Genomic DNA, 144,179 nt, shown 5'->3' with positions numbered 1-144,179 from the left:
GCCCCAGCTGTGTTGATCAGGAAGAAAGACGGGTCGTGGCAGTTCTGCGGAGACTACGACCGGCTCAGTGCCGTGACCTGGAAGAACTTCGACTCGCTGCCCGAATTGATGATGCCCTGGATTGTATCGCGGGGTTCGACCTGGTTCAGCTCTCTCCATCTCCGCATTGTGGTGACCGTGTGACGCTCAGGGGTGGGGGCCGTGGTCGACAGCCATCCCTGCATTTCTAATGGCTAGAACTGTTTATTGGTCTTGTGTTAAAATGGTTTTGTGGAATTATGGTGGGAAGTTCCAGTTCATCTATTGTTCCATAGGGTGGGTTATACAGTTATTCGCTTCTGTATTTGTGGGTCACCCCTAATTGTAACCGGGGTGTGTGATGGCCACCCCCCCCCCCCCCCCCCCCCCGTCTGTACAAGACTGAGCTGTTCTCTCTCCGTTTTGTGTTTATTACAATAAAACTGTTAATGAGTTTAACAAGGCTTCCTCGTCTGTCATTATGGACCAAATTCTCGCCATAATACTAATCCTTCCCATTTCTATAGCAAACTGTTCTTAAGTGAGAGTGAGGTTGAGAGGGCTGGGTTGACCGATGTGACAGAAGGGGAACTCTGAGCTTATACAGAAATCCAGAGAGCGTTCCAGGGTACCATTGACCCTTTTAAGACCAAGAGATTGTAAAATCTCAAGGTGCCAGATTCATTTCTGTGATTAGGGTGTGGCACAGTAGCACCTCTCTTGTTCAAACCTGATCTCCAGTGATGTCCATGTGGAGGTTGACCGTGTGGGTTTCATCTGGTACTCTGGTGTCCAAAGTCAAAGTCATACAGACAAGTGCATGCACAGGCTCAATGTAAAACTTTCTTGCAGAATCTTCACAAGCACATCGAAATGGGAATGGGGAATGCTGAAGGGGGGGGGGGGGGTATTACCAGAAGTTCGAGGAATCGATGTTCATGCCATCTGTGTTGGATTGCTACTCAGGTGGAATATAAGGTGTTGCTCCTCCAACCTGAGTGTGGCCTCACTGTGACAGTAAGGAGGCCATGGATAGACGTGTCGAGTCGGAATGGGAATGGGACGTGGAATTAAAATGGGCGGCCATTGGAAGATCCGGCTTTTTGTGGCAGACAGAGCATAGGTGTTCAGCGAAGCGGTCTCCCAATCTACATTGGGTCTCACCGATATACAGGAGGCCACACTGGGAGCACTAGACACAGTAGATGACCCCAACAGACTCACAGGTGAAGTGTTCCTTCACCTGGAAGGGCTGGTTAGGGCCTGAATGGTAGTGAGGGAGGAGGTTGTAGCGACAGGTGTAGCACTTGTACCACCTGCAAGGATAAGTGCCAGGAGGGATGAATGGACAAGGAAGTCGTGTAGGAAGCAATCCCTGTGGAAAGCAGAAAGTGGGGGGGGGGGGGGGGGGAGGGAGGGGAAGATGTGCTTGGTGGTGGGATCCAGTTAGAGTTTTGGAGAATTATGTGCTGGATGCAGAGGATGGTGGATGGTAAGGGAGGACAGGAGGAACCCTATATCTGGTGGGGTGGTAGGATGATGGGGGTGAGGGGCAGGGCATGGCAAAATGGAAGAGATACAGTTGAGGGCAGCATTGATGGTGGAGGAAGGGAAGCACAATGAGTTAGGAGATTAGTTTCTGTGTACTTGTTCATTCGTGTAATGAGAATATTTCAGCGCTGAATAATCTGGATGATTGAATTTCACACAGGAGATATATACACACACACACGCACAACCAGGAACACAAACAGTAGCAAATAAATACAGAAACACAAATATGCACTTACCTACACCCCCCCCCCCCACACAACATGGCAAACACAGACACACTCTCTCTCTCTCTATCTCTCTCTCTCTCTCTCTCTCTCACACACACACCACACACACACCACACACACAAGTGTCAAACACATACATAAATAAAAATAAACACAAACACACACCCTCTCTCATATACTGTATGCAGACACACACACACACAAACCCATACTCCTGCATGTGCACATCTGCGGTGCGCACATACACACCACACACATACACGTGCACTCATTCCTTGAACACAAATACACATCAGAGAAAACTCAAATCAAATTAATCAGGTCAGTTGACATGGTTTCTAACTTCTCCTAATGATGTTACCTCATCAAAGATGAGTCACTGTTCGAATCCTCGGAGGCGAAGGTGGCAGCTGTGGTGAGAAGAGATGAAAGTGCTGAGGGTCTCATTCAAGCTGTTTAAGAACATCAGCGGGCAGGATGGAGAAGGAGAATCGTTCCTGTAAGGAGACACTGTGGAGAGAGTACAGGGGAGATGGCTGGACATTGCAGTTCCTGATCTAAGGCCTGATTACTCATACCACTTATAAATATTGTACAAGGAATTTTCATGCAGGGATTTATTTGAGTTGCAATATGCATAACCAAGGGAGAGAGAGAAAGCTCTTTAGAAAAATCTGAGATAAAATTTTGTCAGGTGTTGAGCAGCATAGGAAAATCGCTTTCACCCTTTATCTGAAACTTTTCTTCAATTATGTAGTCGAACATGAATGGTTCAATATGGAAGATGCAAAATAAGGTGGTAGAGAAAACAAACTGGTCCAAAACTTCCAATTTTTATTCATTTCCAAAGATGCTTTCTGACTTGCTGAGCTCCTCCAGAAGAGTGTTGTGTGTGGTTCAGACATTTCAACTTTACCGTGGCATCGAAAGCTCAATTAAACCTCATGAAATTTAGATTAGATGGCATGATAGCGTAGTGTTTAGTGTAACACTAATACAGCGCCAGCAACCCAAGTTCAATGCTACAATATTTCGAAGGGTTAAAAGTAAATTGAATTAGCTACTGTAATGTTCAATAAAAGGGGGTATTGGCTCAAGCTTCCACCAGTTCCTTGCGAAATTCAAAATACTCTGCAAAGATGTGCTACAGCATAGTGGTTAGTGTAACGTTTAAAGCAGTGCAATCGCTCGAGTATAATGTTCTCCTAAAGTGATGTCTATTGGTCAGAGGCTGATCTGAGATCCATATATCTGGGATGCTAGGGTAAATCCCCTGAGTGGAGAAAGCCTGTGCATGACTTTGTTTAACATGAGGAGGCTGATGCATGGAATACCACACTGTTCTAGACAGACTGCAGACCCTCTCCTTGCTGCAATCTTCCTCCGTCTTCACTTCCTTTGTGATGTGCAATCATCTTCCACCAGCTCCACTGTTCAGGACTCGTGTCTGGAACCTCCCCCTGGACATTACTGCCATGGGTGACCCTACCAGGAGCTAAGCACCAGATAGTTAAGCTCCAGATGACACCATTCTTGGGACCACAAGAACACACAAGACCTCTCCAGCACAATCCTTGGACAAGATATTACAGCTTTAATACATATTAAAGAGGTTCATTCTTGCCCCAATCTGTAAGGAGTTTGTACGTTGTCCCTGCGACCATGTAGGTTTTCCCTGGTTTCCTCCCATATTCCACAGACATGGGTGTAATTGTGGCATCTGGGCTTGCTGGGCCAGAAGGGCCTGTTACTATGCTGTATCTCTAAATAATTAAATAAAGCATAACATTTCAGAGCTATTTTCTAGTTGATGAAAAGTTGAAGTTTTCATCAGTTAAGGTGATTTCTGTTGATGTCAGTGTGAAAGGCTACAATAGTGTAGTGGCTGGAAAGGTTCTGACGGGACTTCCATATTAAACAGAGCGAGGGAGCAAATCTTAAAGCTTCTCATGAGGAAATCTGCAGATGCTGGAAATTAAAGCACACACCACACAAAATGCTGGTGGAACGCAGCAGGCCAGGCAGCATCTATAGGGAAGTCCTACAGGAAGTCCTGACGAAGGGTCTCAGCCCGAAACGTCGACAGTGCTTCTCCCTATAGATGCTGCCTGGCCTGCTGCGTTCCACCAGCATTTTGTGTGTGTTGCTTAAAGCTTCTGTCAGTTCCTCTGAGAAACGGCAGTAATTTCGCCATTGCTACATGCTCCCCCTGCTGATCCGAGACTCTGCCAGAAGTCAGAGAAAAATGATAAAGTCCCAATGGGACAGATTCAGGGGTCTGTGCTACCTCGGGCCATCAACGGGACAGATTCAGGGGTCTGTGCTACCTCGGGCCATCAACGGGACAGATTCAGGGGGCTGTGCTACCTCGGGCCATCAACGGGACAGATTCAGGGGGCTGTGCTACCTCGGGCAGCATTTTTGCATGGACTGCTGGAGCTCCACCAGCAATTTGAGAATTTGCAAAAAAATTGAAAAGATGTCAAAGTCCGGACTTGGAACTCCCAATGAGGTTGGGTTCGGACGCCTCTCGCCAGCTGAGACGCCTCAACTCCGTGGGATTATGTGGTGCAGGAGTTAGTATTTCTATCCAACAGCTCCAGGAACCTTGTATGCTGTCAGTGTGAAGTTCTCTTGGGGGGGGGGGGGGGAGGAGAGGAGAGAGAGAGAGAGAGATCCAGTTGCGGAGGGAGGTACAGAGGCCCAGGTTCTGTAGTCTTTTGATCAGTACTATAGGAATGATGATATTAAATGCTGAACTATAGTCAATAAACAGCATCCTGACATATCCTGTTTGCATTGTCCAGGTGATCCAAGGCTGCCTGGAGAGCCATTGAGATTGTGTCTGCTGTAGACCTCTTGTGGCGACAGGCAAATTGCAGTGAGTCCAGGGCCTTCCGAAAACGGGTGTTCATTCTAGCCATGATCAACATCTCAAAGCTTTTCATCACTGTAGATGTGAGTGCTACTGGATGATAGCTGTTGAGGCAGCTCACTCTGCTCTTCTTGGGCACTGATATAATCGATGGCCTTTTCAAGTAGGTGGGAACTTCCGACTGTAGCAGAGAGAGATTGAAAATGTCTTTGAATACCCCTGCCAATTGGTTGGCACAGGTTTCCAGATCCTTACGAGGTATCTCATCGGGCTCTGCTGTCTTGCCTTTCACCCTCCTGAAAGCCAGCCTGATGTCAGTCTCCAAGACGGAGATCACAGGATCATCGGATGCTGCAGGGATCCTCGTCGCTGTGGTTTTTATTTTCCCTTTCAAAGTGAGCATAAAAGGCGTTGAGTTTGTCTGGTAGTGAAGGATTGCTGCTACTCATGATGTTGGGTTTTGCTTTGCAGGAAGTAATGGCCTGCAAACACTGCCGGAGCTAACGTGCATCTGATGTCACCTCTAATCTCTCCTGGAATCGTTTCTTGAAACAGCCCTCCACCAGTGATGTACTGGGAAGGATCAGCCCATTACATTACTCATACGTCCCTGCCTTCTATTGGAAATATCCACACGAGGCACGGGAACTGTGACACAGCAACAATGAGCAATGTGCTACTGTGCCAACACTTAATCTGGAAAACCTGTTTACTTTGCATTGCAACACTTTAGACCAGCTGAGCTGACAGTATAATAGCCTTTGTCCTTGGTGCACTGCACAATTAGTGTCCAATTGAGGAGATATCAACACTATGGACCAAGCTCGCACCTGCCATAAAAACCTCCAGAGACTGAGCGACTGTTAACGAGCGCTCACACGTTTGAGCGTGAAGAGGCTTACACATGAGGTGTCAGTCATGCAGACTCAGTGCCCCAGTGGAATTCCTGGCTGCTTCACGGTCTTATGACCAACAACCCTGAAGGAAATAGAAGCATTCAAAACAGCAGGCCACTGCACGAATGTGAAGACTGCTTTAAATATTACTTAGACCCGCCTAACAAACAACAACATACTCTCTATTGCTCAGAATCAGGTTTATTATCACTAATATATGGAATGTGGTAAAATTTGTTGTTTTGCAACAGTACATTGCAATACATAAAATACATTATAAACTATAATTCTATATATATTGTAGCGATGTACTACATACAGAGCTAGAGACAACACGCAGTCGGTAAGTTGTTTCGAGACTAGTTTATTCAAACTTCGCGGTGCTGGCATTTAATCCCTAGCACCCACCTTCTCTGGGCAGAAATGATGTCAGAGATGCATTACCAAAGTCTCTCCCCGCGCGCTGGCTATTTGTGAGCCGGTTCGCCTGCGCAGAAAGTGGGTCGCCACAATATAATAAAAGAGAGCGAGAGAGAGAGATTCACCCCCTAGGAAGTTTTCATGTTTTATTGTTTTACAACATTGAATCACAGTGGATTTAATTTGGCTTTTTGAAAATCACAAATTGTTGCTGTATATGGTTACATGGTGGGCACTACGGTCGGCACGGACTTGTTGGGCCGAAGGGCCTTTTTCTGTGGTGTATCGCTCTATGAACTTTATGAAGTCCATTTATCCCATAATGTTGGTACCAGATCTATGGACCATTGGTTCCGCTAGTTCCATATGATCTGATCCTAGTCTCAGCACCACTTTCCTTGGATTCCTTTTGAATCTTCTGTCATTCAAAAATCTGAGTAGGTCAGCCTTGAATATATCCATTATCTCCATTACCATAGCTCTCCAGCATAAAGAATTTCAAAAATTAACAGATCTTAAAGAGAAGAATTTCCTCTTCATCTCCATCCATTATTTTGAAGTTTTACCCAGCTACCTCCAAAGGAGAAACCTACACTCAATGGCCATTTTATTTAGTTACCTCCTATGCCTAATAAAATGGCCACTGAGTTTATGTTCATTGTTTTTTGCTGCAGTAGCCCATCTACTTTAAGGTACAATGTGTGTTGTGTTCTGACATGCTCTTCTGCACACCGCTGTTGTAACGCGTAGTTATTCGAGTTACTGTCACCTTCCTGTCAGCTTGACCAGTCTGGCCATTCTCCTCTGACCTCTTTCATTAACAAGGCACTTTCACCCACAGGACTGCCACTCACTGGATGTTTTTTGCACTATTCTCTGTAAACTCTAGAGACCGTTGTGCGTGAAAATCCCAGGAGATCAGCAGTTTCTGAAATACTCAAACCACCCCCATCTGGCACCAACAATCATTCCACCGTCAGAGTCACTTAGAACACATTTCTCCCCCCTTCTGATGGTTAGCCAGAACAACAACTGAACCTCTTGACCACGTCTGTATGCTTTTATGCATTGAGTTGCTGACACATGATTGGCTGTTTAGATATTTGCATTAACGAGCAGTTCTACACATGTAGCTTATAAAGTGGCCCTGAGTGTATATTCTTACCAGGGGATTAGAAGAGACTGCGGATGCTAGTATCTAGAGCAACAAACTGGGGCTAGAAACTAGAATTTAGGTTGGCACAGTAGAAGACCGGCTAGCGTAACACTTTACAGCATCAGCGACCCATGTTGCAGTCTATAAGGAGATTATACATTCTCCCCGTGACCATGTGAGGTTCTTTTGGGTGGTCCAGTTTCCTCTCACATTCCAGAGACGTACGGGTTAGAGTTAGTGAGTTGTGGTCATGCTACGTTGGTGCCAATAGTATGGCAACATTTGTGGGCTGCCCTCTTCACATCCTCAGACCGTGTTGGTCGGTGATGTAAACGACGCATTTCACAGTATGGTTTCAATGTTTCGATGTACATGCGACAAAGGAAGCTAATTTTTATAATGTCTATAATCTTAAACAATCTGTTGGAGGAACTCAGTGGGTCGAACAGCATCTGTGGAAAGAAACTGCTGCTATTTCAGGTTGATGCAGGGTTTGAATGGAAAACAAGTTATAATTAACTAAAGGAAAATTAGAATGCAAGAGAAATCTAGCAAGCAGCCTAAAAATAAATTTAGAAGCTTCTACAGACAGAGGAAAAGAAAAGATTATCTGATGTCTGTTTTTAAGTTATTTATTAATTGAGATACAATACGGAGTACATCCTTCCACCCTTCAAGCCACATTGCCCAGTGATCCCCAATTTAACCCGAGCCTAATCACTGGACAATTCACAATGACCAATTAACGTCCTAACCATTACGCCTTTGGACCAGGAGAAAACCCACACATTCCACAGGGAGAACACACAGACTCCTTACAGATAACATCAGAATTGAACTCCGACACCCCGAGCTGTAGTAGTGTCGCGTTAACTGCCATGCCACTGTGGTGCCCAATTTATATTGGTGAATATGGAATTGGAAAAAAATAAACTATTATTTTCTGTCCACAGTCATGATAGAATGGTGGAACAGACTCAATGGGCCAAATGGCCTAATATTGCTTCTATACCTTATGCTCTTATGGTCTAATTAGAGTACAGTACACACCACTTCTATCTAAATTGATCCCAAAATTCAATTGTGTTGTGATTGTACTTGACATAATTTGAAAATACTACACATCAAGGACCTTGGTGAAAAAATTAGCAGAGTATCTGAGTCAGAATCCAAAATGCGTCAGTGTATAAAAGGGCTGAAGTCTTCATTAAATGCATCTGGAATTCTTTTCTCTGTATATGCATGGCACAATGGCTTTAATTGCATTGAAACACATCAGTGCACCAGTGACAGATGACAACACCATAAAAGAATGATGCAAAAATTCCCCTGTCCCTTGTCATTTCAGAAACATAATTTATTTTCTTCCACACGTAGGTAGCATACTTTGTAGAAGCTTAAAGATGCAATTCAAACCTTTCACTTTAGAAATTTCTGAATTGTGGATCCCTTTTTGCAAAACCTTTGCAAATTCCAATTTAATTTCAGTTGAAATAAAAAGTTCCGCTGAGGCTGCTAAACAAGATAACTTATGGAATTACAGTAAAGAGACTAGAACGAACAGAAGATCAGGTCAAGAGAAGGTTTATGAGAATGATCCCAGGAATGAAAGGGCTAACACATGAGGAGCTATGGGCCTACTGAATGTTGAAACACCTAGAGAGAGTGGATGTGGAGAGGATGTTTCCTGCAGTAGGGTCACAGGCCAGAGCCTCAGAATAGAAGAATGTCCCTTTTGAACAGAGATGAGGAGGAATTTCTTTAGCCAGAGGATGATGAATCTGTGGAATTCATTGCCATAGACAGGTGTGAAGGCCATTGGGTGTATTTAAAGCAGGGGTTGATAGGTTCATGATTAGATAGATAGATAGATAGATAGATAGATAGATAGATAGATAGATAGATAGATAGATAGATAGATAGATAGATAGATACTTTATTCATCCCCATGGGGAAATTCAACTTTTTTTTCCAATGTCCCATACACTTGTTGTAGCAAAACTAATTACATACAATACTTAACTCAGTAAAAAATATGATATGCATCTAAATCACTATCTCAAAAAGCATTAATAATAGCTTTTAAAAAGTTCTTAAGTCCTGGCGGTAGAATTGTAAAGCCTAATGGCATTGGGGAGTATTGACCTCTTCATCCTGTCTGAGGAGCATTGCATCGATAGTAACCTGTCGCTGAAACTGCTTCTCTGTCTCTGGATGGATTAATAAGGGTGCCAAAGGTTCTGGGGAGAAGCCAGGAGAACAGTGTTGAAAGAAAAAAAATCTGCCATGATTTAATGGCGGAGAAACCCAATGGGCTGAATGGCTTAATTCTGCTCCTCAGACTTATGGTCTTATGATCTCAGGATATGTCACCAAAAGCTAACAGCTTAACCAAGTATTTGGCTGTCTGCCCCGTCTCCCAAATCGGTATATGATCATCCTCTTGTGATGTAGTTCGAGATGTTAACCTTTCCAGAGATATTTGTTGAATTCCAGTTGTTATTGAATTGTTTATAATGAAGCAATAGTCTGGTCACTAGAAAAGTAATTAGAAAATGGCTCGTATTGGCAAATATAAAAAATTAATTCCAATTACAAAGGCAGAACGCTGACCTAAGATGACTGAGGTCTTAATAATGGTAATTGTACATAACTACATCAGTAAAAGTATGAAATATCAATGGTATAAACTCATTCTATACATACCCTTATGTGGATTAAGATACGTACTTGATCTTGCTTTATGAAGGTATGCCTTTAAAGGTTAAGACAAATCTTAATAGAAACCCAGATATTTGACTATGTTTTATCAGCCATACATCAAAGGTTTAATGAAACTATTGCCTGCTTTATGTGTAAAGCTTCAGATGATAAATTATGTAATTATAATCTCACTGTTACTTATCTTAGCCTAAAGGTAATTCACCAGTTGCTTGGAAATCGCTATTGGTTAAGTATAATTTATTCAATTAATTTCAGCTGACATCCTGATCAGTTTGACTGTTATAAAACTCCTAAAAGCCAGAAATAAACAGGTATTTCAGATCACTGAAATTCTTTTCAATATCATTAATAAGTTATGTTTCAAAACTGTGCATAAATGTCACGGCCACAAAATTCCTACATAAATATTTTAATCATGACTGCATTCCCTTTATTTTTCCCATTCATAGTTATCAGCCTCTGTCTTGCCCATGTGTGTTCTGTGAATTAGCAGTCCTACACAAACCATAATATAATTAGGTATAAAAGCCTTTGATGGTGAACAAAGGCAGATGCAATAAGTTCAAAGTACATTTATTATTAAAGTATGTATACTATAAACAACCATAAGATTCGTCTCCTTACACGAGAGGTTTTCACTGTGACATCTAGGCATTGTCCATAGTTGAAATTTCATGATATAATCCCATGAATATGAACCAACATTTTTGCAATGAACAGCCATTCCACAACAAAATGAGGACTGCAATTGTATTCAAATATAAATAGTATTTTAAATCTAAAAGCCTGTCTGTATAAAACATGCGTAAGTATAGGCAATGTCCATTCTCGCGGCTCCAAAGCCCTCATAATTTGCAAAATTACAAATAAGAAATCAGTTTTGAAACAAAAATATACTGTAATCTTTGCATTTCACAGTTAGATCGTAGACTTCCGATGCATTCAAAGTATCAGCTTTAGATATATGTTGAACTTACTGGTATTGGTGTTTTATTACTGATTTTAAAAGCAAGCAGGATGCATTAACTGACAGAGAGAAGGAATTACCTGCTTCTGTCCTCTTGAAATGAAGACATTGTAGCTCTGTTGCCTGGTGTGTGGAAATATCAAATACTAATTCTACTGCATTTCTTCATACTGAAATAGAATATAGAACCTTATAAGATAGAACAGACCTTTTGACCCATGTCGTTGTGCCAATCTTTTAACCCACTCAAGGGTCAATCTAACCTCTCCCTCTCACTTAGCCCTCCATTTGTTTCATTTCTATCTAAGTCTCTTAAATGTTCCCAGTGCAACTGCCTCTAAAATCACCACTGTGAGGAAAGAATTTTTTTCTCTCAGCATGAACATACTCAATGTCTCACCTTGCAGAGCTCTCTGGGGTAGTAAATACACAAGCCTCCTTTTCTCAGAGTGCTGGTATACTAAGAGGAATGGGGTTTGAATTGAACCATCAGACATGTGTTGAGGTACAGAACCTCTGATTTTATTTAAGGAAGCTTGGACTAATAATTAATCGACCTTGAGTTGATGTCCCATCACAGTTGCTATAGAATTGAAACTCAGTCAAAATTGCCCAACGCATCACTGGCACCAGCCTACCTGCCGTCAATGACATTTATACAGAAAGGTGCTGGGAAAAGGCTAGTTACATTATGAGGGATCCCACACACCCTGCATATGGACTGTTAGTCCCACTCTCATCAGGAAGGAGGCTTCATAGCAACAATGCCAGGACAGCCAGACTCAAAAACAGTTACTTTCCCCAAGCAGTAAAGCTGATCAGCACCTCCATTTACTAACCCACCCCTCCACAAACCCTACCACCACCACTTTATAATTTCCTGTCAGTCACCTATGCATAGACACTACTGTGCCTAGTGTCACTTTATGGACATACAACCAATCTATGTATGTATCTTGTGCAGTTCTATTTATTGTGTGTTTTTCATTATTGTGTTCTTTATCTCATTTTGTTTTTGTGCTGCGTTGGATCCTGAGTAACAATAATGTAGTTCTCCTATACACTTGTGTACTGGGAATGACATTAAACAATCCTGAACTTTGAGTCAGTAATGATAAGCCCAGAAACAACTGGATTGTAGGAAAAGGCACCATGGTAGTGTAGTGGTTAGTACAAAGGTATTCTAGCTCAGAGTTTGGAGATGAATTCCAGCGCTGCCTGTAAGGAGTTTGTACGTTCTTCCCATGAAAATATTGGTTTCTTCCAGGTGTTCCAGTTTCCTCCCACAGTCCAAAGATATACCAGTTGATAGTTTAACTGGACATTGTAAATTGCACTGTGATTAGTCTGCGGTTAAATATAGGAGGGTTGCTGGGTGGTGCAGCTTGTTGGGCTGGAAGGCCTGTTCCATACTGTATCTCTAAATAAATAAATGCGTTTCCATCCTTCTTCTTCAGAGGAGGAAACGTATCATTCTGTTCACACGCCTCTCCAGACCCACCAGTGTTGGCTCTTAAACACTCTGTGGAATAGCCCATCAGATCCCACAGTTCAATCTCCCCAAAAGCTGAAAAAACTAATTGGGGAAACAGATCTCTGTAGCCTGAGAAGCAGTGTAAAACATAATCAGAACTGTTATGATATGCCAAATAGCTTTTTTATTTTTGCATGAAGTCTCACAGTATGATCAATACTAAAATTGCTGGGATTAGTTAACAATGAGTGTCATGGCAGTCTTCATTCAGTGAGGATTGATAATATCTCCTCCTTGCAACACAGGTCCACCTCAAAACTGAGTGCTTAGCCCCCTGTTATACTCTCTATATATACAGTATATATGATTGTATAGCTCATACAAATTGATGACAACACCACTGTAGCTGGATGAAACACATATGATGATGCATCAGCTTACCAGAGCAAGATAGGACAGGACTCCACTCAACATATCATGGGCACTTTCTACCCCACTATCGGTGGTACCTACAGGAGATGCTGTCTCAAGGAGTTAACATCCAACATCAAAGATCTCTACCACTGAGCCTGCCATCTTCTTGCAGCTACCATCAGGCAGGAGGTACAGAAGCCTGAAGTCCCACAAACCACCAGTTCAAGAACAGCTTCTTCCCTTCAACTATTCAGCTCTGAAACCAACCAGCAAAACCCTAATCACTACAGATAAGCATCAACCTGATCATGTTGGGCTTACTTTTTGTTCTAATTGTAAAAATAGGGAACAAGCTCTCCTCTACAATCACTCTGAGCACTGGTGCCCCACAAGGCTGTGTACTCAGCCCCCTTCTGTACTCACTGTACACCCATGATTGTGTAGCCAAGTTTTCATCGAACTCAATATATAAGTTTGCTGATGACACCACAATTGTAGGCCGCATCTTAGGTAATGATTAGTCTGAGCAGAGAGAGGAAATTAAGAACCTGGTGGCATGGTGCGAAGACATTAACCTATCCCTCAACGTCAGCAAGACGAAGGAATTGGTTGTTGACTTCAGAAGAAGTAGCGGACTGCACAACCCCATCTACATCAGTGGTGCACAGGTGGAAGAGGTCAAAAGCTTTAAGTTCCTCAGGGTGAATATCACAAATGACCTGACTTGGTCTAACCAGGCAGAGTCCATTGCCAAGAAGGCCCACCAGCACCTTTACTTCCTGAGAAAGCTGAAGAAATTTGGCCTGTCCCCTAAAACCCTCACTAAGTTTTATAGGTGCACCGTAGAAAGCATTCTTCTAGGGTGCATCACAACCTGGTACGGAAGTTGTCCTGTCCAAGACCAGAAGAAGCTGCAGAAGACCGTGAACCTAGCCCAGCACATCACACAAACCAACCTTCCATCCTTGGACTGACTTTACACCGCACGCTGTCGGAGCAGTGCTGCCAGGATAATCAAGGATAAGTAATAGTGGCACGCTAACCGCAACGTTACCGTGGCACCCCTCTTATGAAAGCTAGAATCAGGAATGATAATGAAACTACTTTAAAGCCCATTGGGTTTATTAATGTCCTTCAAATTCCCAGCAGGGGAGGAAATCTGCTCTCCTTATACAGCGTGCTATTTATTTGACTCAAACCACCAATATGGTCTGAAATATAGACTTGTGATCCCAGTTCAGGGATAATTGAGGATGGATAATAACTCACTGACCTTGCTGGTGAGCTCTAATTAGTACAATTCCGAGGATAAACATTAGCTGGCCCGTAGTGTAGTGGAATCAGCACTGGACTTTGAGGTGAGATGAGTGGTTCAAATCCGGCCAGCTCCTTCCACACTTTGCGTCTGTGCTGGGTTGAATGTCAGGTTAGGAACTCGGCCTTGTAAAAAACAGTCAAACACTATGGAAATGGCAAAAATGCCACCTGATGCACCACAATCTGTGAAAAGGAACAACAAGGGCAAATCTGTATTCTCATCTATTTTTCCTACTTAGAATACAAATAAACCTTTACATTTATACGCTCAGTAGTCACTTTAATAGGTACACCTGTACAGCTGCCTGTTATATCGTCAGCCAATCATGTGACAGCAACTCAATGCATAAAAGCATGCAGACATGGTCAAGAAGTCCAGTTGTTGTTCAGACCAAACATCAGAAATGGGAAGCAATGTGATCTAAGTGACTTTGACTTTAGACTGATTGTTGATGCTGGATGGGGTGGTTTGAGTATCTCAAAAACTGCTGATCTCCTGGGATTTTCATGCCCAACTGTCTCTAGTGTTTATAGAGAATGGTGTGAAAAACAAAAAAAAAACACCCAGTGAGTGGTAGATCTGTGGGGAAAAAACATTTTGTTAATGAGAGAGATCAGAGGAGAATGGCCAGGCTGGTTCAAGCTGACAGGAAGAAGACAGTAAATCATATAACTATGTGTTACAACACTGGTGTGCAGAAGAGCATCTCTGACTGCTCATCATATCGATCCTTGAATTGGACGGGCCATAGTAGCAGAAGACAATGAACATACACTCGGTGGCCTTTTTATTAGGTACAGGAAGTAGCTAACAAAGTGGCCACTTAGTGTAAATTTATGGGACAATCTCTAAGGAATTGCCATCCTGCCTTAAGAAACAAAAATCTGGTATAAATCTTTGAAAATACAGTACTGCTCTATTGCCTTGTAATTTGTTATAGAGAGAATGAAATGTATATTTATTTTCAACAATTAGATTTCCGACTGGCATTCAGATTGTATCTCACAAACTACTTCTCCATAATCCATTTGAAATTTTCATCATTTAATTTTACTTTTTAATTCCATTCATTTGGCTCTTCCTTTAAGACTAAGATCTATCTGTCCACCCAAATCCTTTTTTGGAGAAAATAATTGTCTCTCCTTTTCTTCAATCCAACTGAAATATTAAGTCTTCCAGTCTGGACAGTACTTTGCTATTGCTTTTGCTAATTGATTCCAACATTGAGTCTAAATCTGTTCATCACCAGGCTTGGATGTCCAGTGGGATTAAGTTTTCGAAGTTCCGACACAAATGGCTACATAATTGTTCAATGAGCAACAAAAGGGGAGAAGAAAACTGCCAAGAGATTGGATTAGATGGGGGTGGGGGGGAAGTTGAGGCTGCAATTATACTGAAGCTGTCAATTAGAGTTTAGAATCTGTCGACTGCAATGGAGTCAGGAGCTGCTTGTTATATACCAGACCAACGTCAATCTGCCTGATACAACACTAAGGGACAATTAAGGTCCGTGTGTGTTTGAGAAGTGCAGTAGCTTCAAATTCTTCAGTCGTTATGTTTTTTTTTAATGCAACAAAGTAGCTTCTGGGAAATGGTCCCTTTCCAGTAATACTGTATTACAAACATTTCAAAATATTAACATTCCCAAAGTATCCAACCAATCATGTGTTCACTATATTCAAACAATAAAGCTACTGGGATAGAGAATTAAATGAGATGTGTAAAATAAATTCTCTCATCTCTCTCTTTAATTTGAAACTGCAGCTCTTGGCTGCAACTTCTTCAATTGGAAGAAACACTTCCAGAATCAGAATTAGAATCAAGTTTAATATCACAGGCATATGCTGGGAATATGGCAGCAATACAATGCAATAGTTAATAATAGTAGACGAAAACCCTGTGAATTACAATACAGTGTATGTGTGTGTGTGTGTGAATGAGTGTGTGTGTGTGTGTGTGTGTGTGTGTGTGTGTGTGTGTGTGTGTGTTTGTGTGTGTGTGTGTGTGTGTGTGAGTGTGTGTGTGAGTGAGTGTGTGTGTGTGAGTGTGTGTGTGAGTGTGTGAGTGAGTGTGTGTGTGTGTGTGTGTGTGTGAGTGTGAGTGTGTGAGTGTGTGTGTGTGTGTGTGTGTGTGAGTGTGTGTGTGTGTGTGTGTGTGAATGTGAGTGTGTGAGTGTGTGTGTGTGTGTGAGTGTGTGAGTGTGTGTGTGTAATAGTTAAATTAAATAAGTAGTGCAAAAATAGAAATAAAAAAGTAGTGAGGTAGTGCTCATGGGGTCAATGTTCATTCAGAAGACGAATGGCAAGGGGAAGACACTGTTCCTGAATCATTGTGAAACCCTCAGGTTCTGTTGACTGCGTAAGTCTAGGGAAGACAATCTCTGGCTCCGCCAAACGTGTGAGATTGAGATATGAGCCCACCCCGAAACCCCCTGTTTGTGTGGATACTGCGTGATTCGTTACCCTGTTACAAATCAGTACCACGAAATAAGAGACAGTACACCACATACAATTAAACGATTTAGCTTTATAATTCTTAAAGCTAAATCGAGGGTTAGTAAACAAAAAGAAAAAAAAGGGCCCATTTTAATGAAACAGTCTGATGTGCACAAGTTGGAGCTCACGATTTTCCCTTCACTGATCCTCCTTCGATCTTCGTTGGATCATGGCTCCGCTTTGGGTTGAGTCCTACGACCTCTTCTCTCCAGCGTCTTCGCTCTTCATCTCCCACCGAACAAAAGATCCAAATCACCCCAGTGTCAGGCACATGGCACAAAAACACACTCCTGTAATTGGACGACTCACATTCCAAAGCACCCATTATCTCTAACCATAGCCCAAACACACTTCTACAGAAGGACCATTACGTTAGCAGTGAGACCTTTCCCAGGGTGTTACAATTGTGTGTGTGCTGTCAGGCTGCTGTACCTCCTTCCTGATGGTAGCAATGAGAATAGGTCATATCCTGGGTGATGGGGGTCCTAATTGATGGACGCTGCCTTTTTGAGGCATCACTCCTTGAAAATGTTCTGGATACTATAGAGGCTAGTGCCATGATGGATCTGTCCAAGTCTACCACTCTCTGCAGCTTATTTTGATCCTATGCAGTAGCCCGTCCATCCCCATACCAGATGATGATGCAGCCAGTTAGAATGCTCTCCATAGTACATCTGAATAAATTTGAGAGTGTTTGGTGACATACCAAATCTCCTAAAACTCCTAATGAAATACAGCTGCTGTTGGGCCTTCTTTGTAGCTGCATCAATATGTTGGGACCTGGTTAGATCTTCAGAGATATTGATGCCCAGGAACTTGTAATTACTCACTCTCCCCACTTCTGATCCCTTGATGAGGATTGGCGTGTGTTCACTCATCTTACCCTTTCTGAAGTCCACAATCAGTTCTTTGGTCTTACTGACACTGAGTGCAATTTTATTGGGGCAACACCACTCAACTAGCTAGTTTTTATCCAAATACATGCCCATGGGGTCACACCTTGTTTTTCTAATTTCCATGGAAGATGGCACAAGGATACTCAGCTTCTCCTCAAACAACAATTCCCTTGCCCAGCACTCATGACCAAGTGGCCAGATTCTGCTCTAACTCCATTTGCAAGTTTGCAGATGATACGATACCACTGTAGTGAGCCAAATCTGAAATAACAATTAGTCAGAGTACAGGAACAAAAAAGAGAGCTTAGGAACATGGTGTCCTAATAATATCCTTTTCCTCCAAGTCAAAAAAAAAAGAACATTGACTTCAGGAAAGGGACCATCCAGATGTTCTTTTCTATAACAATAACGTTGAGATTGATAAGATTGAGAGCTTTAAGTTTCTTGGAGTGAGCATCACCAATATACTGTCCCGGTCCGACCATGTTGATGGCACGGCCATGAAAGGTCACCAATGCCTCTAACTTTCTCAGGCTAAAGAAATTTGGCTTGGTTCTGTTGATCCTTACCAATTGTTATCAACACACCATAGAAAGCTTTCTATCTGGATGCTTCATGCCTTGGTACAGCAACTGGTCTGCCCATGGCTCAAGAAACTGCAGATAATTGTGGACACAGCTTAGCACATCAGAGAAACCAGCTTCCTCTGCATGCAATCTGTCTATACTTTCCACTGCTTCCATAAGGCAGAGGAATAAACAAAGACTCAATCCACTGCAGACATGTTCTCTTCCCTCTCCCATTGGGAAGACTATACAAAAGCCTATAAGCACATACCAAAAGGCTCAAAAACAGCTTCAACTCCACTGCTATCAGATTATTGAATGGTTTCTAATATGATAAGATGGACTCTTGACCTCAGAACCTGCATTGTTATGATCTTGCCCTTATTGTCTATCTGTACTGCACTTTCTCTGTAGTTGTTACACTATTATTGTTTTACCTTGTACAACCTTGAACTGCGCAATGAACTGATCTGTATAAACAGTATAAGGGACAAGATTTTCATTTACCTCAGTACCTGTGACAATAATAAACCAATTCCTCTTCCAATTTTTGCAGTTCAACATCAGCAAATTTATTTGTTCCTGGATCAGGAGACCAAAGCGCACATAACACTGTGAATGTGAGCTCACCAAGCCTCCTAGAGGACCAGAACCTTGTCATAGGGTTTGGAGCTTGTGTACCTCAATGACCCAGAGAGCCATGTTGGCTGGAGTTAGTGCTTTGACTCTTGGTAGGCTCACCCATGTCAAACAGGTCAAAGGGTAGTGAACAGACTAAGAGTGGTCCACCAGTCCTCCAAGTTCAGGGGTTCAGCTCAGGGCCAACAAACCTGATTGGCCAAAACTGTTACAGAAACAGCAATGAAGAAAACCTTCATTGCTCCCTAAATGCCAGCAGTGTATCAGACAGTAAGTAAGTAAGTAAGGACTCACCAAGGCTCTAGGAAATTGCAGAAGTGAGTCTTTAATCCTGCACTTCAACACTTTTGTAATAAAGATTAACATAGCCGTTGCCTTCCCAAATAGACACAGATTCTTAGGGTCATAGAGTAGGGTCATGCTCTCTTCTCAATGGTGCTAACAGGAAGGAGGTATCGGAGCCTTATGTCCCACAGCACCAGGTTTAAGAACGGTTATTACACTTCAAGCATCCTGCTCTTGAACCGGCGTGGATAACTTCACTCACATCACTTCACTCACTGAACTGATTCTACAACCAACAGCCTCACTTCACCGTTGTCTACAGCTCATGTTCTCAGCATTATTTATTAATTTAATTTAATTTAATGTATTTATTTGTTTGTTTGTTTGTTTATTTATTTATTTAGCATTTGCACAGTTGTTCTGCTTTTGCAGATTGGTTGTTTGTCAGTCTTTGTGTGTAGTTTTTCAGTGATACCATTGTATTTCTTTGCTCCATTGTGAATACCTGCAAGAAAATGAATATCATATATGCACTTTGATAATAAAAGTACTTTGAACTTTTGACCTTTAATCAGCACAGAAATAAGGCCCTTCAGCCCAGCTCATCCATGCCAACCATTGTGCCTAAAAAGGTTGTTCCATTTACTTATATTTGGCCCATATCCCTCTAAACTCTTCCTATCCATGTATGTACCAAAATGTCCTTTAAATGGTTTTACTATTTTTGCCTCATCCTCATACTCTGGCAGCTCATTCCATATATTGATCACCATATATTGAGGACCAGGGGTTCTCAACATGGGGTCCATGGACCCTTCAGTTAATGGTAGGGGTCCATGGCATAAAAAAGGTTGGGAACCCCTGCTCTAGATGGAAAGATTTTCTTTTTAAATCTCTCCTTTCATACCCTAAACCTCTGTCATCTAGTTCTTGACTCTCCCACACCAGGAAAAAGATTGTGTGTATTCACCCTAGCTATGCCCCTCAAGGTTTTATAGAACTCAACAAGATCCTCAGTTTCCTATGGTCCAATGAATAAAGTCCCAACCTCTCTACCTCTCTCCATAAGAGAGGACTAGAAGGGCCGAGATGGCCTGTTTCCGTGCTGTAATTGTTATATGTTATATGGTTATAACTCAGTACCTCAAGTCCTAGCATCATTCTCGTAAATTTTCTCTTCACTCTTTCCAGCTTAATGACATCTTCCCTAAAGCTGGGTGATCAAAACTGAACATGATGTTCCAAATACGGCCTCATCAACATGTTGAATAACTGCACCATGACATTCCAAACTCTGTATTCAGTGCCCCAGGTGCCACACCTCAAACTGGCCACCAGAGGGAGGCAGAGATGACAATGCCAACTGCTTCCTGCTCACTTGTCTATTAGGCTAATTATTAGTTCATTGTTGTCCTCTGTGTCTTGTTAGTAGCCCTATATAAGTTCCTGGTTGGGGGGGGGGGTTTGTTGCTGTTATTATTATTGTTGTTGTTAGTTCTTGTAAGTGAAGCTGTGCCTTTGTTAGTAGGAATTGCTAACATCTGACTTTCTAGTTAATGGGTTTTTTTTATTTTGACTTTGCCTGTGAGTTTTTTTTTGGACCTGTACATTGCCTGCTAAAGAGTCCAGTAAAACCTTGGTGGATATTTTCCTCTAGTTTTGTGTGACTTTTCTCTGCAATTGGGTTCATCACTATTCAGTGTGAGGAAGGTTAAAACTGAAGAAGTTACTAAGTCAGCTGTGACACTGAGTGACGAAAGCCAGCATGCCATAAGAAACCTTCTCCACTGCCCTGTTGAATGTACAATAGAAGATTTTGCTTGTGTCTTTGGCTGCACAGAACATAAAACATTTATTTAATATAGCTGCCATTTCCTTATTCCCCATTATTGCTTGTCTCTTTGCCTGAAAGAAATCCAAGATCATTTATGCAGATTGAATAACTTTGACATCTGTATAGAGACTTAGTTTATAGCTTTGTAGTTTAAATCTTTAGTTTTTCCTTTATAAATTTCCTCCTCGCCCTCTACTGAATTCTAATCCTCAGCTTTGCCACTCTTGAGGTAATATTGCCCCAGATGTTGCTAGATTTTGCCAGCAAGTTTGGAACGTCAGCTCATGCATATCCAAACACTAGTCCCAAACGCACTGACAGATTACTGCGAGCTGGTTTGGCACAACTCTCTAAATTAGCAACAGAACATGAACTTACTGGAAGTCTCAGCATTTGCTCTAAGGAACTTGTTTGCTCAACCTCTGCCTTATTAGATCTGGCAGGGGATAATAAACCTACTGACTTGAGCAGAAATGTTACAGCTGTGAGGAACAAACTCTTGCTGTTTGTCAGTCTTTGTTTATGTATAGTTTTTCATAAATTTTAAACACGAGTTTCTGCAGAAATCCAGAATGACACACAAAATACTGGAGGAACTCAACACCTCAGGCAGCATCTATGGAGAGGAATAAATAAATGGTCCAGGTCTGGGCTGAGGCTTGGTCACTTTTCATAATAGCGTGCAGATGAGGTCAAGTGATTGAGTTGTTATTCAGACCAAGCATCAGAAAGGGGAGGAAATATGATCTAAATGACTTTAACCATGGGTTTAACCATTTGTGCCAGATGGGGTGGCTTGATTATTTTCAAACTACTGATCTTCTAGGATTTTCACACACACAACTGCTGCTCACTGGATGTTTTTTTTTTGTTTTTTGCATTATTGTCTGTAACCTCTGGAGATTGTTGTGTGTGAAAATACCAGGAGATCATCAGCTTCTGAGATACTCAAACCACCCTGTCTGGCACCAACAATCATTTCATAGTTAAAGTCACTTAGATCACATTTCTTCCCTGTTCTGATGTTTGGTCTGAACAACAACTGAACCTCTTGACCATGTCTGCATGCTTTTACGCATTGAGTTGCTGCCACATGATTGGCTGATTAGATAGTTGCATTCATGAGCAGGTGTACCTAATAAAGTGTATGTTTCCCAGCAAATTTCTTTTCCTTTAGAGCAAATATATTTGATCTAAATTCAAAATCACTTATTCATTTTTTCCAGTGCTTATGATCGTATGTTTTTTTTTTTGCTCAGCCCTCATATTTACATGTTCTGTTTTATTCAGACTTAAGATCCTATTATACCAAGTAATATTAAGAACATCAAATCTTGCAGAGGACATTAACACTACAAAAAGGTAAATTGCATCAAACTGGAGATCTGGTCAGTTTATTGATATGAACTGGAATTACCAATCTTCCACAGCATAATAATAAATGATTTATTTATTTCATGTAGAGATACAGCACAGTAACAGGCACTTGCTGCCCATGAGCCCATGCTGCCCAATTACATCCATGTGACCAATTAATCTAGTACCCGTACATTTTTGAACGGTGGGGGGAAAGCAGAGTACTCAGAGGAAACCCATGCAGTCCCAGACAGAATATATAAACTTCTCACAGACAGGAGTGGGAATAGAACCCAGATCACTGGCGCTGTCCTCCAAGAGGACCACACCCTTGTTGTCGGGTTTGGAGGCTTGCTTGCCTCAGTGACCCAGTGAGCTATGTTGGCTGGAATTAAAGCTATATGCTTTGGCTCTTGGTAGGGCCAAACAGGTCAAAGAGTGGTTCCACTGGTCTTCCACGTTTGGGGGTTCAGCTCAGGGCTAACAACCCTGACTGGCCAAACAAAATTGTTACAGAAACAGCCATGAAGAATCCTTCTGCATCGGTGTGTGCTGGTATTCCTGAGTCTTCATCCGGGACTTGCGTGATTGACGGTAGTGAAAGACGACCCTCTGAGCCAGTGAGGAAGCCCTAACCAACACCAGAGATGAACGACCTTTATTGCTCCCCTAAAACATTACACTAACTGCTATGCTACTGAGTCAGGGTGAGAGGTGACAGACGGCACAATTGACACACGGAATTATTTCATGTGGCTTCTATTTACATTACAGGTCGCAGTAAAATTAATTTGAAAATAAATTTTATAGTTCAGATCTATTTCAAATAGTGATGTAAGGAAATGGATTATATGTATTATTTCCTCCCATCAGCTGATATGATATACTTGCGACTTCAGCTCATTTACAACAATATTTATGTTGTTTAAAGCTAGTTGTTTCAGAGCATGCATTCATAAATGCTATTAGCCTCTGTGACTATAAACTCAACAACACATTAAGGTTCCAATGAAAACATCTCCATCACAGCCTGATACATACCTGCAGCAAATTTATCAGCGGAATTAGAACTAAAAGAAAAGCTGCAAATCTTCTGTCCTTCCTCCTTTGTTACAAATTACATTATTTTAAATATCTCTGAAATATTTATGTTGTTTTCTTGTTCTCTGGGTTAGATTACATATGTCTAATAACATTATTAATTCATGAAATTGTAACATTGTTTGTATGTTAACGTTCATAGTGTAATATGGTGTCCACCAAAAGGAAATTATTTTGCTGAGAGAATCAATCATAACATCTTCAAATTTGTTACTGACAAAAAATATTTAAAGATTAGGGTTATTTATCACATTTAATTTGAAATGTGTAGTAATATGTGTCGTTTTGTGTCAATGACCAGCACAGTTGAGGATTGTGCCCGCAAGTGTTGTCGCACTTCCATCGCCAACAGCATTCTTACAACTCACTAAACCTAACTCGTATGTCTTCGGAATTTCAGAGGAAACCCACCCATTCATGGGATGGATATGCAAACTCCTTACAGGCGGGAATTGAACCCAATTTGTAAAGGATTGCACTAACTGCTACGCTACTGCGCTGCTTGTAACTTATTCAAAAAAGGCTGGAAAGAGCTTTCAGAGCATTTTAGACAAATTATGTGAATGGACAAGTACATGGGAGATGCAGTGTAACTTGTAAAAATGTGAAGTTGTCCATTTCAGTAGAAAAGAAACTGTAACACAGTGTTATTAAACTGATGATACACTGGAAAATGTTGAGAGACCTGACTGTCCTCGTACACCGATCATTGAAAACAAACATGCAAATTTAGCAAGCAGTTACAAAGACCAATGTTGTGCTAGCTTTAATTGCAAAGGGTTTTGTTCGGAGGAGCAAGGATGTCTTAACATATATATGCAGTGCCTTGGTGAGACCACATCTGGAATTTTTTTTGTGTGGTTTTGATCTCTTTACCTAAAACAACAATTTAACAGAGAGGGTTGCAGCAGATTGATGGTAGAACAGTGGAGAAATACACAAAGGATGGCAGGTCTATAGAGTTCTCTTCAACCAAAGGCTGTGGAAGTCGAGATGCTAAATATATCTAGGTAGGGGATAGAGTTGTGGACACATGGGAGGAGATGGCAGAGAGCACAAGAAGATGGTATTGAGATCGAAGATCAATGATGTTCATTTGATTGACAAGACCATCCTCAATGGGCCAAAAGGGCCAAATGCTTCTACATTTCTATGTCTCAATGTTTCTAAATCCTGTATGAGTGCACATCATTTTTAATAAACAATAGATGACGTAGAAAGCCATACAAATTGTTTTTATTAACTTTGTGTAGACATTAGGTTCTTAATGAGTTAGGTTATGGGAAGAGAATGGAGTTGAGAGGGATAATAAATCAGCCATGGTCAAATGGTGGAGCAGAATCAATGGGCTGAATGGCCTACTTCTACTCTAATGACTTATGGTTTTATGGTTTGATGGTAGTTCAAATTGCATTGCTTCCTTTCACAGAATCCCAGTGTAGCTACCAGCTTTAAGCAACTTGGAATGGTCCTTGATTATTGTCTGTGGTGCTATATTTATAAATTACCCTGCGGTTGAGGAAGCTACATAGATGATTAAAGATCAATGCTCAGAACTGTTCATGAGGACCATACAAAGTATAGGGAGGGAACTCAGGAATACAGAGTGTGGGGCCTCCACTGGTCACGGTCGCCGTGGATGTTGCATCCTAGCTGTCTAGATACACAAGCCAGAGCAGTACAGTACGGAGAGCAAGCTGTTGCCCATGTAGCAAGCTCCCCTTCTCCACACAGCTGATGATCCCAAAGGAACAGCAGAGGCAGAGACAGTTTGGCACCAGCAGTGTCGCAGGAGTTGCCAGTCAGTGTTGAACTCAACATAAGACTGCCTTAGGGACTCCAGCTCCGGATTTACTCCTGAAGCCTTCCCCACGAGTGGGTATAGCCGCAAGGCAGCGGACGTTTGAGATCAGAGTTTCCCTTCTCGGAGGTGAGCTGACCACGACAGCTGACGAGCCCCATTTGCCCGAAGCAATTGGTTTTAACGTGCCAGTAACCGCCTTTGCCCCTTGTCCTGTCAGTAGAAATGGTTCCACCTGGCTTAGTCGCTAAGCCATACGTGAAGACCAGGAGTTGGACTTGGTTGTCAGAGGCTATTTGAGACGCACGCCATTGGAAGCATTTAATAGGCAGTGGGAGCTTGTCCCCACCACCACCCCCGGCTATAGAAACCTTAAGGAACCTATATACAGAATAATGAAAGTATAGATAGCGCAAATGCAAGCAGGCATTTCCCACTGAACTAGAGGTCATGGGTTAAGGGTGAAAGATGAAATGTTTAAGGGGAACATGAGTGGGGACTTCTTCACTCAGAGTGTGGAACAGGCTGCCAGCAGAAGTGCTGGATGCGGGTTCAATTTCAACCCTTAAGTGAAATTTGGATAGGTACATTGATCGGAGGGCTATGATCCGGGTGCAGGTCGATAGGACTAGGCAGACTAATAGTTTAGATGGGCCAAAGGGCTTGTTTCAGTGTGGTGCTACTCTATGAATCTATGGCTATCTCATAAGAAGGATTATTTCATGGTTGAACATTTTGCTTGGCTTTACATAGGAATAACTTCACTACTTCCACTGATAATTTATTTACATCAACTGTGCTGGAAAGTAATTGCTTCGGCCTGTTGAATAGATTGATAATTATTATTTACAGATTGGGCAGACAAGTACTCTGGAAAAGCCGTGGCCTCCATCAATCAAGGATCAATAGTTAAATCTCAGTATAACACGCCCATTTGACCTCAGTTCAGCATTTTGGCATGTTGCAACCAGAGTACTTCATTAGAAAATATCACAAGACTGAATTACTGATCGTCAGAGATCAGACTTCAATTCCAGTGCCATTTGTAAGAAAGTTTGTACATCGTTCCCGTGAGTCAAAGAATTAATGAAAAACTGCACACAGCAAAGACAGACAAGAAAACAATATGCAATTGACAACAAACTCTGAAAATACAAAAAGCAAAAAAACCAAACAAAATAATAATAATAATAATAAATAAATAAGCAATAAATATCGAGAATGAGTCCTTGAAAGTGAGTCCATAGGTTGTGGGAACAGTTCAGTGATGGGGTGAGTGAAGTTATCTCCACTGGTTCAAGAATCTGATGGTTGAAGGGTGATAACTGGTCCTGATCCTGGTGATATGGGTCTGGAGGCTCCTGTACCAGTTTCCCAATGGCAGCAGTAAGAAGAGAGCACAGCCCAGATAGTGCGGATCTTTGATGATAGATGATGTTTTCCTGTGACAATTCATCAATCAATACACCCTATCCTCATTATATGCAGGGGATACATTCCTCGCAATCAATGCATGATGTGAAATCACATAATGTGAATAATTATTTAAATGGAGAAAACAGGGATGCATTCTAGAGGACTTCCTAAATATGTTTTATCTGTAATTTATTCACATTGTCATACCAATACAGCACAAAAGCAGTACCACAAGTTAACATTTGTATTATATTTCATCAATTTAAGGTAATATTCAATGTAATAAATCATAGAAAGTTAACATACTAAGGTGTACAGTACTCACTAACAGTGGCAGGTGTGTTGGCTCTGGGAGATGAGTGATTGTTGTGGTGTTAGGCAGCTTTACACGGATGAGGTGGATGGTTGTGTGTCATCAGGATCATCAAGGACAGCAAGGGGTGAAGAAAGACTCACAGAATTCTCATGGACCTGACCTCTTTCCAGGATTCATCAATGTTGTTGGTGGCATGTCTGATGTTGAAGGAGTTCCACCATTCCCTCACTGTTGGTAAACTCCCGGCATTTTCAAAATCGTCTGTTGCTTGCAGCATCTGAGAGATAGTTCGCCGTAAAAAATACGCCTTTAATGTGGATAACACACCTTAGTCAAGTGGTTGAATTAGCGATGCGTTAGGCAGCAGGAAACACACTGTTATATTAGGATGAATGCTGTCCAAATTTTTAGGATGGGCTGGCATATTGTCAAGCAACAAAAGAACTTTAAAGACAAGGTTCTGTTCCCGGCAGTAGCGCTCAGCCTCAGCAGCAAAATGATTAGCAAACCGGTCTTCAAAATGACCCATGCTTTCTTGTTAGCTGCCCAGTGGACAGGAAACATATTCTTACTCAAACCCTTAAGAGCATGGGGGTTTAGTGAATGGTACACTAAGACAGGCTTCATCTTACAGTCTCCTTCAACATTGGAACACATAAGCAAAGTCAATCTATCCTTTGCTGTCTTGAAACCTGACGCAATTTTCTCACCCGTACTTACGTAAGTACGTTTCGCTATACGCTTCCAAAAAAGCCCAGTCTCATCTGACGCCACCCTGTTTATAATTTCCAACTTTTTTTCTTGTGTTAAAACGGTTGACTGCCGCTTGGCTGATAGCCCAGGACTTAACATCGAACGCTCAGGAGGCATAGGTAAATATTTCAAGCGGTTCACTGCACAGTAGGTAAAAACAACAAAAGTTTAAGAGCGCGAGATCGCACATTCATACATTGCCTAAACCAATGCAAGACTGACGGAAGTGAGACTCTGAGATGTGCGCACGTGACTTGTATTGGCGGGAAAGAAGTGCTCCTCACATAACTGTGAGTTTTGGATGCATATAAGGAGACATTGGTAGAAATAGGTTCCTCACATAACTGTGAATCCACATAGACTGAAGACACATATAATGAGGATAGGGTGTACATAGTTGATTAGTTAGATAGATAGATAGATAGATAGATAGATAGATAGATAGATAGAACCTGCTTAAAGATTGAAGGAAAAGGGAGGAAGTATGAAGGCAATAAAAGGATGCAAAGGAGAAAGGGTGTGAAGACAGGAGTGAGTGAATGAGTGAGTGAGACCAGCAATGATATAGATAGGAAAAAGAGCTTAGCAAAGGAACTGAGCAAATAACAAAAGGTAGGTCTGGAAGAGGGATAATTGGTAAATTTGAAATAAGTGTGAAATGCGATAAACCATAAGGCATTGGAGCAGAATTAGGCTATTCAGCTCATCAAGTCTGCTCCATTGTTCCAATTTGGCTGATTTATTACCCTCTCAATCCCAGTCTCCTGCCTTCTCCCGTAACCTTTGATGCCCTCCTAATCAAGAACCTATCAACCTCCACCTTAAGTACATCCAACAATAATGTGCAATCACCAGCAGAAAAGAGAAAGGGATGTGATATACCAAGAAAAATAACCTATTTAACTCAAGATTAAAGCAGAGGTCTAAGCCCATAGCTTGAGGTGCACCTGTGTTGATAGTCGGGATGGAGATGGAGTCTCCAAATGCATCTCTGGTGAATTGGTTTATTGTCACATGTACCAAGGTAATTGAATCCATGTATACCATCCATAAACAGCATTTCATCTTGTCAGTACTTTGAGGTAGTACAAGGGAAAAATTCATTAACAGTGCAGAATTCAGCATTGCAGGCAGACAAATAATGTGCGAGACCATAATGTAGATTATGTGGTCAAGAGTCCATCTTATCATCCTGCGATACTGTGTTTCAGAGGATGTTACTGAGGGTCTGTGTTTATGGATTGGACTATGGACTGTGAACTTTTTCAGTCTTCTGGTGTTTATATTCTGTGTTTACGCCCTTTCTTACTGTGTTGCCAGAGTGTAGGCCTCCACATTCGAGTGGGATCTCTTTTTCTTGAAGGTGTCAGAGGATGTCACCGAGGTTCTGCACTTATGGAAAGGACTAAGGACTGTGGACTTGTATCAGTCTTATGGTTCTATATTCTGCATTTCTGCCCATTCTTTCTCGTTGGTGCATTTTGTTAGTTTTTTTGTTGGGGGAGGGGTTTTGGGGGGTTGATGATCATGTTGCTTTTCTTTATAGTATGGGGGGGCGTGGGTCTGATGTTTTTTCTTTGAATGACGCCATGGTTTTCTTTGTTTTCTCAGTATCTGGAGAAGAGGATTCTCAGAGTTGTATACTGCATACATACTTCGATAATAAATTAACCATTTCAATAATCTTATAATAGTGGGATAGAAGCTGTACTTGAGCAGGTGGGTCGTGCTTTCATACTTTTGTATCTTCTGCCTGATGGTATCGGGGAGAAAAGAGAACGTCTTAGGTCGGTGTCATCACGGGGCGCATAGCAGTGAGGATGATGGTGATTACTGAGGCAGCAACAAGTGTAGACACAATCTATGCAAGGGAGTTGCTGAGCTGCTGCCCACAGCTGGGACACTTAGCCGGAGCACTGGGAGGAAACCCACACGGCTATGGGAGAACGTACAAACTGCTTTTAGACAGCAACGGGAATTGAATCCTGGTGGCTGGCACAGCAACAGCACTATGCTAACCATTATGCTAAAGTGTTGGCTTATTTGGGTTTTATTTTTCAAATTATGTCAAAAGGTCATTGAACAGAAACATTCTCTCTTTAAGGTCAACGTGAAACTTTCTCTTCCGATTTACGTTTTCTAAATGAGGTGAATTTTCTCGAGAGTGAAGCTCAGAGAGCTGATTGATTTGCTCAGGAGATCATTTTCTCCTTTGCCTGTATTGCCCTTCAATCAGTTTAGCATATGCACAATAGATTTGCCTAAGATGGATCAGAAAGCATTTTCAGGGAATTGTGGAACATGAATTTTGAATGAGGTCTCATGAAGGAAGCAAGTCTACATCAGAACCATACATTTTTTATGACAGAGAAATGATATTCCAAAAGACTGGATACATGTTCAAAGACATATTGCTTTGGAATAATGTAAAGTTTGTCGTCTTTTGTGTATTGGTTGCTTGTCTGATTATGTGTAGTTTTTCATCGATTCTATTGTATTTCTCTGTTCTACCATGAATGTCTGCAAGAAAATGAATCTCTGAGAAGAATTTGGTGACATATACATACTTTGATAATAAATTTACTTTGAACTTTGTCCAGCAGGATCGAAGCAGACACATACTAGAAATGAAGATCAATGCATTTTTATTCCCTCAGGTTGACTCTCAGGGCAGACCAATCAGTTTCTGAAATCCAGTCTGCTATTAGATAATAACTGGACGGTATCCCCATGCCGGCCCATTGTCCCATGACCCTTAAACTTGGCAATTAAAGAAAAACACCAGTGGTTGGTCATTATAGAAGAGTAAATGATGGTGTTGCTGAGGCAACAGAATCAGAATCAAGTTTATTATCACTGACATATGTTGTGAAATTTGTTGTTTTGTGGCAGCAGTACAGTGCAATACATAAAATGTGCTATAAATTGGAATAAAAATATTTTTAAGAACAAAAAAAGCAAAAAATTAGTGAAGTAGAGTTCACTGATTCATTGTCCCTTCAGAAATCTGATTGTGAAAGGAAAGAAGTTGTTCTTAAAAGGCTGATGATATGTCTCCAAGTTTCTGTACCTCCTCTCTGATAGTAGTAATGAGAAAAGGGCATGTCCTGGATGGGGAGGGGATGCTGTAATGTATGGATCTATTTCTTTTAGAGCAATAACCTCCCCCCTTAGTGCTATGAATTAATCTGTTGTACGCATGTCTCTCTCTCTCTCTTTCTCTCTCTCTCCACACACCAGTTAAAGCATCTCGTGCATACTTTTTATTTAATTGATATATCGTTGTGCACAAAAAATTGGTGACAAGTTCAGACCTGCAGGTCAGAGAATATCATGAATTGCACTGACAGTTAGGGGACAAAACAGTAAGAGTTTTACTGTTGGTGGATTCTTGGTTGGTGCAGTTGTAACGAATCCCAGTTTCCCTCGGGATCAATAAAGTATGTCCATCTGTCTGTCTTAAACAGCATGAGAAAGCCAAAGGATCCATGACTAATAGTGAAAAATGTGCTGAATTTAAAGTGAAAATGACATGGCGATGGCTTCAGTCAGGAAGGTTGATGAATTTGATAATGCTAATGAAGGCTGGGAGTCATATATCGAGAGGGTGGAACTGTATTGTAATGCAAACAATGTGGAGTAGCAAAATAAAGTCCCTACGCTTTTTAGCTAAATGGGTGCAAGAACGTACATTCTCTTACACAACTTAGTAAACCCTGCAAAGCCAGCAAGAAAGATGTTTGACAAAATTCTTACAATTTTACAATATCATTGAGCCCTAAACTGCTGGTAATAGCTGGGAGATTCAGATTTTACAAAAAGAACCAGTCAAAAGATGAAAGCATTTCAGAATACATTGCAGAACTGTGCAAACTTTCCCAATACTGTGACTTTAGAGATGAATTTTCTGATGCATAAGGGACAGGCTTGTATGTGGCATGCATAGTCAAAGCACTCACAAGAGTCTGTTATCCTTTATGTGTTGAAAAGCAGAGGGTCAGCACTTCTCAGGCATGAATGGTTGAGAAAAAGACTGGCACTCAATCAAAGCTCTCAGTGTGACATCAACAGGCAACTGCAGCCCAAATGGTAGCACTAACCAGAGACTGGCACAGCTGCTTAATGCTAATGAGAAGGTGTTTGAGAAGGGAATAAATAAATAGATCGAAGGCTTGGCTACAAGCTGCTTGGGATGCCAAAAAGTTCAAAGTGCATCCCCAGAGGCAGCGTTACACCCATGTGAGTGTCCGCCTTCACCATGGCAAAGAGTGCACATTGCCTTTGCTGGGCCATTCATGGACTCCATGTTTCTGATCACTGTGGATGCTCATTCGAAGTAGCCAGGGGTTTTACCAATGAAGTCAACCACCTCAGCAAAGACTGTCTCCACTCTGAGGACTATCTTTGCCACAAATGGTTTAGCAGAACAGATTGTGAGTGACAATGGACCACAATACACGTCAGAAGAATTCTGACTGTTCATGAAGAAAAATGGCATCAAACATTTCAAGTCAGCTCCTCACCACCCAGCAATGAATGGGTTAGCTGAAAGGTTAATCCAAACTTTCAAGAAGTCCATTAAAGCAATGGACAAGGAGGACATTTCTCTACTGCACAAGGTGGACAACATCCCTTTTGTGTTTTGGAGCTCTGTTCATGCAATGACAAATCAAACACCTGTAATGCTGCTCACATACAGGAATCTGAGATCTCGCATATACATCCTGAAACCAGATCTATGCAGAATAAACTGTTTACTCCGTTGCCAAGAGAAGCAGCAAGAAGCTTCAAGATTGGACAGGAAGTCCTAGCACTTGATTACTGAGAAGACAAGTGGATGCCTGATAGGATAGCTACAAGAACTGGTACACACTGATGTACACAGTGGATTTTGGCGATCAGTCATGTGGACCAGATACCAGATTCTCAACCAGAGAACACAGCTGAGTCAACCGCATATAGCAAGATGGACACATAACAGCCACCGGACTTCTCTCTCAGAGATGATGTCACTGACAGCAACGTGACACCTGAAACTGAGAACGCTGTCTTAGAGAAGACACCTACCAGATCTGATGCCACTCCACAAGCTCAGAGGCGTGACAAGAATGTTAACATTGACAGAAAATCTGCCAAACCTGATGCCACTCCACAGGTCCAGAGGCGCTGTCCTGAAAGAAACAGCGTGCCACCCAAAAGATTGAACCTTTAGAATTGTGAAGTTAGTTATGGACTGTTATTGTGAAAACATGTTTATTAGGAATATGGGTTTATGAAAAGGAAATTGAAAATTTTGTACATATACAGTTTTATATCGCATTATTCTCTCTGTCTCATGCACATACACCAGTTAAAGCCATCTCCCGCGTGCGTGTTCTTTATTTGATTGCTATGTAGTTGTGCACAGACGCAATAGTTGCCCCCATTTTTGAGGCATCCATCAATTAGGTTGAGGCAACAGTTCCGTTGGAATGCTGGAAGGGGAACAAATATCTTGTGTTGGACTCATGATGATGACGGTTTTGGAGGCTGATACATTGAATGTTGAGGCTGGTTCTGTGGAAGTGGAGGACTTTCACAGAAAGGAGAGCATAAGTGTGGGAAATTTAACAGAGGGAGTTTAGAGTCCTGTTAATCATGACAGAGGGGAAATCTTGGTTGAGGCACACTGGTATGGACAACATTATTATAACATAGACAACCTACAGCACAATACAGGCCCTTTGGCCCACAAAGCTGTACCGACCATATCCTTACCTTAGAAATTACCTAGGGTTACCCATAGCCCTCTACTATTCTGAGCTCCATGTACCTATCCAGGAGTCTCTTAAAAGACCCTATCATATCCGCCTCCACCACCGTCGCTGGCAGCCCATTCCACGCACTCACATTTCCTCTGCACTTACTTCCAAGCACCTTAAAACAATGCCCTCTTGTGCAAGCCATTTCAACCCCAGGAAGAAGCCTCTGACTATCCACACAATCAATGCTTCTCATCATCTTATACAGCTCTATCAGGTCACCTCTCATTCTCCGTCGCTCCAAGCTTTTCAGTCCACTCTACGTCATCCCTACAATTGCCAAGATCCTTTTCCGTAGTGAAAACTGAAGCAAAGTACTCATTAAGTACATCTGCTATCTCCTTCGGTTCCATACACACTTTTCCACTGTCACACTTGATTGGTCCTATTCTCTCATGTCTTATCCTCTTACTCTTCACATACTCATAAGATGCCTTGGGGTTTTCCTTAATCCTGCCTGCCAAGGCCTTCTCATGGCCCCTTCTGGCTCTCCTAATTTCTTTCTTAAGCTCCTTCCTGCTAGCATAATCTTCTAGATCTCTATCATTACCTAGTATTTTGAACCTTTTGTAAGCTCTTCTTTACTTCTTGACTAGAATTACAACAGCCTTTGTACACCATGGTTCCCGTACCCTACCATCCTTTCCCTGTCTCATTGGAACGTATCTACGCAGAACCCCATACAAATATCCCCTGAACATTTGCCATAGTTCTGCTGTACATTTCCGTGAGAACATCTGTTCCCAATTTATGCTTCCAAGTGCCTGCCTGATAGCCTTGTATTTCCCCTTACTCCAATTAAACACTTTCCTCACTTGTCTATTCCTATCCTTCTCCAATGCTATGGTAAAGGAGATAGAATTGTGATCACTATCTCCAAAATGCTCTCCCACTGAGAGATCTGACACCTGACCAACTTCATTTCCCAATACCAAATCAAGTAGGCTTATCTACATATTGTGTCAAGAAACCTTCATGAACACTCCTAACTAACTCCACCCCATCTCTTGCTCTAGGGACGTGCCAATCGATATTTGGGAATTTAAAATCTTCCACCGTGACAACACTGTTATTATTACACCTTTCCAGAATCTGTCTCCCTATCTGCTCCTCAATGTCCCTGTTACTATTGGGTGGTCTATAAAAAAACACCCAGTAGAGTTATTGACCCCTTCCTGATCCCAACTTCCATCCACAGAGACTCCGTAGACAATCCTTTCATGTCTTCCTTCTTTTCTGCAGCCATGACACTATCTCTGATCAACAGTGCCATGCCCCCACCTCTTTTGCCTCCCTCCCTGTCCTTTCTGAAACAACTAAAGCCTGGCACTCGAAGTAGCCATTCCTGCCCCTGAGCCATCCAAATCTCTGTAATGGCCACAACATCATAGCTCCAAGTACTGATACATACTCTAAGCTCATCCACTTTGTTCATAATACTTGCATTAAAATAGACACATCTCAAATCATCGGTTTGAGCATGTCCCTTCTCTGTCACCTGTCAACCTATCCTCCCTCTTGCACTGCCTCCAAGCTTTCTCTATTTGTGAGCCAACTGCCTCTTCTTCAATCTCTTAAGTTTGGTTCCCACCCCCCAGCAATCCTAGTTTAAACTCTCCCTAATAGCCTTAGCAAACCTCCCTGCCAGGATATTGGTCCCCCTGGGATTCAAGTGCAACCCGTCCTTTTTGTACAGGTCGCTCCTGCCCTAGAAGAGGTCCCAATGATCCAGAAATCTGAATCCCTGCCCCCTGCTCCAATCCCTCAGCCACGCAATTATCTTCCACCTCACTCTATTCCTATACTCACTGTCTTGTGGCACAGGCAGTAATCCTAAGATGACTTCCTTTGTGGTCCTGCTTCTCAACTTCCTTCCTAACTCCCTGTAGTCTGCTTTCAGGACCTCCTCCCTTTTCCTGCCTGTATCATTGGTACCAATATGTACCACAACCTCTGGCTGTTCTCCTTCCCACTTCAGGATATCGTGGATGCAATCAGAAACATCCCGGACCCTGGCACCTGGGAGGCAAACTACCATCTGTGCTTCTTTCCTGCGTCCACAGAATCGCCTGTCTGACCCCCTAACTATAGAGTCCCCTATCACTGCTGCCATCTTCTTCCTTTCCCTACCTTTCTGAGCCATAGGGCCAGACTCTGTGCCAGAGGCGTGGCAATTTTTGCTTCCCCCAGGTAGGCTGTCCCCCCAGTAGTACTCATGCAGGAGTACTTATTGTCAAGGGGTACAGCCACAGGCGTGTTCACTGAGATCTTTAGCCTCTTACTTCAGCAGTCTGAGGTATCCACCTGCTTCAAGCAGGCTTTAATTATACCGGTGCCTAAGAACAACCTGGTAACTTGTCTCAATGACTATCATCCCACAGCATTTACATCCACTGCGATGAAGTGTTTTGAGAGGTTGATGATGATATTTATTCTGTCTGAGAAGTGACTTGGATCTGCTCCAATTTGCCTATTGACACTGCAGATCATCAGCAGATACCATTTCATTGGCTCTTCACTCAACCCTGGAACATCAGGACAGCAAAGATGCATACATTAGGATGCTCCTTCTCGACTACAGTTGGGCATTCAATACTATCCTCAAAACTAATCAATAAGCATCACAGCCATTGCCTCAATACCTTCTTGTGCAATTGGTTCCTCAATTTCCTCACCTTGTAGATTCCAGTCAGTTCAGATTGGCAAGAACATTTCCTGAACAATATCCGTCACCACAGGTGCAGCAGAAACTGAGAGTGTTGTATGCTTATGACTGTGGGGTTAAGCACAGCTCCAGTGCCATATGACACCACTGTCACTGGCCAAATCAAAGATGAAGACAATTCAAATATAGGAGAGGGATTGAAAATCTGGCCAAGTGGTGCCACAACAACATTTTCTCACTCAACGAAAAACCAAGGAGCTGATTATTGACTTCAGGAGGAAGAAACCGGAGGTCTGTGAGCCAGTCCTCATCGGAGTATCAGTGTTGGAGAGGATGAACAACTTTAAATTTCTCAGTTTTATCATTTCAGAGGATCTGTCCTGGGCCCAGCACGTAAGTGCAGTTATGCATTTGTTGCAGGAAAGCAGCATCCATCATTAGGGACCCCCACCACCCTGGTCATGCTCTCTTCTCATTGCTGCCATCAGGAAGAAGGTACAGGAGACTCAGAATTTACACCACCAGGTTCAGAGACAGTTATTACCCCTCAACCTTGAACCAGAAGGGATAAATTCTCTTGCCCCATTACTGAACTCTTTCCACAACCTTTCAGTTCACTTTCAAGAAACTCTTCATCTCATGTTCTCGATATTTATTGCTTATTAATTAATTACTACATCTTTTTTCTTTCTTTTTTGTATTTGCATAGTCTATTGTATTTTGCACACTGGTTGTCAGCCCTGTTGGTGTGGTCTTTCATTGATTCTGTTATGGTTATTGGACTTATTGAGAATGCCTGTAAGAAAATGAATCTCAGGGTTGTATATGGTGACATATATGTACTTTGATAATAAATTTACATTGAATGCTGATCCTTCTAAAATTTCTCAGTTCTAATACAGTATGATCAAGCAAAAATCTCCACAAATGCTACTTGCCCATGTGAATACTGTACTTCTAGCAGCTTCTGTTTTAAATTTAGAGTTCCTGCGACTGTTCTGTTTTGGCTTTAATTACAGACGAATTCAGTTCTCTCTCTACTCAAGTGAAGCTTTTAATAATTTTTTTCACCTCAATTAGATAAAACACCATCTCTTGGGTACCAGAGCTCATTCAGCTGACCTGCTACCCTAAATGAACGGGAGGGAAATTGCTACAGCTCCTTGGTTATAACCACCACCTTTTTGGAAGAGCTTTGGGACGCAAATAATAAAATCCAATCACACAATGGGATTAGCAATTCTTGGACCAAATCAGCACGAAGAGCTGTAGCTGAGGTTGCAATAAGAAGATTAAGGAAGCATGTGTTGATTAGGGGAAAAATGGAAAGTTGACAGAAGAATACCTTTATGAGTTGGAATGGCTGAAAATTATGCTTTTACAAAGCAGTAAATAAGGTTTGTGAAGCATTTCTGAATAGGGGGATTCCTTGGGGATGTTTTACTTATATGTGTTGGGAGTGTGAGAAGGTGTGGAGTAATAAAGCGTTTATTTGAAATATAAACTTACAGAGGGGGAGAAATGTCACATGTGAAGCAGGGTAGATAGTCTTTAGGGGAGATGAAGTGAGAAAATGCTTCTCCATAGCAAAATAAAGGAAGAATGCTCTCTGAACTTGGACAGATTTGCAGAATTGTATTCTGGGGGATGAAGTACAGTACCTAAAAGACGATGAATTAACGTGTAAGACAAATCTTTGAATTTCGGGATGAAAGAAAATGTGGATGCAATTAGAGATGTCTCTGCTGGTCCAGGATTGGGCAGGGAGTAAAGAGTAACTGGGTGGGCGACAAATCATGTGACCCAAAGCCCAAAATCGAGCGTACCCGACCAACGAGCCGACCACATGACCAAGCAGCTGATTGATGTCACGTGAACACAAACTGTCATGTGATCCGTCAGGTCGGGTCGCAGCCGAGGAGCGCGAGCCGTGTCTCTTGGGCAACGCGCGGTGACGTCCTGCCGCGAGGAGCGGCCACAGGCCAGTGCGAGCCGGAGGCGCTCCCTCGACCCCCAGCTGCCGATCCTTCAGCCCGCTCCTCGGCTCCTGGGACTTCAGGGGGTGGGTGTAACCCCAGCCGTCGGACCCGCTCCCTCTCCGGCTATCCTTTCGCTCTTTCGGCCGCGAGTTCGGGCGACGCCGATGTCCGGTGGCAGCGTTCGCTCTCTGGACCCACCTCGGTGCTGGGCGGCGGTTTCTCATTCCAGCTGTGGTGTGGGAGCCCGGTGTCCTTCTCCGGACCGTTCAAAGGCCATCCGCACGGCGTTTCATCACCCCTCCCATCAGATCCCTTACCTGGTCACTCGCCTCCCGAACCTAGACCTCTCACCTTCTGCTCTTGTGCTCCATCAGCCACACTGACTGTCGCTTAAGTAATAGTTGTATTTAAAAACAGGATCCAGTATATGCATGTTCCCGTGGACTCCACCCTTCTCTGCATCTACGCCCTGCCAAGATGTTAGTGTATATTCTATTCTGACTGATGCTCATTTCTTTCCGTGTCTATGTGCTGTACAACCATTCAAGATACAGTATATCTCCAGTTCTCTTGCTCATTCCTTTCTCCGTATCTGTGGCCCACAATTTTTCAAGATTTTTGTGCATCTCAAATTCTCTTGCGCATCTTCTCTGTCTCCCCCCGCCCCCCGTCCCCCGTCCCCCGTCCCCCGTCCCCCGTGGCCTGTTATCCAAAAAGCTGTTTCAGGGTGTTTGTACAATTGCATCTGTTTCTGGTCCCTTTCCCTGTTTCAGAGCTCTACGCACTCCAAGGAAGTTTGTGCATCTTCTACCTAACGTTTATTCCGTTCCTTGTGTATGTGGTGTATAACCCTTACGATGTTGAACATCTCTATTTCTATCTCTTGCTCATCCGTTTCTCCATACCTGTGTACAATCTCCCAGTGTTTTTGTGCACTTTTCCGTGTTTGTGGTCTGCAATCCTCTAAGGTGTTTGAGTACCTCCAGTGTACTTTTCTTCATTTCCCTGTTTTAAGTGATTCCAGCCCTCCAACATCTTGTACATTTCCAATACTGGTCTGTAGTTCATCCTGTTTCCTGTATCACTGATGTACAATCTTCCATAATATCTGTGGCTTACCCCTGAGTTTACTGAAGTCATTGGCTTTCTGGTGCAGAGGTTTTGGAATTCCCCTACCTTTTCAAGATGTATTTGAAATCCATTCTTTGATCACGATTTTGGTCATCTGCTCCAATATTTCATTCTGTGGCTCAATGCCATTTTAAAAATGGGTGTCATCGCCATTGTCTGGTTTTATTAAACAATTGTATATCCAATTTGCATACATTATATTGTCATCCATGTATTGAGTTAAATAACAGCTTAAAATGTCATAGGCATTCACAAAGTAGCCACAGGATTTGGCATACCATATTAACTGCAAAAGTATCTTGTTTACATTAAACATTGCCTAATGTCACTTTGAAGTTCAGGCATGCATTCCTGATTACAGATGTACATAGCATACAATGTAGATTTATTCTCTACCACCAAAATAAGTTTGTGTTTCTGTGTTGAAGATTGTAGAAATGCATTATTGAAATCACACTTCATCTTCAAAATATGAAGTGACTTTGAATGACTGGGTTCACCTTGTACACCACTGCATAAAAGCTAAATTGAGTTCTGTAATGTTCTTGCAAGCAAATCAGTATCCAAGTACAGGTTAAGTTGTTTTGAGTGAATAGGTGCTGTATAATCTGGAAGTGACTATAGCCCCTAAGGAATTAAAACATTTTGGATATTTTTCATTCAGGATGCTACAATTCATGGTTTTCATTCGTAGTCTACATTGAAGTTTCATATTGGAGGCTACATAGCATCCACAACAGGCCCACCAAACCCAAGAACAGTTACCTTCCCCAAGCAGTAAGGCTGATCAATACCTCCACGTATAACTCCACTATTTTAAATTTAAATAACTACTTTATTATTTCCATCAATCTCCTTATGTACAGCCTAGCATCACTTTATGAACATACAATCAATCTATGTATATGTGCTATCTTGTGTATTTCTATCTACTTTTCTTTAATTATTATGTTCTTTATGTTTTTGTATTTATTTGTGCTACATTGGATCCAAAGTAACAAATCTTTTATTCTCCTTTACACTTGTGTACTGGAAATCAAACTAAACAATTTTGAATCTAGAATATCTCAGCTTGTCATTATGAATGTCCCAGCAGTGCACAGTCCTGTAGATGAAACTGAATAACATTGCAGCCAGAAGGAAAAATGAGATACCCAACACTGCCTTCTGTCTTTATTAATCATGAGTTAAGAGGTGGAATAGTGAGCAAGATGGATTATTCTGAAATATTCCAGTACACTTGTCATTGGGCTTCCATATTCTATCTTCCACCTGAAACTGATCCAGAAGCAGCCTTCCCTCCATGTAATTTCTTTGTACTTCTCACTGCCTCAGTAAAAGAGCCAGCGTAATCAAAGACGCCATCTGCGCTGGACATTAATTCTTCCCACCCCGCCCAGTTGGGTGGAAGATAAAAGCATTTGAAAGTATATATCACCAGACTCGAGAACAGGTTCTACCCCACTGTTGTAAGACTATTGAATGGCTCCTAGTGCAATTAAATGGACTTGACCTCACTATCTCCCTCAGTATGATATTGAACTTTGTGTGCCTGCATTACACTTTTTCTTGTAGCTGTTGCAGTTTATTTCCCATTCTGTTATTGTTTCACTTTGTACCTTAATTTTTAAAAAAGATTGTTAATCTTTTGTTACCTCAATGCACTGCAATGATTTGGTCTGTATGGACAATGTGGGATGACATGGTTATGTCGTGGTTAGTGCATTGACTTGTGTTGGTTTATGTTTAGGTAATGTCAGTTTTCTTGCTCATTTCCAATTTTTATGCTCTTGCAATGCTCCTTATATTTGTAACCCTCGCCATTGGTTCTTGCACGTCCATTGTTTTAATTTCAACATACAATTTGCAGCAGCTCTCCATCTTGAGTTGTCTTTTTAAGATGCTCTTAAAACCATTTGCTTTGTCTCAATATTATGGTTGTATGTCAATTTTTTTTAAATGACAGGTATCTTGGATTGATTTACTTTCATTAAAGGTTATTATGACAAATCATCTCTCCTGTATGCTTCATAAACAAAATAACATAAGTGTCATCTTTCAGCAGGTAATTATATGCCTGTTGAATCAAATTTGCAGCACTGGGTTCTCAGTGGGTGGAAAAATCAAGCCTATTAATGAGTATGAATTAAACGAGGAACTCAATTCCATTTCTAGTGTCCCAATGTACATATCCAAATCTGATCTTTGTTCCCATTGACCTATAATTTTATAATTATTGAAACATTTAATTATTTTTTAGGTGTCAACTTGAGAAAAGTAGCTATGATTCACTTGAGAGTTATTGCTGCACAATGTAAACCACAGATCATCAAGAGGTTTGCCCAGAATAATGCAGCAGTATTTCTGAGAAGTCTTTGCAGTTTTTCTGGAACTTCGGAATCTTCGCTCAATGGAAGTAATTCAAATTACCTTGAGGAAATGTTTGACGCCTGGCTTGAAGATCCTAAAAGTGTACATAAGGTAAGAACTACTGTTGGTTTCCCAAATTAGAAAAAAATGTTTTTATTCCTTTGAATATTTTTGTAATTGAGAAGTTTTAGCTAACTTGAAGAGTAGTTTGTTAATTACCGTAGTTAATTTTACTTGTGTTTGGTAAAGAGACACATTACAGTATTATCGTCCTTTAAGCTGTAGATGAACCTTCCAAAAGCTTTAACAATGATAATGTGTTGCTGATATTTTAACATCATTTCAACATAGTTTATGTTATTGTGAGGAATGGAGTTAAAGTGCAATTTATCATATACTGAACAATGAAAAATAGAATGACAATGCATGAACAAGATATGTATAGGAGAAGCTTCAATGAATCACCTCCTGAGTTACTACTCCAGAGTTTCCTTTCTCTTAAACTGGTTGTTAATAGTTTTGTCATGACTGTCATCTGTAATTTTGCACATAACTCTGAAGTTTGAACCCTGATTTATAGAGTTAGCTGTACTGTGGTTATGATGCTTGACAGTGTAGCTCTGTGGTGCTTTTCACAAGAAGCCCGGAGACCATTTTATTGCTGTGATTGGAGACTGTTGTACACTGATCTTGTCAAGACCTGCCAGTGAGTCTTTTTCTGAGCCATTTGCGTCATAATCTTGAGATTGCTTCTGCCCCAGGAAGACTTCTCTTCAGATTGTTTTGAAGTATTTGTCTGGAGGCCTCTTCCTTCTGCTTTGCCACAAATTCCCTATACAAGATCTGTTTTAGGAGATAGTGGTTTTCCAACTAAAATTCTGCTGATACTCTTTTCCACGTCAGTTCTTATTCAGTCTTTTCTGGCCTACATTGGTTACAATTTTCCCTGTCTCAAATTTAGAATTCTCCTCCATGTATTTAAATTCCTTTGTTGTTCTGGGCCATCCTATTACTTTGGTAATAAATTTACTTGGAATTTTGAGCTCTGTGATGTTCTCAATGACTCATTGGTCCCACAGGCCCGGAAACTTTTGCTAATGTGGTTCAATATTACTATCTGTTTTTTAAAACTTTATTTTTATTATTTTGCCGATAACAGAACAAACAGGATAAAAACAGACAGGGTCACCATAAGGTGAAATAAAATCTGTATCTTATAATAGAAAAAATGAATAGTGAAATGGGTTACTTAGCTGTATCAAGGCTACTATCTGCTTGATCAATTTGAGCTTTAACATTTCTGAATAAGCCATATTCTGTGATCTGGGTAATCTTACCTGTTCCGCACAAGTCTTGTTGGCAGCACAGAGAAAGAATGTTGGGGGGTAACACACACAAAATGTTGGAGGAACTCAGCAGGTCAGGACCGGATGAAGGCTGTTGGCTCAGAGTGTTGAGTCCTGTTGAAGGGTCTTAGCCTGGAATATTAACTGTTTATTCATTTCCATGGATGCTGCCTGGCCTGCCGAGTTCCTCCAGCTTCTTTTGTGTATTGCATGGATTTCCAGCAACTGCAGAATTGCTGGTATTTAAAGTAAAAAAAATGTCAGTACTTTTCAGCATTTGTGAATGAATTCAGAGATTGTGTAACTCAAGACCTCAATACTTTGAAGAGAAACTATATACTGGCATCTTTCAACTCTTTAGCACCTCTTTTTAATTTGAATGTACACATTTTGTTTAAAAAGATTAAGCTGTAGAAATCCACAGGCTAGCGGCAAACATATTCTTCTGAATTCCCATACATATGCATTACCATACAGAAGTATGGAATGCACTGACAGCTTCCTTGGTCTCTGCACTTGCCATCAAGTCCAGGGACATTCTGTAATAACTACCTGAGGGGTCTTTAGTTTAAACATATACCATAGCCCCATTTGCTGATGCTCATTAAAATGTTGAGAGCTTTAAAAATAATGCTGCTGTTTTAATCAATTTGTACCAGTCAGCTGCTTTAACTAAATTTATTTAACTTTTATTTTTTGATATCTCTGATTATTTGGAAATGGTGCAAAGGTTTTTGATGCCAGAAACTATCAGAGGGTGACTCTTGAATAAGACCAAGGTTGTAAGGAGTCGTGTGACCTTGGAGGTTGCTGTAGCCGCAGGACACATGCAGACAGGGTAGTTTAGTGGTCAGCATAGTGTTTTATTGGGCCAGCGACTTAGGTTCATTTCCCACCACTGTTTGGAAGGAGTTTTTGGTTTTTTTGTGGGTGTTCCAGTTTCCTCCCACATTCCAAAGTATGGTTTAGTAGGATAGTTGGTCACATGGGCATAATTTGGTTGCACGGATTTGTTGAGCTGGAAGGTCCTGTTGCTGTGCTTATCTCTAAAATAAAACAACAAACTCCAGTTCGACAGCAGGATAACCCACTACCTAGGCCTCGTGCTGCCAGGTGTCAAGTGTTTCAAAAGCAAAGCCACAAGATGTAGTGTTTTGCTGATACAAAGATTAGCTGATAGTGCTCTAATATGGGAAAAAAACTGATCAATGGCACTTTACTAATATTACAAGTTTCATATTTCTGTTGATATTTTAAAAAATGTAAAAGGATGTGCACAAAATTTTGTCTTTCTTTGAATTGGTGCAGGAAAATGCCAAGAGATTCTCAGTTTGTTCCTCATATTCTTCATTTAGGATTGCTTGGATAGCTGGTATTAATCATTTTATATTATACCAATGAGGGAAAAATACCATTGCACTTGAAATTCAGTGCTGGACTGGCAGATTTTTTAGACTGTTGGATGCTTTGTTATTAATACTTCAACACACTTTGCTTTTTTTAAGATGTCATTTAATGGTGTAATAAATACTCCAGTGTGCTTGAAGGAGAAAGAGAACTGGACCCCTGCAAAATATGAGCATAGGAAACGGGGTCCCCAATAAGTTTGAAGGGAATGCAGGAACCAGCACCCAAAGAGCCAGATGCAAAACTGTCACAATTTCTGAACAGGTAGCTGAATATCAGACCTTCTGTGCTTGGTGTGGTTTCATGTACCCCAGCAAAGTGATGTTTCCAGTTTGATTGGAGTTCGGGAAAAGGGACCCTGTTGACTTGAAGATAGCTGGCAAAACAGGGCTCTGAGTTTGAGGTTAGTAGACCCTCTTTTGAGTGGGTTTGACTATGGATGTTGCGTCCTAACTGTCTATGCAAGCCAGGGCAGTATGATATGGAGACCAGGCTGTTTTCCATGCAGCAGGTTCCCCTTTTCCACGCAGCTGTTGGATCCAAATGAACAGCAGAGAGTGATGCAGTTTGACACCAATGGCATCGCAGGAGTTGCTGGTCAGCATTAAACTCAGCTCAATAAGCATTGAGTTTGAGGGAAACATGGGAATTAACAATATTTTGATGTTAATGATTTTAATTATACACACTTAGTTTTAAATCAGGTTTCGGTCAACATTGTACATGTATATTTCTGATGAAAGCAAGCCTACGGCCTAATTATGGAAAGAAATTCAAAAAAATTTGTGAATGGCTCCTACAACGCAGATAGTGTTGTATTGTAGTACACATGTTTTACTTAATAATGAAGCTAGGAAATTGACTTTATTATTTAATGACAGGCCATTCACCTGGATTTCTATCCTTATCTAACCTCCTTATCTGTAGCTGGAGTCTGACCTGCTCAGTGTTCCTTTAAACTTGACTTTTCCAGTATTTGCAGATTTGCTTTTCACTTACTGTTTATATCTCTGCTCATAAGTATTCATTTTAACTGAATAAAAGCATTGAAGATAGCGAGGGCACTTGATTGGATCTTGCTATCTCTTTGGTATTAGATTTTTTGAATCATTTTAACTATTAAGTATTTAGGGACATAAACTGACTCAATAAATGATAAGAATGTCTGATAAGTGCAAGTACCATAGATTAAATTCAATGTCCAAATATAAGTGTTGTGTTTCAGTAGCATTATGATTCATGGTACCAAACTAACCTTACCACTATCATTGGTAATATGTTAAAGTAGGGGTTCCCAACCTGGGGTCCATGGACCCCTCAGTTAATGGTAGAAGTCTGTGGCATAAAAAGATGCTGGAAACCCCTGTGTTAAAAGCATTGTCATGAATATCGTGGGATTCATGTCTGGTCGTGTGAGTTTGGGGTTGAAGAAACAAGGGTTTGTTAACAAGCTTGTTATTCTTTCGGGGTAATTGCATGTTACACTTGTTTGTCATTGGGGGAAGTTCAGTTTTAAAAAAAATTCTTGTCTTGCACCTTTCCTGTCCTACATTTGTCTTTGTTGCTTGCTTTGTCATTTTTCCACATTTCTACTTCTGTGTTCATGACCCTTTAGACTGGGGAGAGAATGATACATAAAGACATTTTCCTCCTGAATTTGGAAGCTTGGTTGTGTGATGCTACATGATTGAGTTAAGAATTGGAATGGACCTCGTTGGACAAGCAAAGAGAAATCCTCAGCCTGGGGCTGTTTCTTGATTTTTTTTCAACTGTTCAGTACTGTAAGGTGGCACTTCGTGGTCTTAAAATAATTTATTAAGTGCGGGGATGTTTGTGGCAGTGCTGTTAGATTGCAGCTTAATTGCAGCAATTTACAGCCCTTCATTATTTGTAAATTGGTGTCAGTATCAGCTATTATTTTATTCTCGTTAGGGTTTCTTATTATCCTTCTGAAAATGTTGGTAAATGCCAATATGGTTAATGTGCTACTGGTTTGCACTGAAAGAACTCTAGGGTTGTACAGTCTGGTTATTGTACACAGCATCAGATTAAATATTCCAAGTGTGAGCTTAGTGATTATTGTTCTATTGGCAACTATGGATCTTGTAAATTATGCTGCTTTGTTATATGTTCCTATTTCCGTTGCTGTTTTTTCGCACAAATATTTAACAAGTTGCTTTGTAGAATTTAAGTTTTACATTTTATGTTATTTTCTGGATCACTTGGACAATAGGAATACCTACTTATTGCTCCTGTTTATTGCTTTCCAAGACCCAGTAAAGTGCCTTGGAAAGTGGTTTAATGATGGACAGCGCCAACATCACCAACACTGTAAAGCAGACTGAAGAGTGTCTGAAGAAGATTGACAAGACCAGATTCCCTGGTAAATTTATGATGTGGCTGTATCAACATGGTCTTCTAACAAGTCTACTCTGGCTTTTCATGGTGTGCAAGTTCCCCATGACCACTCTTCAAGGCATCAAGAGGAAAGTCAGCAAGCACCGGTGGAGGAGGCTGTGGATCCCACCAAGATTTTCTTCGCTGCGACCCTACATTAGAACAGGCCAGCAACAGCTAACTTTGTCATTGGTAGTGGAGAAATTCAAGGTGGCAAAGTGTAGAGTCATGTTAACACTGAGGGGCTCCGATGACAAGCTAATAAACCAAGTAGGAGTCACAACAAGATCAGTACAAAAGTGGGCCAACTACTCGGCCACAGATCAGCTGTGAGCTCCCTGCAATTGAAAGACATCATCGGCAGCCCATGCCTGGGACAGCAAGGCCTCAGCTCTGCACACTTCCAATGATGGAAGAGTGCAAGTGCAAGGGTTAGGCGTGACATGGTCCAGACAGAGATAAAGAACCACAAGGATGAAAAATGGGTATCGAAAGCAGTAGAGTTGAAGTCACAGGGCGCCTGAATAAAATGGGATCTCCCCAAGCTCAAGATCACTTGGGCAGAGCTTTGGAGACTGGAGCTCTTCTTCATTTCTTTCCTCCTACAGTCCGTGTATGACACTCCCCCTACACCATCACAGCTGCACACATTGAGGCTGAGAGAGGATCCTAACTGCAAACTTTGTGGTCAGCAGGGTTCACTGGCACATGTACTGTCAGGATACAAAACAGCTTTAACACAAGGATGGTATAGGTGGCGCCACAACAAGGTCCTGCTGTACCCTGCTGACACACTGGAGTGGGAGAGGTTTAAAAAGAGAAGAGCTGGCAGAGAGGCAAACAGGGCAGTCATTTTCATCAAGGAGAGGACCACGCCAGTCATATCAAAGAGGCTTAAATCCAATCTGCTGCAAATTACCAAATCATAGGAGATGAGGGTCGATGTGGGGAGGAAGATGCAGTTTCCAGAGGTGGTGCAAACCACACTTTGACCAGACATCGTATTGTGGTCCACTGAAGACAAGAAAATCATCCTGGTGGAGCCCACAGTACCGTGGGAGGAAGGATGCGAGGAGGCTCACGAGAGGAAGACCCTGAAGTCACAGTCCTTAGTCCAGGAGTGCAGGGACAAAGAATGGCAGATGTGACTGTTCCCCATGGAAATTGGCTGTAGAGGGCTCCCAGCAAGGTTGGCATGGAGGTTGCTGTCTGCGTGGGGCCTTGATGAAACGAGCAAGAGCCAAGCAGTTCACAGGATGGGAGATGAAGCAGAAAGGGTTTCTTGCTGGATATGGAGCAGATGAGAGGAATTGAGCTGGAAGTCAGGAGCAGATGGATGATGACTTAGCCACTACTGCTAACCCTCCAACTGGAGAGTGTAGTGGTTAAGGATCAAAACATTCTATGAAGGTTGGGCACCACCTGGTGACATCTGCTCCTGGACAAAGGCTACAATTACCTCATCAGCTAAATGAAGAGAGCACCCAGGTGTATGATGTGAGTCTATGTAGAAGATAAGTTTTACATTTTGCATTGTATTTTCTAGATCACCTGGACTATAGCAATATCTACTTAAAGCTGCAGTTCATTGATTACAGCTCAGCATTCAACACAATCATACCCTTAATACTAATCAACAAGCTCCAAACCTGGGCCTCTATGTCTCTCTGCAATTGGATCCTTGACTTCCTCACGAGGAGACAACAGTCAGTGCAGATCGGAACTAGCATCTCCTTCTCGCTTACGTTCAACACTGGTGCGCCTCAAGGATACGTGCTTAGCCCTCTGCTCTATTCTCTCTACACCTATGATTGCATGGTTAGGCACAGCTCAAATGGCATCTATAAATTTACCAACGACACAACTATTGCTGGCAAAATTTCAGATGGTGATGAGAAGGTGTACAGGAGTGAGATAGATCAGCTGGTTTAGTGGCATTGCAACAACAACCTTGTAGCCCAGTATCCATACTGAGGAATTGATTGTGGACTTCAGGAAGGAGAAGTTGAGGGAAGCACGGAGGAAGGTCTGGTGAAACTTCTGACATGCCTGTTTCGCTGCCGCTGCTACTGTGCGATCGAGAAATCTCCGGAGAGGAAGGCCCCGAATCCTCGGCTTTGCCTGTTGCTTGGCGGCTGGGGCCGAGGTCGAAGCGCTCGGCAGAGATGGTGCTCAGTGTCGGAGGGCTGGTTGGAGGCTCGAAGTTTTTCGGATGGATTCAGAGTTGGCTGTGGTCGGATGCTTCCAGAGGCTGCATTGGGAAGCTTTGCGGCGCTGGAGGTTCATGGCAGGAAGCGTTTTTCTTCCTTCTACCGTCTACGTGAGATGATGGGCTATCGAGGACTTTGAGACTTTCTTTTACCGTGTCCATGATCTGCCCTTATCAAATTACGGCATTGCTTTGCACAGTTGTAACTATATGTTATAATTATGTGGATTTTGTAAGTTAGTCTTGGTCTGTCTTATGTTTTTGTGATATCATACTGGAGGAACTTTGTATCATTTCTTAATGCATGCATTACTAAATGACAATAAATGAGGACTGAGTGTTGTCACAATCTAAAAAAAATTACATGAGTATGCCAGTGATATTAATCCTAATTCTGATTCTATTTTTCCTTGTAGTCTTGGGATGCATATTTCCAAAATTCCAACATGATTGTATCAGGAACATTGTCAGATAGTCCATCCCCAAAGGGAAGCCTTCAATCTCATCAAGGGAGAATGGCAGCCTCCACAAAAGTTGAGAAACTGATTGAAGATCATCTAGCTGTACAGTCATTGATTCGAGCGTATCAGGTAAGATTTTTCTGCGTTGAATACATCTTTGAACTACAGATTTTTCTGACTCAATTAACAATATTTGCCAAAGTGGAGCAACAATGATGCTCTTTAATGGCAGGTTACACATTAGTTTTATGTAAAGTTGATGACCTTTATTTCTCACTATGCAAGCCCAATGGTCTTTTTCTTAAGTGTTGTTGTGGTTATAAAGAAGGTTCTTTTATTATTATTTCCATCAATTTTTTTTTGTTTAGTTTCACTATTATCAACAACTTGCATTTATACAGTTCATTTTAAGGTACACTGCACATTATAGAGATATTTACAGCCCAAAATTGATGTTGAGCAAAATGGAGGAAATATTTGCTTAAAGTTTTATGGGTGATATTGAAATGTTAGAGGATGGAGGGCTGACATGAAGTTGTTAAGGGAATATCAGTACACAAGATATAGATATTGAAGGAGTCACCATCAGTGTGGAACAGGGGATGGAAGTCGTTTACAGGAGGCTGTAATGAGGAAAATCGGGTTACGTGGAAGCCAGTGAGAGTCAGTGAGGACAAAACACAGTATGAGTTATGGTACAGAGAGTTTGGAAATACTCAAAGTTAGAGGCTGGGAAGGAGTCAACTACACAACTAATGGAGATAACATATGGGGTAAATTCCCATATCAGATATCACATACTTTAAATACATGTTAGAACTTTTCTGCTTTGAATCAATAATATACATTTGTATTGTTGAAGAATATCTTTCCCATTGTAGTAATGTGAGAGCACAAAGGATAAAAGTAGGAGTAGGTAAATAGTTCCCTCATGCCTACTGTGCCATCACCTAACTAATTTTTACCCTTGGTGTCATTTTCTTGCACTGACTGTGCTTGGTTTCCTTAATGTGAGCAGTTGTACATTGTGGTGAACTACATATACCTGTCTGGACACGACCCCTGCTGACTGCTCCTGTGGCCCCTCCCACTGACCGTAGCTCCTCCCACAGACCCCGGTATAAAGGCGATTGGGGCCTGAGCCCGGCCCTCAGTCTCCAGGATGTAGTATGGTGGTCAACTACTGCTTGTTCTTTCTTCCAGTCAATAAAAGCCGATATCACGCCTTCACGTCTCAGAGAGTTATTGATGGTGCATCATACGTAATTCTGTTTGAAAGCACGCTGTAAATTTGAACATTTGTTCTTGCAGAATTGAAAAATATCTCCCTCTTTTGTAACATACCTATCACCTGAATTCTTTTCTTCTCACCTGCATTTCACCTTCCCACAGTTAACTCTCCTCTCCTATCATATTTTTCTTTCTCCAGCTCTTTACCTTTTCCACCTATCATCTCCCAGCTTCTTACTTTATTTCCTTCCCAGCCCCCCCCTTCTGACACACATCTGGCTTCACCTATCACCTAGCTTGTACACCTTCCCTAACCCCCCACCCCCACCTTCTTAACCTGGCTTCTTCCCCATTCCTTTTACAGGCCTGATGAAGGGTCTTAGCCTAAAACATTGACTGTTTACTTCCATAGATGGTATATGATCTGCTGAGTTTCCCCAACCTTTTGTGTGTGTTGCTCTGGATTCCAGCATCTGCACAATTTGTTTATCCCTTTCTCTTTTGCAATATGCTTTTCAAAATGTGAAAATTAGTATTGTCAGCAACACAATGCATCAGCCAGCTAAACAGAGAATACCATTCTCTGTTACAAGTCCCATTATATCTAAGAAAACCAATAGTAGCAGTCATGTGGATAGGGTAATTCTTTACTTCCAATTTTCACTTTAAAACATCAGCATTGAAAGGCGCAAAGAATTTCTGAAACAGGAACCTGTGGTTGCTAAATTTGTTGGGTGATAGGAAAATGTTGATGTTGCATCCAGGTGTTGTGTATACAGGCAAATGATTTGTTCACCTGTGGGTACATGGAATTACTTTGACTTAAATAGAATCAGAGCTGTTAGGCACAGTTGCACTGGATTGGTTTGGCTCAGCAAGCATTCTATTGTGTTAAATAGAAGTAAATTAAAACTTAGATGCAGTTGTTGCAGGTATGATGGAATTTACCAGTTGGGAATCATCTAGCAGTGTCAAGAATTATTCATATAATTTCATTCATTAATGTAGCTCCCTTAGCTCTTCGCCACTACTACAAAGCTTCCTCTCAGCTCAGTGATGTTGAAATTTGCAGAATTTCCTACTGTAGGTATTACTATTCCAGCTATTATTAAACTGGTAAATGATTCAACAGAAGTTCAAGCTTTATGTGTATGTTAATTTAATGCATCACTTGGTTTTAAGTGTTTGTTTCATTGAAGTGAATTAGACTTTGTTAAAGTTTATCATTACAAAGGGAAAAGTAATAGTTTGATGCCCAGTGTATTTTTCTAAACTTAGTTCTGCAGAAATGATCAAAATTTTTTTGCTATCCAGGCCTTGATTATGTGTGTTGTCGGTGCCACAGTAGCGTAACGGCTAATGCGACACTATTACTTCTCAGGGCATCAGAGTACGGAATTCAATTCCAACACTGTCTGTAAGAAGTCTGTATGTCCTTTCCATGAGCGTGTGGGTTTCCTTCCACATTCTAATGCTGTACCATAGGTTAATTGACCACTGTGATTAGGCTAGTGTTAAATAGCTGGCTGGGTGGTGCAGCTTGTTGGGACAAAGAGCCTGTTCCATGCTGTATCTCCAAATTAAAATGAAAACAGTAAAGCACTACTGACGTTTTTAAAATTGGGCTGTAAATATTCAGTAATAAATTTTGGCTATCAGCCAAATTTGCTAGTAACTTTGTAAATATTGTACATGTCACTGTACCACTAAGAGTACAAGAATAGTGTTTCTTGAGGCTAATCAATGTCCTTATGAAGTTGGTGTTGCTTCAAGTTATTGTAGAGTGCATGGGTTGATTTAATTGCACTTGCTAAAATTATGTCCCAATTATTGAAATTTTGGAGCATGAATTATACATCCACAACTCCTGGGGCTCATTCCTGTGACCATGGTGATTGCGTCCTTCTGTAATTTGTTCTGTTTGAGCTTTATGTATAGGAAGGTGTGAAAAAGGTAAATGCTTTTTGCTGCTACCTCATTGTTTTGTCTTGATCAGAATATCACGATGCATTGGAGTGCAAAATATGCATTTTAATGGAAAATTGCTTTTAGACTTGATTGTTCATAAAGCTAGTGAATTCCTGATTTGGAAGATTTATGAGTGATCTAATCTGGATAGATTCCATTCAAGCTCTGGAAGTGGTAAAACTGCACAATTGTAAAGGCTGATTCTTTCTCCTCCCTTTCCCTACAACTTCCTTTTTCAGATCCGTGGGCATCACGTGGCTCAGCTAGATCCATTGGGAATCCTAGATGCAGACCTGGACTCGTGTATTCCAATTGATTTAATCACTTCCTTGGATAAACTTGGTGAGGATTAGCTCATTATACAAGCGCATTTTTTTTACTCTGAGTTAAGGAGTTGTACAGCACAGAAACAGGCCTTTTTGTCCATTGCATCCATACCAACCGTTTTGCTCAATTACACTGAGCCCACATTAGGCCCTTATCCTTCTATGCCTTCCTACACAAGTGCCTGTCTTAACGTTTCCTAAGTATAGCAATTGTATCTGATTGTACCACCTCCAATGGCAGTGAGTTCCATGAATCAACCATTCTCTGTATATAAAGAAAATCAAATCTTTCTTCTCACCTTAAACCTATGTCATCTTGTCTTTAATATCTCTATCGTGGGTAAAATAATCTTGTTATTCTTTCTATACTACTTACAATTCTGTATACCTCTATCAGATTCACCTCCTCAGACACCTTTATTCCAGGGAAAACAAGCCCAGCTTATCTAATTTATCCTTAAAACTCAAGTTCTCCAATCCAAGCAGCTTCCTAGTGAATCTCCTCTGAATTTTCTCCAGCAATCAATTCCTCCAGGAACTTGAAGCAATTAGAACTGCATACAAAGTGTAGTCTAAACGATGTTCTGCAAAGTTGCAACATAACATTCCAACTTTTAAAATCTTATCGGCTGTATCTCCTCCATTTTCTGGATGTCTCACTCACCCCATCCTCCTGCTGTCGCAACAGGGATAAGGTTCCCTTCGTCCTTGCTTACCACCAATTGCCTCCATATTCAGCACATCATTCTTCACAATTTCCACCATCTCCAATGCGATCCTACCACTAACCACATTAATACCTTCCCCCATCCCCCCCCATCCTCTGCTTTCTGTAGGAATTGCTCTCTACATGACTCTCTCAAAGTTCAAAGTAAACTTATTATCAAAGTACACATGTCACCGTATACAACCCTGAGATTCATTTTCTTGTGGGTGTACACAGTAAATCCAAGAAACACAGTGGACTTCAGTGAAAGACCACACCCAACAGGGCAATTAATGTGCAAAAGACAATAAACTGTGCAAACACAGAAGAGAAAAAAAAGCAATAAATATGAGAAAATGACATGACTCCTTGAAAGTGAGTCCATTTGTTATAGGAACAGTTAAGTGATAGGGTAAGTGAAGTTGAGTGTAGTTATCTCGTCTGGTTTAGGATCTTGATGGTTGAGGGGTAATAACTGTTCCTGAACCTGGTGGTGTGGGTCCTGAGGCTCCACTCATCGCTCTCCACTGATTTCCCTCCTGATATTTATCCCTGCAAGCAGGACAAATGCTACATCTGCCTGTACGCCACCTCCCTCGTTGTCATTCAGGGACCCAAATAGTCCTTTCAGGTGCAGTTGCTCTTGACCTGTGACTCTTTCGAGGTCAACTCAAGGTATGCGGGGTCCCAAGTGTAGCCTTCTTTACACTGGTAAACCTGATTGGTGTACTGCTTTGTTGAGCACCTTCACTCTGTCCACCACAAAAAGTCTGATCTCATGGTAACCCACTTCATTTCAACTTCCTGTTCCTGTAACGGTGATTATGTCCATGGCCTCCTATACTGCCATGATGAGGCAAAATTCAGGTAGCCTAGGTTGCCTCTAACCTGATAGCATGAAAATTGATTTTTGCTAATTACTCACCCTTCCTCCTTCTTTCATTTACCGTTCCCCATTCTGCTCTCTCCTTTTCTTCTCATAGTCATCACCTCCCTTTGGTTTCCTTCCTCCTTCCCTTTCTTCCATGGTTCTCTGTCCTATCCTGTTAGATTATTTCTTCATCAGTCCTTTACCTCTTCCACCTTTCACCTCCTAGCTTAATTCATCCCCACCTTCCTTCTCACTAAGTCCTACCTATCACCTGCTTGTACTCCTTCCCCTCTTCCCAGCTTTGTATTCTGGCTTCTGTCCCTTCCTTTAGTCCTGATGAAGGGTTTCAGCCTGAACCATTGACTGTTTATTCCCCTCCAAAGACACTCCCTGACCTGAGGAGTTCCTCCAGCATTTAGTGTGTGTTTTTATATTCTGTGCTCTAGCCTATGAAGGCAAGTCTGCCACGTATCATCTTCACCATCCTATCAATCTTTGTCACTACTTCTTGGGAATTACAGAGCTGAACCTTACAAACTTCTGTTAATCAACATTTTGTAGCGTCCCCACTATTTACTGTATATGTCCTACCCTATCTGACTTCCCAAAATGTAATACTTTGCACTTGACATTATATCCCACCTGCCAATACTCTGCCCAATCTCTATCAGCTCTTTGACACCAAGACTGAACAACTTAACACAACATCAAGACTCTTACTAGCATAAAGTATTTAATGGCATCAGTTTTCTTGATATTTCAATAAAAATGATCCTTTTTTTGCATTATGCCAGAACTTTGCAGGATTGTTACCTTTGATAATAAGCCTTTAAAGCCAGAAGGTTCTATTTCAAATGCTATAGATTTTTTGAACACAAATTTTTACTTGGATAAAGTAATACTTGAATTTCAATCAGTATAAACTCAATTTATTTCAATAGATGACAAATACAATGGAAAGCTGTATGCATGGAATTCTAATGAACACCCACTCATTAGCTATGTTGTCATTTGGGCCTCATAAAACTTAACCAGCTTGTTTCACCTCATTTGCTTCGTCACTGCATGGTGACTCATAATCATCTATGCAGTGACTAATTGGTTGCAAGGGTATAGTTATTTATTGCATAGAATGAATTTTAACCAGCTAGGCATACAGCAGTCTTTTTTTTGTCTTGGCTTTGCACGGGTTCCATTTATGTCTTTTTTGAAGCTTCCGTAGATACCAATTGCAAGCGCAATTTCATTGCATTTGCATTTTTCTGTTGTGTTTTGTGATCTTGTAGTAAACATAAAACAGTTTGTCTGGCTTGCAGTCTCATTAGATATGCAGATTTAACTTTAGATAAGTTAAAATGTGATGGTAAGTAAATTGGATTAAGGTGTGGTCTGTATTTTTAAATATGCCTAATTCTTTGCATACCCATCAGCAGTGATGCATCTATTAATGTTGACTGGAGTACCATCTAATTCAGCTCACAAAAGCTATCCATGATAGAATTATAAGTATATGTTAAATTGAAGAACTGTTATTTTAGTTTGCATGGATAATGTATTCACATTTACAGGTGATACAAGTTAGTATTATTTTGAATTAGAATCAGAATTAAGTTTATTATGACTGTCTTATTTGACATGAAATTTGTTGTTTTGCAGCAGCATTAAAGTGCAAAGATTTAAAATTGCTTTCAATTACGAAAGACGTAGAACAGTACAGTACTGGTCCTTTGGCTCACGACATTGTGCAACCTTTTAACCTACTCTAAGATCAGTCTAACTCTCTTTCTATGTAGCTTTTCATTTTTCTTTCACTCGTGGCTATATGAGTCTCTTAGTCAAGTTTATTATGATTTAACTATATACATGTATATAACCATACAATGTATATAGAAACAAGACATTTCTCCAAACCAGGGTGTAAAGCACGATAGCATACATAACACATGATAACTTATGAAGGTAAGGGTAAAATCTACAGATGAATTACCTATAAATAACAAACCAAAGTGAATTAACATTAAATAATGTAAGATATGGAACAGATTAACCAGTGACACTTTAAATATGATGCAGTAGAAAGTTCAGAAGCCTAATGACCTGAGGGAAGAGACTCTTTCTTATCCTGACCATTTTTGTCTTTATTCATTGGAGGCTTCTGCTTGATGGTAGAAAGTCAAAGAGGATGCTGGATGGATGGCTGGGATCCTTAATAATACTAAGGGCCCTGCATATACAGTACTCCTGATAAATGTCCCGGATGAATGGTAGGGTGACCACTATGATCCCCTCAGCTGTTCTCATGTTAGGGACATTCTTAAACATCCCAAATGTATATATTTCATTTGTGTAATGTTTTCAAAAAGATGATGGTGTAGATATTTCAGAGAGCTGGCTTGGAACTTTGTGCCTAGTCCTAGGTGTCTTCCTGGAGATGTTTCTACTTGTAAGAGTGGTTTGGCATTGCAAGCTAGTAAAGTGTACTGACCAGCTTATATCCAGCAGTTAGAATGGAGACTGTGAATGGTAAATGGACCTTTATAACATTCGAAAGCAGTTCCAAAACACACCCAAAGTCAATTTTGTATGTGAAGTTTAGCCTTGTCATATTTTGGTTTAATTGAATTCAGATTAATATAATTGAAAAACAGAGCATTGCATATTTTGATTTTTTTTGTAAAAAAAAATATTTATATAGTGGCAAGAGCAGCAAATGTATTTTATATGTCTATTAGATAGCTTTTAGAATTGGGTTGTACATCATCTTCTTTAGTTGAGTGTTGCATTGAAACTTTCAATTCTACGGTGTGTTTTATGCATCTATCATGCCATTTTTTTCGTGGTTTCAAGGGCAGCTTTTTCCTTTACTTTTTGAAGTGTTTCATTAAGCACAACTTTCTTTAATCTATGCTATCGATTCAGTTTATACTATTTTTAATATGTTATCATTAGCTCTTGGACTTCTGACTTTCTCAGCTGGTGTCAGTCATTACAACCTTTATCTTCTCAAACAGATTGGTCTGCTTCTAAAATTACTTTTTCATAATCATTTCTTATATGACAATCAGTGGGAAAAATTTAGTTAAAGTAAGGAGGCATGGGATCCAAGGGGACATTGCTTTGTGGATCCAGAATTGGCTTGCCTACAGAAGGCAAAGAGTGGTTGTAGATGGCTCATATTCTGCATGGAGGTTGAGACCAGTGGTGTGCCTCAGGGATCTGTTGTGGGACCCCTGCTCTTTGTGATTTTTATAAATGACCTGGATGAGGAAGTCGAGGGTTAGGTTAGTGAATTTGCTGATGGCACAAAGGTTGGGGGTGTTGTGGATAGTGTGGAGAGCTGTCAGAGGTTACAGCGGGACATTGATAAGATGCAAAACTGGGTTGAGAAGTGGCAGATGGAGTTCGACCCAGATAAGCGTTTGGTGGTTCATTTTGGTAGATCAAGTATGATGGCAGAATATAGTGTTAATAGTAAGACTCTTGGCAGAGTGGAGGATCAGAGGGATCTTGGGGTCCAAGTCCATAGGACACTAAAAGCTGCTGTGCAGGTTGACTGTGGTTAAGAAGGCATGCAGTGCTCAGTTCTGGTCGCCTCACTACAGGAAGGATGTAGAAACTGTAGAAAGGGTGTACAGGAGATTTACAAGGATGTTGCTTGGATTGGGGAGCATGCCTTATGAAAATAGGTTGAGTGAACTCGGCGTTTTCTCCTTGGAGCGACGGAGGATGAGAGGTGACCTGATAGGGGTGTGTAAGATGATTAGAGGCATTGATCGTGTGGATAGTCAGAGACTTTTTCCCAGGGCTGAAATGGCTAGCATGAGAGGGCACAGTTTTAAGGTGCTTGGAAGTAGGTACAGAGGAGATGTTTTTTACGCAGAGAGTGGTGAGTGCGTGGACTAGGCTGCCGGCGACGGTGGTGGAGGTGGATACGATAGGGTCTTTTAAGAAACTCCTGGATAGGTATCTGGAGCTTAGAAAAATAGAGGGCTATGGATAACCCTAGGTAATTTCTAAGGTAAGGACATGTTCAGCACAGCTTTGTGGGTCGAAGGGGCCTGTATTGTGCTGTAGGTTTTTCTATGTTTCTAACTGTAAATATGCTTATACACAGCTTATGAAATGTCATCCATAATTTTTGTCAAGATAAACTTAATCCTTTTGGTCAAATTTAAGGCCAATTGCAAATGAATGACGTGAATTATTAGAAAAGAAAGATACGAATTTTGTTTCAGATTTTAATTTGAACCCCAGAATCATATAGCAGCACACAAGAAAGAAGTTCAGCACATCGTGCTTCTTGACAGCCTTTGAAAGATTTGTTCAATTAGTCCTGCTGCCGAGCAATTTTATTCTTGTTCTAAAGATTCCTCTTAATTTGTTTATATCCAATTCCCCTTGGAAATTACTTGGATTTTCAACCACTGCCTCCCCCCCATACTTTTGGGTAGAGTAATACTGTGGAGAAAAAAAAAAGCAATCCTGATAGATGTAGAAGCAACAGCTGGAAATTGGATGTTTTCTTAATTATTGCTCATGTCACTGGAATTTTAAATACCTTTTGATTAAAAAGTATGTATTTAGGTCAATACTTTGTTAAAATGATAACCATTTATAATCAAAACTGACATCTATCACTATAGTTTTACTGCCAATTTTAATACAATGGATTTTTTCATAATTTTGATTGAGAAACTGTTCAGGAATTGCATAAGAATTTAAAAAATAAAAAGGACTACATTAAAAACATGTTTTAGGAATAGTTTCTTACACTATGCCATCAGAATTCTCAACAGTTCAGGAATCCATGAAAGCTATCTTGTTTGTTTTTTGCACTTTATTGTTTTTAACTTGCAGTAATTTTTATGTCTTGCACCATGGCGGCTGCTGCTGCAAACCAACAAATTTCACAACATATGTCAATGATAATATACCTAAGAGGAATAAACTGTCAATGTTTTGGGCTGAGACCCTTCATCAGGGTCTTGGCCCAAAGCGTCAACTGTTTATTCCTCTCCATAGTTGCTGCCTGACCAACTGAGTTCCTCCATTTTGTTGTGTTACTCTGGATTTCCAGTATCTCCAGAATCTTGTGTTTATAATAAATCTGTTTCTGATTCTGAAATACCTAATGTTCAGGCAAAGCAGTACACTGGGGTGGATTGTCTACTTGGAATTGAAAATTGTACTGTTTTGATAATGAGCAGATTTGTAATGAGAGTTTTGTGCCTTGACGGCAAGTTGAAAATCAACCCTGCTGTGTGACATTAATTGCATAAATGCTTATAAATTTGAGACTCATAATCATAATTGTTTGACCTTGTGTTAAACCATTGTAAACTTGAGATGATCTGTTTATTTCATGCAGTTAATATGTTGTTTTCTGTCCTTTGGTTTTACTTCACTCTGTGTTGATCTTAAGTGTATAGTGGATGTGCAGTGAAGGGCCCATTTATAATGGTAACTTTTAAAAAGTTTGACCTCATTTTATATCTGCATTGATGTGACTTCAATCCAAATGTGCAGTAATAAATATTGTTAAAATATTAATCTAATTTAGCTATCTTGTGGCAAGATTTTTTTGTACTTGATCACATAATCAAATTAAGACATTGTGAAAGTATAGCAATTAACATCCCAAGTAAAAATTCTCCCCCAGGATGCCTTTTATTAAGTTTCCAGTAATTGAACTATATTAGTGGATTTAATTACATGCACTGTAATTTGAAATAAAATGCAAATACAGTATCACAAATGTCAACATTATTCTATAGATTTTAAATTGCAATTCATAGATCTTTGACCCTCTTTTTCCTCAGTGTTTCTGCTGAACAGTGTCATTATAATTATAACAAAGAGAAAGAAAATAAAATGAAATTACCAGGTGTTCATTCTGTCAGACAAAATGAAAATCTAATGATAACAAGACTTTTTTCACAATTTTTAAAGGTTACCTTTCAACGAAACTATACCTTCAGTGATTCCTTCAGTCTTTTTATTACCATGTTTGTATGCATGATACCTAATTGGCAGAGATTCTCAATTTTTAAAATATTTTTTCTTATGGTCTTGTTGTTCTGAGAAGCTCCAGAGTAATTGAATCTCTGCTACAAACCATATTGAATATTAAATTCAGGGTTATTTGGTGTTTTCATTTTTATGAAAGAATAATTTCTTAAATTGAAATGCCAAGGTAAAGTTCTGTGTTACTGTGCGGTGATAATTTATAATTTTGGCTTGCTTTTTCCTCATGATCCTGAAAACTACTTTGTGTTCAGTTCAGTTTCATGTCATGTTGGAATTCTATTGGCAATGAGAATACTATTCCTCAGGAATTGCTAATACTTTAATGTCTATTAGAAGAATGCATCATAACAGCAGGATGAAGCTAAAAATACGTGACATTAAGATCTTAATATTATCATGTTCCATGCCTTAGTGTGTGTTATGCTGAAAATCAGGAGTGTGAGGATCATTTTCTTTAACAGTAACTGGTAGACCGCCTTCTTTTCAAATTGACTAAGTTTGTTGGAGTAATTAGACCCCTTTCCTGGCCCAGAGAATTTTTTTTCTAATGACTAACTTTTGTAAATCATTGAGCTTCTACTTAAGTTGATAGGTTGACAATGAGATCCAAGTGCAGAATCGCCACCATTGTCCACATCATCATCTCCTCAGTACTCATCAACAGCCTTAAAAACCTGGGTCTCTGTACCTCCCTCTGCAACTGGATCCTTGATTTCTTCATTGGGAGATCAGTTAGTGCAGATTGGAAATACCGTCTCCTCATTGCATACAATCAACATAGATGTAACTCAGGAAGTAATTGATTATGGACTTCAGGAAGGGGAAGTTAGGAGAACACACCAGTCCTCATCGAGGGGTCGTCAGTGGAAAGGGAGAGTTGCTTCAAGATCCTGGGCATCAATATCTCAGAGAATCTATTCTAAACCCAATATATGCAATCATGAAGAAGGTACACCAGCAGCAGTACTTCATTTGGAGTTTGGGGAGATTTGGCCTGCCACCAAAGAGCCTAGCAAATTTCTATAGATGTACCATGGAAAGCTTTGATTGGTTGCATCACCACTTGGTATGGAGGCACTAATGCATCGGATAGAAAAACACTTACGAGGTTTGTGGATTCAGCTAGCTCCGTCATGGGCACTAGCCTCCCCACCATCAGAATATTTTCAAAAGGTGGTGCCTTTAAGAAGGTGGTATCCATCATTAAGGACACTCACTATCTTTTTTTTATTACTACGATCAGGGAGGAGGTATAAGAGCCTGAAAATGCACACTCAACTTGTTAAGAGCAGTTTCATCCCCTCAGCAATCAGATTTCTGATTGGTCAATAAACACTACATCGCTATTTTGCTCTCTTCTTGTACTTTATTAATCATTTTTATTTCTTATTGCAACTTGATGCTTCTGCCTTGAGCACTACCACAAACCATTGCAACTCCAGAATTATTCCTTGCGCAGAGTCACAGTTTTGCTGTATAGTTATAACATTTGCAACTGATTGTATAGTGGAAATTACCAAGTGCATCCTTTTTGGATCTTGTCAGTTGCCATTTTACTTCAGGTGTTCCCAGTCCCAAAATGCACAACCATTTATAACTGGCGCATGAACGGATTGTCCTCTCTGGGTTCATGTCATTACATAGTGCTGATTTGCTTTTCAAACTTCTCATCTAATGAAGTATTTCACTTCGACCTTCAGCAAGTCCTGTATTGTATTCAGAATACATAAGTGGCAAGCAACATTCATTCCAGAAGTGTGCCAGGAAGGGAGTATTCCCATTAAATACACAGATACCAGAAGAGGTATAAGCAGAATTAGGCTGTTCGGCCCATCAGGTCTTCTCCATCATTCAATCGCGGCTGATTTACTTTCTCTATCAACCTCATTCTCCTGCCTTCTCTCTGTAACATTTGCTCTTACTAATCAAGAGTGTATCACCATTTGCTTTAAATATAGCTTGGTTTTCACAGCTGTATGTGCCAATGAATCCCACAGATTTGCTACCCTCTGGCAAAAGAAACTACTCTTCATCTCTGTTCTAACAGAATGTTCTTGTATTCTGAGGGTGTGTCCTCTGTCCTAGACTCTCCTACTATTGGAAACATCCTCTCCATGTCCACTGTATCTAGGCCTTTCAATATTTGGTAAGCTTCAATGAGATTTTCGCCCTTATTCTCATGAAATCCCATTTAATGTACTCCCAACGAGTACAGGCCCAGAGCCATCAAATGCTTCTTATGTTAACCCTTCATTCCCAGGATCATTCTTGTAAATCTTGTCTGGATGCTCTGCAATGCCAGTACATCCATTTTTAGAGATGGGGTGCAGAACAGCTCAGCAGACTCCAAGTGTGGTCTGACAAATGACTTGTACAGCATTAGAGTCACTTCCTCACTCTTTCCTTGGGTAAGCAAACCAGATCTGTACAGAATGTTCTAGGTGTGAATTCACCACAGCCCTATATAACTCCTGTAAGAAGTCTTTTGTGCTTAAATATTTTTGAAAGAAGGGCTGACATGCATGTTACAAGTGACAACCCCCCACCCCAAATACCCACATACTCACTCATTCACTCTTTTCCTAGGAACTAGATGTGCAATTTTCAATAATGTAAAATTACATCACCTATGCATGTGTCAAGAAATGAGAGTTGAAATAGATGTTGATTGATTTATATTTTCCTACACAAATTCTGTGAGAATGAGTTTAATTCTGTATCACAATTTTTGTTGTTGTTAGTGATTTGTGAAGCCTGACAGGGTGAATTTTGGTAGCTCAAATGGCCATAAGAATCTCCTGTAATCATTTACGGTATATTCCCACTAAGTTTTGTGTACAAGGCTCCCAGGGCCCACCAATGACTTTGTATCTCTCACTATTTAAAATATTATCTGATTTTCTTTCTTCTCTACCAAATACACAACTTTACATCCTTGCTCATTCACTTCGTGGCTGTGACCTTTTTAAGCACCTCTGTCCCCCTTGCATCCCTACCACCATTCAGTATTATAGCACACTATTTTCACTCTGGACAAGGGGTTGTATTGCAAATTGGCAATGCAACATTGCTCACCTAATTATAAAACAAGCTCAATATTAAGCTGACTGCAATGGAGTTTGTTGTCTGAAAAGTATAGCTGCATTGGCAGTGCTTGTTCTGCATCATTACCTAAAATGGATCTCTACTCACTTATACTTTGACCTTACAGGCAGTTATGTTATTAACATTGACGCAACCCGGATTGTGCACCTAGTAGTTGTCTTGAATACATTTTACAAGTAATTCAGTGTCTATGAGACCATTTGGGACAGCTGAGGTCATGAAGGATGTGATAATTATGCAGAGTCATAGTCACAAATTTGCTGTATTAAAAGGTAACTCAGCTACTGCAAATATAACGTTGATACTAATGTCCAGGAATTTACTAATTTTGTTTTCAATGGAGTGGCACAGTAGCTTAGCAGTTGATGCAATCACTACAGCACCAGCAATTACTAATTGGGGTTTGATTCCTGCCTCTATCTGTAAGGAGTTTGTACGTTCTCCCTTGACCACATCAACTTCCTCTGGGTACATTCCAAAGACATACAGTTAGGGTTAGTAAGTTGGAGGCATACTATGTTGGTGCTGGAAGAGTGGCGATATGTGTGGCTCTGTGCAGCACAGTCCTTGCTGATCTGCTTTGATGCAAGTGATGCATTTCCCAGTATGCTTTGGTATACATATGACAAATAAAGCTAATTTTTAATCTTTTCTGTTTTATGACTTGGCTGGCGTATAATTTGACTTTCAAATCTGCTTCTTTCATATTTTGCAAATTATATCATTGCTGTATGTACCAAGGTACAGTGAAAAACATGCCATCCATACAGATGAATTCACAATAGTACACCATGGAAATACAAGGGAAAAGCAATAATATGCAGTATAAAGTGTTATGGTTAAAGTGAAAATACATTGCAGGCAGACAGACAATAAGGTGCAAGGCCATGATTAAGTAGATTGAGGTCAAAAATTCATCTTATCATACTAGGAGACAGCTGAATTGTCTTTTCACAGTGATATCAAAGTTTTCCTTGAGCCTTGTGGTACATGTTGTCAGGCTTTTGTTTCTTCTGCCTGATGGGAGGGGGGAGAAGACAGTGGTCAGGATGGGAGAGGATTTTGATTGTGCTGACTGCTTTACTGAGGCAGTGAGAAGTGTAGTCAGAGGCCATGGAGAGAAGACTAGTTTTCATGTGCTGAGCTGTGTCCACAATTCTGCAGATTCTTGCAGTTTTGGGCAGACCAGGTACCATACCAAGATGTGAAGCATCTGGATAGGATGTTATAAAAATCGGCCAGTAGGGGCATGCCCAATTTCCTTAGCCTCCTCTTGGCCATGGTGTTCTTGTGGTTGGTTTAGAACAAGCTATTGGTGACGTTTACACTCAGGAATTTGAAGTTCTCAACCATCTCCATCTCGGCACCGATGATGTAAATGAGAGTATGTGCACCTCCCCACTTCTTGAAGCTGATGACTGACTTTTTTGTTTTGTTGACATTGAGGGAAAAGTTGCTGTCATTGGAGACATTTCAAAGGAGGTTTATGAAAGTGACTCCGGGGTTGTAACTGGGGAGCTTTTGATGGTTCTGGATCTGTACTTACTGGACTTCAGAAGAATGAAAAGTGATTTCATTGAAACCTATTGAACGTTGAAAGGCCTCACTAGAGTGGATGTGGAGAGGATATTTCCTATGGTGGGGGGAGTCTAAGACAGAGGACACTGGCTCAGAATAGAGGGGCGTCCTTTTAGAAAAGAGATGAGTATTTTCTTTAATCAGAGAGTGGTGAATCTGTGGAATTCGTTGCCACAGGTGGCTGTGGAGATCGTCATTGGGTATATTCAAGGCAGAGGCTGATAGATTCTTGATTAGTCAGGACATGAAGGGATACAGGGAGAAGGCAGGAGTTTGGGGCTGAGAGGGGAAAATGGTGATGAAATGGCAGAGCAGACTTGATGGGCCAAATGGTCCTATATTTTATGGTCTTAAGGTTTATGACATTTTGCCACTGATTCTCTATCACCTTCCTCTACTATGACACATCATTAAATGATTTTCTGCCTACTATAGTGTTGTCATCTGCAAGCTTGTAAGCCGAGTCACAGCAGAATCTGGTCACAGTCATGTGTACAGAGAGTAGAGTTGAGGGAGGGGTTAAGGATGCAGCCTTGTGAGGAACCAGTATTGAGGATAATTATGCTGGAAGTGTTGCTGCCTATTCTTACTGATTACAGTCTGTTAGCACGTCAATGATCCAGTTACAAAGAGGGGCGTTGAATTGTAGGTCTTGGAGTTTGGGGACATTTGCTTGGAATTATAGTATTGATTGCAGAACTATAGTTAATGAACAGTAATCTGATATTGGTGCATTGAAAGTAAATAGGTAGCATTTATCATCAATGATATTCAGTTTTGATGTCAACAAAATTTTGAGAATTTGGTCATACAATTTATGATCCAAAATCAGTGATAGTCAGGCCACTCACCTCTTTACCCTAAATCCTCCTCCTAAAAACTGAAATATTTGAATATAGCTTTATACTTTTTCTGAAATGTTTTTACTTGTTGTGTAGTTGCATTTGATCACTTTAGATTTTACAGTTGTAACAATAAAGCTTTGAGATTAATTTGAAGCAATTCTGTGGTGGACAAGTGAGGTTGGGCGAGATACAATGCTGCCATCAAGGCAGAGGTGATTTGCCAGCACAGATCAGAAAGTGTTAGCAGTGTCTTCACATCCATGCAGTTTTTTTAACCTTCAGCATAATGTATCTGTAGCTTGTGATACAATCTTGTTTCTCAAGGTATTTTAGAATAATATTTTTCAAAATCCTTCACCTTTTGCAAATTCTCAACTTTTTAAAAAAGTAATTGATTAGATTTCATCGAGCTTCATTTTTTTGCCTTAGTATGCATTATTCCATAGAGCAATATGAAATGCCATGTGTCAGTTTGATCCAGTGCAAATTGACCATCCTCTTATATATCCAAGCAAGAAGTAGTTATTGTAATGAAAAGTCACAGGCACCTTGTGGTTTTCTAAAGCACGCATGGATCCATTAAACATGTTTTGTATGGCAAAGAAAGCTAATACTTGTGCCTATCTGTACAACGTTTCAACTTATGGCATGAACATCAATTTCTCTAACTTCAGTAATTTCTCCCCCTCCCTCCTTTTTTCTTCCATTCCTCGTTCCAGTTAGTCCTTCATTTCTCACCTGGCATCACCTCCCTCTGGTACATCTCTTTCTTCCTTTTCTTCCATGGTTTACCGTCCTCTTCTGTTAGATTTTTTTCTTCTTCAGCCCTTTCCCTATTCCACCTATCTCTTCCCAGCTTCTTACTTAATCCTTCTTCCCCCCCCCCCCCCCCCACACACTGAGCTTCACCCATCACCTTCTAGCTTCTTGCTTTTGTGTGTGTAACTCATATGTTGCTTTGCTACTTTTCTCTCTGCATACAGTGCAGTTTGTTAATTGGGGATTGTAAATGTTGTGCATCTATATTAGGATCAAAGTAAATTTATTATCAGAGTATATGCAGTACACGTCACTATGTATTATCCTGAGATTAATTTTCTTATGGGAATTAACAAAAAAGAGCCTTGACCAGCAGCCAATCCGAATATCAGAAGTTTTGAGAGGAGCGGACTTCAATCAGCTCCACTGCCTGAGGATAAAAGGCAGCAGCAGGGTCAGTACAGCAAAAAAGAGCTTTGACCTGCGGAGAATCTGGACATTGGAAGTTTTGAGAGGAGGGGAATCCAATCAGGTCCACCGCCTGAGGATAAAAGGCAGCAGCGGGTCAGTTCAGCATAAAAGCTTTGACTAGAGACCAATTGGCATTTGGGATTGATTAGCAAGAGCAAGTTATAGGAAGGCACCGGCCATCAGCTGAGTGGGCATAGTCAAATGGATCTTGATGCTTTAGCTCTTCAAGGCTTCAGTCAGAGAAAGCAAAGGGAAGAAAAGTTCAAGATTTTTCATTCTCTTCTTTATATTTGCTCAGCTAGGACAGTATGGATGAAAGGTGGAATAGTTGAGTGCTCCTCCTGCGGGATGTGGGAAGGCAGGGAGACCTCCAGTGTCCCTAATGACTACTCCTGCGAGAAGTGCATCCAGCTGCAGCTTCTAACAAACCATATTAAGGAGTTGGAGCTGGCACAGGATGAACTCTGGATCATTTGGGAGGCTGGGGGGGTGATAGATAGGACATATAGAGAGGTAGTTACACCCAAGGTGCAGGACACAGGAAACTGTAACAGAAAGGGGAAAGAGGTTAAGGAACCAGTGTAGAGTATCCCTGTGGCCATCCCCCTCAACAACAGGTATATCACTTTGAATACTGTCAGGGGGAGAGGGGAGGGAGGAATGACCTAGTAGAGGAAAGTCATAGTGGTCAAGTGTGTGTGACTCGGAAGGGAAGGAGGGGGAAGGCACGCTGTGGTGATAGGCGATTCATTAAGGGAAAGGACAGGAGGTTCTGTGGGCAAGAATGAGATTCTCGGATGGTATGTAGTCTTCCAGGGATATCTTGGTTTGAGTCCTCAGGGTGCTTAAGTGGGAGGGTGAACAGCCAGAAGTTGTGGTCCATGCAGTTGCCAATGATATGGGTAGGACAAGTAACTAGGTTCTGCAAGTGAGTTAGGTGCAGGACCTCCAAGGTTGTGATCTCAGGATTGCTATCCATGCCACGTGCTTGTGAGACAGAACTAGGAAGATTATACAGTTTAATGGCTAAAGAGTTGGTGTAGGAGGGAGAGCATAAAATTCTTGGATCATTGGGCTCTCTTGCAGGGAAGGTGGGGCCTGTACAGAAAGGACAGCTTGCACCTGAACAGGAAGAGGACTAATATCCTAGCAGGAAGGTTTTGTTCATGCTTCATGGTGGGGTATGAACTACAGTTGCAGGGGGATGGGAACCAGAGTGCCAGAACAGTTAGTGGAGAAGTTGTGGAGAAGTTATGGAGGCAGATGTTGTTAACACCTCAGACAAAGTTAGGAATTAAAAGGTTGAGCATGGTGAGACTGGTGTCTTGAGCTAAGTATATTTCAATGCATGAAGTATTGTAGGAAAGGCGGATAATAGTGCTGAAGGTGAGTAGCTGGGTTACAAACAGAGGCAATGTGTAGCGAGAGGCGGTTGATAGGGCATAATTGTGGTCAACAGCACACACAGAATGCTGGTGGAACTCAGCAGGCCAGGCGGCATCTATGGGAGAAGCACTGTCGATGTTTCGGGCCGAGACTCTTCATCAGGACTAACTGAAAGAAAAGATAGTAAGAGATTTGAAAGGGGGAGGGGGAAATGCGAAATGATAGGTGAAGACTGGAGTGTTGCTTGAATTTCCAGCATCTGCAGATTTCTTCGTGATTGTGGTCAACAGGATGAGTTGCAATGTAAAAGGCAGACTAAATCAAAGATGGTGAATATAGGACATAAGGTGTTGTATTTGAATGTGCGCAGTATACAGAGTAAGGTAGATGAACTTACAGCACAGTTGCAGATTGGCAGGAATGATGTTGTATACATCACTGAATCATGACTGGAAGAAGATTATAGCTGGGAGCTTAATGTCCAAGGATACAAATTGTACTGAAAGGACAGGCAGGAGTCAGAGGGGGTGGCCTGGCTCTTGTTCGTGAAAAATGAAATCAAGTCATTAGAGAGAGGTGACATAGGATCAAAAGGTGTTGAATTACTGTGGCTAGAGCTAAGGAACTGCAAAGGTGAAATAACCCTGATGGGAGTTGTATACAGACTCCCCAAACAGTAATAAGGATGTGGTCTACAAATTACAATGGGAGATAGAAAATGCATAGCAGAAGAGCAATGTTACATTAGTCATGGGGGAACTTCAATATGCATGTAGATTTAGAAAATCAGGTTAGTAGTGGATTACAGGAGTGGAAATTTCTAGAGTGCCTACAAGATAGCTTTTCTAGAGCCGCTCATGGCTGAGCCCACTGGAGGAAAAGCTATTCTCGATTGGATGCTGTGCAATGTATCAGATTTGATTATAGAGAGCTTAAGGTAAAAGAACCCTTAAGGGAAAGCAATCATAGTATGATCAAATTCACCCTGAAATTTGAGGAGAAGCTAAAGTCAGTAAAGGACATTACAGACACATGAGAGAGGAGTTGGTCAGAATTGATTGGAAAAGAATACTGGCAGGGATGATGGCAGAGCAGCAATGGCTGGAATTTCTGGAAGCAATTCAGAAGACACAGGATATATACATCCCAAAGAAGAAATAGTATTCTAAAGGAAAGATGACACAGCCATGGCTAACAAGAGAAGTAAAAGTCAGCACAAAAGCCAAAGAGAGGGCATGTAATAGAGCAAAAAGTGGTGGGAAGTTAGAGGATTGGGAAGCTTTTAAAAACCAACAGACGGCAACTAAAAAGTCATTAAGAAGGTAAAGATTGAATACAAATGTAAGCTAGCCAATAATATTAAAGAAGATACCAAAAGTTTCTTCAGATAAAGTGTAAAGGAGAGGCTAGAGTGGATATCAGACTGCTGGAAAATTATGCTGGAGAGGTAGTAATGAGGGCAAGGAAATGGCGGATGAACTGAGTAAGTATTTTGCATCAGTCTTTATGGTGGAAGACACTAGCAGGATGGTGAAAGCTCCAGGTGTCAGTGGTCATGAGGTGTGTGAAGTTACTATAACTAGAGAGAAGATTCTTGGGAAATTGAGAAGTCTGAAGGTAAATAAGTCACCTGGGCCAGATGGTGTAAAGGGACTTTGGAGTCCTTGTGCAGGATTCCCTAAAGAGTGTGAATCTGTGGAATTCTCTGCCACAGGTAGCTGTGGAGGCCAAGTCTTTATGTATATTTAAGGCAGAGTTTGATAGATTCTTGACTGGTCAGAGCATGAAGGGATACAGGGAGAAGACAGTAATTGGGGCTGAGGGGAAAATTGGGTCAGCCATGATGAAATGATAGAGCAGATTCGATGGTTCAAATGACCTAATTTTGCTCCTATGTCTTATGGTTATGTATGTACAAAGAAACACAGTGGAATTACTGAAAAACCACACATAACAAATCAAACAACCAATGTGCAAAAGACGACAAACTGTAAATACAGAAAGAAAGAAAAACAAACATAATAATAAATGAGCAATAAATATCAAGAACATGAGATGAAGAGTCCTTGAAAACGAGTCCATAGGTTATGGGAACAGTTCAGTATTAGGATGAGTGAAATTGAATGGAGTTGTCCCCTCTGGTTCAAGAGCCTGATGGTTGAGGGGTAATAAATGCTCCTGAACAGTTTGTTTATTTTCCAATTACAGTGATCTTTTCGTGTTTAGATCAGTTTAAGGAAAGTGAATTTCCATTGAAGTATTTCAATTCCTACAGATTAAAACAGACTCTAAATCATGATAAGTGATCTGGCACAATGTCCCTTGGGCTGAGAAAACAAGATCTCTCAGATTCATAAACGAGAAAATCTGCAGATGCTGGAAATCCAAGCAACACACACAATGCTAGACGATCTCAGCAGGCCAGACAGCATCTATGGAAGAGAGTGCAGTCAATGTTTTGGGCAAGACCCTTCATCAGCACTGGAGAAAAAAAAGATGAATCAGAGTAAGAAGGTGGGGGAAGAGGAGAAATTGCGACGAGGCCACACTCAGGTTGGAGGAGCAACACCTCATATTCTGTCTGGGTAACCTCCAACCTGATGGCATGAACATCAATTTCTCAAACTTCCAGTAATGACCCGCTTCCCCTAATCCCATTTTCTTCTCATTTTATCTCCTTACCTGCCCATCACCTCCCTCTGCAGCTTCTCTCCCTTTTCTTTCTTCCATGGCTTTCTGTCCACTCCTATCAGGTTCCCCCCTTCTCCAGCCCTGTTTCTGTTTTAGCCATTAACTTCCCAGCTTTTTACTTCACCCCTCTCCCCTCCTGGTTTCACCTATTACCTTGTGTTTCTTCCTCCTTTCCACCCACCTTCTTACTCTGACTCTTTTTTATCTCCAGTCCTGATGAAGGGTCTCGGCCCAAAACATCGACTGTACTCTTTTCCATAGATGCTGTCTGGCCTGCTGAATTCCTCCAGCATTTTGTGTGTGTCTCTCGAATTCAGAGTATTATTTGTCTTTTTTGACCTTAACTTTGATTATTTAAGTTTTAGAAGTATATCTTTATTAGAAGTCACTGATGTGATATTACTTAATTTCTTATAAAACAGTTTAGCCTCTTAATTCCTTTGTATGGTTCTAATTTAATCTATGTGAAGTGCTTTTGTTGTCATTCTCACTCATTCATAATTCTGCAGGGTTTTATGGACTGCATGAATCTGATTTGGATAAAGTTTTTCGACTTCCTACAACAACCTTCATTGGGGGAAATGAAGATTCAGTCTCATTGCGTGAAATCATAAGAAGATTAGAGGTGAGCACATCATGAAACTTGAATGATTTTCCATATTTTAGAAGTGGAAGGGTTCTGTATGGTTCATGTATCTAGTAGCCAACTGTAAAGCCTTGTATGCTATTAGCAGCAATGTGTATCTAATGTAGTAGAATCCTCCAAGTTTCTTGACAGAAGACTTGCACATATGAGGACAGGTGATAAAAATATGGTTAAAGCAAGAGGTTTTAAGGAATAAAGAGCAAAAAGAAGAGATGGAGGTGATAAGTGAAGAAGAGATGGCTTATTCTCTCCCTTGTTACCCTCGTATCAGATGAGGCCATACACATTGATGCTTTGCAATTGTTTAGGTATTAGTGGAGATGCTAATGCAGAGTCACAATTCAGCTGGTGTAGCTGCAATCATATCTGGGCTTTTTTTCTCTTGTAAAGAGAATTTACAGTGCCCTGGCATGGTCTAGAGACTTAATTTGAGGAGTGTATGTAAGACCCAGCATTATCAAGTTTAGCTTAATTGAAAGCTATTCAGATGACTGAAAAAGCAACTTTTACTTTGGACCAAGTGGAGAATATATTTGAATTTCTTTTTTTTGAATCAGGAGACCTACTGCAGGCACATTGGCTTGGAGTTCATGTTTATAAATGACGTAGAACAGTGCCAATGGATCAGACAGAAGTTTGAGCCTCCAAATATTTTGCAGTTTACTAACAAGGAGAAAAGAAGACTCTTGGCTCGTTTGATCCGTTCAACAAGGTACGAACTGCTTTAATATTGCAAATATTCTTATTACAGTTATCAAGTTTTTTTGTTTTGATCCAATAGTGAATGAGCAGCTATTTGCACAGTTTATTTCTTCTTATTAATTGTGTAATAAATGTGCTATTAGTACCGTAGATTCCGTACTACAGAGCGCACCTGATTAAAAGCCGCAGGCTCTAATTTTAGAAAGAAAATCAATTTTGTACTTGTACAAGCCGCACCGGATTTTAAGCCGCAGGTGTCCCACGTTGTAATATGAGATATTTACACAGAAAGATATTACACGTGAGGATTTTTTAACTTTTAATTAAATCCGTATGGTAACATAAACAAATACATATTGCAAATGCTTTTTTTCGAACCGTGCCTGTAACACGGCTACTCTTAAATATACATACGTATCGGTAACACACAAATTACGTTGCGTATACTTTTTTACTGAACAGTGCACGAACAACATTCCAATATCTCCTAACGACTGGTAAAAAAATATATACTGCAGCCTACCAGGAAAAGTTATTGATCGCCTTTAACTTAAAAGCTGCATCATCGCGCGGGTCTAATGCGCTCGCCCCCTCCTTTCCGTTTATCGCAAACCGATATTTCCCCACAAGACGCGGCGAAACCAGATGTGACGTCATAGCATCCCGGGATGTAGTACAGAAAACAAATATACTTAAAACACTTCTAACTTTAACTAGAAAATACTAACAAATGAATTACTAAGCGAAAATATTATAAACTAAATAACTGCCATAAAGGCAGCACAATGCTTTTCTTCGAGTGTTTTCCATGTTGATGAGGGTGAGTACAAATGACTGATTTACAATAATTTAATTGTGAAAGTGCACTTGATTTATCGTACAATTTCATTGGACCTCTGTGAACTACTCATCAATTTTATTGGTCTACTGTTACGAGGCAAAATGTTTTTGGCGGCATGAAAAAAAACCATGCATTAGCCACACCGTAGTAAAGGCCACAGTGTTCAAAGCTGTTCAAAGCGTGGGGAAAAAAGTAGCGGCTTATAATTCGGAATCTACGGTAATAAGTTATATGGGCATGAAGATGACGAAGGGAATCCAAATGTGCTTTTCTGTATTGGTATATTTAATATGGAAGCTCACAAATGAAGGACACTTTAGAAATTATCTCTAAGATGTTACTGTGCATTGTACTTCATTTAAAGAAATTCATTATAGTTCATGTTAATTTTGTTTTTTATTAATACTGTGGGAGCTTGTGTTCAAACCTAATCCTTATTAAGAGTAAGTGTTTAAAGATTAGCTTTATTTGTCACATGTACAGTGAACTGCATTGTTTTGTATCAAAGATGTGCTGGGCAGCTCACAAATGTCACCATGCATCTGAGCGCCAACATAGTATGCTATAATTTATTAATCCTAACCTATGTATCTTTGGATTATGGGAGAAAACTGGAGCACCTGGAGGAAACCCATATGGCCACGGGGAGAATGCACAAACTACATGCAGACAGTGGAAAGGATTGAACCCTCAATTCAAAAATCGGAAGTGCAAAGGGACTTGGGGGTCCTAGTGCAGGATACCCTAAAGGTTAACCACCAAGTTGGATCGGCAGTAAGGAAAGCGAATGCTATGTTGGCATTCATTTCAAGAGGAATAGTGTATAAGAGTAAGGAGGTGTTGATGAGGCTTTATGGGGCACTGGTGAGACCCCGTTTGGAATACTGTGTGCAGTTTTGGGCCCCCTATCTTAGAAAGGATGTGCTGATGTTGGAGAAAGTTCAGAGAAGATTCACTAGGATGATTCCTGGAATGCAGGGACTAACATATGAGGAGCTTTTGTCGGCTCTTGGATTGTATTCATTAGAGTATAGAAGAATGATACAGCTGTGGAGGCCCAATCATTGAGGGTGTTTAAGGAGGAGATTGATAGGTATCTAATTAGTCAGGGTATCAAGGGATATGGGGAAAAAGCCAGAAATTGGAACTAGATGGGAGAATAGTTTAGCTCATGGTGGTGTGGCAGAGCAGACTCGATGGGCCAAATGGCCTACTTCTGCTCCTTTGTCTTGTGATCTCATCAGGCACTGTAAAGTTGGCCACTTGGTCCTTTAAGCCTGCTTGCCATTCAGTAAGATCATAACTCTTAGTTGAAATAAGGACTACACTTTGATTTTCTAGCATTAGTAGGACATGTGTTGATCAAGCGGTTGGCAATGAATGATTTCATCCATAAAGTAGCATTTATATATGAAGTTATGCATCATATAGCATTTTTCTCGGTGTATGATGTATTTAAGAATATTTAAGGCTCTCTGGTAGAAAAGTATCAGTAGCAATTTTGAAGGTGTGTTAAGTGACTTAATTCCTTGCTCTCACTTAACCAGTATTTTAATAACTACCTGCCCATCCCAAAAGTGTACACAAACTCATTAGAGTGATAGGTTTTAAGGATTTACTTTTTTATGCTAAAGAGTTTAGAGGCATAATGGATGTTGACTCAATAAAACCTGTGTATCAAGTCCTTGGGTAAATAGACACACAAATTTTTTTAGTGGAAGAAATGTTTCATAAGCATATTAGATACCTCATTTCCCCTTTCTGCATTCTTTTTAGACCTAGCATTCATGGAACCAAATTATCATTTGTAGCCATATGGCCGTGCAAAGGGCCACCTATTTGGGACATGCAGGTGACCTGCAAGATTAGTTAGTTCCCACTCTCAACTTCCTGTCAAAGCAATTGGGTAACCAGAGATAATTAGATCTTTATGGTTAAAAGGTTTGAAGAGTTTCTTGCAAGGAAATGGTCATCTGAGAAGCGGTTTGGTGTGGAAGGATGTGAGGTGTTAATTCCAGCCTTAAAGACCATCATTGACGTGTCTGTTTCCATGGGAGTAGACAACGTGATCATGGGAATGCCACACAGGTAAGAATTTTTTTTTCATTTTCTTAAAGCATTTTGCGTCTACTCAAGCATATCTTTTTCAAAAAGTACTATACATAATCAGCAGGAAGGTTCTCCAGCTTTTCCCCCCTTTACCATGGTCCTCAGCAGATCTGTTGCTTACATTGACAGTGGTTGCTGTATGTATAATGGCCAGGCTCACCACGTTCTCATGATTGGACTTGCATGCCTACCTGCTCTTATCAGCAGATAAGGGAATCTGCCTTCTTTTACCAGCGCAGTTCTGGACAACATCATCATTATGTGCCATGACAAATGACAGGGTGATCCCGGTCTTTCCATAACCATGATTGTTCTTGGCAAATTTTTCTACAAAAGTGGTTTGCCATTGCCTTCTGGGCAGTGTCTTTACAAGACAGATGACCCCACCCATTATCAATACTCTTCAAAGATGTTTGCTTGTTATCAGTGGTCGCATAACCAGGACTTGTGACATGCACCTGCTGCTTATATGACCACCCACCACCTGCTCCCATGCCTTCACATGACCCTGATAGAGAGGTGGGGCTAAGCAGTCGCTACACCTTTGCCCAACGGTGACCTGCAGGCTAGGGGAGGGAAGGAGCTTCTTATACCTCCTCTTGTAGAGATGAATCTCCACTCCGTCACCTACATGGGCAAATGAACTTAATTGCTTGGAGCAGTTTACACCAGATGGCCGTTTCTGTAGTATGTTCTGATCATGTGACCTGTGTGCAGAAATTGTTCTACCTTTTCACCTGTTAAGCAGAACTGTGCAAAAACAATAAATTTCCTATGTGTTTTATTGGTATTTTTAATTTGTATTTTGGGTTGGAATATGATTTGTTTTTTAGGAATGCTATAATTGAAGACATTGCAGCATAACAGATTTTTTCGCTTACTGAACTAATAAAGGATTAGTTAAACTGTTTCATTTATGCTTGATTTGGAATTTTATTGCTGAAGTTCTTTCCACTATTTTTCTTGGTATCAACTCCTCTAATTTTGCATATTAAGACTGTTTTCCAAAACTTGCAAAGACATTGGCAAAGATGTAGTTTCAAAATTGCTAATTTATTGAGATTTTGGTATTTTATCAGAATAGTTTATATTCCTCGTATCTATACAATTATTTTCTTTCTCATTGTTAAATTACTTTTGAAGCCTTTTATTGTTTCTAGGAGCTCAAGAAGCAATGTATTCCAAATCTTAATCATTAAATCCATAGGTATTTTTCTTTGATGTCTCATTTCCAAATCACCGAAAAGTTGTGTGTCTTGTTATTGATCTTTCAATCATTCCCAAGTTTCTCTTGAATTACTTATCAAAATGTTGCTTTTTCTGTGCAGAGCAGGACAACCACAGTGTGTCTAATTTAATTATCATTTAAATTATCATCTTTACTCTAACCTTTCTTGGAATCACTCTAATAAATCTGTCTGAAATCAGCATCATCATCATTCTTTAATGTGATGGCCAAAATTGAAAATACAGCTATTGGGAGCAATGATTGTATTTTTCATTTGACATAACTTGCTGGCTTTTGTAGACCATAATTTATAAAGTCTAGGGAATCCATATGTTGTAACAATAGCTTTGTTAGCCTATCCTGCCTTGAAGGATTTGGATATCTATACCCTTGAGCCTTTATTGTGGCCTGTACTGTATGCCATTGCATTTACCAAAAGTTTTTACCACAAGTTTGCAAGTTTTTGTCATTTATTTATTTTTTTCAAACTGTGCTTTGTATATTTGAATGGGCATCACTGATATGTAACTACAACTACCTTGGGGATCATGTGTATATTTGCATGAAGTCAGAAAATGGCCATTTACCATAAAGAACAACTTGTTATCCTTTAGCCAATTTTATGCCGTTGCCTTTACCCCAAGGGTTTAATTATCCTCTCAGAACCAATTTTGTTGTACTTTATTAAGCTTCTTTTGAAAGTATATATATCTGACCCTAGCTGCAGACCAGGAAACAGAATCATTTATAAACACTTAGAAATAATTGAAAATGTTTAATTCTTTTTGTACAATTATAGTTATTTTTTACCTCACATTTGGACCTCAGTATGACAGAAATATTGTTTCTGTGACAGGTCTAACCCAACTGATTTTCTTCTGGATTCCTCAGTATTAGTGTTGATAGTTGTTAGGAAACTTAAGACTTCAATTTTCAGATAGGAATTCTATTAGAGGTACAGCACAATACCAGGCCCTTCTGGCCCAACAAGCCTATGCCGCCCAATTACACCCATATGATTAATTAATCCACTTACCTGTGTGCCTTTGGAATGTGGGATGAAACCAGAGCACCCAGAGGAAGCCCACACAGGAAGAACATACAAACTCCTTACAGATGGTGGCAGAATTAAACCCATATCACTGGTACTATAATAGCGGTCTGTAACTGCTACGATGTCACAGATTGGGGATATGTCCATACGTGGCCTCCTGTACTGCCATGATGAGGCCAAACTCAGGTTGGAGGAGCAACACCTCATCTACTGTCTGGGTAGCCTCCAGCCCCTCGACATGAACATTGAATTCTCCAACTTCAGATAATTCCCTCCCCTTCCCTTCCCCCATCCCAGTTTCACTCTGCCTCCTCCTCCAGCTGCCTATCACCTCCAACATGGTTCCGCCTCCTTCTACTACCCATAGTGCTTTCCCCTTACATTCCTTCTTCACCTTTCCTGCCTATCCTCTCCCTGCTTCCCCTCCCCCACCCCTTGATCTTTCCCCTTACTGATTTTTCACCTGGCACCCACCAGCCTTCTCCTTCCCACCCTCCCCTCAATTTCTTTATAGGGCCCCTGCCCCCTTCCTCTTCAGTCCTGACAAAGGGTCTCAACCCAAAACGTTGACTGTTTGTTTCCACGGATGCTGCCCGACCTGCCAAGTTCCTCCAGCGTGTTGAATGTGTTGCTTTGACCCCAGCATCTGCAGAGTATTTTGTGTTTATGATGTAGCACTTCCTTTGAGAAAATCTTGAATTTTGCAAGGAACTGGAGAGAGTCTGAGCCAATAGCCTCCTTATTGATCATTAGTCCAGCTAAGTAGAATTACTTTTAACCTCTGAAGCATTTAAGAATTTTTTTCTCTATTCGAAACTACAGTTTCTTTTTTTCTGTCCATCTTCTGTGAATGAAGCATATAACCAGTGCAGACAGAGAGAAACATTCTCATTGCTAAGGTGTCACAAATTAGAGTGAAAGTGATCTGAGGAATTTTTCTTCTACAGGATTTGATTAGCGCGTGACACGCACTGCCTGTGATGGTAAAATGCAGATCCAGTTGGAGCATTCAGAAGCAATGTGACCAGATTGTTCTTAGAGTTAACAGAAACTTAATGGGACAAATGTCTTCCTTGTATGTTGTAATCTTTCTGTAATTCAATAAATATTTTGCATTCTGGAATATTAGACATTTGACAGAATAAGGATTTTCAATTCCATAGTGTTCTTTGTTTCTTTACTATTTTATTGAAAAGTTCTTGAAAAATAATTTTTGTACATTAAAAAAGTTGAAACCTTTCCAGAGGCCGGTTAAATGTGTTGGCTAATGTCATCCGGAAGGATTTGGAACAGATTTTCTGCCAATTTGACCCAAAATTGGAAGCTTCAGAGGAGGTGAGCATCAAATGTTTTAGATAATGTCTAATTTGTGTAGTTACATTTAAAATCTTGTTTTGCCTTTATCAAAATAAGCACATACTTTCACTTCAAATCTATGTTCCCTCTAAGCAGTGCGCGTGCACAAATTTTTCAACCAGCGCATAAAGGAAATTAATGTGCGCACAAGAAGTTAGTTACCTAAAATAATGTGGTAATTAATAATTATACTTATTGAAAATAATCTTTTAGCTAAATGTTTCTGTAACTAGTTAGTTGGTTTTTCAGATACCACAATGCACGTCACTAATTTATGTCACCTCACCTTTCCTGTTCTGGTTTGTACAGCTGTGTCACAGTGGCAGCCATCCTTGGTGGACAGTGTTCATATCATAAAGTTTACAAAGATCTGTTTCAAATCCTGTAGATGGCTTACTAAATTTTTATTGAAAAAGATATTGCTTCACTATTGTCAAATTCAAAAGAAGCGAAGGGTGTGAAATACAAAAGAACTGCAAATTTGTTTAAAGTTGAATGGCTTAACAAAATAGTAGAAACTGCTACACCAAAAGCTCATGAGGTCATGAATGTTCAGCTACGAGAAATATTTATGTATGATTCGGAAACTGGAGTTATCTGTTTGTATTGTCGTGATGTGAAAGTTGCTGGAGAATTTGCTGGTGGAAAGAAGTGAGATGATATTTGGAAACTTGATGTTTTGAAGTGTCATTTGGCAAGTAAATTACATTTGGATGGTGTACAAAAGCTCAGGCAACAGAACCCGTCATTACCCGTTACAGGAGTGCTATGCATGTTACGGTTAGTGCAGATGAGCAAGAGCGAAAACGATCAAGCCCAGAGGAGATCAAAGAATGGCTAAATGCCAAAGACAAGAGAGAAAAAATATGTATGTTGTTTTGTTGTTATTCTGTGGAGTTTTATGTCAAATATTTTGTAAACCTACATAAACTGTGCCATGTGTGCATTCGGTGCGCACATACTTTTGTCACAGGAAAAAAATTTGCACAACATAAGATTTTTGTGCACACTCTACTAAAAATTAGAGGGAACGTTACTTCAAATTATGTACAGTATTCTTAAGAAATTTGTATATGTTCCAACCCACTCAAGACTATTTAGAATAGGAGTTTCCAACCTAGACTCCACGAACCCCTTAGTGGTATTGGTTCATGGCATAAAGAAGGTTGGGAACCCCTGATTTAGAATTTGAAACATGTTTTATTGCATTCTGTTTTGATTTAAAATTTCAGATGAGAGACTTGCATTTACATGGTTATTTTCAAATCATCCCAAAGCATTTTGCAGTTAACTTTTGGATTGTAGTTACAGACAATGAAGCAGCCAGTTTATGCATAAAGTCCATAAATGCTAGTGTTACAGTGATCAGTTTATCAATTTTGAAAAGTTATTTTTTAGAACTAGTAATTAGCTAGGTTACTGGGTATTTACTCCCAGCTCTCTGAAACAGTGCTGTAGACTTATTTACAACTGCCTGAGAGTGCAGCTGGGGCATCTACTTAATATTTCATCTATATACAGCACAGTATGGGCCTTTGGCCCACGATGTTGTGCCAGTCTATACGCTTTTCTGTTATTGATAAACAGGAATGAATATAGGCTATATTGGTGAATATGGTGTTAATTTTTGAGCAGTTAAATTTAGGTTATGTATAAAAAGTCATAAATAATAGAATAAAGCAATCACATTTATACTAGCCTCAAATTAAATTTGTTATCAAAGTACATACATGTCCCTTTGTACAACCCTGAGATTCATTTTCTTGCAAGCTTACTCAATAAATCCATAATAGAATAATAGCTATAATAGAATCAATGGAACAGCGCACCAACTTGGGCATTCAGCTAGTGTGCAAAAGACTCAAACTGCAAATACAAAAAGATGATAATAAATAAGCAATAACTATTGAGAACATGAGATGAAGAGTCCTTGAAAGTGAGTCCATAGGTTGTAGGAACATTTCAATGTTAAAGTGAAGCTGAATGAAGTTATTCTCTTTAGCTCAAGAGCCTGATGGTTGAGGGGTAATAACTATCCCTGAACCTGGGTGGTGTGAGTCTTGAGACTCCTCTATCACCTTCCTGATTGCAGTAGTGAGGAAAGAGCACGTCCAGGTGGTGGGTGACCCTGATGATGGACAAGAGAAAATCTGCAGATGCTGGAAATCTACGCAACACATACCAAGTGCTGGAGGAACTCAGTAGGTCAGGTAGCAACTATGGAAAAGAGTAAATGTTTTGGGCAGAGTCCCTTCATCAGGACCCTTCATGAGTCTTGATGATGGATGTTACTTTCCTGCGACAGTGTTTCATGTAGATGTGCTCAATGGTGGTGAGGGTTTTACCCATAATGGACTGGGCCATTTCCATAACTTTTTGTAGGATCTTCCATTCAAGGGCTTTGGTATTTTCATACCCGGCTGTGATGCAGTTTATCAGTATACTCTCCACTACACACACAGAAGTCTGTTAAAGTTTTTGATGTCATGCCAAATCTTCATAAACTCTTAAGAAAGTAGAGGCACGACTGTGCTTTCTTCATAATTGCACTTGCGTGCTAGGCCCAGAACAGATAATCCGAAATAATAACAGTGATGAATTTAAAGTCGGTGACCCTCTCCACCTCTGATCCTCAGATGAGGACTGACTCATGGACTGTGGTTACCACCTCCTGAAGTCTATAATCAGCTCCTCGATCTTGCTGACTTTGAGTAAGAGGTTGTTGTTATGGCATCACTTAGTCAGATTTTCAGTCTCCTTCCTATATGCTGATTCATCCCCACCTTCAAGGTAACTTTAAAAATAAACATCTAAGAGCAATCAGAATGTCTCTCATGTGATTCTTATTTTGTTTGCGGACTAATCAATAGCATTGTTTTCAATGAGGATTTATTTATCTGAAGCTACTTCTTTTGACATTCAGGGTTCAGGAGATGTTAAGTACCACCTTGGTGTATATCAGGAAAGAGTCAATCGAGCAACTAACAAACATATAAGTATGTCACTAGTGGCAAATCCTTCGCATTTGGAAGCAGTCAATCCGGTGGTACAGGGTAAAACCAAAGCAGAGCAGTTTTATCGTGGAGATACCACAGGCAAAAAGGTACAATATTTAACAAAGATCCAAATAGCTTCCTAGATTTGTAATCTTAATTAAATACACTCTTTGCTGCTAGTCTGAAATATTTATGAATATTATTTTGCAACTATATGGAGAACAACTATTTAGAAGTTTGTTTATGATAACTAAGCATGAATTGGGAAATTATGAAAGCTGGTTTGAAAATGATTTGTGTGGTATCTTCAAATGAGATCCCTTATGTATTATGACATTCTTTCCATATCTTTTGAAATTGTAATTAATATTTCATTATTTTTGATAACATTAGTAATATCACATTGGACAAAATGAAACCTTATTTCCCAGGCAGTTTGTTTTTTCAAACAATCAGCCAATTAACAAAATTATTTTCTGTTAAAATATTTATCTACAAAGTTAATTCTGAAGTTTGTTTACTTATGCCCATTATCCCTACTGGGGCAGAGGCTGCCAGCAGCACCTCAGCAGAATCCTCTGTCCTGGGCCAGTCTTTCTAGTTGTCCCCAGATGGAGCCCATTGAAGATCCTTCCTCTCCCAGGGATAAGGTCTTTGGAACTTCTGTTGCTGCTTTAGGTCTGGGTTTTTACAGGGTGGTGTTGCTAGCCCAATGCTCAAACCATCTCCTATCACAGCTGGATAGCTGTGGAGGAGTAACAGAAGTTTAGGACAAGTGATATATAGAACACTACAACACAGTACAAGCCCTTAGGCCTATGATGTTATGCTGACCTTTTATTCTACTCTGGTATGTTATGTAGGACTAGATGTTATTGTAACCCTTTTTATCATCCACATGCCTATCTAAGAGCTTCTTAAATGCACTATCAGAGGAAGCTCTTTTTGTTGCATAAACTACAAATGAGTAACAACTAAAGGTTATGTTAATCTTTCTTTATCACCATTCCCCTAAAACTACCATTATCCAGGAAGAAAATGTGAATACAGGCAAAAATGCCAATTTGTTATATTGAATCATGGTAGCCAAGATAACAACAAAACTTGATTTAATATTTGACAAACCTTATTGAATTTTTTGAAGTAGTTACGAGGAATGTTGATGAGGGTAAGGCAGTGGATGTAGTCTATATGGACTTCAGCAAGGCCTTTGACAAAGTTCCACATGGAAGGTTAGTTAAGAAGGTTCAGTCGTTAGGTATTAATGCTGGAGTAATAAAATGGATTCAACAGTGGCTAGATGGGAGATGCCAGAGAGTAGTGGTGGATAATTGTTTATCGGGATGGAGGCCGGTGACTAGCGGGGTGCCTCAGGGATCTGTTTTGGGCCCAATGTTGTTTGTAATATACATAAATGATCTGGATGATGGGGTGGTAAATTGGATTAGTAAGTATGCTGATGATACTAAGGTAGGAGGTGTTGTGGATAATGAGGTGGGTTTTCAAAGCTTGCAGGGAGATTTATGCCGGTTAGAAGAATGGGCTGAACGTTGGCAGATGGAGTTTAATGCTGAGAAGTGTGAGGTTCTACATTTTGGCAGGAATAATCCAAATAGAACATACAGGGTAAATGGTAGGGCATTGAGGAATGCAGTGGAACAGAGAGATCTAGGAATAACAGTGCATAGTTCCCTGAAGGTGGAGTCTCATGTAGATAGGGTGGTGAAGAAGGCTTTTGGAACGCTGGCCTTTATAAATCAGAGCATTGAGTACAGAAGTTGGGATGTAATGTTAAAATTGTACAAGGCATTGGTAAGGCCAAATTTGGAATATTGTGTACAGTTCTGGTCACCGAATTATAGGAAAGATATCAATAAATTAGAGAGAGTGCAGAGACGATTTACTAGGATGTTACCAGGGTTTCAGCACTTAAGTTACAGAGAAAGGTTGAACAAGTTAGGTCTCTATTCATTGGAGCGTAGAAGGTTGAGGGGGGATTTGATCGAGGTATTTAAAATGTTGAGAGGGATAGATAGAGTTGACGTGAATAGGCTGTTTCCATTGAGAGTAGGGGAGATTCAAACGAGAGGACATGATTTGAGAGTTAGGGGGCAAAAGTTTAAGGGAAACACGAGGGGGTATTTCTTTACTCAGAGAGTGATAGCTGTGTGGAATGAGCTTCCTGTAGAAGTAGTAGAGGCCAGATCAGTTGTGTCATTTAAGGTAAAATTGGATAGGTATATGGATAGGAAAGGAGTAGAGGGTTATGGGCTGAGTGCGGGTAGGTGGGACTAGGTGAGATTAAGAGTTCGGCACGGACTAGGAGGGCCGGAATGGCCTGTTTCCGTGCTGTGATTGTTATATGATTTATATGATTTACATATTTAATTGATGTAAAATTTGACCCTATTTCAAGGAAATTATTTTTGGAGGATTCCCAGGTGTGATCTTTCTTTAGATCCTCACTTTTTTACAAAAACCAAACATATACATATGAATGAGTGTTTGTGTGACCAGCTGGATAGATTTTCCAGACTGTTGTGAGGCCACAGGCTTTGTATGCTGCCTGGAACTCGGTTGGTTTTGCTTTTCCAACTGTCCAGGTGACCAATACTTCGCCTGCTGTAATCTGGGGAGCATTAGATCAGTTTACCAAATTGGAAAGGTATGATTTGTTTGATTAGCAAGAATTTTACTTGCCTAATTCAAAGGTAAGATTAATAAGTAAGAGCCAGGCTGAATTAATAAAACTAGAATAGGAAGGCAGTTGGTATAAAAAGAACCCACTAATCTTCCAATGGTATGCAAGTATTAAGTGTGCAATTGAATCTTATTGCAGACTAAAATGTTGCTGAATGGAAGCAAAATACACATAACAGGTCCATATTCCTTTATTGTTCTTGAGTTTTCTGTATTCAGCCTGACTGTCACTTTATATACCAACCTTTTGAAGCTGTTGGGTAACCCTTCAAGCAAATAGATCCCTCTTGGTAGATAATCTTTTAAAAATGGTTACCACTGGAGAAAATGTAAAAGTAACTTTAATTGTATATTAATAAAGGAATGATATCATAGATTTGTTAAAGGCAAGTTGTGTTTGATTAACCTGATTGAATTTTTGACAAGTTGGCAGTAATACAGTAGATGTTCATGTGGATTTTTAGTAGGTATTGATAAAGTCAATAGAAAGCTCTGACCCTTCACATACAGTTTTATTTTAATAAAGGTATTAATTGGGTTAAATAATTCTTACCATTCTTTAAATGGTTAAAAGGCTGAAGGTTGTAATAATTCATTCACCAATTTCTAAGGAATGTAGTGACTAATTCAAAGAAATTTTAAATTTAAAGGTGATGTCCATCCTTCTACATGGTGATGCTGCTTTTGCTGGCCAGGGCATTGTGTATGAGACATTTCATCTTAGTGATCTGCCGTCGTATACCACACACGGTACAATCCATGTAGTTGTAAACAACCAGGTAAGAAAAGGCGCATTTGACTTAATATACAGTAGAATATGACACAGAGAAGTTAGTGAGGTGCTGCATTGTTTTGAACCAGTGAAATGCATTCAAGTAGATTTTACTGTCATGTGCATAAATTACTGTGTGGTATTGGCACAACAAAACAAAACTTGCTTGTATCACAGGCACATGGGTACAGACAACACACTGAATATAAATTATGCAAGATGAGAGAGAGAGTAAAAAAGATTGTGAGAAAACAAGTCTTTAATGCAGAAACCAGACACAATCAAATATAAATCCACGGTAGTGCAAGAGGTGGTCCATAGTGTTCCATTGCTATGTGAAGGTCAGCATTGTGCAGTTTGGTTCAACCTGATGGTTCATTTTTCTGTTTTTAATATTGAAAGTAATTTGTAACTTTGTAGATTGGGTTTACCACCGATCCTCGTGTGGCTCGTTCATCTCCTTACCCTACTGACGTTGCTCGTGTTGTGAATGCACCGATCTTTCATGTAAATGCTGATGACCCAGAAGCAGTGAACTATGTGTGCAAAGTGGCTGCAGAGTGGAGGAGCACATTCAATAAGGATGTTGTAATCGATCTGGTAATTCCATCTTTTGTCCAATGCAGAGCATATTAATGAGGGTGTTGAATAATAGACTTCTTAAAACAGTCTGAATGGCAACTATACCTGTATTTAATTTAAGTTCTGAATAACAATGTCTGTTATATTGCAGATGGTTATATCCTTGTTATTGTTACTTATAGGTGTGCTATCGGAAAAGAGGACACAATGAAGTGGATGAGCCCATGTTTACGCAGCCTCTCATGTACAAACAGATCCACCGGCAAGTGTCTGTTCTCAAGAAGTATGCGGATAAACTAATATCAGAAGGGGTTCTGACACTACAGGAGTATGAGGTCTGCATATTTTTGGTTACCTGTTACATCTGAAACTTCTGGTGATCTTGTTAAAGGTAGCATGCATAGATGGGGCTCCTTTTGCCTTTAAAATAACATTGATCTAAATCTAGTCTGTGACTTGCTGTGTGACCTGTGTTTGCAATTCATTCTCAAAATGCCATATTGCTCAGTAATGCCGGCCTATGGAGTAGTGACATTAGGACTAGACTTTGAGGCAAGTGGTCCCAGGTTTGAATCTGGCTGGCTCCTTATACGCTTTCCATCCATGCTAGGTTGAGCATCGAGTTAGCAACAGACAAAATGCTGAAGAAACGGCAAGGTTAATCCTGATGCACCACATAGTGCAAAGAGGAATAACAAATTTCTTGATGATATCAAATTAACCAGAAGGATTTGACATGATCTAGTGTCTCCTGCTTAGAAGTTATCTTTCTCCCCTATGTTCTTGTAGTGGACACTGGACCTCCTTTCAGATGGTGCCTCTTCATTGAACAAATGAAAGACCCACAAATGGAACTGTGTAAAACTAAAAAATAACTGGCAGAGGAGTCTTGCATGCTTCCCTAATTTGCAGTGCCATTACGCAACCAGTAATATTTTAAGATGATAAAGTTGTCAGTAGTGTTTATGATTAATGACTTGTGTAAATTGTGATGATCAATTTAATGATTATTGCATTTACTTATTTAAGTAAGAAATTATGAATTCATATTATTGTTTAACGGGTTTCTTTTGATATTAGCAACTTATGATCTTTACAAACTAACTTGCAGATCTTCTAGCTAGTTTAATGTGTATGTGTATATATATATATGATTGTGTTTTGCAGGAAGACGTTGCAGATTATGACAGGATTTGTGAAGAAGCTTATACCAGAGCAAAAGATGAGAAAATTCTTCAAATTAAAGAGTGGCTAGATTCCCCTTGGCCAGGTGGGCAATATATGCAAATATTTAAGGATGAGAATGAAATGGAAGGGGAGAGTAACTGAGACTTGATCTAAAGGAGTATATTGAACAAACTGTTCTCTTTTTGCAAGAGTATTGTAATAGGCAAATAACACACAAGTAGAAGTGCACAGTTTTATGAATCAGTGATTTATATTAAAAAATATATATATTTTTTGTCTCAGGTTTCTTCACTCTGACTGGCGAGCCGAAAAGTATGACTTGTCCTCCAACCGGCCTTTCCCTGGACGTTCTGGAGCATATTGGGAATGTAGCCAGTTCAGTGCCAGTCAAAAATTTTATTATTCATAGAGGTATGTGTTTTTATTAGTGAATTACATTTTTGATGAGACAATGTGATATATGACAATGTTTTAATATAGTTCATGATATGTAGAAGAGCAATACATAATTGCTGTTAATTGTGGAGTGATAATGTTTTCAATTGCTTATACAGTGGATTCTGGTTAATCAGCCATCGGTTATTTGGGGCAGCTGCTTATTTGGGACGTTCTTAAAGAACAAAAACAAATTGCGAAAATAACCAGGATTCCCTTAGTTTATTTGGGACACTATGCTGCTTAATTGGGATAAGTAGCTGATGCCAAACATTATCTGTCTAGCATCAGTCGCATGCATGTTGTGTGGCTGTTAAACACCACACCATGCTTCAAGCAAACAGTTTTTAAATAGTGTCACTTGCATATTTGTATTGGTCAATGCATGCACCATCTGTTATTCAGGGTAGCATAAATAAATTATTCCATTAATATAACACTCGTTGAACTGCATTTAAACATAAGCTTACCACAGTTGATCAGCTGGGTGTCACCACTGATGTAATATTAACATCAGTGCATTTTGAGTAGAGTAGGGTTCATGTTTCCTTGTCAGTCGTTTTATACATGATCTAATAGATGCTTATTATATCTGGAGATCATAACCTCTTCTTCCAGTCTTGATCATGCTGTATTTATTTTGGTGAAAAATCTAAGATGGACTTAGAAATATAATTGCAACCAACATTTAGAAATTATGTCTAGACATATTGTATATATAAATATATGTAAATTACAGAGACACTATATAAATTATCTAGTGCTTCTGAAATGTCCTACCAACCTGGGAATTTTTCTGTGAAACATTAAAATTGATCTTTAAAATACTCTCATCATTTGGAAATGAGTATTTTAAATTAAATTTTAAAAATTAGAATCCATTACACTTATGAAATTTTGTCTTTAATTCTTGGCATTGATCTTAACTGCATGTTCCAATTTTTTTTCTCGGGCTCAGTAAAATAGTTAAAGGCTTAATTTAACATTGTGTACTTTCTTTCCTGGTCTACTGTCTGTGAGAATTCTACAAGGTGATTAACTACTCAGTCAGCTTGATGACCTTACAGCTCTTAGACTGATGCCAGACAGCTAATAGTGGAAAAAGAGGTCACTAGAACTGAGGGCAGCTTCCTTTAGAAGCTACTAGGGAGCACTGTTATTTGCCCCAACTGTAAAACAAGAGCTAATTGGAAGGCAGTAGGCGAGGGAAGGATGCCACTGTTAAGAATCTAAACTACAATTTTATTTGTACTGTTGTCAGAGCTACAATTTATTGAAAGTTTTCAGTTTTACTTGGAAAGATTGTTTATCTGCATTACCACTGAAGTAGTAAATATGATGTAATGTCAATAAACATTCGGTTTATGAATGAAAGGTTTACTCAGGTTCCATGAAATTACTGTTCCCATTTTACTGTGCATACATCGTTCCAGGTGGAGATGTAAACAGCAGCCCATCCTTAGTGGTAATTGTCTGTGCAGTTATTCTAATCACAGACTTATTTCCAGGAAACCATTACAGCTTCATACCATAAGAAATTCTCCAGAGTAATATTTCACCAAAATCACATTTTCATTTCTGCACATTTTGGATCTATAGTATGGAACTAAAATATACTGGCTCTTGTAATGCATGAAATAAAACAAATATATAATATGAGAAGACTGTAGGATACAGCACAGTCAATCTCTACAAATTCAAATTAAACACCCAGGGTTTTACTTCTGGGAAGCAATACGATTAAATAAATGTTTTGAATGCATGTCCAAGGGAGCCACAGTTCTCCTAAAGCTATTATCCTGTTTTGTTATTCATGTGACATATTTTGCACAGACTATTTTAGCATTGATATATAACAACCAATGGCTGTTTATTAATTGTTACTTATTTTCATGTGCTTAGCAAGATATTAAAACCCTCCTTAATAATGATACTATTTGAAAAACATTTCTGTACGAGCTTTCATTAGATTTTATTGTACATTTAAGCATATGCTACTAATAAATTTGACAGACTGACTTCATTATTTGAATTCAAATGGTACTGGAAGCATTTGTGATTTACAACAATATTATGTAATCACAGCACTCTAAATGCCTCTACTCTGCGGTGATCATGAACATTTGTCAGCACATCATCTATTCAGTTGTCCTTCAACACCAATAATTTCAAAAAATTGTAATATTTTTTTGTTTGTGATATGGGCAGTTTTTAAAATTATAAATTTGGACTGCACTTAAAATTGATTTTGTATGGATACCCAAATGGCTTAGATGGTAATTCCATTGATGGGTCAGTGAATATTCCAAAGCTGGAACATTCAGTGACATAAACACGAGATTCTACAGATGCTAGAAATCTTGAGCAAAATGCACAGATTTTTTAAAACAAGATAAGTATTATTCATAATAAAAAACTATTCACAAGAATAAACTGTTCAATACCTTTTCATTCTTTACATTCATAGTCAATGCTTTCTGTAGTGTTCTATTATGTTCACACACATCAATAGCACTGCTGCCACTGATGTAGCACTCTGGGGTGGTGTAGTAATTGAGGGGCTTCCTCTCTCAACCTATCTCCTCCCCACTGCAGTAGAAAAAGAATCTTATACTGTGGTCTTTCTTCACCGAGCCCTTGCAATGGCTGCATCAAATTTCAATGCATCCCTCAGCACATCCTCCTGTAACCTGGATTGTGCCAGTCGGCAACATTCCACATGGACATCTTGATGTAATAGACCAGAATGCTGGAGGAACCCATCATCTATGAAGGGAATTAACAGTTCACTTTCCAGTCAAGGTCCTTCGTCAGGATTGGAAAGGAAGGATTAGAAGCTAGAATAAGGATGGGAAGAAGGGAAGGAGTACAAGCTGGCAGGTGATAGGTGAGATCAGGTGAGGGGTAGGTCAATGGGGGAGGGAGGTTAAGTAAGAAGCGGGAGGTGATAGATGGAAGAGGTAATGGACTGAAGAAGAATACTGGAAGACATTGCCTTGAATACAGTTGAATTTTTCTCAGCTATGTTGTGACTGACTAATTGAGTTATACAGAAGTTGTAACTGGGAGATATAACATCTTTATTAAATACAGCATATCTGGATAGAATCTAGATTTCTTCCTGACGATGTTCTATAGTTTTTGAATGTTAGTTATAGTTTCATTGACTTACAATCACCCTCTTAATTTTAACATTTTTGAATATTGGCAGGTAACTTTGAAGAATGATGTATTTACAGTTTAGCACAACCCAACTTGCAGAATTCCTTCAAGTATTCATTACTGAATGACATCTGGTCAGAAGCTTCCTAGCATAAACTCCAGACATGCAAAATATGCCATATTAGTTACAGTGTTGAGGGATAGCTCTCTAAATATACAACTAGCCAAAATGTTAAGTGACAAAACAGACCTGAACTTTGTATTAAGTAGTAGGGATATGCCTTTAGCAATGCATTAATACAGGAGGTGGCAACTTAATATTGTCTATGTTTGCATCTGGAAGTTTTCACTTTTCATTAATTAACATGAGCATTCATCTATTGTCTTCCTCCACATCAGGGTTCCCAACATTTTCTATGCCATGGACCAATACAATTAAGCAAGGGGTCCGTGAACCCCAGGTTGGAAACCCTTGCTCTACATAGTTTCAATGATACGGAATTAGAATGCACCACCCTATTGTTAGGATTCGATAGCCTGTGAAGTACCAGTTGAATTTAAATTGTGAACGGATTTTATTTTCTCAAAGCTGGTTCTCATTTTAATCAATATCTGCTCTCTATAATCTCATAACCAAAGAATAATCACCAACAAGCTACACAGTTTATTAGGGGGAAAGAGAATATAATATTTGATGTCAATGTTTTCTGTAGCTGCAGTGGTTATCCAGTCACCTATGACAGAAGAGTATATGTGATTGTTGGGTGAGGGCAAAACTGAGTGCTCCAGTGTTCATTAGTTGATTAGTTCTGCCTGTCGTATATGCTTAAACATGTTTTAATTCCCAGAGAGCTGAGCCTGTTTGTGGGGTGGAACTTTGCACAAACCTCAACTTTAGAAGAGGAGTAAAGGAAGAAATGTGAAGTTGCTGAGTGTCATCTATGTACTGGCATATATTGATGATGGAAGCATTGATGGAAGCATCTATATTTCATTAGGAGTTTAAGATTTGGTATGTCACCAAAAACACTTGCAAATTTCTACAGATGTACTGTGGAGAGCATTCTAACTGGCTGTATCACCATTTGGTATGGGGACGCCACTGCACAGAATCAAAGTAAAGTGCAAAGAATTGTAAAAATAGCCAGCTCCATCATGAGCACTAGCCTCCATAGTATCTAGGTTATCTTCAAGGAGCGGTGCCTCAGAAAAGTGGCATCCATCATTTCATGACATATGCCAGTGATGTTAAACATAATTCTGATTAGAACCATCAATAAATTCAAAAGCAATTGTGGAAATGCTTTGTGAATCAATGTTTATCATTTATAAAGATTAACTTAATGAAAATTGTTTTGATATGTAGTCATAATTACCATTCTACCTTAAATGTTTTACATTGATTTCTACTTGGCACTGGGAACCTTGATCCATACACTGTATCTGCAAAAGTTGACATTTTTTATCTCTTATAACTTGTAATTGGATTCTTACTGCTCAGGGATCCTTAAGGATTTTGACATACAGGAGCATTTCTCCACAATTGTTCTTGAATATTAACCATTGTAACTGGTTATATTTTAGCTAAGCCTCTCTTGAAATTAGCATATATTTCACTTATTGTGCTGTGCAGAGAAGACATTTACCTCTGTCTAGAGCTTTTTAGATGGTCTCAGGATATCGTCAATTACATGCAGTATTTTTCTAAAGTTAATTGTGACTGGCAGCCTGTATCCACCAAGGAACTGCAAACAACAAAAAGGATCAGTGATTAGTTAATGTGCAGTTGGTGGTGTTGGCTGAAGGAAGAAGGTAACATACTTTGAGATCCTTTAATATATTGTACAGTCGACTAGATTTAATTTTCCTCCATGCACTGCTTCAGCACTGAGCTCAAATTCTATCTCGTATCATCTAATTTCTGGACGTGATTTCAAATCTGACTCACCGTGAACAAGCTGCCACTAAGAAAGGTGACCCATGTACAATTTAAAAATAAAACAATAACATTATGAAATTAATGAATCATAGGCTTTGACAAACTAGAATTAAAAGGTTAGGAAAAATCTAGTATTGATCATTGTGGCATCTGTTTTAATTTCTTGAACACTGTTAATTACCTAAACAGCGCTTTATTCTTTTTTCAGGTTTGTCTCGCATTTTGAATGGACGAGCAGAGATGATCAAGAATCAAGTGGTTGATTGGGCCCTGGCAGAGTACATGGCATTTGGTTCTTTACTGAAAGAAGGAATTCATGTTAGACTTAGTGGACAAGATGTTGAACGAGGTACCTTCAGGTAAACATTTTGTAGCATCCCAGCACATCTTCTTCCTTTTTTGTGTTAAGTCCCACCGAAAGCGGCCAGAATCATTTGGTGTTGCCTTTTTAAGGACATGTCATGATCTATTCCTCATGTTCTATAATTCAGGAATGTAGAATATTGTGGTTCACAGATTGGAGGCTGATGTATCCGCACTGAATGTTGAAAGGCCTAGATAGAGTGGATGTGGAGAGCATGTTTCCTATGGTGGAGGAGTCTTAAGACCAGAGGGCACAGCCTCAGAGTAGAGGGATGTCCATTTAGAATGGAGATGAGGTGGAATTTCTTTAGCCAGATGGTGGTGAGTTGGTGGAATTTGTTGCCACAGGTGGCCATGGAGGCCAGGTCACTGAGTGCACTTAAGGCTGGAGGTTGATAGGTTTTTGACTAGTCAGGGTATGAAAGGTTATGGAAAGAAGGCAGGAGACTGGGGTTGAGAAGGAAATGGATCAGTCATGATGAAACAGAGAAGCATACTTGATAGGCCAAATGGCCTAATTCTGCTCCTGTGTCTGACCAAGACACACAAAATACCGAAGGAACTCAGCAGGCCAGGCAGCATCTACAGACAAGAGTACAGCAGTGCCCGAAATGTCAACCATACTCTCTTTCATAGATGCTGCCTGGCCTGCTGAGTTCCTCCAGCATTTTGTGCGTTGCTTGGATTTCCAGCATCTGCAGATTTTCTCTTGTTTCTGCTCCTATATCTTATGGTTTTATGGTCTGACAAATACGTGTGACAATCTGCTCAGGAAATCATTGCGCAGGATACCCCACTCCCTTCTCCCGAAGGATGTTCTGTAATGCAGAGTCTCTTGAAGGCAGAGGTTGATGGATTCTTGATTAATCAGGGCATGAAGGATCACAGAGAGAAGACAGGGAATTGGAGCTGAGAGGAAAATGGGTCATTCATGATGAAATGGTGGAGAAGACTCTATGGACCAAACGATCTCATTTCTGCTCCTATATCTTATGAACTTGAAGCATGCTAGAAATTGTCATTTATTATCAGTAAATAGTTATCCTGATATTATATAATTCATTATATAAATACATTTCATAACACAATGAATAATTATAACATTTCAACAACTACACTAACTATAGAAATCTCTACTCCATAAAAAAACTAAGTTCTGAACTGATATTTGTTCAAAGTATGTGATTTTTGTTTACAAAATTAAACACATTTGAGATTTTTATTCTTAGCACCACTAGTTAACTAATTTTTAAACAAATCCTCACACCTTAGTTTCAGACTTAACAAGAACTTAGCAAATTTGTCAAGCTCTTTATGCCTAGTTCTGGTTTGCATGATATTTTACCTTTCAGTGAAATTGGATCTGTGTTTCAATGGGCTACAAGTATGTATTGCAAAGATTCCATTTAAGGCACTTCCAAGAAAGTTTACTAGAATCATTGCAGAAAACTAATTTCAGGTACTTAATGCATGCCAAGAAAACCAGTTCAATTTGAGCCAAATTATAGGCATGATTTAACTGTTGAACAATGTAAAAATTGACTTGACTAAAATCTTTCAACCTCTTTTTCTGTGCATTCCCTAAAACACATTATCAGTTATGCTTTGGCCTTTCACTTTCACAATTAAATTAAAATTAAAGTCACGTATAAATAGAAAATGCTGAAGAATGCCAATGGGTCAGGCAACATTTGTGGAAATATGAGCAGTTAACATTTTGGATCTGAATCTTTTCTAAGAACTGAGAAAAGGAGAAAAAAATTGGTCTGGGTAGCAGAGAAGTTAGGAGGGAACAATGGATGGAACAGAAGCAATTTCCCATACTGGTTGAAATAATGAAGTATTTAAACTCCTTTTTCTGTGTAATGTGATAGTAAAGATATAAGGTCTGTCATGTTCTATAGTCTTGCCTGCTGAACACATCCCAGTGGCCAAATGAAAGAAAATGGATGAAAGTGACTGGCAAACAAAAAAAAAGTCCTGATACAAACAAAGAAAAAGCAAGATATCTCAAGTTGGAGAATTTGATGTTAAGTCCTACAGACTGCAGCGTATACAGGTGAAAGATGAGATTGTTCCTCAAGCTGGCTTTTGGATCACATGTAACAGCTGGGAGACCAGAGAAAGAGAGCAGAATTAGTATGGTGAATTAAAATGGCAGGCAACTTGATGCTTACATTCACTAAGCACAAGTGTTTCACAAGGCGTTCGTAGCATCTGCAGCTTTTTCATTAAATATTTTCATTTAAGGATATTGATTTTTTTTAACTTTCAAATTAATTGTAGGCAGAAGGGCCTATTCCTGTTATGTCCTATAAAATTAGCCAAATTTAACCAGTTAAAATTGTTATGCCAATTAATTAAGTTAATATTTTTCGTTTTATAGTCCTGTTTTTTGGTAAATTAAGTCATTCTGCAGGTAAATAAATGATGTATAAATATTTTTAAATCTGAGCCTCTATTACATTAAACGCAGAAGTGAAGTCTTTTGATGACAATACATTATTTGCTGCTCACTAGAGTGTATCTTGTCTAGATTTTGTTAAATATTATTGCTTTCACAGCCATCGCCATCATGTTTTACATGATCAAGAGGTAGATAAGAAGACTTGTGTGCCCATGAACCATTTGTGGCCAAACCAAGCTCCATACACAGTTTGTAACAGTTCACTTTCTGAATTTGGTGTCTTGGGTATGTTAAATGCTTTTAATATTTATTTTTGCTATTGACTACAAGAAGCGCTGGACCCTTATTCTTTAAAAAAAACTCGTGACAGCAATCTGTACAAGTTTATGCATATTCAGAGATTTAATTATGATTGCTTGGGTGGGATTGTGTTTATTCATATCCCTATGTTAATTTATGAAGCCATTTTCTGTTTTGTAAAGATGACAAATCATTCCTTTTATATTTAATGGAATGTAATTTCTTTTTTAATATTACAATATTTGACTTAAATTACTGCAATGATTTCCTTAAATATGTTATGACACTAGTATAAGAAGTAATAGTAATGCAACCTTATCTTTATTCCTATGAAATGTATTCTTTTTCTGCAGTGTCATTTTATTCTATTTGCCTAATGTACAAATAAAATTGCCCCTATGACTGTTGCTTATTAGTATTAGAAATAGTTTCACCCTGGGGTCATTCTCACTAGTTTGAAACTGCTTAATCTCATTTCACAAGAGTCTGTTCACTTTGACCCAGTACATAATCCAGTAAACTAGAAATAATATTCTGAATAATCTATTATACCATCCATTTCCCACTAACTCTTCCTAATTAAAAACATGCAGTGCATTTTTAGTTATTTTTACAAATAAACTTTCACTTGGATTGGCATTGATTCTAATTACTGTATTAACACTGAATGGTTCTATTATAGGTAAGAATCCAGAGCTTCAAATTGTCTCGCGTCCTGAAAAAATGTGGGGAAAATACAATGCTGTAATTATCTGAGTATGCCTGAGGTTAGGTGCTTAACCATGTCGACTGTTTTGTTTCAATTTGAAGCTGTTGGATCCACCATACTTTGCCACAGTTTTTTTTAAATTATAATTAGAAACATTAATATTATACCCAGATTTTTGACATTTTAATTAGTTCTGCCATTTTCTTATACTTTCTGTTATACACTGCTTTGAGTATTTCTATATACTTTGCTTTATAATAATGTTCCATAATGCTTCTGTATTGACTGAAAAGCTGTTACATTATGTTCGTTTCTCTGTGTCTTGAGATACATTTGTTTACACTTTTGCTGTTAAATTTACTTTAAAAAAAATAAAAAAATAATTTTTATTTACAGACAACTTTGGGTGCTGTACCACATCCATAAAAATAATGAATATTTTACTCCTGGTAGAAACACTTTATTGCAAGAGTATTTATATTTTGTGACTTTTCAGTGTTGGCAGTGGAATTCATCAATCTCAGATTGTTGCAGAAGACTTTGTATTTAAATGAATTTTAAGAATCAATTATAGATATTTTTGGAATTTTCCCAAATTGTTTACTACTTTGCTGACATCAAATTCCATGAACATTGTGAAGTAACCCAGTGAACTGGAATTAGAATGGAGTTGTGGGAATTTCCTTGGTTCTCTTGTGTGTCAAATAAGCAGGTACAAGGCAAAGACAATTGCAAAAATATTTAGAAATGGTTAGGCTTCCAGATGTTACTCTGTAATACTGTCATCTATTTAGAAATTGGATGCTTTCTGTCATGCAAGTGAGTGCAAAATGAGCCCTTGTGCTTAACAAGCTCTCTAGTGGGACAATTTTCTGCAATGGCTGATGTGTTCCGATCTAAGTAAAATCTCACTTGTAACAGAACTGCAAATCTAGTTGACATGCAAGATTTTGGGAGGAGATTCTGTTTTTTGGACATTTTCACAATAATCTAGTTCTGAAAGAGGTGGCTGAAGAGATCGTGGAGGCATTAGTAATGATCTTTCAAGAATCACTAGATTCTGGAATGGTTCCAGGAGACTGGAAAATTGCAAATGTCATTCCACTGTTCAAGAATGGAGAGAGGCAGAAGAAATAAAACCCTTGGCCAGTTTGACCTCAGTGGTTGGGAAGATGTTGGAGTCGATTACCAAGGATGAGTTGGTACTTGGTGGCACATGATAAAATAGGCCTGATCAGCATGGTTTCCTCAAGGGGAAAATCTTGCTTGTCAAAACTGTTGAAATTCTTTGAAGAAATAATAAGCAGAATAGACAAATGAGAATCCGCTGATGTGTACTTGGATTTTCAGAAGGACTTTGACAAGATGACACACGTGAAGCTGGTTAACAAGCTATGTAGCCATGGTATTACAGGAAAGATTCAAGCATGGATAAAGCAGTGGCTGATTGGCAGGAGGCAAAGAGCAGAAATAAAGGGATCCTTTTCTAGGTGGCTGCCGGTGACTAGTGGTGTTCCACAGGGGTCTATGTTGGGACCGATCCTTTTTACGTTATATGTCAGTGATTTGGATGATGGAATTGATGGCTTTGTTGCAAAGTTTACAGATGATATGAGGATAGGTGGAGAGGCAGGTAGTTTTGAGGAAGTACACAGGCTACAGAAGGACTTAGATAGGTTAGGAGAATGGACAAAGAAATGGCAAATGGAATACGGTGTCAGGAAGTGTATGGTCATGCACTTTGGTGGAAGAAATGAAAGGGTTGATTATTTTCTAAATGGAGAGAAAATACAAAAAAAAAAACTAAGGTGCAAGCAGATTTCGGAGTCCTTGAGCAGGATTCCCTTAAGGTTAATTTACAGGTTGAATCTAGTGAGGAAAGCAAATGCAATGTTAGCATTCATTTCAAGAGGACTAGAATATTAAAGTAAAGATGTTAAGATTTTCTAAAGCATTAGTGAGGCCTCACTTGAAGTATTGTGCAGTTTTGGGGTTCTTGTCTTAGAAAGCTAAATCTGGAGAGGGTTCAAATGAGCTTCACAAAAATGATTCCAGGATTGAATTGTCATCTGAAGAGTGTTCGATGGCTCTGGGCCTGTATTCACTGGAATTCAGAAAAATGAGGGGTGACCTCATTGAAACCTTTCAAATAGTGAAAGGCATTGATAGAGTGGATGTGCAGAGGATGTTTCCTATGGTTGGAGAGTCTAAGACCAGAGGACACAGCCTCAGAATAGAGAGATCTCCTTTTAGAACAGAGGTGAAGAAGAATTTCTTTAACCAGAGAATGGCAAATCTGTAGAATTCATTGCCACAGACACCTATGGTGGTCAAGTCTTTGCATATATTTAAGGCAGAGGTTGATAGATTCTTGATCGATCAGGGCATGAAGGGATATGAGGAGAAGGCAGGAAATTGGGGCTGAGGAGAAATTGGATCAGTCATGATAAATGGCAGAGCAGACTCAGTGGGCCAAATGGTCTAATTCTGCTCCCATATCTTATGATCTTATGTATTTTAGTATCCCATAGAAGGGATGTTAAATAGGTTACGTAGTCTAACACCCCCGAATGATCTCCCTCAAGTTCCTTGTTTGTATGAAAAGCATTTTAATGCAGGATAAGTTCACAGGATAAACTCAGTTTGGTTTTTGATATGATATTTTCCAATATGTTGGACAGCTGGTCTCATTCCTACCATGACTCCATCCCTATCCCAAGTACCGACATTACTTCAGGAATAGCCAAATGATTAATAATTCCTCCATCTGTTATCCTGAAATGATATTCCTAGGCATGGGGTCATTTTCCACGTGTCTGCTGATGATATTCAGACCAACCATTTTATGTATTGCTTCTTTCACCATCACTACATTAGACTGCTCTCTGGCCTTTAGTCCAGGGTAAGGTACATTTCTCTAATTGGGGATAAATTCTGGAAAGAGGGAATGGAAACACAAATTACAGATACTGGAAATCTTAAATAGAACTACAGAATACTTGGAACACCTTGCAAGTCACATTTCCTCCAGAATTCAATATCCCAATTCAAACCCCTTTCAAGACAAGTGCCTTATCAATCTAACAACTTCAAGCTAATTATGAGCTGAGCTTTCCACTCTTTTACAGATATTGCTACTTTTTAACTTGGTCTGCTTTTTTGCTTTGGTTCTACTGATGATACTTTTTCCATTTTTTCATTACTCTTCATATTCTAATATACTTTTTCATTCCAATCTCTCATCTTCCTTTAACTTTTAACTTGTGCAAATATCTACGTTCTGTACCCATTATGTTCCACCAATCATCCTTGTCTTTGTACTTGTTTTCACTTCTCTGCAAGCCAATTTCAAATTCTCAGTTCTGAGTTCTGAGGTAGGATCTCAGACCCAGAGCATTAACTGACTTTTTTGCCATAGGTCTTGTCTGACCTTAGTTTTCCACCATTTTCTGTTGTTACCTTTGCTTTTTCCTTTAATATCTGAAACATCTTTCAGATTTCCAACCATGTGTTTCCTCTGTACCCACATAACTGCATTTGGTCTCACCAATGCCTGTTTTTGTGAGTGGTTCTGGTTACTTGCTTATAGCAAATATATCAATATTGAGGAATTGAGATACAAAAGGTGAACAAACTTAAAGGTCGATGGGACTAGGCAGAATAATAGTTTGGCGTGGCTAGAGGGATCTTCTGCAATGATCTGGATCATCTAACTTTCTTCCAGGATCTTTGACCTCTGCCTTGTCCACTTTTGGTGTTTATGATCTCACTTGTTTTGCTATCTGGCATTCAATCCCAGTGCTCAGTACCCTTAAGGTAGCCAAATGTAGTTATGTAGGCACAGTCAATCTCTACAGTATTCTATTCTATGATAATCTATTACTCTATGACTCAAACATTAACATGTCCTCAGTGTATCTCTGTTTCCATCCCTCACCCCATAATCTGCATTTCTTTCCACCAATAGTCTAGAAAGACAGATTTATTCTACCTAAAGTAATTTTCTTATAACATGCATACATTTTCACTTGCCACCCCTTTTAATACCCATTCCAGGACCATCAGACTCAAAAACAGTTACTTTCCCAAAGAAGTAAAGCTGATTAACACCTCCACCCACTAACCCAACCCTCCACAACCCCCACCAGCACTACTTCATCATTTCCAGTCAGTCACCTATGTACAGACACTCTTGTGCCTAGTGTCACTGTACAATCAATCTATGTTAATAAGCTTTCTTGTGTATTTATATTTATTATTTTTTTATTATAGTGTTCTTTGTCTTAATGTTTTTTGTGCTGCATCAAATCTGGAGTAACAATTATTTTGTTCTTCTTTGCACTTGTGTACTGGAAATGACATTGAACAATCTTGAAACTTTTTAAATATGAGAAAGATTACATCCTGACTTTCATTTTGATTGCATTCCAAGTTCCTTCTTTGTTTTCACCTTGTTGAGACATTTTTGGCAATAAAACAGATGATGCTGGAAACAGACAGTATTTTGGATAGCATCTGCAGAAAGAGAAACAGAGTTAATGTTTTAGGTTCCAACCCTTTGTCAAAAGGCCAAGAGCTGACATGGACTCAATGAGCCAAGTGACTTCCATCTATGCCATAAAGAATGAATGCAAGCATATTTAGTTACAGTGCAGAGAGTAGGGGAGATTCAAACAAGAGGACATGATTTGAGAGTTAGGGGGCAAAAGTTTAAGGGTAACACGAGGGGGAATTTCTTTACTTAGAGAGTGGTAGCTGTGTGGAATGAGCTTCCAGTAGAAGTGGTAGAGGCAGGTTCGATATTGTCATTTAAAGTAAAATTGGATAGGTATATGGATAGGAAAGGAATGGAGGGTTATGGGCTGAGTGCGGGCCAGTGGGACTAGGTGAGTGTAAGTGTCGGCATGGACTAGAAGGGCCGAGATGGCCTGTTTCCGTGCTGTAATTGTTATATGCAGAAATAACACCATCAAATATTTTTGTTATTTTTCAGGATAAGGCTAGTATTCTTGCTCACCAACTAATTGTCCTTAAAAAGAGAGTGGTGAGCCGCCACTTTGAACTGCTGCCCTTCAGAAGTTCTTCAGAACCGTTCTGAAGTAATGTAGTGTATTCAGTGCCCACAATGTGGTCTTCATTATGCTTTACAACTCCAAAACACAAAACTAATGGAAAGAAAAATACAGAGCTAGGAATAATGTGTCCTTAGTTTGATTTTACTTCGAGTGAGGCGCGCACGTATGATGTGGCATTCACATACTTTTACATATAACCTGTAATGAGTTATGTAAACAACAAAGAATACTTAATCAAGCAATATATTTACAATATTACTCAAATATTGATCAACACCCCTCCCTGCTTAGCAATTAACTCCCACTCAATATAGAATGCATCTCAACTCAAAAAATACACACACAAAATCACATAACAACTGTATAAATATCCATGGCATATTAAATTTTAAAATTGTCCCATTCAGGCCTAAAGACTTAACACTATGGAGAATTGCTTACTCTTGTGGGTAATGCCTTTCTTGCAGAGAGGTCACTGCTTGGCAGCTGAGACATATGGCTGTGAAACAATCTCAGGTTCTGGGGCCTCCTCCGTGGTGATTATAGAAGTGACTCTGGGACTGCAGGAAATGGTTCTGACAACACAGAAAACCTTTATTTTGGATGTGTTGGCATCCCGACAGTGTATGACAAGCTGCTGGATCTGCTGATCTATCTCAGGACACTAGACAAAGCTTTAAGCCAATGCTTTCATTTTGAACACGGTTAGATGGCTGGTGTGTAGCACCTCCAGCACTTCAGCTCTCAGCTTGAATGGTAAAACAACTTTCTATCCCCACATAAGGCAACCTCCATCAAGGGCAAGTTTTTCCCAGCATTGGTAAAAGTGGGGTAACTGGGATTTCTACTACACGTTCAAGCCATTTTGGATGGCCTTATAGACCCGAGACAGTGTGGGGTATTTTCTAGTTTCCCTTTGGGTCATCTCTGCTGTAATAGGAGAATCCATTTGCATTAAGGAGAATACATACTATAAGAAGAGTTTTCTCTTTTCTAAACTTTTCAGGTATTTCTTTTTCCAAAGGTAAATGGGGTAATTAATCAGCATTACTATGATTTGTTATCCTCTTGAATTCAATCTTGTAAATTTGTCCTCCAAGAAAGAGCCCTGAACTTGTGCTGCTGCTGTTAGTGCAACACCCTTCTGAGGACTGAAAATGGACACTAGTGGTTGATGATCAGTAACATGGGTAAACTCTGTCCCATATAAGTACTAATTTCAACAGATTTAATAGTTCCATTTAATATCAGAGAAATGTATGCAATATACATCCTGAAATTGTTCTACACAGAAAATAGAAGAGTGCCCTAAAGAATGAGTGACAATTAAAACGCTAGAACACCAAAACCCCAATACTCCCTCCTTCTCACGCACAAGCAGCTGCAAAGCAATGACCCTCCCTGCCTCCAGCCACTTCAACAAAAAAGTATCTGCACCCTCCACCCACCAAGCCTCCAATAAAACCTACAGTACAACATAAACTAATTATTCACCTGATAATTTGACATGCCACGGCTGGCTGGCTCTCCTTAATAAAGGGAAAAAGAGCTGACTCCTTTCACAGTGAAGAGGTGAGACACAACAAAACAACTTGCTGTTTTACAGTGTTAAAAGTGTCAGGCCACTTTTTCCCAAGCTCTCCACCTGGAACATTAGCAACAATCCCTCCCTCATCAATGAGAGAGAGAGAGAGCGCAATTCACTGAGTACAGAGCCTATGACAGCTGGTCTGCTGTTCCCAATGTTCCATTTTTGTTTCACGATGCTTCAGTTGGTAGCACTGGCTTAGAAGCAGCCTGTCCACAGGGCCACAAAACCGCAAAACCCTGAAGGTGCGCTTTTCTTCTAGGCCATGTTCTTAGTTAAAGCATTTTATGCTCCAAACCAGACTCAAGGTCTCTCTGTCAGTTTGTGTGTAATTTTCCACATAAGGGAATGTCATGCAAAAGCTATGGTGTGTTCACTTCCATCACTCATAACGTGTGACATGACTGCACCTACACCATAAAGTGAGGCATCAGAGACAAGCTTCACTGGACAATATGGATCAGAATGTGTGAGTAAGGAGTCTAATGTCACCATTTCCCTTGTCTTTTGGAAAGCCGCTTCACACTACTTTGTCCATTGCCATTTCTTCCTGATCTCGAATAATGAGTTCAAGGGGTGGAGCACAATAACCAGGTTGGGCAGGAACCCGTTATATAATAATTGACAAATCCTAAAAAGAACTAGCACTGTGACATGTCCTTTAGCCAAAGAGCATTCACCACTGCTTGAATTTTCTCAGCACTCTTGTGTAATGCTTGTGCATCAATGGTGTGACTGCAGTAAGCGATGCTTGGTTTAAAGAATTCACACTGTGTCATGCTTTTAAGTCATAGAAACATAGAAAATAGGTGCAGGAGTAGGCCATTCGGCCCTTCGAGCCTGCACCGCCATTCAGTATGATCATGGCTGATCATCCAACTCAGAACCCTGTACCTGCTTTCTCTCCATACCCCTTGATCCCTTTAGCCACAAGGGCCATATCTAATTTCCTCTTAAATATAGCCAATGAACTGGCCTCAATTGTTTCCTGTTGCAGAGAATTCCACAGATTCACCACTCTCTGTGTGAAGAAGTTTTTCCTCATCTCGGTCCTAAAAGGCTTCCTCTTTATCCTTAAACTGTGACCCCTCGTTCTGGACTTCCCCAACATCGGAAACAATCTTCCTGCATCTAGCCTGTCCAATCCCTTTAGAATATTATACGTTTCAATAAGATCCCCCCTCAATCTTCTAAATTCCAGTGAGCATAAGCCTAGTCGATCCAGTCTTTCTTCAGATGAAAGTCCTGCCATCTCAGGAATCAATCTGGTGAGCTTTCTTTGTACTCCCTCTATGGCAAGAATGTCTTTCCTCAGATTAGGGGACCAAAACTGCACACAATACTCTAGGTGCGGTCTCACCAAGGCCTTGTACAACTGCAGTAGAACCTCCCTGCTCCTGTACTCAAATCCTTTTGCTATGAATGCCAACATACCATTTGCCTTTTTCACCGCCTGCTGTACCTGCATGCCCATCTTCAATGACTGGTGTACAATGACATGCAGGGCTCGTTGCACCTCCCCTTTTCCGAATCGGCCACCATTCAGATAATAACACACACAAAATGCTGGTGGAACACAGCAGGCCAGGCAGCATCTATAGTGAGAAGTGCTGTCGATGTTTCGGGCCGAGACCCTTCATCAGGTCTCGAAGGGTCCTGACAAAGGGTCTCGGCCCGAAACGTCGACAGTGCTTCTCACTATAGGTGCTGCCTGGCCTGCTGTGTTCCACCAGCATTTTGTGTGTGTTGTTGTTTGAATTTCCAGCATCTGCAGATTTCCTCGTGTTTGCTCTTTAAATTCAGATAATAATCTGTTTTCCTGTTCTTGCAACCAAAGTGGATAACCTCACATTTATCCACATTAAATTGCATCTGCCATGAATTTGCCCACTCACCTAACCTATCCAAGTCACCCTGCATCCTCTTAGCATCCTCCTCACAGCTAACACATAATCTAATCTTGTAACACAGTCTTAAGATTTTGGAAAAGTTCCTTGTCATCCTTACAAGTAATGAATTATGTAAACAGCAAAGAATGCATAATCAAACAATATATGTACAATATTACTAAAATATTAAATATACAAGTCTTCTCTACATTGGTGGCCCCAGAAGCACATTTGGTTCTGCTTTGTGGAAGCCTTTCACTTAGCCCATTGGCATGACTACGAGCATCGCACTTTCACTCTGACCTTTTTGTCTGTGGTCCCCTGCACTGTTCCAGTGAGGTTCAACAGAATCTCAATGAACAGCACTATCTTCTATCAGGGTATGGACTTCTGGACTCGATATCAGAACTGACCAGTTCTTGCTTTAGGTTATTCAATAGTAATATTTACCCTGTTTTTCCAGCGGTTTTATCAGAATGTGTGGTTGTAACCTGCACAAGTTTCCAATGTAACCATCACTTCTTGGTATATATTTTGTCTCCTACCAGAGCCAATGCTGTCACCTGTTTTCATTGAGGCAGTCCAGAAAAAACTACTGACTCAAAAGATTATTATTTTTGACAAATTTTGGAGAGTTTATCACAATGAAAGACCATCCATACTCATCCTTTCTGAAGGGAATTTAATTTGGTCTAGTTTTGAATTTTGGAAAACAAATCCACCCATGAGATTAAACATTTTAATATGGATCACAATCTGTCAATTACCTGTACTTGCATCCAGATTTCTAAAAGGCAAATGCAAATCTGCCTTTTAACTCTAATTGTTTCATTACTCTTGGCCGCTATTACGCATATAATTTCTTTCTTGGATCAGGAACCTTACAACTCAAGCCTTTAGAAGCTTGAGATCTAGACTAATTGAAAGTATTGCAAACTTTGGTTACAGAGTCGTGGAGTCATAGAAAAGTACAGCACAGAAGCAGGCCCTTCATCTCATCTAATCCATGCCAAACCATTTGAACTGCCTTTTCCCATTGACCTGCACTGGGTCCATAGGCCTCCATATCCCTTCCATCCATGTACATATCCAAGCTTCTCTTAAACATTGAAAGCGAGCTTGCATGCACCACTTGTGATGGCAGCTTGTTCCATATTCTCACGACTCTCTGAGTGAAGAAGTTTCCCCCCTCATGTTTATCTTAAACTTTTCACCTTTCACCCTTAACCCATGACCAGTTTTGCTTAGAGATGTACACTCTGTGACGACTTCTTAGGTACAAGAGTGGAATCCAGGGTGGTCTTCCGCTGCTGTAGCCCAACCACTGCAAGGTTTGATGTGTGTGTATTCAGATATGCTCTTCTACACACCAACATTATAACACACGGCTATTTGAGTTGTTGTTGCCATCCTGTCAGCTTGAACCATTCTCGCCATTTTCCTCTGATCTCTCCCATTAACAAAGTGTTTTCACCAATTGAACCACCATTCGCTGGATGTTTTTTTTTTGCTTCTGGCACTGTTCTCTGTAAACTCTAAAGACTTGTATGTAAAAAAAAAAAAAAAAAAAAATCCGAGGATATCAGCAGTGTCTGAGATGCTCAAATCACCCTTTCTGGCATCAACACTTACTCCATGGTCAAAGTCACATAGAATTTGGCCTGAACAATAACTGAACTTCTTGACCATGTCTGCATGCTTTTAGGCATTGAGTTGCTGCCACGTTTGGCTGATTAGATATTTGTATTGACAAGCAGGCGTACCTTAAAGTTGCCATTGGCATTGTTTAAGCTGTAGTGGAAATCAAAGGTGTTTTCCGAAAACAAACTTTTTTGAGGAGGAAGAAAAATTCCTAGCCAGCACAAAAATGTTAATGGATAGCAGCCAAGTTTAATGTCATATCTCAGTGTGAGAATTTTATTAAAGTAATACAAGCATTACATTGAAAAGTACTGGATCAGAACAGGATAATGCAACATGGTAAACTGAGATGTGAACATGATTTATTAAACTCCTGTTCGAGAAGGATGAATAAATTCAGCTGCCAACCCCCAGAGTTTAACCTTTATGATGGCAAATTTTTGGAAACAGTATCTAAATCATTTGAATAGTGTGAATTAATTAATGGAAGTTTAACCATCCTTAGTTTTTAAATTAGGAAGCAGCATTGATAGTGGTGGTAATATTGATTGTAGTGTATGAGCACCCAACAGGTCCCAGGTGCCTCATAAAAGGTTTGTCAGCAGGTTTGAAGCCCGTTGAATAAAACGGACAGTGGCACCATAGATAAAATACTGGAAAGCATTTGCGGTAAATAATCATTGTTGAAATGGAGATCAGAGCTTGCCTCATTCCTGTATTGAGCTGGAAGTAGATGTACTTAAGAAAGTTTCAAATACTGAAGGTACAAATTTAAAAACGAAGAAGTGGACATTAAGGGGATTTGTACTGGCTGAAGGAATGGTTGGATGAAATTGATCAAAGTGCAAAAGTGACAGGAAGATTGAAATGTTAATTCTGTATGAATGGTATATTTCTCGAGTAATTTCAATATAAGAGAGAGAGTGGAAATGCATTATTTTTGTTGGCAGGCAGTTTCAGTGAATGCTTTAATAAGTCATTGGATCTTGAGCATACATAAGAGGACCTTTGAACCTTTCTAAGACAATGGACAATGCACGATTAGTATTGAATGTTGGTGGCAGAACTTGAGGTAGGGAGTGGAGAGCTTGTTCAGCATGCAAGAAATATTCCAAGGAACTTGTTAAAGGGAGCTGAAAAAAAAACTTGGATTGTTCTCCACTACAGAAAGATTCAGAGAAGTATTAAAAATAATGAGGGGTCTAGACACAAAAGCGAACAAACTTAGAAGATTAAAAACCAAAGTGCCTAGATTTAAAGTGATTGTCAAAAGAGCCAAAGGTGACGTGGAGCGAAATCTTTCCACATGATATCTAGGTAACAAAGGAAGATAGATTTTATCATGGTTTTCACAAGAAATTGGATCTGTACTTGAAGGAAGAAAATTTGCAGGATATGAGAAACGGGTACGGAAGTTAGACAAGATGTCTGAATGGTCTTCATTGCTGTACTCATTATATGTATCTGATTTTGTAGTTGCTTTTTTTTAAAAATAAGCAGATTTTTAAAATTTGTTTTTGAAAATTAAAACTATTGCGCTCCATATGGTAAGATTTTGTTGCTGGAAGAAAGATGCTTGTAGAATCAGGAAATTTAACCATTGTTTGCACTTATTGAAAAATGATTTAAAGATTTGCAATTATTTCAACTTTCAAGGGATTCCGCTGTGGTTTAGTATTTGCATTTGTGAAGCTGTGTTACCTCACAAATAAACGTTTCTGGATGTTCTGATAATTGTTTCATGCCCAAGAATGAATGCTGCATATTTGTTTCATTGCTGTGCAGATACACTACAGAATAATCAGAATCAGAACCAGATTGAATATTACTAGCATAGATCATGAAATCTGTTGTTTAGCAGCAGCAGTACAGCGCAATACAGAAAAGCCATAGGTTATAATAGCATACAGTGTGTGCCCTCAGATTCAATAAAGCAACCTTTATTATCTTGATTTTTTAAAAATTAATTTTTGGGATCAGTGTGCCACTAGCAAGACATCATTTATCATTTACCCTTAATTGCTGTTGAGGAAGTGATGATGAGCTGCTGCAGGTGATCTACTGAAGGCACTCCCACAGTGTGTTGGGTGTGGAGTTCAAGGATTTAGACCCAGCAACAAAAAGGAAACTATTATAGATAGTGATTTGAAAACTTGTTATAACCTTTTAGAAGTCATAAATGTGGATTGTAATTGAATTGATTTGTACTTATTTTCTAAATCTAGGCTTTGAGCTTGGGTTTGCAATGGCAAGTCCGAACGCTTTAGTCTGTTGGGAGGCTCAATTTGGTGATTTTGGCAACACTGCACAGTGCATTCTGGATCAGTTTGTGAGCTCAGGCCAAGCAAAATGGGTCAGAAATAATGGAATTGTGCTCCTACTACCCCACGGAATGGAGGGGATGGTAAGGATGATTTACATATACTAAACATCTGTATTAATGAGTAAAGGTGGTAAAAGTGTCAACACTTATTGGTGGTTTTTATTCAAATCTGTCTTTCAGATTCAGATTCAGTTTATTGTCATTTAGAAACCACAAATGCAATGCAGTTAAAAAATGAGACAACATTCCTCCAGAATGATATCACAAAAGCATATGACAAAACCGACTACACCAGAAAATCCAAATAACGTTTGGCAATCCCCAACCAGAGTCCAGAGAGGCTGCTGCGTATTAATATCACGCTACCGTCTCAGCGCGTTCCCCGGAAAGGAGCTTCAAATCCAGCTTTGTGCTGGAACATGGGGATTGAACAGCTGCCAATGTCCCTACACTTACCTGGAATTGACAGTTCTACTTTCAATTCCAAGTTTTCGCCTCTCAGAACCTCAATGAATTTTGGACATCTGTACTGATGTTGTTTAAGTTGGAAGTGCCTATTAATACTTGATGTGTGGAACATTTTTAACAATCTACATCTAATAAACTGCTGCCTGTCACAACATAAATAGCTAATCTTTAAAAATGTGCACTCTTTAAAAAAATATTAATCCATATCAAAAAGTTTCTCACTACCCCTTAAATAATAGACATGTAAATCTTAGCAGATCCTAAAATATTTATATTTATAATAATAAGACATAGGAGCATAATTAGGCCAATCAGTCCATTCAGTATGTTCTGCCATTCCATCATGTCTGATTTATTATCCCTCTCAACCTCATTTTCCTACCTTCTCATAACTTTTGACACCCTTATTAATCAAGACCCTATCAACCTCCACTTTAAGTATACCCAATGACATGCCCTCCACGGCCATCTGTAGCAATAAATTCCACAGGTTTGCCACTTCCTGGTTAAAGAAATTCCTCCTCAGGAATAACAGGATAGAAACTTTCCTTGAGCCTGGTGGTGCGTTTTTTAAAAATCATTTATATTCTAATGGTTGTTGTTTGACCACCAACTTGAGCAAGTATGAGAATGTGAAGCCAGAGAAATATGGCATCTGGTTTACCTTGAGCCCTGCTCCTTGGTCTTCATGAACAGTTTTTACAATGCCAACCATTGCAACCTCAGGGCCCCACACAATTTTCGTTATATAAGTACATGGGCACTTTTATTTTATAATGTTCAATTCCTGAATTTTTTCCATTTGAAATATGATATTTAGTGGAAATATGTCTGTTACTGTTCGATTGCAGTGATTTCAAAGCTACTTAAAAAAATCTTGACTATCAATTTATTAATGAAGCCAAAGCAAAGCTAATTTGTATAATTGCAAGCGGGTTTGTGTATTTAGCTCTAATTTGCATTGATTGCTGAAATCTTTTAAATTAATATTGCAAGTACAATTAGCTTGACTGAAATTCTAATGATATGATATAATATTTTTGATTAATCTAAAATGAGTACAGATTTAGACAATACTGTTGAAAATTTCTGCTGATTTACATTAGGAAAGATAGTAAAGTACACCAGCTAAAGACATTTTTGAATACTTTAAGATTTTCCAAAAACCTTGAACCACAAAAAGACTCTTTCTCAAATTTTAATAATCATTAAAGTGTGTTCTTGGTTGTTGAAATTAATTTTGTAATGTTTGGATGTCATTTCAAACTTCTATGAGTATGCCTCTTGTTGAGGGACCATGGTGAATTTTAAAATGTTGTAGTAATGTACAATGTGAATGCTGTTTTAATGTTTTTATTTAAGGTGTTTTTTCTCCATCCTGCAAAATATTGTGCCACTTATATGGTCTCTAGCAGAATCCCAAGAACAGCTGTGAAAGAAACACGAGTATGGAAACAAATTTAGTGGAGTGGAAAACTGTTCATTGACACAAGAGATTCTACAGATGCTGGAAATCCAGAGCAACACACACAAAATACTGGAGGAACCCAGCAGTTCAGGAAGCATCTGTGGAAAGGAGTAAAGAGTCAATATTTCAGGCCGAGACCCTTCATCAGCACTGTTTATTCTTTCTGTTAACCCTTCATCAGAATCTATTCCTTTCCATACATGCTGCCTGACCTGCTGAGTTCTGCCAGTATTTTGCATATGTTATATTGTTTATTGTGTTTATTTCACAATTCAGCTCACCTGTTCTAGAATACAGAAATAGACCTGTTAAAGGTTAGCCTTTTCTTGAACTTATGAATTGAGCTAGTTGTAATTCTTGTATCGGCAACTTTTCAGTTTCATTCCAAAGTGTTCCCTGAAAGGAACTGGACCCAGGATAAGCGGTGATAAGTGGTGGAAATGTGGAAAAAGAATAAATTGCCTGCTTATTTTTCTGAAGACAAAATCTGTCCCTGTTTAGGATCATGTTTATGAAATATTACTTAGAAGTTTGTTCTGGAATGCCAATAGATAGCTTAAATATTTTAGATGTTATATTGGAGCCTATCTCTCATCCCCATTGCTCATATATTCTCAACTTCCTCAGCTTTGGCCCTTAAAACAAAGCTTGTGTTAACCTGCTCAAAAACTCGCTCTCTTACCCCTTGTTCCTTGTCTCCCATCCTTTTTGCCCTTTAAATACAACTTTTCTTCTCGTATCCTTCAAGACCACACAACTGCTATGGTCTTAATTTGACAAATATAGTTTGAGTAAGTACAACAATACCTTACTCATGTCCATTCAGCAACACCTAATAATATTGTGGTCATAAAAACAATGTCAGACCTTTCTGTACATTAGCTGCTATTTCTGACTATTATTGTTCAACTCTTATCTGTTCTCGTGTGAGTACCATCATCATCACACTTTAGCATGCTATTCAAGGTTTTCCGTCGTGCTCTTTGTGTCTTCTGCCTCGCTCTTCAGGGTCTTCTGCCTTTGCATTTCCTCCGGGTATGCTTTCAGCAGCTGTGGTCAGGTCTGGTATGGTCTGCTAGTGTTCCTCTCTTAGGTTCTCTGTAATTATATGGTTACTGGGTACACTTGATCCCCTGCTCTGTCTGTGGGAGCAACAAGAGGGTGAGTCGTATGCTTTAACCTGAGTCTAGTGTTTCCACTGGCTGCCTCTCCGTGTCTGCACACAGACACAAGTATCATTGGTTAAGAGTACCATCTGGGGGCAAACCCTGGCCTTTCTGACAGCACCCTCACCATGACTTTGTTGCCGGGCTGTGGATGGACTATCTTCTTTCCCTCCGGCTCTCTCTAATCAACAATGCGCTGCTGTTGTTTTGCTCGCTCCTTCAACACTTTAAGTTGGTTACAGACGTCTTTCACATAAGGTGTCATTCTATCCCTGTAAGCTGCGGGTTCACACAACCCATAATTACCCTATAAGGGAGTCGCATTGCTCACCCCATGAAACCCAATGTGCAGTTTGGTGTTGCTCGTAATCTCATCAGGATTCCTGGTAATACATCAACCCATGTCTTTCCCGTCTCAGCTATAGTTTTGCCTAAGGTGTTCTTGATTGTTTGGTTGATCCTTTCTATCATTCCTGAACTCATGAGTGGTAGGCTACTTGGAACTGTTGTCGAATCCCTAACAGTCAGAACATTTCCTTCATCACTTCCCCTGTGAAATGTGCTCCCTGATCTGAGTCCAGCTGAACTGCGGTTCCCCATCTTGGGAGGAATTCCTGAACGAGAATCTGTTCAGCAGTGCTGGCAGTGCAGTCCCTTCTTGGGAAAGCCTCTACCCACCCAGTGAAGTGATCCATAATTACTTGACAGTAGCATTCCCCCCTGCTTTTGGGTAGGGGCCCAGTGAAGTTCATCTGTATAATTTCCCAGGGTCTCCTTGGCTGTGGTTGATCTGCCAGCTGTAGATTTCTGCTCTTACCAGGGTTATGCTGGGCACAAATAATGCAATGGCGGCAGATTTTCTCAACATCCCCACCCATCCCTGGCCACCACCAGTCCTGCTGGAGGGCTGTGAATATGTTCTGCCTCCCTTGATGCATCACCCCATGATATAATTTCAGCACTATCTGCCTAATACATGGTGGTGCCAGCACTCCTTCCTCCCCAAGTGTCCAGCTCCTATCTGGTCCCTCCTTTCTTCGCCACTTCTCCTTCTCTTCTGCCTCCACCTCTTTCATATAATTTTACTAAGCTGGCTTCTGACATTTCTTCCTGCACACTTGCAATTTCAATTGCCTCTTGTTCCTCTGCTGCCTTATTCACAGTAATGTCTGCCCTCGGAGGGATTGGAAAAACTTTTATGTTCTAGAGACATGCCATTCAGGATTGTTGCAGGGCCTGCCACTATGGAATGCAATCTCAGCATGATCTTAAGGGCGATATAGTCTATTATTAATGGATGTGATCCACTCAGCTTCTTTACTAGCCATATAGCCGAGTTAGTAGTTGCCGCAGTCTGTGAGTATCCCCAGGTGTTTTAGTTCCTTCACTTTACTCTGAACAGCGCCAGTATGTCAGTTTTAATAGGGTACTGTTCATGGGGTTTATACAGACCCTCCTCTATTTTAACTGGATTTATCTTTACTCCACCACAATCTTGCTTGCGTCTAGCCTACACTGCTTGGAACAGCTGGCTCCAGTCTCTAATGATCAGGGCAGCTGTGACTATGCTAGCCAGGTTGTGTATTCTATTGGTTGCACATGTTCGCTGCCCCTGAATTGTCCATATTATTTCTCCCTCTCCCGAATCAAGAGTGGCCCCTGCTTCCCTTAGGATGTTTATTCCAAGGATGATGCCCTCGTTATTTGGACGTACCCAGAAATGCGCTGGAAACGGCACTCTCACGATTTTGAGTATTTGCGACTCACTTCTTTCTGCCTTCACTGTTTTCCCTCCTACACCCCTAATATAAATACCTTGTTTGGTTGTTGGCAACAGTAGGTTTGTTATCGATACCGATGCCCCTGTGTCCACTAATATATTGCATAGTCATTCCCCTAACAATGCTGCTGTGTATATCTGTGAGTCACCAGCACTAGCAGTGGGGCCCGCCGCCACATCTTTTTCTGACCTAGGAGCCGTCTTTACTAGCTCTATGATTTGATCGGCAGACAGATTGGTCAGACTGGGCACCGATGGGGTGAGAGATTGTGTGTCTGCTGTGATGTTCAACTGTTTGTCTTTCCTCTTTTTGGGACACTGCCCCCAACCATGTCTCTATAGACTGCACCTGCTGCATATCAACTTCTTTACCCTCCCGTGTCTATTCCAGCAATTCCTCGCTTCGTGCCCTGGCTGCCAGCAAGCAAGACAAATTCCATGGGACATCACAGCAGTTGCATCCACGATCGCCACTTTACGATTTAGAAACATAGAATACCTACAGCACAATACAGGTCCTTTGGCCCACGAAGTTGTGCCAAACACGTCCCTGCCTAAGAAAGTACTAGGCTTACCTATAGCTCTCTATTTTACTAAGCTCTATGTACCTATCTAAAAGCCTCTTAAAAGACCCTATCGTATCTGCCTCCATCACTGTTGCTGGCAGCCCATTCCACGCACTCACCACTCTCTGAGTAAAAAAACTTACCCCTGACATCTCCTCTGTACTTACTCCCCAGCACTTTAAACCTGTGTCCTCTTGTGGCAACCATTTCAGCCCTGGGGAAAAAGCCTCTGACTATCCACACAATCAGTACCTCTCATCATCTTGTACACCTCTATCAGGTCACCCCTCATCCTCTTTTGCTCCAAGGAGAAAAGGCCGAGATCACTCAACCTATTCTCATAAGGCATGCTCCCCAATCCAGGCAACATCCTTGTAAATCTCCTCTGCACACTTTCACATCCTTCCTGTAGTGAGGTGACCAGAACTGAGCACAGTACTCCAAGTGGGGTCTGACCAGGATCCTATATAGCTGCAACATTACCTCAGCTCCTAAATTCAATTCCACGGTTGATGAAGGCCAATACACCATACGCCTTCTTAACCACAGAGTCAACCTGTGCAGCTGCTTTGAGCGTCCTGTGGACTCGGACCCCAAGATCCCTCTGAGCCTCCACACTGCCAAGAGTCTTACCATTAATACTATATTCTACCATCATATTTGACCTACCAAATTGAATCACTTCACACTTATCTAGGTTGAACTCCATCTGCCACTTCTCAGCCCAGTTTTGCATCCTATCAATGACCCACTATAACCTCTGACAGCCCTCCACATTATCTGCAACACCTCCAACCTTTGTGTCATCAGCATACTTACTGACCCCTCCCTCCACTTCCTCATCCAGATCATTTATAAAAATCACGAAGAGTAAGGGTCCAAGAACAGATCCTTGAGGCGCTCCATTGGTGATCAACCTCCATGAAGAATATGACCTGTCTACAACCACTCTTTGCCTTCTGTGGGCAAGCCAGTTCTGGATCCACAAAGCAATGTCCCCTTGAATCCCATTTCTCCTTACTTTCTCAATAAACCTTGCATGGGGTACCTTATCAAATGCCTTGCTGAAATCCATTAACACTGCATCTACTGCTCTTCCTTCATCAATGTGTTGAGTTACATCCTCAAAAACTTCAATCAGGCTTGTAAGGCACGACCTACCCTTTACAAAGTCATGCTGACTACTCCTAATCATATTATACCTCCAAATGTTCATAAATCCTGCCTCTCAGGATCTTCTCCATCAACTTACCAACCACTGAGGTAAGACTCACTGGCCTATAATTTCCTGGGCTATCTCTACTCCCTTTCTTGAATAAAGGAATAACATCCACAAGCCTTCAATCCTCGAGAACCTCTCCCATCTCCATTGATGATGCAAAGATCATCGCCAGAGACTCAGCAATCTCCTCCCTCGCCTCCCACAGTAACCTGGGGTACATTTCGTCTGGTCCCGGCGACTTATGTGACGATGCTTTCCAAAAGCTCCAGCTCGTGCTCTTTCTTAATATCTACATGCTCAAGCTTTTCAGTCTGCTGCAAGTCATCACTACAATCGCTAAAGTATTCATTAAGTACCTCTGCTATTTCCTCCAGTTCCATAAACACTTGCTCACTGTCACACTTGATAGGTCCTACTCTTTCATGTCTTATCCTCTTTCTCTTCACATACTTGTACAGTGCCTTGGGGTTTTCCTTAATTCTGCCCACCAAGGCCTTCTCATGGCCCCTTCTGGCTCTCCTAATTTCCTTCTTAAGCTCCTTCCTAGTAGCCTTATAATCTTCTAGATCTGTAACATTACCTAGCTCTCTGAACCTTTTGTAAACTTTTCTTTTCTTCTTGACTAGATGTATTACAGCCTTTGTACACCATGGTTCCTGTACCCTACCATAACTACCCTGTCTCATTGGAATGTACCGCGTCGATACCATTTTTGGCTTTTTGCACCATTCAGGGGCATTTTGTGCATTTCACATTTTAATCTCCTTTTCTGTAGTTCTGCTGCATCCTTTGCTGCAGTCTCTAACGATATTGCAATGGTCAATGCCCATTCTAAGGTTAGGTCTCTTTCAGACAGTATCCTCATTTTTGTGCTTTGACTATGTAAGCCACATCACATACAAACCTGTCTCTTAATGCATCAGAATGTCTATATCTAAAGTCACAGTACTTGGATGTTTGCACAGTTCTGCAATGTATTCTGAAATGCTTTCATCTTTTGACTGGTTCCTTTTGTAAAATCTAAATCTCTCAGCTATTACCAGCAGTTTAGGGCTCAATAATTTTGTAAAATTGTAAGAATGTCATCAAACATCTTGCTTGCTGGTTTTACAGAAGTTACTAGATTGCAGAAGAGACTATGTCCTTGCACCCATTAAGCTAAAAAGTGTACAAACTTTGTTTTGCTTCTCCACGTTACTCACTTTACAATATAGTTCCACTCTCTCAATATGACTCCCAGCTTTCATTAGCACTATCAAATTCATCAACTTTCCAAACTAGAGCCATCACCATCTTATTTTTACTTTAAATTCAGAGCGTCTTTCATTTTTCTTACGGGCTTCTCGTGCTATTTAACACTCACTGTAATTGTCAGTGCAGTTGATGATATTTTCTGACATTTAGGTTTGTACCAATTTGTTATCTCTGTGCACAACTACATATCGACTAAATAAAAGCACGCACGTTAGATGATGCTTTAACTGGTGTATTCACGTTGCAGCAAGAGCGAGAGCGTATACAGTCCTCATGCGTTTACAACAGATCAATACATAGTATGAATTATATCCATACATGAGACACCATTCCTGCTCTTGTTCTTTCCTAATTCCTGCATAAAATCCTCAATCCCCCGGGATTAAGAATGGCTTCTTCCTCCTTTTCCAGTCCTGATGAAGGGTCTTGGCCAAAAACGTCAGCTGTTTACTCCCCTCCATAAATGCTGTTTGACCTGCATTTTTTCTGAGTTCCTCTAGCATTTTTGTGTGTCAATCTTTTTTTCTCACTCCTAGGTTTTCCCAATCTTGACCAGTGTAATCTTTCTAAGATTATCTTCAGGATTTCTTTTGGGACTCTTTTAGGGTTTCATCTCTATATTACTTTTGAAGTTAAACCTCATGTCCTAGAGACTAAGAGATTCTGCAGATGCTGGAAATATTGAGCAACACACACACACACAAATTGCTGGAGGCACTCAGCAGGTCAGGTAGCATCTATGGAGATGAATAAATAGTTTATGTTACGGGACCTCGCTCTTATTCAACAGTATTCATTTTATAGTAATAATGTATTTCCTTCTGTTGGAAGGTCTTGGAAAATTGTGATCTGTTGTCAAAGATATTGTGTCCAACACTAAGTTCTTTTTTGAGAATTTACCCAATTCAAACTGTACACCAGCCAGTATCTGTTGGGTTCCCATTACAGCAATAATTAAACTTTCCAATTATATTTTCCAGGGTCCAGAACACTCTTCAGCCAGACCAGAACGTTTCTTGCAAATGAGCAATGAAGATTCTGATGTATATCCTGTGAGTTATGTACCATGAACATACTGCACTGTAACAATATCTCTGGAAGATATAATAGATGTAACTTGGTGTTGCTTCTTTTTTAAAAAAAAAGTAGGAATATGCAAAAGTGGTATTTGCATTTTAACATAATTATTTAAGGCCCAATCTGAATCGGGCATAATTCAGGTTACTTTTGTTTAAAATAAAGAGCTGGAAACAAGGCTGTTCAGGCAGCACCTATGAAAAGAGAGTTACATTTAACGTTGGAGATCCGGTATCTGAACTGACAAAGGTTGATGCTTTCTGGGTTAAATTGGTCTAATTTGATTTTGTATGGAAGTAATATTAACTTAATTGAAAAATTCCATCTAAGTTCTAAAGGATGAGTAATTGACAAAACAAATATCAAAAGGCAATTTATTTATTTTTTAAAACACAATATTGTGATAATATTTAACTGTATGAGAACACTGTCCTGATTTTCCAATTCAGTGAGGGTAAGCTCTGCTTACAGCAAAACAGTGTGCTAGAATGTTGAGCAGCATCTGTTGGGTGGGGATCAATTGTGGAAAGGAATTGTCAGAATGTTTTGGGTTAAGACCTTGCATCTGGATGTTCCTATATTGTTGGTGAAATAACATTGATATACTACAGCTAGAACATTTTTTTCTTAAATATAGCAACAACATGGATATTTTTATCAATGTTCAAAGATTAGGTATGGTGTAAATAAATTTGTTAAATATTTCTGGAAAACAGTGAGACATTTTCAATGTGAGTGGTGCATAAATTCTTTTAAATTTTTCTTCAGGGTTATACAGAAGAGTTTGAAGTAAAGCAGCTGTTCGATTGCAATTGGATTGTAGTAAACTGCTCCACACCAGCAAGCTACTTCCATGTGCTGAGAAGACAGATCCTACTACCATTTAGGAAACCGGTATAAAAACTCTTATCAGTCAATTATTCTGTTGCGAATTGTTTAAAGAATTTTTAAAAGTTTCAATCAGCCCACAAACTGATGTAATTGCATGCACTGGCATTCTTAAGTTATGAATTTTTATAAACCAGATTATCTTCTAGTTCGGATTATTTTTAGAAACACGTGTACAAGCAGGATTGGGTTATTTGGCTCTTCAGTTCTGCTCCACTATTCAAAATGTTCATGACTAGCTCTGCCTCTTCACATGCTGTCTGATGCTCTGCTGTAATCTTGTCATTCTCTAACCTTGAATGTATTCAGCTGTCTGAGATTAAAAATTGCAGCAACTCCTCAGTCTTTTAGTAAAGAATTTGTTCTTCTTGGACTTTAAGATGCATTTAGAGGACTGTATATGTCCAAAGGTGTGAGTGTGCAATGGGGCTTGTTTTGTGCTTGTATTCTGTGTTGTTCTGCTGGGTATTGTTGACACTGGAATGTGTGGTGACACTTGTGGGCTGCCTTCAGCACACCCTTGATGTGTTCATTGTTAATGCAATCAATGCACTTCACTGTACATTCTAATGTGCATGATACAAGTAAATTTAAATCTTGGATCTTATCTCGAGACTGTGGTCCCTTCTAGATCCTCTACCTACAAGAAACAGCTTCTTGGCGTTTGTGTAAATGGCTTCCCTAACTTTGTATATCTCAATGAAATCATCTCCCAGTTTTCTAAACTCTGGCAGATACGGGACAGCCTTATCTTAGAGTATCTCCTCAGCTTAGGAATCAATTTACAGACAGTGCACTTAGGAAATATACCCTTTGGGTATGAAGACCAAAACTCCATATACACTACACCATATGGATTCTTACCAAAGCCATGTGATCATAGCAAAGCTTCCTTTTGCATTTTGGACACCCTGCATGTAGCCTAACATATCATTACCTTCCTAATCTCTTGCTGCACCTGCCTGTTTACTACGTATGGTCTTTTATTTTCAGTTGATCATCTTCACACCAAAATCTTTGCTTAGACACCCAGATGCCAAGTCAAAATTTGATGAGATGGTAACAGGTAATTTATTTTAATATCATAGTGTATTGTAATTGTCTTTGAAGAGAATTGTGAAACTTCAGTGACATTTTGTGATGGAATTTCACTGAAGATTTCATTGATTTTTAAAAAATGGAATGTTTTTGTTAATGCTAAGGATAATGAGTACTGAAAAGTAGAGGAACACAATATGTTAAAAATACAAAACACTTTTTACCATCAGTTAGGGATGGTCTGATTGAGAGGTGACATGATAGAGGTGTATAAGATATATATAAGAGAATGAGTTGTTGAGTCCTTGAGTTTGACTTTAGCTGCTGGACTCCCTGGTCTCATTCCAAAGTAAAGGATTTAAGTGCAAGAATGATGCATTTTTTTAAATTGAGGATGTAAGTTTTGAAGGAATCTTGGATATCAAAGCCATTGTTTGCAACAGTTTCAAATGAGTTATCATTGTCATATTTTGTATTTGTAGGTACAACATTCCAACGAATCATTCCTGACATAGAGCTCGCAGCACAGAATCCAAATGAAGTGAAGAGACTGATTTTCTGCACAGGCAAAGTTTATTATGAGCTTGCAAAAGAGAGGATGAACAGAAATTTGGAAGATAAAGTGGCAATCGTCAGACTAGAGCAGGTATACCTAGGAATGGAGAGTAACAAAATCAGAAAGCTGCAATTACGGTAAATTTGCAACAGAAGAAGAAAATGGTGGATGCACTCAGTATCTCATTTATGGAAACAGAGCCAGTTAAATGTTTCAGGGCCAAGACCCTTTGTCACAAATGGGGAAAGGCAGAAAACAAATTGTGTTTAAATTAGAGAGGATGGGGAGGGGTGGTTAGCATAAAGTGGTTATCTCTGATAGAGTAAGCTAGGGTTGCCATGGTGATAAGCTCTTGATGAAGTTATATGATTGATAAATAATGAGAATAACAGGCATGTGAATGGGATTGAGAGGGATAATAAATCAGCCATAATGGAATAGCAGAGCAGACTCGAAAGGTCAAATGGCCTAATTCTGCTTATACAGTATGTTTTATGGACTAATAGTTATAGAGAGGCTAAAGGGATCTAAAAGCAGCAAATTCCTAACCTATAGGTAATATCCAGAAAGTCAAGCCATGCTAGTTGGAAACAGGAAAACTTAGCCAATGTGGAGATAGTTGACCAATAGTAAAGCTGGCCAGTTCTGATACAAGCAGAGAAAATACAAATTTCCTGTAGTAGTTGAACTCAGTATTGAGTCCCAAAAGCTACACTATACCCACCTGGAAACTGAATGCAGCCAAGATGTACAAATGAGTCACCACTTCAGACAGGACAGTTTGGGTGTCTAGATGGTAGAAATGGAAGTGTTAGTCCTATACCTTTATCTCTTCCACTTCCCATATCTAGAGATGACAAAAGGGTATTTGACCTGAAATGTTCTACGAATGCTACCTGACCTACTGAGTGCTTTCAGCATTTCTATTTCAGATTTTCAGTATCTGCAGTTCGGAATGGGAAAGTTATAAAGAATGACTGGAATGCAGATTTCAGATGTAAATGACAGTATAGATCTACTATGTACGTATCTGTTTTGGGAAAATATAACTTGTAATCACTAATGAACTAAGTGCCTTCATACTTCTGTACCTCCTTCCTGATGGTAGCAATGAGAACAAGACATGGCCTGAGTGATTGGGGGGGGGGGGTCCTTAATGAAGGACGTCGCATTTTTGAGGCATTGCTCCTTAAGGATGTCCCCCAGCCCCATTTTCCTGCATTCTCCCTGTGATCTTTAACACCCTTACTAATAAAGAACCTATCAACCTCTGCCTGAAAATACCCAATGACTTTGCCTCAACAGCCATCTGTAGCAATGAATTCCACAGATTCACCTCCCTCTGGCTAAAGAAATCTCTGTAAAGATTGTTTTTATCTTTCTCAACTAGTTTATAAACTAGAATTTTTCCCATTTACTATCTTTCTCAATTGAGAAAAGCTTGGACAGCAGGTTTATTACTTTACTACAAATAAATAAGGTAGCTTTTTGCATTTGCTATTTGTAGTTTAGGCATCTGGGTTGAGGAAACAGAAGTCTTGCCAGTATTGTTTTAATTTGGTCTGAAATGAGATATGTGGTGTGAAGCATGCTTAACTTGCTGTTTGTTTACTGCATCTTATTTGCAAAGAGCATTGCAATAAAGCTTAGTCCGAAGTCATAAAGATGACTAGGAAATGAAAATAGCAAAAATTGTTTCAATTGCTTTCCAGCTGTTGGCTGACACACATGGCAAGGGATTTTCTCCAGAGAGAATATATTGTACCACTCCAAAACACAGTGAATTCAAATAGGTTCATTGTTGTTCCATTTAGATAGAAGGATAAAACTGTATCAAAGTCCTCATTTCAACTAACTTTGAATTTTCCTAAGTGGGCTTTCCACTTGTCTTGTTTACCCAACAAAAAGTTGTGTCGAGCAGAATTTTATTCTAAAATGATTAGATTGATTGACAAGAACAAATTAAAGTAAGGCAGGACAAGCCTTGGAGTGTGCAGAGTTAGAGTGGGCATTTCAAGAAGAGGTGTTGGATGGGACCTATAGAGAGGTAGTTGTGCTCAAGATACAGGACTCAGGAAACTGGGTGATAGTCAAAAAGGGGAAAGGGATTAAACAGCCAATGCAGAGTACCCTTGCGGCCATCCCCCTCAAGAACAAGTATACTACTTTGGATGCTGTTGGGAGGAGGGAGGCGTGGCCGAGAAGAGGCAAGCTGTGGTGATAGGGGATTCGTTAGTTAGGGGAACAGAAAGGAGGTTCTGTGAACCTGAATGCGATTCCTGGATGGTATGTTGCCTCTTGGGTGTCAGGCATATCTCGGATAAGTCCTTAACATTCTTAAGTGGGAGGTGAACAGCCAGAGATTGTGTTCCATGTAGGTACCAGTGACATAGGTAGGAAGAGTGACAAGGTTCTGCAAAGCGAGTTCGGGGAATATGGTGTTAAGTTAAAGGGCAGGATCTCCAGGGCTACGATCTCAGGATTGCTATCTGTGCCACTTGCTAGTGAGGCCAGAAATAAAAATTATGCAGTTTAACACATTGCTAAGGAGTTGGTGTAGGAGGGAGGGCATAAGGTTTTTGGATCATTGGACTCTCTTCCAGGGAAGGTGGGGCCTGTACAGAAGAGATGATTTGCACCTGGACTGGAAGGGGACTGTTATCTTAGTGGAATGCGCAGTGTGGTTTAAACTAGAGTTGCAGAGTGAAGGGAACCAGGAGTGCCAGAACAGTTATTGGAGAGGTTGTGTAGGCAGATGTTGGTAAGACCTCAAAGTTAAAAATCAAAAGGTTGAGCATGTGTGACCATGTATTTCAATGCAAGAAGTATTGTAGGAAAGGCTGAGGAGCTCAGGGCGTGGATAAATACGTGGAATTATGATATAGTAGCTATTAGTGCAACTGGGTTGCAGGAGGGGCAGGACTGGCAGCTCAATATTCTGGGGTTCCATTGTTTTAGACACGACAGAGCAGGAGGGATTAAAGGAGGAGGGTTAGTGATAGTGGTCAGGGAAAATGTCATGGCAGTGCTCTGTCAAGACAGACTAGAGAACTCATGTAGTGTGATGTTATGGGTGAAATTGAGAAATAGGAAAGGATGACCACATTAATGGGGCTATTTTACAGGCCACCCAACAGACGGAAGGATTTTGGGAGAACAAATTTACAGAAAGATCGCAAACTATTGCAACAAGGATAAGGTTATTATAGTAGGTAATTATAACACATTGACTGGGACTCCCAAAATGTAAAAGGGCTAGATAGGATAGAGTTTGTCAAATGTGTTCATGAAAGTTTTCTTAATCAGTACGAAGAATTCCCAGTGAGAGAGTGTGTGATACTTGATCAGCTATTAGGGAATGTGACAGGGCAGGTGACAGATGTTTGTGTAGGGGAATACTTTGCATATAGTGATTGCAATGCCATTAGTTTTAAAATAAATATGCAAAAAGGATAGGTCTGCTCCATGGGTTGAGATTTTAAATAGGGAAAAAGCCAATTTTGATGCTATCAGAAATGATCTGTCAAGTGTGGATTGGGAGAAGTAGTTCTTTGGCAAAGTTGTACTTGATAAGTGGGAGGCCTTCAAAAGTATAATTTTGAGAGCACAAAGCTTGTATGCATTTGTCAGAATAAAAGGTAAAGAAAATGTGTGGGGATATTGAGGCCCTGGTCAAGAAAAAAAATGAAGTGCATGGCAGGTATAGGCAGGTAGGAACAAATGAAGTGCTTATGGAGCACAAGAAATGTAAGGGAGCACTAAAAAAAAAAATCAGAAGAACTAAAAGAAGACCATAAGATATAGGAGCAGACGCTGGCCATTTGGCCCATCGTGTCTGCTCAGCCATTCAATCATGGGCTGATCCAATTCTTCCAGTCATTCCCACTCCCCCGCCTTCACTCATACCATTTGATGCCCTGGCTAATCAATAACCTATCTATCTCTACCTTAAATACACCCAATGACTTGGCCTCCACAGCCACTTGTGGCAACAAATTCCACAGATTTACCACCTTCTGACTAAAGTAATTTCTCCACAGCTCAGTTCTAAATGGACGTCCTTCAATCCTGAAGTTGTGCCCTGTTGTCCTAGAATCCCCTACCATGGGAAATCTGTTCAGGCCTTTAACATTTGGAATGCTTCTACGAGATTTCCCCTCTCATTCTCCTGAACTCCAGGGAATACGGCCCAAGAGCTGCCAGATGTTCCTCATACGGTAACCCTTTCATTCCTGGAATCATTCTCATGAATCTTCTCTGAACCCTCTTCAATATCAGTATATCCTCTCTAAAATAGGAAGCCCAAAACTGCACACAATACTCCCAAGTGTGGTCTCACAATTGCCCTATAGAGCCTCAACATCACATCCTGCTCTTCCTGCTCTTATATTCTATACCTCTAGAAATGAATGCCAACATTGCATTCGCCTTCTTCACAGCTGACTCGACCTGGAGGTTAACCTTTAGGGTATCTTGCAAAAGGACTCCCAAGTCCCTTTGCATCTCTGCATTTTGAATTCTCACCCTATCTAAATAATAATCTGCCTGTTTATTTCTTCCACCAAAGTGCATGACCATACACTTTGCCACTTCTTTGCCCAAGACAAGGTGAAGGAGAGTCAGAAGGGATTCTACAGATGTGATAAGAGCAGAAGGTTTGCAAGGGATAAAGTTGGTCCTCTGGAAGATCAGAATGGTAATGGTAATCCATGTGTGGAGCTAGAATGGATGGAGGAGATCTTAAGTCAATTTTTTTGTATCTGTATTTACTCAGAAGACCGCAGAGTCTGTAGAAGTGGCATCAACTTCATGACCCTATACGGATTGCAGAGGAGGAATTGTTTATTGTCCTGAGGCAAATTAGGGTGGATAAATCCCCAGGGCCTGAAGAGAGTTCCCTCTGTAGGAAGCAAGTGCAGAAATTGCTGGGGCCGCAGCAGAGATATTTAAAGCATCCTAGCAACAGGTGAGGTACAGGAGGATTGGAGGATAGAAAATGTTGTTCTGCTGTTCAAGAAAGGCTTTTAAAATGAACCAGGAAATTACAGGCTAGTGAGCCTGGCATCAGTAGAGGGAAAGTTATTGGAAGACATTCTGATGGACCAGATATATAAGTCCTTGGATAGACATGGACTGATCAAGAGTAGTTATCATGGCTTTGTGCATGGTAGATCATGTCTAACCAATCTTACTGAGCCTTTTAAAGAAGTTACCAGGAAAGCTGATGAGGGAAAAGCAATGGATGTTGTCTACCTTGATTTTAATAAGGCAATTGACAAGGTTCTGCATGGGAGTTTGGTCAAGAAGGTTCAGTCACTTGGCATTCAAGATGAGGTGGTAAATTGAATTGGACATTGGCTTTGTGGGAAAAGCTAGAGAGTGGTAGTAGATGGTTGCCTCTCTGACTGGATGCCTGTCACTAGTGGAGTGCCATAGGGATCAGTGCTAGGTCCATTGTTCTTTGTCATCTATATCAGTGATCTGGATGATAATGTGATTAATTGGTTCAGCAAATTTGCAGATAACATCAAGATCTGGGGTGTATTGAAATATAGATGGTATATATAATTATCTGGATAGACAGGGTCTGATTAGGAACAGTCAACATGGATTTGTGCGTGGAAGGTCATGCTTGACAAATCTTATTGAATTTTTTGAAGAGGTTACAAGGAAAGTAGACGAGGGTAAAGCAGTGGATGTTGTCTGTATGAACATCAGTAAGGCCTTTGACAAGGTTCCGCATGGAAGGTTAGTTAGGAAGGTTCAATCGTTAGGTGTTAATATTGAAGTAATAAAATGGATTCAACAGTGGCTGGATGGGAGATGCCAGAGAGGAATGGTGGATAACTGTTTGTCAGGTTAGAGGCCGGTGACTAGTGGTGTGCCTCAGGGATCTGTACTGGGTCCAATGTTGCTTGTCATATACATTAATGATCTGGATGATGGGATCGTAAATTAGATTAGTAAGTATGCAGATGATACTAAGGTAGGTGGGGTTGTGGATAATGAAGTAGGTTTTCAAAGCTTACAGAGAGATTTAGGCCAGTTAGAAGAGTGGGCTGAACAATGGCAGATGGAGTTTAATGCTGTTAAGTGTGAGGTGCTACATTTTGGTAGGAATAAGCCAAATAGGACATACGTGGTAAATGGTAGGGCATTGAAGAATGCAGTAGAACAGAGTGATCTAGGAATAATGGTGCATAGTTCCCTGAAGGTGGAATCTCATGTGGATAGGGTGGTGAAGAAAGCTTTTGGTATGCTGGCCTTTATAAATCAGAGCATTGAGTATAGGAGTTGGGATGTAATGTTAAAATTGTACAAGGCATTGGTAAGGCCAAATTTGGAGTATTGTGTACAGTTCTGGTCACTGAATTATAGGAAAGATGTCAACAAAATAGAGAGAGTACAGAGAAGATTTACTAGAATTTTACCTGGGTTTCAGCACCTAAGTTACAGACAAAGGTTGAACAAGTTAGTTCTTTATTCTTTGGAGCGTAGAAGGTTGAGGGGGGACTTGATAGAGGTATTTAAAATTATGAGGGGGTAGGTAGACGTGGATAGGTTTTTTCCATTGAGAGTAGGGGAGATTCAAACAAGAGGACATGAGTTGAAAGTTAGGGGGCAAAAGTTTAAGGGTAACACGAGGGGGAATTTCTTTACTCAGAGAGTGGTAGCTGTGTGGAACGAGCTTCCAGTAGAAGTGGTAGAGGCAGGTTTGGTATTGTCATTTAAAGTAAAATTGGATAGGTATATGGACAGGAAAGGAATGGAGGGTTATAGGCTGAATGCGGGTCAGTGGGACTAGGTGAGAGTAAGCGTTTGGCATGGACTAGAAGGGCGGAGATGGCCTGTTTCCGTGCTGTAATTGTTATATTGTTATATGGTTATAGAACATTGAAGCACAGAAAATCTACAGCACAATACAGGCCCTTCGGCTCACAAAGCTGTGCTGAACGTGTCCTTACCTTAGAACTACCTAGGCTTACCCATAGCCCTCTATTTTTATAAGCTCCCCGTATCATTCCAGGAGTCTCTTAAAAGACCCTATCGTTTCTGTCTCCACCACTGCTGCTGGCAGCCCATTCCACGCACTCACCGCTCTCTGCATTAAAAAAAACTTATCCCTGACATCTCCTCTGTACCTACTTCCAAGCACTTAAAACTATGCCCTCTCGTGCTAGCCATTTCAGCCCTGGGGAAAAGCCTCTGACTATCCACACTATCAGTGCCTCTCATTATCTTGTACACCTCTATCAGGTCACCTCTCATCCTCTGTTGCTCCGAGGAGAAAAGGCTGAGTTCACTCAACCTATTCTCATAAGACATGTTCCCCAATCCAATCAACATCCTTGTAAATCTCCTCTGCATCCTTTATATGGTTTCCACATCCTTCCTATAGTGAGGCAACCAGAACTGAGCACAGTATTCCAAGTGGGGTCTGACCAGGATCCTATATAGCTGTAACATTACCTCTCAGCTCCTAAACTTAATCCCACGATTGATGAAGGCCAATTCACCGTATGCCTTCTTAACCACAGAGTCAACTTGCATAGCAGCTTTGAGTGTCCTATGGACTCAGACCCCAAGATCCTTCTGATCCTCGTTACTGCCAAGAGTCTTGCCATTAATGCTATATTCTTCCATCATATTGGACAGCAAGTAAGGCTATCATAGCTTCCAGCAGAATCTGGACCAGCTGGAAAAATGGGCTAAAAAATGGCAGATGGAATTTAATGCAGACAAGTGTAAGGTGTTGCACTTCAGTAGGACCAACCATGATAGGTCTTACATAGTGAATTATCAGGCAGTAGGACAAAGGGATCTGGGAATATAGGTTGAAGGTGGCATCGCAGGTAAATGGGGTCCTAAAGAAAGCTATTAGCACATTGGCCTTCATAAATCAAAGTATAGAGTACAGGAAGTAGGATGTTACGTTGAAGTTGTATATGACTTTGTTGAGGCCTAATTTAGAGTACTGTGTGCAGTTTTGGCCATCTACCTACAGGAAAGATGTAAATAAGGTTGAAAGAATACAGAGAAAAATTACAAGGATGTTGCCAGGTCTGGAAGTCTCAAGTTCTAAGGAAAGATTGAATAGGTCAGGACTTTATTCCTTGGAATGTGGAAGATTGAGAGGATATTTGATAGAGGTATACAAAATTAGGGGTTATCAATGTGGTAAATGCAAGCAGGCTTTTTTCACTGAGGTTAGGAGGGACTACAACCAGTGGTCATGGTTAAGGGTGAAAGGTATTTCCTAGGAAGGAAATAAAACTGATAACATTAGTTACTGATTTTAAGTTCTCCCCACAGTTGTATCAGCTATCATGTCTTCTGTTTGCAGTTGTCCCCATTCCCATATGACCTATTGAAAAAGGAAATTGACAGATATCCTGACGCTGAAATTGTCTGGTGCCAAGAAGAACACAAAAACATGGGGTACTACAACTATGTGAAGCCTCGATTCAAGACGTTGTCACAGTATGAAAAATCAGTTCGGTAAGCACCTAGGTTTAAGGTTATTATAATTGAATTTCCTTCTTTTTTTGGCGTAAGTAAAAGCTAACTGATGCAAGCTAGAGAATGAATCTTGATTAGATTTATTAGTCATTTGTACATCGAAGCATACAGTAAAATCCTTCATTTTCATTACCAATTAACAAATCTGAAGATGTACTGGGGGCAACCCCAGCGTCGCCATGCTTGCAGTGCCACATAGCGTGTCCACATTATGCAGCAGAACAGCATGTAGTTGACATACAAGACAACAACAACAGCAAAACAAACCCTTCCTACCCCTACACCCCACCCCCAGCTCCATTAAGGATCACTGGCCCTCATCCTTGGGGCCTGCTGACTACGATCCTTGATCTTGGAGATCATAATCTTTGTCGTCAGTGGCTTCCAACCTGACCTCCATCCTCAGAGAATTGCTGGAATCGGACATCTGGACCTACTGTTGACCAATCCTTCAGACTGGTCTATGTAGCATGAAGCCCATTTGGCAAGGTAAAAACTCAATTCCCTTGGTTCACATTCCTTGGAAACATGGTAAAATGTTTATCTTGTTGTAACTCATAACAGTATTGGATCATTTGGCCCATCAAGTCCATGCCATCTCCCAGCAGAATGATCCCATTACTTCTGTCTCTGTGCCCCTGCAACCTATTTTCTCACACACATGCCCATCAATACTCTTTGATTCTTCAGGCTATTAGCTATATTAAGGAGAAATGTAGTGGCTAATTAAGTTTACCTCCGTGTCTTTGTGGAAGGAAACCAGAACATCCTGAGGAAGTTCACTCACATGGTTAAGGGGAGAATGCAAAAACTCTGCACTGACATGTTTCTGACCCAGCATCAAACCTGGGTCACTGGAGCTGTAAACCAAAGTAAATGCCATGGGATGTTTACTGCCCACTTGAAAGACATGCCCTCAGTTTAACATCTCTTCCAAAAGACATGTAACAGTGCATTAAAAATGGCAGCCTAAATATTTGCCAGGGGTCTTGAACCTAGAATTTCAAGACATACAGGCAGGAGTACAAGCCATTGAGTCACATAATGAAATGTGATTTATTGAAATGTCATCATGTGCTAGATTGCAAGTTTAATCATTTGTTCTATCTGCAATTGCAAGTGTTAATATTTGAGCTCATGAGCTACAGCACAGTACAGGCCCTTCAACCCACAATGTTATGCCTATGTTATAACCTACTTTAAGATCAATCTACCCCCTTCCCTCCCACGTAGCCTTCCATTTTTCTATCATCCATGTGCCTAATTAAGAATGTCTTGTATGTCCCTAATGTATTTGCCTCTGACATCCTGCATATACTTTCCTCCAATCACCTTAAAATTATGCCCCCTTGTGTTAGCCATTTCTGTCTTGGGAAAATGTCTCTGGCTGTTCCTTTGATCTATGCCTCTTGTACACCTCTATCAAGTCTCCTGTCCTCTTCCTTCCCTCCAGAGAGGAAAGTCTGTGCTCGCTCAATCTATTCCATTTAGTGCTGGCAGTTTTACCCACACAGTATCCCTTAACTGTCTCCAATATAAAGAATGGTGATTAGAATCCAGGATCGTGTTTTAGTTGGCAAACACGAGGAAATCTGCAGATGCTGGAAATTCAGGCAACACACACAAAATGCTGGTGGAACACAGCAGGCCAGGCAGCATCTATAGGGAGAAGCGCTGTTGACGTTTTGGCGGACGAAGGGTCTCGGCCTGAAACGTTTCTATAGCGCTTCTCCCTATAGATACTGCCTGGGCTGCTATGTTCTTGTGTGTGTTGCTCATGTTTTAGTTAGTGTTATTTGATAAAACATTTTACCAATATCCTTCTGTGTAGGTTAAAAATAAAAACATGCGATTTTTCAGGTAAAAAACCTATTTTTGTTTACTTCCGTTCACATGCACTCGGTGGCCACTTTATTAGGTACAGGAGATTCTTGGTCTTCTGCTTCTGCAGACTATCTACCTCAAGGTTCAATGTGTTATGCACTCAGAGATGCTCCAGTGCACACTGTTGTAACTATTGCCCCCTTGTCAACTTGGACCAATGTGCGCATTCTCCTCTGACCTCTCTCATTAACAAGGTGTTTGTGCCCACAGAACTGCCACTCTTTTTTGCAGCATTGTCTGTAAACTCTAGAGACTGTTTGAAATTCCCAGGAGATCTGCAGTTTCTGAGATACTCAAACCGCCTGATCAAAGTTTGTGTACATTTTGCAATCTTGAGATTTGTCTCCTATAATGACAAAATCAAATAGGTAAAATATTATGCTGTTATATATACAATGGTCAAAAAAAAACTACAACTCCTCATAAACTCATAAAAAAAAAATTGGAAATTTTATTGATAAAGAAAAAAAACCCACTAACTAAACTGAAACAAAAAAAGAGTAAGAAAAAAAAAGGAAAGAAAAAGAAAGATTGGGCAGTCCAATTGAGGATAAAATTAGAAAAAAGGGAGAGGAAAAAAAACACATCCTTCCAGTCATCTCCGAACCTTCATGGATAAGGATTTTCCCCAAAGAAAATAAAGAAAGATAAATAAATAAAAATAAATTAAATCATGTGAGAATATTGAATAAAGGGTCACCAGACTTGTTCAAAATTAAAGGATGTATCAAATGTCCGGCATCTAATTTTCTCCAAGCTTAGATATGACATAATGGAGGAGAGCCAATAGAAAACAATAGGTGGGTTAGATTCTTTCCAGTGTAGCAAAATAGCTCTCCTATTTGATTTTGACATTATATACTTTCTGTTTTTATTATTGCTGTTTATATGTCTTTTATATTATCTACATGCTAAACTCCTCTTCCGATTTGTATATTCTTTATTTGAAAATCAATAAAAAAAGATTGAAAAATGAGATTTGTCTCCTAGCTAGCAGTCACAAAACAAAGAGAACTATCAAACACTCAAAGTGCAGAGGGAAAAAAACAAATGCAAACAATAAACAAGCAAATAGCGTTCTGAACTGAAGTCCACAAAGAGAGTCTGTCCATATACACTTAGTTCAACACGGAGTGGAGCAGTGAGCTGAACCAACCTGTCCTTGCCCCAGGCCCTAGTACCCTGACCTTTTCAATCTGGCCCGGCGCCTAAATCATCGTCCAGACATCGGGTTCAGTTGCCTCGATACGCTGTAGCACCAATGATCATTCCACAGTCAAAGTCACTTAAAGCCTATTTCTTCCCTGTTCTGATGTTTTCTCTGAACAACACTGAACCTCTTGACCATGTCTGCATGCTTTTATGTATTGAGTTGTTGCCACATGTTTGGCTGATTAGATACTTGCATTACTGAGCAAGTGTACAGATATACCTTAGAAAGTGGCCACTGAGTGTGTTTGGAGTGAGAATCAAAATCTGCCATTTGAATTGATTTTATCTTCCCATAGGTATGTTGGTCGTGAACCTGCAGCTGCACCTGCCACAGGTAACAAGAATACACATCTTGGAGAGCTACAGCAAATCATGGACAACTCTTTCAATCTCAAAGCATCTGGGGATATGTTTTAGATCAATTGAAAAAAGTGGCCATATGATAGGTTTTATTTCAGGGAAATTATACCTTACTGTGCTGTAAAAATTATACTGCAAGTAATTACTGTTGATTTGTATTGTCTTTATTGCTGTTATTCATATAAATGTTAACATCTTCATTTATCGATTTTATTTTGTTACGGGATTTAGAACACTGCTTTATATGCAAATTGAGGACTAGGCAGGATGCATTCTTCAGTCAGTTTATCTATTATAGTTACCATTTTGGGGCTGGCTTAAGTAACAGACCATATTAATATTAGCACTATGCTTCCTTGTAAAAGGATCTTTAACTATACATGCAACATTTGAACTTTGCCCATACAGAAAGCAACATTGTGTGCCACATTGCTGATAATTACAGAATATTATTATCAGTATCATAATAACGGGATACTTTCCTAAGACTATGGAGGCTGCAAATAATTATTTTAAAATGTAACATCTTGCATATACTGCATAATTAGCAGATTGACGTAATTACGTCTTTTTTTGTGGAAGAATTAGTATCTTGGAGTTTGAGACTGCAAGTGCCATCTATCATCAATGCAAGCACAATTATTCAGGGAGGGGTAAGAGTTTATTTTTTAAAAAAGTCAGGCAAGGGAATTGCCATCAAATCACTATACAGAATCATTCCATACAGTAGCTTTCTTTAAACCCTTACCTCTCCCTCTTAATAGAGAAATAGGGACCAGTGAAACACCTTCAATAGATAATAGACTATTATATGTAATTGTGAATTCAGTTCATTCTATTAGCAAAATTGACCTGATGAATGCTAGCATTCATGTATGCTAGCATAAATGTATTTCTGAGTGAGGCAATCTCATGCTCAAAAACAGAAAATTGGGGAAGGTTTTGACTAGCTTTATTGGAGAGGTGCTAACTATCCCTTGTTAATGTACAAAAACGTTATGTCATTATTCAAACTTGGAAACTTGGTTGAGCCTGTTATTTTCTAAATGAGAAGTTTTTAGTTTCTAAATTTAAGAACAAAATAATGTCTGTTTTGGGTTTGTAGATCTTGCACCTACAGAGGAATATGATCACAGTTAGTTCTATGTAATTGGTTACCGCTGCAGCAGCAGAGACAGGTGAAGGTTAATTGGTTGGGGAGTGGCTGCAAAACTTTATCCTGACCTGTCACAGCATGGGGCTGTAAATGTAATCTCACAGTACACATAAGGATTGGAATACAAGTCTGGATATTTTAATTCCCAATGTCACCCTCAACTAACATTGACTAATCTCGAACAGCAAAATAATTGTTTAAGCTGCTGCAGAGCACTTACAGTAATGAGTTGCTTCATCTTATGAGAAAGGTCCAAAATAGAAATTTGACGGAAAAGTTATCCAAAGTGTTAATGCAGTGTTTGCTTCTAGAGGTATGGAGATGATTAAATCCGGGTGACACTTTCTGAAAATTAGCACTTTTCTATATCAGTTAACATTGTAGTCTTGAATGCAATGCAAAATAAAAATGAATTTAGATAGTGTACTATATCCTTTGTTTGCTAATTTTAGCAAAAGGTTGATGTAAATAGTGATTTTAATGGTTTAAAAAGGAAACTTGTGTGAATACAAGTTGGTAAAGATATGTCAAAGATTCCATTGAGGCTCTTCAATGTATGAATGGCAAGTGAGAGGTAAGACCAAATATGCATGTGTAGGTGACAAAGAAACAACTGATAGGCATTTTTACACTAAAAGATTAATGCAGCCACATAGGGTGTGCAGTGTATTTCCACTGTTGTTGAGGAAATGGACAATTTAAAAACTGTATTTCTGCTGATTGTTTATACACATAGAGCCAGCTGTTCAAATTGTGATTATTCAGCTATGAGGTCTGTCTGTATCAAGCTATTGGTCAACCCTTGTGCATTAAAGTCTGTTTTTGTTTAATCATTTCTGGTTGATTATTTTAACATATGCCAGTCACATTATCTGGAAAGAAAGCACTGTGGTGGCCTGATAACTGAATAGAAACATTCTTGCATTAGTTTTCCTCCAGAAAATAGACAAAGCTGAAATGAAATAAAAGGAAAGTTCCTCATCCAATTTAACATGTCCATCCAAAATAAAACTTCTATCTGGAAGTTTTGACATGAAGCCATTCCCTACTTGTGAAATCTGTGCTCTTTCTGGATACTGTTTACAACCTGTCCATGTATGTAGGATTCATCTTGTCTGCAGAACTCATCACACTTATACTGAAATGCAAACAAAGGTCACAGAAACATGATTGATGCCAAAGCCTGCAGTTACCAGTAATCAATGTATCATGCTTATAATGTAAAATGCCAATTAGAGTAGCTGAGCTTGGCCTCAGAATCAAAACTCCTATATATTCGATGGTATTTTTCCCCTGTAATTATTTTATTTCAAAAAGTAACTTTTAATTGGATATGAAAGCATAAGAAATTGGTTATTCTAATCATGTACAAGATCGTGCAGCATTATTATTACTTGTAAATAAGTTGGTCTTGAATATTTGGGACACATTATTTGGAAGAAAACATAATGTTGGAAGCATAACAGAGAAGTCTACTAAAGGAAATGTGTCCAATGAGATTAAATATAGTTACAAAACTACATTTTTATCTTGTTAAATATTTTATTACTAATATGTTAAATATAATTAAAAAAATAAAATACCATTAAGTTTCTAGATTTACAAAATTACAAATGATTTTAGTCTACTTCAGATTTTTGGTTTTAATGAAAAACTTTTTAATACCAGGAAATGAATAATACATCCAACATTCAGAGAAGACCTTTTGCAGCATAAAGGCAAGTGAGTCATTAAGCAAGCCTATTCTGTAAGTTACTCAGTTGTCAATAGATTGCACTTAATGGTTTACCTGTTAGCAGTAGTATTCCCAAATCTTTTAGAATTTACCCTTTTGGATGAATCAAGCCATGAAAAGGAAAGGTCCTGAGTTTGTGTGAAGTTTGTACATAACTTATTTTAGAAGACTTATACAATGAACTAACAAGAAATACTAGTTTATAATATCCTCCTTAGAAACATACAAATGTCAAGGACTTGCTTTGAAGAACACTAGAAAAAAAGGTTGTAAAAGAGTTGCGATTGAAGCTTTAATGATGCTAAATGCCAGGGTGAAAACCAGTGCATATGAAATAGACATTTTCTTTGTTATTTTTGAATGATGACCTTGTTATAGTATCCACCAAAGCTGTTATTTCTGCCATTGTTCAAATTAAGCAACACTGGATTTGGGGGAGAAAAAGCTTTGAACAAGTTGGTTGCTATGTAATTGAAATGATACTTCCCTTAGAGAAACAAGAGACCAAAGATACTGAAATCTGGAGTAAAGAAAAACACATTGCTTGAGGAACTCAGCATATTGACATGTATCTGTGGTGGGGGGGGGGGGGGGGGAACATCAAAGATTTTACAACAGGTCTTCTACCCTCCACTCAAATTCACCGGGACCATTTCTGACACTTTTTTCTGAATCTTTCTCCAACCCAAGAGACCAACTATCAATTACATTACTTTAAACCCAATTTCTGCCAATGCTAGGACATAACCTAGTGAATAAATATTAACAGAAATCTGTTAAAACATAAAAATAGCAGAAAGAGACGTCCAGTTTAAGATGGCACTAATGCCAAGCGACTACTTATCGGTGGCAAACAAAATAAGGAAAACTACTAAATACTTTATTAATAATGATCACTGCTAACAATGGAGAGACGGGGTCGAGGTGACCTTGAGAGTGAGGGAAGACCTGATGTTTGATTGATTTAACACTAGGCTGAATTGGATAGGTTGACTATGGGCCATATTATGGCGGTAGGGTCCATGGTCTAAAGCGGTTTGAGAACGAGGCAATCCGATGTTTGGATGATTTAGGTGCTGGGCCAGATTGAAGAGGTCAGGGTGTCGGGACAGGGGGCCAGGGATGGGCCAGTTAGGCACGCTGCTCTGCGATGTTCACTCAGCTCTGCTCTGAACTAAAGTTGTGGTCTGCTCTGACTGCAGTGATGCCTGGTTTCCTTTCTTCCATAAAATATCAGTTCTGAATGATATTTTGTTTACTTTTATTGTTTGCAAGATTAGTTTGTTTTTTTTCCTCTCTGCACGTTGAGTGTTTGACAGTTTTTTAAAATAGGTTCTTTTGGTGTTTCTTTGTTTTGTAGCTGCCTGTGAGGAGACAAATCTTGAGATTGTGCAATGTATACATGCTTTGATAATAAATGTGCTTTGAACTTTAAAACAAAATTTACCAATTTGAAGAGTAAATCAGTACCATCACTAAAGTCCAATTATTTTCCAAATCTCTAAAGGTTTACACTAGGTGCTTTCCCAGATATTAATTTAGAAATGTTATGGGGAATATTAAGGTGAACAAATGACTTATTTTCCACGGGGATTAATGTTAAACATTTGAAAAGTAATTATAGCAAAGTGAACCTTTTTTGTTTTGATTTAGTACCTCATAAAAGGCAGCACGGTAGCTTAGCAGTTAGCACAACGCTATTACAACTCCAGCAATCACTGATGTAGTTTCGACTTCACTGCTGCATGTAAGCAGTTCATGCATTCTCCATATAACCACGTGGGTTTTGTCCGGGTGCTCCAGATTCCACCTACACTACAGTGGCTAACATAGGCCAGTCACGTTATCATACCTGTTGGTACATTAATTGGTTATTGTGAAAATGTCCTGTGATTAGGCTAGGATTAAATTGGGGGATTGCTGGGCAACACAGCCTGAAGGGTCAGAAGGACCTACTTTACGCTGCGTCTCAATTTTAAAAAAAAAGTTAAATAATAACAAAAAATGGCAGCAATACTTCGCAGTTTCATCAATGAAAAATGCTTATGTTTGGTTTGTATAAGCTTATCCATTTAGACGTAGCTCATCAAAGCATCCCAATGAAAAGATGGATTAAATGGGCCCTGGGCCCCTCTTGAGTAATGTTATGTAACAGTAACAAACACATTGCAGGCAACTACAGTACACTTGGCTCAATGCGCAAAGACTTTGTGGATAGGCATTCAGAAGTAACTCTGCCCTCTAACAACAATATCCTTGGGAACAAGTGAGCACAGCAATGCAATAATAACAAGATCTACATGATCAGGGAGACGGTGCTTGAAATGATGGCAAGAATTCCAGCACCATCTGTAAGGACTTTGTACGTTCTGTCTATGAACTGCATGGGTTTTCTCCAAGTCCTCCAGTTTCCTCCCACAGACTAGTCAGTTGGTTAACTAGTCATAGTAACTTGTCCTGTGATTAGGCTAGCATGAAATAAGTGGGTTGCTGGCGGTGCAGCTCATTGGGGTGGAAGAGCCAGTTCTGCACTGTATCTCTAAATGAATGACTAAATACAGTACTGTGCAAAAGTCTTAGGCACATATATATATATATGTATAGGTAAGGTGCCTAAGACTTTTACACAATACTGTATTTGAAAACGTCAAGCTGAAAGCAAGTTTGTAAATCTGGCAACCTACCTACAAGAAAGAATTGAACAAGGTTGAAAGAGTGCAAAGAAAATCTACAAGGATATTGCTGGGTCTAGAGGACCTGAGTTATAAGGAAAGATTGGATAGGTTAGGACTGTATTCTTTAGAACATAGAAGACTGAGGAGATTTGATAGAGCTATACAAAATTAGGGTAAATGTAAGCGGACTTATTCCACTGAGCTTTCGGTGATGCTACAACCAGAGGTCATGGGTTAAAGATAAAAGATGAGGAGAATGCAAGGGGAAACTGCTTCACTCAGAGGTTTGTGAGAGTGTGGAATGAGCTGCCAGCACAAGTGGTGCATGCGAGCTTGATTTCAATGTTTGAGAGAAGTTTGGATAGATACATGGATGATAGGGGTATGGATGGCTATGGTCCCAGAGCAGGTCGATGAGAGTAGGCAATTTCATTGGTTTTGGCATGGACTAGATGGGCCGAAGGGCTTGTTTTCTGTGCTGTATATTTCTATGACTCTATGGCAGGAACTAAGGATGTTGAGAATGGTGAGAGTCGGGTGCTGCAGGAGGGATGTGGCGCATTTGTCAGAGAAAGAGTGCCAGGGCAGGAGGGTGGTGTGAAGGTCATATGTTTCCAAACAAATTGGTTTACTGATCATTATAGAATTTCTCTCTGGTGCATCCCTCTCCCTTCCCATTTTCCCAGCCATGATTTACCTCTCCCTGCCCCATTCCCAATCTCAGTCCCCAATAGAGATCTATATCAGAATCAGGTTTATCTTCACTCACATGTCATGAAATTAGGTCAGGATTAATTGGAGTTATCAGGGGTTGCTGGGGCAGTGCAGTTTGAAAGGCCAAAAGGACCCACTCTGCCCTGTAGTGCTAAATAAATAAAGTATTCCCTTGCCAGCATTATCACATGAATGACCAAAGGTGTTAGCCAGGTGTGTGGTATGCATTTAATAACTACTCGTATCTTCTATTTATTTTTAGTGCACAAAATATTTTCCTCAACTTTTAGGAAAAGATTCAGTCCACAGCTCACCAGCTCTGCACTGACATGGTAAATATTTACAAGCATTCTATTATTAATGGAGTAGGTTACCTGATTCAAGCCCTGCAAAAGATATCACATAAATCAGCAGAGTTGCTAACAAAATTTATCACAGGAATCGGAACTATCAAATGTAAATTTAATAACACCCCACTATAGGACTGGTGTTGAGCTTTAGAGAGGGTGCAGAAGAGGCTTACCAGAAGCTGCCTGGATATGGACAAACCAGGGATGTTTTCACAGGAGGCTGAGGGGAGATTTGATAGAAGTTTATAAGATTAAGGGAGGCATAGGTAGAGCCAGTTGCTTTGTTCCAAAGCTGAAATGTCTAATACCAGAGGGCATGCGTTTCAGGTGAGGGGTAATTTTAAAGGAGATGTAAGGGGCAAGCTTTTAAGACAGAGTGGTGGGTGCCTGGAATTTACTAGGACAGTGGCAGAGACTTTTAGAGATACTTAGGTCGTCACATGAATGTGAGGAAAGTGGACGGAAATGGATATTTTGTAAGCAAATGGGATTAGTTCAGTTGTCCATTTGATTAGTAATTAATTTGGTTCAGCACAACATTGTGGGCCAAGGTCCTGTTCCTGTTCCTGTACTGTTCTCTGTTCTATGTTCTGACATGAATTGTTAGCAACAGTAGACAAAAACCAGCAAGAAAAGCCAAAAATAAATTTTAAAAGTTTTTAAATATTTTATTAAAGCTGTAAAAAAAAATGCATGATAATGATATTGAGTAACAATGTGCAAAGAATTTTGTACAGTTTTGAGAATAGATGTACAGTGGATTATTTTTAATATATACTGGAGGAACTCAGCAGGCCAGGCAGCAGCTATGAAAAAAAAAGTTGCCATTTTGGACCAAAACCCTTCAAAAGGATGGAGAAAAAAAGCTGAGGAGTAGATTTGAAAGTTGGGAGGAAGGAAGAGAGAAACACCAGATGATAGGTGAAACTTGGAGGCAGAGGGATGAAGCAAACAGCTAGGAAGTTGATTGGTGAAAGAGAAGGCCATAGAAGAAGGCGGGGTAGGAGCACAAGAGGGGGGCAATGGACAGGCAGGGAGATAACATGAGAGAGGGACAATGGGATGGGAAATGGTGAGGGGGGGAGGCATTACTGGAAGTTTGAGAAATCGATGTTCATGTCATCAGGTTGGAGGTTACCCATACGGAATATAAGGTGATGTTCCTCCAACCTAAGTGTGGCCTTATCCTGACATTGGAGGAGGCCATGGATGGACATAATGGAATGGGAAGTGAAATTAAAATGGATGACCACTGGGAGATCCCATGTTTTCTGGCAGACAAAGTGTAGATTCTCGGCGAAGTGGTCTCCCAATCTATGTCAGGTCTCACCGACATACAAAAGGCCATACCGAGAGCACTAAAGATAGTATATGACCCCAACAGATTCACAGATGAAATGTTGCCTCACCTGGAAGGTCTGTTTGGGGCACTGAATGGTAGTGAGAGAGGAGGTGTAGGGGCAGGTGTAGCATTTGTTCCCCTTGCAAGGATAAGTGCCAAGAGGGAGATCAGTGGGGAGGGACGGATAAACAAGGGAATCGCGCAGAGAGCTATACCTGCGGAAGGCAGAAATTGGGGTGGGGGGGGAGAGAAAGATCTATTTGGTGGTGGGATCCAGTTGGAGGTGGTGGAAATTTCGGAGAATTATTGATGCTTTGGGCTGAGACACTTCATCAAGACTGGAAAGGAAGGGGGAAGAAGCAAGAATAAGAAGGCAGGGAAGTAGAAGTTAGCAGGTGATAGATTAGGGGAAAGGTGGGAGGCTGAGGGTTAGGTAGAAGAGGTAAAGGTCTGAATAAATAATCTGATAGGAGACTGGACCATGGGAGAAAGAGAAGAACGAGTAGCACCAGATGGAGGTGACAGGCAGGTGAGGAGAAAAGAAGGGGTAAGAGCTTTCATCGTGTACAACATTTTGTGTGTTGTGGTGAACTACATATACCTGTCTGGACACGCCCCCTGCTGACTGCTCCTGTGGCTCCTCCCACAGACCCTGGTATAAAGGCGATTGAGGCCTGAGCCCGGCCCTCACTCTCCAGGATGTAGTACGGTGGTCAACTACTGCTTGTTCTTTCTTCCAGTCAATAAAAGCTGATATCTCGCCTTTACGTCGCAGAGAGAGTTATTGATGGTGCATCATGTGTGTTGCTCAGAATTTCCAGCATCTGCAGAATCTCTTGTGTTTATTATTGTTGTAATTCTCTTTGTAGAACTAGGTAAAGATTGGTAAAGTGTTACTAGATTTAACTTAAGAACAGATGCATATTTGTTGCCTTAAAAATGTTAAATTTATACACAGAAACATCCAGCAATTGTTTTACATTGCTGATTTGTGAAATCTATTGCATGTATAGCTGGACCATGTGTCCAGTATTAATGTAATCCATACCAAATTAAGCCAGTATTTTGTGTGTGCAGATTCCCGGCATCTGCAAAATCTCTTACATTTATATCTATCTCTTAGGCCTCCCTAGGTCATAATTGACCATGAATGTGGCATCCTAGCTGTCTAGATATGCAGGCAAGGCGGTACCATATGGAGAGCAAGCTGTTGCCCATGTAGCAAGCACCCCCTCTCCATGCATCTAATGAACCCAAAGGAACAACAGAGAACGATAGCGGTTCTACATAGGAGTTGCCAGTCGGCATTGAAATCAATGTAGGACTGCCTCAGGGATGCCAGCTCCAGATTTTTCCCTTGGAATTTATTCCAGAGCCCTCCCCCATGAATGAGTATAGCCATAAGGCAATCAGGTTTGTGATCAGAGTTCTCCTTCACCTAGATTAACGGCTGTTGAGCCCCATCTACCCAAAGCAACTGGTTTTAAGGCACTAGTGACTCACCTTTTCCCCTTCTCCTGTCAGTAAAAATGGTTCTGCCAGGCTTAGTAGCAAAGCCACACTGGGAGGCCAGGAGCTGGACTTAGTTGTCAGAGGCTATTTGAAGTGCACACCATTGAGGCATTAAATAGGTAATGGAGCTTACTCCATTACCACCTCCTTTTCTTGGCTATAACAACCTTAAAGAATCTTATGTCTATCTAGGAATTTCTTAAAACTATCTATATTATGAATAATATAGATTTTCATGTTGAGTATGGTAAATCTGGTAAAGCTTTCTATATATTGCCTTTGAAAATTAAGGTGCTGGTGATGGGGTTTGATATCACAGAGAAATGAAATGGCTGCAAAGGTGCTTCTATAAACACTGATCCAAGTGGTTGTAAGCTCTTCTAATTCCGCTGTCCTTCTTAATGTTACTGTATCCCCAGAAGCACACAGCAACCTTGTAATAAACTCCTAACCATCTGTCATTCTCCATGTATTAAATATACCATGTTGCAATTAAACAGATGAAGATTAAATATTCAAGATCCATATTTTGTTGAATAGAGGCATGAAAGGGAATGGGTAATTTAATGAATAAATCTGTTACTTCTTTGCCTTCAATGTGGAAAAACAATACATGTCATCAGAGGGAACCTGTTCCGTATTTCATTCACCTAGGCAAAAAGCTGTGAACCAGAGTTTATGTGCTGTGAATGATAACATCTTTATACAGCTTAAAATGCAGATGGGATGGTTTTAAAATGTAATTCATGTCCATCAAAAGTACTTTGAACATGAAAGAAAGAGTTGCTCTGTGTTGCCATGGAAATTGACATGTTGACTGCATGATTGAAAAGATCAGAGTTCATTCTGACATATGTTTAGTAAACCGTAAAGTAACACCAAAGGAGAATAAATTACTTTGATTTTAACAGCTAATATAATGACCTACAAGTCAAAACTAAACCAAATATTGGATCAAATCAAACAACTTTGCTGGTAAACTAGTTAATTGAGCAAAACGATCAGGATGATCTGTGCTTTGATAAGATGTACTATTGACAGCATTGTGACAGGTTCCATCATGGTCTGGTATAGCAACTCAAATACACAAGAATACAAGAAGCTGCAGAGAGTAGTGAACTCTTGCCTAATATCATCATGAGCATATCTTCACATTCAGTGGTATTTACAGGAATCACTGCCTCAAGAAAGCAATATCTATCATCAAAGATACCCACCATCTGGACCATGCCATCTTTTAGAAACTACCATCAGGCAGGAGGTACAAAAGCTTGAAGACCCACATCACCAAGTTCAAGAGCAGCTACTTCCCTTCAATCATTCATTTCTTGAACCAACTTCTATGAATCACGAGAGTTTAGCAACACTATGATCATTTTGAATGAAAATGGCCATATTTTCTCATTGTGTTCTTTCTTGTAAAAATGCATGTAGTTTAATTTGTTTTTTTGTGAATGCTACTTATATGATGTTTTGCACCTGTGATGCTGCTGTTTTTCATTGTACTTGTGCATTTGACATTAAACTCAACCTTGACCTTAAAGCTTGACCTATGGCTCCAGAAAATAAGATGCCACAGTAGTGTAGTGCTTAGCATGACATTATTACAGGGTGGTGCATCAGAATTTGGAGTTCAATCCTATCTTCCTCTGCAAGGAGTATCTGTATGTCTTTTCCATCGCATGACTAGATTTTCTACGGATCCTCTGGTTTTCTCACACAGCCCAAAGACATACCAGGTAAGTTAATTGGTCATTGTAACCTGTCCTGTGATTAGATTAGAGTTAAATTAGGGTTGTCCAGATTTACTGGGCAGTGCGCCTCAAAGAATTGGTAGGGCCTATTCCGCTCCATGTCTCTAAATGGAATAAAATATTAAAATTCTGAATTTCAATGGCAGCCTTTTTTGAAGGTGTGGTTTGGCCCAAAGTCCCTCATACACTGCAATACAGATTTCCTCCTCGACAGTTCTTCAACTTTATACATTTTCAAGAAGAAAAA

At 39.9% G+C, this 144,179-nt stretch overlaps 1 protein-coding gene and 1 long non-coding RNA gene across 3 annotated transcripts in view; one reads left to right on the top strand and one right to left on the bottom strand.

Annotated features, from left to right (window-relative positions):
• LOC140714378 (uncharacterized) overlaps positions 1-11,050 on the bottom strand; it is a 17,074-nt gene extending 6,024 nt beyond the window's left edge. Inside the window, exons 1-2 of the long non-coding RNA XR_012095866.1 lie at positions 10,918-11,050; positions 2,161-2,309 (exon numbers count right to left, since the gene is read on the bottom strand). This is a non-coding gene — a long non-coding RNA (uncharacterized lncRNA). The remainder of the gene's footprint in view (positions 1-2,160; positions 2,310-10,917) is intronic.
• A 26,803-nt stretch (positions 11,051-37,853) lies between these two features.
• On the top strand, positions 37,854-134,680 carry ogdhl (oxoglutarate dehydrogenase L). 2 transcript variants are annotated; one of them, XM_073025585.1, is made up of 23 exons: positions 37,854-38,029; positions 41,338-41,558; positions 49,223-49,396; positions 52,705-52,807; positions 71,740-71,855; positions 72,434-72,588; positions 75,361-75,507; positions 79,055-79,145; positions 82,090-82,269; positions 85,513-85,641; positions 86,055-86,234; positions 86,399-86,551; positions 87,384-87,486; positions 87,687-87,815; positions 93,149-93,299; positions 95,868-95,995; positions 109,138-109,316; positions 118,140-118,211; positions 119,005-119,130; positions 120,118-120,190; positions 120,645-120,808; positions 129,063-129,217; positions 132,631-134,680. In XM_073025585.1, exons 2-23 carry the CDS (start codon positions 41,361-41,363, stop codon positions 132,749-132,751), a joined length of 3,027 nt encoding a protein of 1,008 aa, XP_072881686.1. In that variant the 5' UTR covers positions 37,854-38,029; positions 41,338-41,360; the 3' UTR covers positions 132,752-134,680. The 2 variants fall into 2 exon arrangements, with proteins under 2 accessions (XP_072881686.1, XP_072881688.1); XM_073025587.1 differs by lacking the exons at positions 93,149-93,299; positions 95,868-95,995; positions 109,138-109,316; ... (4 more) ...; positions 129,063-129,217; positions 132,631-134,680 and adding an exon at positions 91,850-91,986.
• Positions 134,681-144,179: the final 9,499 nt, after the last annotated feature.

The sequence above is a fragment of the Hemitrygon akajei genome, chromosome 21 (assembly GCF_048418815.1).
Source record: "Hemitrygon akajei chromosome 21, sHemAka1.3, whole genome shotgun sequence".
Lineage (NCBI taxonomy): Eukaryota > Metazoa > Chordata > Chondrichthyes > Myliobatiformes > Dasyatidae > Hemitrygon > Hemitrygon akajei.
This window is presented reverse-complemented; position numbering and strand designations above follow the sequence as displayed.

Coding starts and splice junctions, on each gene's coding strand:
- ogdhl (XM_073025585.1), top strand. CDS start 41,361: ATGATTCACTTGAGAGTTATTGCTGCACAATGTAAACCACAGATCATC. Junction 75,508..79,054: donor ATCATGGGAATGCCACACAG/GTAAGAATTTTT, acceptor AAACCTTTCCAG/AGGCCGGTTAAATGTGTTGG. Junction 93,300..95,867: donor GTTGAACGAGGTACCTTCAG/GTAAACATTTTG, acceptor TTGCTTTCACAG/CCATCGCCATCATGTTTTAC.